Genomic DNA, 144,179 nt, shown 5'->3' on the forward strand with positions numbered 1-144,179 from the left:
CAAGAAGCTTTTATTCTCGTGTTAAGACCTTGTTAAATGTCGAAAAACTAATTAGTGTAGTCATTTAGAGTATTACTATCAGGTTACTTGACTTTTAATCATGAATGGGTAATCAATGAGACATCTAATGTGATTTGAATTAATTCATTTTAAAATGATCCCACTATTAGTGGAAAGTATTTGAGGAACTCGTTTCCAATTGCCAGGTTCAACTCAACCAATCCATGCTGTCCATACATGTAGAAGTGACTTTGGGCAAGACACCACACTTAATTAGAGGTTGAGTGCCTTGCATGACAGTCTTTGCTATTGATGTGAGAGCATAAACATGTGTGGGTGAATGTGATTAATAGTCTATAGCCCTTTTAATGAAATAAAAGTGCCATATTAGTGAAGTGTATGTACCATTTGCTCTCATGTTGCTAAAAAATTTGACATCAGTCATGTTCCTGAAAACTCGACTCTCAAAGGAGGAACAGCACAATTACAACACATCTGAACCAAGTACTGTTAAAAATCTGACAGTTTTCAATCTTGAAGCTTTCAGCTGAGGTATATGACAAAGTAATAAATTGGAGGCAAATATTGGATTTGGGTTGTATTTGTGAGATGATGATGTTCATATCTTAAAATTCCTCAAGATTACCTTTGCCTGGCCTGCAATCACAAGCTCCCTCAGCAGCCCTGATACATCCCGCCCTGCTGTTTTAGAGTAATACACAGAAACCATCTGTTTCGTCCACTCAGAATGACATAGTGTCAGTGAAATGAATAATGTGCCCTTGGAACAAGGTAAAGATTACCCTTCAACAAAGGGGGGCAATTGCCCAATAACAACTTCCACGCCCAGCTAATGACTGGAAATAGTATTTTGATTGACCAGATAATTTAATCACTCGGTTAGAAATTGGCAGCTGATGGGATTTCCAGTTCAGCCACAGTCAGTCTGGTCAGTTTATTTATGTAGCCCACTCCAAATGTAATTGTTGAACAAAACACCATGTAGAGAAGTTGCATACACCATGAGGGCTATGTTTAGATGAATATAGCAGCACCGAGTCTGTGTGAATCATGATACTTCACGGAGGCTTAAGCCACAGAGGATCAAGTAGAATATACTGCATCGCTGAAGGTGTAATACTGGCTCAAGAGACCAAAGACACAGACTATTACCAATCTGTATGATAATTAGAAACAAAATTGTTTCTTTTTCTCCCTTTTTGAGGCAGAATAATAAATTTTTCTGAGGCTCCAGAGACCTTTGAGATTTCTTCTCACTATTGTGTGACCACAAATTGCACAAATCAAAAGGAGTCAACAGAATCATTCATCGGGTATCTGTATACAACTTTATTAAACTCTGGGGTGCCCCTGACTGGTTAAGGCAGGGTACGCCCTGCTAACCACCCTCAAGCTAATTAATTTAGCTTCATCCTCTCTGGCAACAGATCAACGTTGTTATCTGAATTATATTTATACAAGAAGGCTGTTAAAAGTGTCTTCAAAATTCACTTTATGCTCAAGTACATATTGTTGGGTTTTGGACTGAAGCTGTAGCTACAGGCAAAAAATTAGGATCTGTCAAGGATTATCAAAGAAATAGAGAATAGAATAAACCAAAACCTTCTAAAGGATTTAAAAGATGTAATATTATGTACATCTGTGTTGTTGTGTTGCTGGAGGTTTTGGCCTGGTTGCATTTGACATCCTTAAGGAAGTAAAGTGTATCACCTTTCGTACAACGGTTCTCACCACTAAGGTTTCAGCTTTCATGGTCCCGCTCACTGAGTCACAGGCCATTTAAGGATCCAGAGGTTGGGCACAGCAACTGTTTTCAGTTAGCATCCCTACACCTGTAAGGTGAGAATTCCACTTTTTTTTCTGTCTGCCATAATTGATGTTCTCCTGCTTAACTTTGTGATTTAAGGTAGTTGTGACCTTGATGCCTCACCATAACAATCTGACATGGTCGTTGTTTTCATTTGAAGTCATTTCCTAAACATTAAAAGTTTAAAGGTCACAATCACCTTAACATTTGATAAATTCAGTCCAGGTCATTTTTGTCCAAGACTAAATGATTGAGACCCATTTGGGGGAATTCTTTTCTATTTTGTTATTGAGAATGCGAAAAGGCAAATTGACAATCCTAAACCACACTGGCTTTGACTTCAATGGAGTAACTGCTTGACACACTGACAAATTGTAGCTGTAAAGCAAACTGATTGGCTTCGTCCTGCCATTTCCATCGTATTTATGTTTGACAAAGAAACTTGTTAATGTCGTGTCCAGTATATAGTCCACAAACATGTTATTAGGGTTTGGAATGAAGGCCCAGTTGCAATGTGCAATCTTACTGTGCTATGAGCAAAAAGGTGATAGTCATAATGTAATTTCAGTCTAACGTAATCCTGAGTGAGCGCTTCTCCTTTGCACAGATAATCCATCCCACCTCACAGGTGTGGCATATCAAGATGCTGATTAGACAACACTCATTGACACAGATTTAGGCAGACTAAGAAATAGGTCTTTTCTGTATTTAGAAAATGTTTTAGATCTTTGCATTCAGCTCATGAAAAATGGGACCAAAAACAAAAGTGTTCAGTATTTTTGTTCAGTATATATTTATTACTGGATGCACTCAAATTCCTGGGACCTCTTGTTCCCAGTAAAAAATTTAAAAAAAAGAGCCCACAAATTTTTTTTTATTTTTTTGGGGGGTTAAGTTAAAGTTAGGATGAAAGTTATACCAGGGTGAGTTACAGTTTAGTTTTGAGTAAGTCTGCAGGAAATGTGTGTAGGTCAAAGTGATGTGTCCCCCCCCCCCCTCTCTCTCTCTTTATAAATTGATTTATCTCCCTACTATATGTATTGCACAGTAGTAACGTTAAATTGCTGCATATATATTTGTGAGGGCATTTGCGTAAATGCTGAATATTGTTGTCTGGCATCGACATCTTAGGAGAAACACAAACTCATACAAATGTTAAACCGACACACTCTTCCATTTATTACATGCCCACCTTGTTTGTTTGGCCATTTGTCAGTACATTGAAATATTACTGTGTGTATTTCAATGTATCTTTGAATCAAAGTCACCATTATTCAACAATAATCAACAGCAGCTTACTAATGGACTGTTGTTTTGTTTTCTGGGCACAACAAACTGTTTGTTTGCCTTTCTTTTATTAGAAATGCACATTTTGATTCCTTTATTTTGCCTTGTCTTTGGCGCACATAAAATAATGTGATATCTTGAAGTAAACAAGTGGTTAACACTTGATAACAGCAGTTTGCTTCAGAACACACAATTTCTGTTTAAGGTACATTTTCCTTGCCTTATCTGGCCTGAAGCCAGAGGCAGGTAAGTGCAACAGCCAAATCTCCTGATGCTGAGGCTGCACTACACACTAACTGCCCTGTGCCCGACCTTGCGCATTTTCCAATCACCACTATATCTTCACGAAACATATAAACAATCTCCCTACTTCTCCTACACACACACACACACACACACACACACACACACACACACACACACACACACACACACACACACACACACACACACACACACACACACACACACACACACACACACACGCACATGCACACCACAATGTGACCAACACACAAACACAAACTTCTGCCACTGTATCGACTAGCAGGGTTTGACACATGATTCCTCAGTTTAAGAAGGCGTCAAAGCTCGAGCCACTATCTGCCACCCTGCCAGTGATAAAACATGGCCGACTCTACGTGTCGCCGCAGGTCAGCCCTCAGAGGACCAGCGCAGCATCGTGGATTCAGTTACACTGCCTCTACTCTCAACTATCTCTTTAACCCCTTCTACTCCTGTTGATAGTACAGCATGAACAAAAAAGCTTTTGTTTAGAAATGGATACACTCTCCAAGAAATCTGTTTGAAATTTCATTCATTCCTTAATTGTAGAATCAAAATAATTCGTTTTGGGGGTTTTTTTGTTTGTTTTTTTGTTGTTTTTTCCCCCACAGTGGTACAACTGAGATTTATCATGAAAATGTTCACCATCGTATGTACCCACAACTTAATTTATTTATGTAGCCCTCACAAGCATTATGAAAGGTAATGGTTTTCTATACTTCAGAACAATTTTAATGTAATAAAGCAGTTTACCTGCAGTTGCTTGCCTAGCTGTTGGATATTAGGACATAATGTATTACCTTGTTCAAGGCTCATAGGAGTGTTTAAAATGAAACCCTATCAGGAAATGTTGGATTGTTTGAAATTGGCTCAAAACCCGACGCTGATTACCTGATGACTGTGGGGACCGGAGGATACAGGAAACCAAGTCATTATCAACCTGATTGATACCTGCGACATACATTACAATGTCAGCTGTGCTCTTGTGAGACCCAGAGAGCAATTAAAAACTGTCAGGAAACGTCCCAGATTATAATTAGATGCATTCAGACAGCAGACTGCATAGTAATAGCCTCGTTAAAAACAATGCAGATCCACACAATCTGTGCATTTTGGTGAACATGATGAATGTTTTTGACATGATGACTATTCGGTTGTGTAACACACATTCATCTACACAAATAAATCGGGGGAATGAGATGTGCAGATGAAGCGTATGCAAACATCTGCGTGGCTTTATATTGTTATCATTAGCTCACGAAACAGGGTTGAACGCTTGACAATACACTGACCGCGCACACTGCTAACACACTGATGCAGTACTTTCAATGGCAGCAAGTCAGACACGGGAGAGAAATAATCCCAATGGCAGCAGCATTTGCTTCAGGTTGTAGTGAAAAAGCTGTCATTTCAGTCAAGTGGCTGGGAAGGTGTGATAGAAGAAGGAATGGATGAAAATCATACTGAAGATGAAAATAATCCAATAAGTGGTTGAAGCCGACAGAAGCCACTTATTGGAACAGTGGGGCCACATTGTGTCAGGGACAGTGTTTGCCACAGTTACCTTGAAAAACGAATCAAATTACTGATTAATAGTTACCCCTTTAAAAGGTAACTTAGTTACTTTACCGATTGCTTGTTTTTGAAAGTGACAACATAACAACATTAGATTACAAGCTACTTTTTTAGTTACTTTCAGCAGCTGCCAACAACACGCCCCATCACCTCAACATGAAAATGAAAAGAAAAAAAAACTTTTTTTGTTGTGTTTGTATCTGATTCACACTTTTACATTTAGTGGTATTTATTTAATCCATCATGTTGATGTTGTCTGTTGTTGCACTATTTATCTATTCATTTATATGTACTGCCTGCTTTAAGCTAACATTTAATTCCTCCCAACTGAAAAAGTTAAGTATTTGATTGATTGATTGATTGATTGATTGATTGATTGATTGATTGATTGATTGATTGATTGAAAAAAGGGGGGTGGTTCCTGCCAATATATCAGGTTGAGGTCTGCATGAGGCTGCCTCCAATATTTTCTCCCCACGGAACGTTATATTAAAGCCATACTTTTGGTTCATCAGCATGTAAAAAATAAACTACAGACTACTGTCAATGAAAGCTTGGATTTTTTTAGCCATAAAATGTGCCTTTTGATGGCGCTTCATGAGGCACATTTGCATTATTTCCATGCAATAAATGGAGGTACACCTACCCCCAAGCACTCATTGCTTCACTGTAAATGTTACTTCTCATGGTATTTCACTTGTTTTTTTTGTTTTGGGGTTTTTTTTTTTTTGGGGGGGGGGGGTCACATTTTCCTGGGCTTTGACAGAAGATGACCAATTCCAGGAGCTGGAGTTGGTTGTCCTCTCTCAAACATCTACTGTCTTCCTATTCCTCGAAAGACTGCTCAGGCCTTTAGTATTGTGATTAACTTTGGGCGTAGTAAAGAGCAGATTTGTAGCATCAGGTGACTTATCTTACATGTTTGTTTTTAAACAGTTTCTTGACTGCTGGGTCCTCTCAAAATTATCAACACAGAATTTTAAGGAATGAGGAATATGGCAAGCCATGATACAAATACAAAAAAGAAGAAGAAGAAGAAGAAAAGAACCCTGAAACACACAATGACAGAAATGACAATTGAACTGCAGATGAAGAAGCTGATGGGTTCCAACAAAGGTCCAGACACTTCAAGGCCAACTTTCATTTTATACTCAGACTGTCAATATTTTTGCACTTTGAGTCATCCGTAGTTCTCCAGAATGTTAACGCTCACTTTGCTGAACTCACACAATTTAATTTCTGGATTTCATCTCTCAAACCGTATTATGATAAGTATTCTGATGACATCTGTTTACAGTGGTGCTATTGAGCATACTGTGAAATAATTAAATAAGTAAAGTACTGTTGCAGTCATGTAGGAGTGACAGAATGATAAATGGGCACCTGACAATAATGGCTTGAGTTATTTTTAGATCCTTCGCTGCTCCGAACATGTAACCTTTCGCCACACTAAAAGACAGCACAAGCTTTTAGATATGGAACTGTTTGAAATATCTATAAAGATGTGGGTCTTTAGTTTTTGCTTCAGTGCTCTTTAAGTAATTACAATTTGCAGGTGCTTGACAGCCTAATGCACATCTGAGTGAACTGCAGTGGGAGGATAATATTAATGTTTGCTGGGTGATTTAAGAGTCAGTTATTTACAAGCACCAGCAGAATTTCCACAAGATTTATTGAAAAGATCCACACATAGATTGACAAATGAAAGAGAACTATTAGCGTTGTGTTCCTTGAGGTTCAATTTACTGAGAATTTTCAAGACTCTGTCAGATATATTGCAACAGCGGCAAAAACTTCTTTGTAGATGGAGAAAACAGTCAAACAAGCAATGTTTTTTTTGTGCATATGATGGACTCTTTCACAAAAATTATATCAGAATGCAATACAGCTCCCTATTTGCTACTTCAATTGTCACAATTCATGTCTCTATAGGAAGGAATGCAACCACTGAACCTGTTACACTTCTGGTTTCTATGAAAGTTGTTTCTCTCGTTACATTTAAATTACATATAATCTGAACTCTGTGTTTTGACAGGATGAATATCAGCTTTCAACTCAACTCATGTCATGGTTCACCTTTAGCTTCTTGTGTGTGTGATTGCTGTTTCCCACCCTGACGCTCTTCACCTGTGTCTGAGTGTGTGATCGTCTTCACCTGGTTACGATGATCAGGTGTTCTCTATATGTTCTGGTGTTTGGTTTGTCGGTGTTTCTGTATTCTGCATGTGTTGCATGCCAGCATCTCAATGTCCGTTCCTGTGATCTGCAGGATTTTGTTATTTTGGTCTTTGGGGTATTATTTTTTAGTTGTTTTAGTGCTGCAATAATCTGAGTCACTGTTCCACCTATGGCATTGTCTGGTATTATGAGTCCTCCTCTGAGCAAATCCAAACAGCTCATTCATTTTTTGATTATTCACAAAATAATAAAAAATAGAAATAACAGAGCATGCTGAGACAAAGTTGCTCCCCCACTGTAAATTCCCCTCCTATGGTTTTCAACTTAAAGGCAGGAAAGTGTATAAACATCAGATCACAACTATGATATTCCAAAGAATGTAAACAATAAGGCACATAATATCCTTTGCCCTCTAAACTCTGCTGAGTAGACATTGTGTTAATGAGGTTGAAAGACTCGGATAGACAGATTCACCTTTGTGACAGCATGAATGTAGTACAACCCCATTAGTGTAATTTGTACTGTCCGTTGACTGCCAATTATCAAATGTCAACATCATAAGTTCATGTGGTGACCACAGTAAACAGGATAATGGCCCACTATAGATTCAGGTTTGTTATTAATCTGAACATGACAGGCATTTAAATGGTATCTATGGAAGTGAATTGCTTAGAGTGTAAAAATGTACATGTCGTCCCCTGATAAACTGCTGAAGTGAATGTAGTATGTAGTAATTAAAAAAACAAAAACTCCCAAATGCTTTGTTTACCACAATTAATGCCCAATGACCCAAAAGACTCATGGCTGAAGTCAAGCATATCATCACTCTGGAAAGTGCCACATTGTTCACATGGTGGGTTTGTTACACGCTGTCAGCAGAGCAGCTCTCTGTCTGCACCATTCAAAGCAGCGTGTCAGTCGTCTGCTAATAAATCTGCTCCGTCCGTCATCTCGGAGGAAAATCAAACCAGAGACACACAGTACAGGTCTGCTCCCAAATAATAGCTTTTGTGCTAATGAATCATTACTGTCTGCGGTTGCTGTCACATCTGTCATTGTCTCATTTCGGCAACGCAGTCGTGTTTGTGCGTGGCTGACCTGAATGAAATGATTTGTCTAAATTGAGGAACTGAGTCATTTCCTGCGATAAGCTGACAGCTGACCCCACGACACTTTGCGACCACTATTTCTTGTCTTTTACCTGTTGTGTTTTATGGCGTAATAACAATAATAATAATGAGAAAAAATTATGATTGTCTTGCCTTGTTTTATTAATCTCACCAAGGTTTTGATCCTTGAAATCTTCTGACAAGTTAGAATGTTTTGCTTTCCTCTGTTCCTGTTAATGCCTTTGAATGCCAAAGGACCATGGAGTCTGACCTTTTAGTAAAGCTTTGTTCAACCTGGATAGATGCCTTTGTTTCTTGGGTGCTTTCCATTATAGATTATCTAAATTCGGTAGTAACACATGCCAGATTCTTTTTTTTCCCATAGCATGCTTCTCGGTCCCCCATTGCTCCGCTTGTTTTCAGAATTTCCCTGCTTCATTGCATTCGATTTTACTAAATGGGTCGCATTCTTAAGGATTCTATAGTTTCATGCCATATCAATATTGTCGACCTGAACTTTTTTCTCACTGAAGACAAGTGTATTGGACTTTTTCAGTCATAAAAACATACAATGGAAAAGTCTTCAGTGAAATGGAAAAACTAAAGTGGGATCACCACACAATAAACACCAGCACCTTTAGGGATATTAATATTGACAAAGAATGAGATAAAATACAGTAAATCATCTAATTCAATATGTTATGGGTAATATAATTTAGGCAAGGCGCCTCAGTGTTTTTAGATATTCTCATGAAAAACTTTTTTTTTTCCTGGATAAAAACAGCAAAGTTTGCCTTAGATAAAAGACAGATATCTGTTGGAGAGAAAGTGATTGAGCAACTAAGTGCTAAAAAGTGCTAACTACTATTGGTCAGCTTAATGGTAAATGTAATTGTTTCTTTTGTTTACCAAATTTAAAGTTATCTGCAGGTCCATAGTGTCATTTGTGAGGATTTTCATTGACGTTTACCTATAGAGGGCATTTTTTGTATTAGGCTTTCATCTGTAAAATAGAGAAAATCATGTGTGTGCATTTGTGTTTGTACGTGCATGTGTGCATGTATATGTATACAAGTCTGTTTGTTTTTTGGTTTACATTTAGATGAGCATTTAGATAATCTTGGTTTGCACGACAATATTTTTACCTTTAACTTTCAACAAGATATTTCTGCGCTATATCAGTGGGCTCTTGTCGATTTACCATCGTCCAACTTCATTACATTTATGAATAAAATTCCACAATTGAGCTGGATCTGGCTGCTTTCTATTGAATTAAAAAGGAAACCCTGAGGGATTCTGTGTCACATAACAAAAGATCCACAGAAGATTGATTTTTGTCTTTTTTTTTTACAGCCACCAGACGTCTTGCAGCTGACGGCCAGCAATTCTTTGCTTTGAAAAGTATTAGGACTCAATGCACAATTGCCACCTCTGCAGCAGCTTTCATTTGTCAGAAGGGAGCATTTGTACCACAAATAGTAAATGTTTTCACCCTCCTCACAAAATGACAAATTGCTTCATTGCCTCTGCTCTCATATGGAGTTTGTGCCGGTAATTATCCAAGTGCTCTCTGTGAAGATGCAATTCAGCTGCACACCGCTAATAGAACTTGGACACATTTCCCAGCAGTGGCTGCTGCTCACCTTGAAATGTGTGTTTACTTTTCCCTGATAGCAGAGGGTGTGACATGATCCAGGAGAATGAAAAAAGACACTGAGAATGGATCAGAAACCCATCGCATCCAGTTAAGACAATAACAAATGTTTTCTAATGATAAATCAACTTTTATATAGTATGTACATTTTCATCAAAAGTAATCTTCACATAAACTCTTTCTGAGCACATGATGTTAATGTTTTCTACCACATAGCAACAAAATGTTATGTCATAAAAAAAAAAAAAGAATTGTATCAGTGTCAAGTCATTTCTTTACATATTTTGCTCATGTAAGTGCCTTTTGAAGACTCATAATAGCAAGTATGACATTATTAATTGGGTTACAATCTCTGATGATTGATTTGATTTGTTTTGGCAAGGAAATTCATCATCATTTAAAGACCAACATACATTCATTCATCCACCCCTCCCTCATCTCAAGGTGTTTCAGGCTATCCCATTTAACACCAAGGTCAAATACTTATTTATCAGCAATATTTGATTGAAGGTTATATATTTTATTCTTAATCTTCATGGTGTTTTTTTTATGTTGTTTGTAAATTGTGAAGATTTTAAAACTGTGATTTAAACCGTTTTAAATCAGTTGCCTACAATTTAGAAAGCAATATGATGATGATTTTTGTCTCCAAACAGACATTTCTCTTAACACTTTATATAGCACTGTTCATTTAATCATGTTTATGTAGAATCAAGTTTCTGTTTAAGGAAAAACAGAAAATAGGAAAGTTATAAAAATATTACAATTTCGATTATGGCCAGGTACTTGATAAATGGTTAATTGTTTAACTTCATTGATATGTATGGTCTTATTATCATATGTGATAATATTTCTTTGCAGATATTCTCATCATAGAAGACATGATTCAAAGAAACTGAGCTTTGAAATGGATATTATGCATTATAAACACATTTTGTATATTTAAATTTTGGGTGGATTTAACCAAGTCCAAAAGTATTGACGAACCTTTTCATTCCTAAAGGATCAAGTTCATGTCTTTCTCTTATTTGAAAGAAGTGAATGAGAAACAAACTTGAAATTCAGACCATGAGAGAGTTTGTTTATTCCAGGAAGCTTTCAGAGCGCCTGTCCAGTGGCCTTATGGGAAAAAAGACACCGGTCTATCTCTCCATTCAGGCTCATCAAAAGTAACTCAAAACCACAGACTGCGTCAGCAATAGGAGGTGGATGGGATGGCAGTAAGAGGTGAAAGAAGGAGTTTCACAGAGCCAAACACCTGAAATACAAAGCTGAACAGTTCTAAAGTGGACGTTCATCAATCTGTCTGTGATCTGAAAAAAGTCTCTTGGTTAACCATGTACAGTATATTAAAAAAAACACAAAACTCCACATTCAGATTTTCAGTTTTTTTCTGTCATCTTGGGAATAAATGCAGTCAGTTAAAATCCAGGATGAGTGGTTACATTGAGCATAAATTAACTAAGTGTGGGGCAAAGGCAGATTACATAATATGGAGAAGCAATATTATAGAGATTTCACAGAGATGGTTTAGTTGTCTGTAGTGTTAAAAGAATCTATCCTTTAAATCAGTATTTCTCAATCCTGACATTATAAGTGACTCACCACTCAGATGTTCGGATGTCTTCTTACTCCGACAAAAGTAATTCAAAAAGTCTGACAGCCAGCAGTGTAAAGTAAATCTGTTTGAGTAGAGACGACATCTGAAATTTATGACTGGTGATTCAAGCAGGGCCACATGCCAGAAGAACTGTATATTACAAGACACAAACAACAATGACACAGCAACCAGCACCTGCCACATACCTTTTATTGTTCCCAGCGTGACTTGACCGAATAGAACCTGGAGAATTCATTATTCCTCCATGTTGTCTTTCTTCATGTTCAAAAGTATCTCCTGGTTGCTGGGTGGGTTTTGTTTGATTTCCACCATCTTGTACTGAGGTCAAATGTAACAAGATTGAGGCTTTCGCAATGACCCATCACACGCAGAAGGTATTTTCAACATGTGGCTTGTAGCAAGTGTTCAAAGAAAGGAGCTCGGTAAAAGGAATTGGGAAAATCACTCACATGTCACTTCAAATTGTCTGCCACCATTACACCAGTCCTGGGCTATCGTACTTTTGTTGTAAATTAAATGAGACTAAAGACTGACTCACTCATTCAGTTCAGTTTTCAGGTGAAGTTGAAGGCAGAAGATGATCTTCTACATGCTGGATGCCGACACTCCTTAAAATTGACAAATGAATAAATTAAAAGTAGCTGGGATAAACTACCCTCATGCAGACGGGTGAGAAACATTATAGAAGTATATTTCTGTGTATATGGGACTGATATTTCATTGCAGCTACTGTGGATACAACTAATGGTAATCTTACTATAGGGCACCTTTCATTTTGTTGTGAGCTGGAATGAGTTACTTCTGAATTATCGAGCCAATACTTCTCTCATCAAAACAGAGTTTAGAAAAATTGTATTAGAGCTGCTTTTCTGTGGAAACAACAGTTTCCGAAATTGCAAACAGTCGGGTCTGACAGCAGGACTGAGGAAATCTGCAGCAACAAACAAGTAAACTCCATCTCTGCCACTAATTTTGTAATGGTACTCATTGTACACTAATGTTACATGATAAGATTTTATTTACTGGGCTGCTTTTGAGAGTCGGATCTATAATTATTGCCCCCAATATAATAGTACATTTCTATTCATACGTATATGCTTCTAATTCTATTTAATTTACTAAGTGAGAGCAAGTGAGGCATCTTCGCATTGAACCGCTCTTGGTGTGAAGTACACATTCAACATATGATAATCAAAGTTTATCTTTGTGTGCTTGTGTGTGTGTGTGTGTGTGTGTGTGTGTGTGTGTGTGTGTGTGTGTGTGTGTGTGTGTGTGTGTGTGTGTGTGTGTGTGTGTGTGTGTGTGTGTGTGTGTGTGTGTGTGTGTGTGCGCACGCGATTTTGATGAATGCGTCCTGATGGATGGTGTAACTGCCCCTAAGCCTGCCTCCACTTCCTCTTCAGCGCTCCTGTCATGGCTGAGCATCGAGGTCAAACCACCCTTCATATCTGTTCCACACAGCAAGGACGCAGAATGGAGGGACTGAGTAAACACGTCATCCCCTGGGAATGCTGCTGTTTTCCTGCTTTTCACTCATTTCATCAACAAGTTCTCAAATATTTATCACATAAAAGGAGTCTTGGTAAAACGTTGAAAATATAAATATTCAGTATTCATTATAATCACTCCAATTTGAAATCAACTGGCTCTGTAGGAGTGAATGCTGATTTCTGGCTTTAAAATATCCAAATCATAACCTCCACTTGCAATTATACTCTAATTTTCAGGCCAACGTTTTAGAAATGCAGTGTCAGAGGGCTCCCACTATTGAATATTGACCTTCATTGTACCTGTGACATCTGTGTGATTGTGAGATTAATCATAATCTGACGAGATGTCGCAGGCTTATCACCCACATTTTAAATCTGACAGTTGCAATTTCATCCACCACTCAGTCCCCTCTTGAAAGACCGATCAGCAAAAGCATGGAGGTAGTTGAAAACAGTGAAGCAGAGCTTTGGAGGTTCAATTAACCGGCTTTCTTCTATGTCTCATTTAATCTATTACTCCTAGCAACAGTGGGATTTATGCCAATGACAAGGGGAAATAACAGATTGTCTTAATGTCTGTAAAACTTGTCAAAGGAGGCACTTTACAGTGGAACATCTGTGTCATTTGCTGTTGCAATCCATTTACTTGTCTGTATTTAGATTACATTTCCAGAGTTTAATTGTGATTTCTATGTCATGTAATGAGGTTTACTTTTCATATCTTGTTAAATAAAAATTCAGCACTGTCAATTGTGACTGCAACTCTGCAGTCAACAAAAATGAACCCCCACTTTACTTGGCACTACTTGTCTTTAAAAAAGATGGTTAGACAGGAATTCTTTGATTTATTATCACCATAAAACTTGTTAAATATCATAAATTATTACTGCCTGAGCAATTCCAATCAATATCAAAACATAACCATGCTGTGTGATAGAGTACAAAGTTCAGACGTCTATTAAAGACTCAAAATCGAGTCGCTCCTCCTCCGCATCAAGAGGAGCCACTGGAGGATGTTCGAGCATCTGATTAGGTTGCTTCCAGGTCACCTCCCATTAGAGGTTTACCAGGCACATCCAACTGGGAGGAGGTGTCAAGGTCGGCCCAGGACCTGGTGAAGAGATTCTCTGGTTTGGTCAGGGATCGGTTTAAAGTGCTGGAGAAAGTTGCAGAGGACAGAGTTGTCTGGGCTTCCTTGCTTTCAATGCTATTACTGCTAGCCCCATACAGACTAAGTGGCAAAGAAGATGGATAGATGCCTTTGCAAAAACTGACATTGCATCAATGTATTTATTTGACATTACTTGTTGTGTACCGAGTATGATATGCTTCATCATTGCTTCTTAAAAATAATTATGAGCTTGAAGAGTTTCAAAGGTTAGATGCAATAAACTAAACATAAAGGGTCATATGAAGTTTCTCTTTTTGTTTTTCAAACTTGAATTTAGTCAAGTGACATTAAACACAGAAACTTTTTTAAAGAACTGATGCCTTGTGGAGTCACAAAAGGCTACAGCTTTTTGGTTGTTGTTTTGATTATAGTCAAATGTAGGGCTTCTTTTTCATGAAATACGGACACCTTGATGTGGAACACTGATGGTATTTCCATTCAAACACAAGAAATGAAGTAGTGTTTTATCACTGTCTCATATGCATCATGGAGAGGAAAATCAATATAAAAACCTAGTTTCATGGATGGTACAAAGAAACCTTTCCTCACAACTGCAATATGATATATTTTGCTCCGCATTCATTATTCTGTGAACAACTTTTTTATGAACATGTGAAATGGGAATAGCTGAGACAATTGGCACAAATTGTGTTTTCTTTGTTCAGTACAGCTGTAATACTGTTGTTGTTGCTGTTGCATTCAAGGCAGGATTGTATTGTTAATCCTGAACTCTTCTTACAATAATTTTGGCATTACTGTCGCTCATCTCAGTTTTTTAATAAACATGTGAGTGAAGTTACAAGTGAGATGAGTGTCTGTGTTTTCTTAATTCAATTCATTTTGCACATTTTGTTCTATTCTTATTTATTGAATCTGGATTAAAGATTATATGTAGAAACTTGTCTATTTTTTAATAAAATCACACATAAAAACACACTTTTTTGTTTTGCTGGGGAAAAGGTAAAACTATAAATGCACTGGCGAGTCATCAAAGATGTTCTACTGTGGTGATCTGCTATTTTATGGTCTTTGAATATTTAATGTTTTTCACATAAATTTCTGATCCTGTTTCAAAGAAAATTATCCAGACTGCTCGCCAACAAAAGATGCCTTTGTCAGGTTCCTGTGAGCATTGTTTATTTTTTTTACCCTTCTTTGTTTACATTAACAACACTTATTGTTTAATTCTTATTTGCAGATTGTTAATCTCCCTGAGCCTCCCAACAGTCTGAGCTTTTAGGTTGCAGGTCAAGGTAAGAGGGTTTATAGGGGGATTCACAGCCCAGAAAGTTAGGGTGTCCCTCTATCTTGAGATGATCTACAGTAGAACAGTTGCACACAATCTCAGTTGCACTGATGGCATGTCAAGCCACATAGGTAACAGAAGAAGATAAAGTATGTTTGGGAAACAACAACACGGCATCATTAGAAAGTCAAAATCAAAAGGTCAAACCTCTTCAACACACAAAATGTGTCCGTTTGTGGAATAAAAAAATAAAAAAATAAATGTTATCTCCAGGAAGATCCGAGTGCACTCTGCTCCTCTCAGTATGACAGAATTTTATTAGACAAATGATGACACACGTCACTGTGTAAAGGACAGTAGTATACATTCAGATCAGGTCATTTGTACAGTACAAAGATAAGAGAGGTGAAGGAGAAGTGGTGTATGACATCCAGTTGTTTTGGCCCAGTGGCTTCACACAGGTGTAGACTTTCCATTGCAACAACTCAAATAACAACCATAATAATTTTAGCTTCAAGTCTTTGGTCATTTAAATAGTTCTTTCTTTCTTTCTTTTTTTCTTTCTTTCTTTCTAGTAAAGGTTTATTACAGTAGTTTTGGCCTCAGTGAGAAGTACAAGATCACAGTAATGATGGTTATTGTTGTTGAAATGATTGCTGATTGCAGTTACATTTTTAGTGATGCCATTGTGCACACTCACTTTGCATTTCCATTAGCAGATTTTTTTTTTTGCCTTTGCACCATACGCTAGCAAAGCCTGTGGCAAAGTCTGAGTCAGACTGTGCTGGATACAGTGGTGGATACAGTGGCGAAATACGTTAATACTGCATTTTGGCATTGTGTAACTTAAAACTCCATAGAACACATTCCTTTCACGTCTCAAAATTATCCTTTAAATAAGCTATAAGGCGCTGGAATAACTGCATTGGACTGTCTTGGTTGCACTGACTTTAAGGCTGCCCTCAGTTTTCATACTCAGTGGTAAAGTGGGCACACATGAGGTTATTAAGCAGCAAAAGATGTCCTTTATAAATCCTCAGTAAAATTAACAAAAAACACTTCTCCAACTGGATGAACACTGGCGCTCTTTTGCAAAGCCTTTAAAAAAAAAAAAAAAAAACTATCAACAGCTTCTGCAACACTGAACCTTTGAACAAAAGAACACAAACTTAAGACTTCATGTAAATAAACACCTACACATCACTTTTTTTCAGAACGGGACGACAACATCACATCTCATATATGACACCCACAGCAGTGGCAGAGTGGTCTTGTGGCTGCAGAGATACTGGATGTGACCTATTAAGTATCTATGAGTGGGTCACCGGGTCCCCTCCCGTCGCCATCAGCTGGAAGTGTGCCCAGACTTGTGGGCTCCCAGTGGGTTCTGGAACAAAGGAGATGAATGGGTGGTGACATTATAATCAATACATCCAACTACGCACGGGTAGACAACGGAGTGTAGAGTCAGTGTAATCCATTGGGTGTGAACGTTGACATCCTGTCAAGACTGATGTCTGCTTCACAGTCCTCCAAATCACAAACCGAGTCAGTAGCGTTTTCGTTGTTGTGAGAAAACTGTGAAATCCTGTCGAAAGTCTCTTCGTGTTCAATACATTCGACCACGTTGGGAATCATGTTAACATAGGCGTTAGCAATTTCCTTATGGATAAGGGTATCTTGATTATACGACACCAGCTCGTTGCTGATATTAACAGTTTCCACCGGTGTGTTGGAGCAGAAATTGCGGCAGCCCAGGAGGCTGGCGAAGGCCTTCCGGAACTCTGCGTTGAAGGCGTATATGATGGGATTTAGGGAGGAGTTGGTCCACCCAAACCACACGAACACGTCAAAAGTCGTTTCGCTTACGCACGGCAGACCCGCGTCCCTGTCCGTCGCCGGCTTGTCGCAGAACGGTACCATACAATTTAGAACAAAGAAAGGTAACCAGCAACACACGAAGACACCCATAATCACCGAAAGAGTTTTAAACACCTTGGTTTCCCGTTTAATTGACGTTTTCAGTGTGTTGTGATGTTGGCACTCTATTCTGTTGGTCCTACAACTTTGCGCGTGTTCTGCTGCTCTTTCCAGTGAGGCTATTCTTCTAATCTGTATTTGTGCTATCCGATATATTCTAGTGTATGTTACAATCATAATTGCTACGGGGATATAAAAACTTATTAACGAGGAGGATATAGCATACTCTCTGCTCAGGCTTGAATCGCAGTTCTCCTCTATCGGTCGACTTGCAGAAGAGTTGTGCGCTCCGGCCACGTCTTCAGCGCTGGCTTTGTGCCAGTTTAGCTGGACGGGTATGAATGAAATGAGTACAGACAGCGTCCAGGCGATGCTAATCATAACAAAGGCAACTCGCTGGGTCATTTTCCTCTCGTAGCGGAAGGGGCTTGAAATGGCCCAATATCTATCCACGCTGATGATGCAGAGGTTCAGGATGGAAGCGGTGGAACACATAATATCAAAAGCGACCCAGATATTGCAGAAAGTGCCAAACGGCCAATATCCTGCGACTTCTGCCACTGCTTTCCATGGCATCACCAGCACGGCCACGAATAAATCCGACAGAGCCAGAGAGACGATGAAAATGTTGGTAACTTTTGTCCGCAAGTGCCGAAAGCGCAGTACCGCAGAGCAAACTAAGATGTTCCCCAGCAGAGTGCAAAGAATGAGCAGGGAGAGCAAACAGCCCGTCACAGTGCGCACCAGCATGTCCTTCCCCCCGTCGCTCTTTGCCTCCGTTTCGGTCGTGTTCCACATGATCTCTCCAAGGGGTGCCGGTACAGAGTCGAGCCCCTGCACCGATGAGAGATACTTTGCTGGGTTCTCCATTTGCCCTCATGAGGTAAAACTGCAGTCCATTGCTCCTTGCGCAGAGACGGGCTCGGTTATCAGCCAGTCACGGTATTGTCCTAAATGACCTGCCAGCCTGAGTGCAAAGCAGACGGAAAGAGAGAACTGAGCGCGTTAAAAATGAGCCGAGCGACGTGCCAGGTGCGCTAAGGGGCTGAAACGCTGCGCGCAATGTCGAGCGCATGTTGCAACCTTGTGGGTCCCGTCTGACCTGACTGCTGCTGCTGTGAATCTCTCATCCCAAGCTATCCCGAGCGCGGTGTGGGTGTGGAGGGAGTCCCTACTGCCTGTCACATACACACACACACTAACCAGGGTTAGGCACATTTACTCTCACGCCTTCTTGTGCGCAGCGTTACGCACAGCAATGCGTTGTGTTTTGAGTAGTGTGGATGTTTTCAGTGACTAATTCTCTATACAACGGTCTTCCAAACTCCAAATCAGACAACTATTTTCTTTTCTACACGGGAAGATATAGACTGTGGAGGTCCTTACACATACTTGACATCATGGCAGACTGCAGTAACCTGAGAGACAAGATGAGGTTGAAGTGCAAGCATTTGATCCGAGCATGCATTCACAATTAGTTGCTTGTAGACACGCCCAATGAGTTTACATTTAATCAGGACGAGGCGGTACATTAAGTAAAAGTGACCGTGACCTGCAGTCTGTCGTGTTGGCGCTTATAGAGCTGTCCATGGTCCTGAAAAGGCAAACAGCCCGAGGCGTGCAATGCATTCGCAGTCCCTTCCGTGAGCAGAGGCATCTGTCCATATATCTTAATCGAACTGCTGTGTTATCTACTGAACCATCGACGCTTGATTGGGTGGAAGAATGAGTGAATAGATTGACAGATGAATGAGGTTCAAATTTCAATCAGCAGTGTCATAATGCAGTGCGTATTAAAATCGATATCAGCCAAAAGTCTTCGTTGGGTTTTTGTGCAGGCCGATACAAAGAGACTATTGACCCTTTTTAAACAATGGGTTTTTTTTGTTTTGTTTTTGTTTTTCAATTTCTTGAAGAAAAAAAAAGTGGCACAAACAAGTCTGTTGAGACAGAGCACTGCTTAGTCGTTTGCTTTCCAATCACCGCAGACTGAAGGTCACAGCTTCTCAGAGTTGTCTGAATAGGTGAGTTACATTCGCACTCGCAGCTTGCGCGTGAAGCTCTCATAGCGTCTTGGTGCGCCAGGCTGCGCAGCAGAAGCGCCGTTTCCGGCTTTGAAACGTCACGGATATTTTTAGACATGTCCGCGTGCCTGTCAAATCGTTGTGACACGACGATAAAATAATCTCCTGACGCCCGATGCCAAACTCTCTGGAGTGGACGGAGCCGTAATCTGTGGATGTCGTGCCGGAAGGCAACGTGTGTGTGTGTGTGTGTGTGTGTGTGTGTGTGTGTGTGTGTGTGTGTGTGTGTGTGTGTGTGTGTGTGTGTGTGTGTGTGTGTGTGTGTGTGTGTGTCTCACAGTCCCCTCAGGCTACTACTGCTGCTCGACACACACATGCCACATGAGAGGTCACCACAGCAGGAGAATGAATACTGGTGGATTCCACCAGGAATTTTTCCGAAAATGGTCACAACATATGATCAATGCTTAATTAGTATTCACGTAATTGGGACACACACACACACACACACACACACACACACACACACACACACACACACACACACACACACACACACACACACACACACACACACAGTTTTGAAGTGTGGTAGCTATATGAAGTTCATAGCGTTATTCAATGAATTCCAAGGTTTGTATTTTCAAAATAGTCGTTGTTTTCTGACAATAATAAGCACATTCTTTCCGTTCACCTGCAGTTTGTGTTGCAGTGAGTTTTCAGGACTGTCTGTAACCGTGAACACGTAGCGCCACCCTGTGGTTTAACAATCTGCTACAATTGACTCAGCATTGCCGTGCCCCGGCCATGGCCACAGCAGTCAACACGAAGACAGATTTGAGCAAGTGTTGAAAAAAAAAGAGTGTTTTATTGCCATAAGCAAAAGATACACGTATCACAATTGTACATGTTATTTCTTACCAGCACCATTTCATTGGGATTTCACAAAATCATGTCACAGTGTATGAATGGTTTTGATCAGCTAAACAGTATTTACAAAGAGAATCTGGATATTGCAACAAGGATTTGACCACAACTTGGCACATATTGAGAACACATACTGAGGATAGCACCAGGTAGAGAACCTGTTAGATGTCTGACTCAAATTATGTTTATATGTTATAGACTTGTACAGTACAGCTACATATGTGTGCTTGGCATTGAAACGAAGAATCAGCTAAAGTCAGTATGATGGTATTTGCTGCTGTTCCATCAGGTGTAAACATCTGCCTGTTATATGGTGTAGCTGTGGTCATCAATAGCAAGTCCTAACCACTAACACAGTCTACATTGGTGTAGTAATCTTGGAAAATCCTATTTAAATCTGAGTCAAGACTAGAAACATGTTTTTTGCCAAGTTATATTACCTTAAAGTCAATATGGAGCCAAACACAGTGCTTCCAATCAGACTCATTCTGAGCTCTCTGAGGCAATAGAGAAGCATATTGAAGTGAAGCATACTGATAAAGAGTGGTGAACCTTTAATGACTCTGGGAGTCATTTTCTGAGAACGAAAGTCCAACTCATAAAGACGATTCAATCAGTAGTGCTAAAGTTGTCATTAGCCTCGAAGCTCAGATGCTTTAATACTGTACCACTAAACTATGTGAACGACTAGGGGAAGTAAATGAGAAACGTATCCATATAGGGTGTGTGCATTTCAGTTATAGACACAATATGGATCAAGTGATACATCGATGTACATGTGGCTTTGATAAATACAGTACTAGTGTATTTAGATATTGAAGTTAACAGACATTTCAGTGGCTTCATTGTAGCATATTCGGATATGAAAATCAAGTTTATAGTCTAATCTACACTCCCAGTCACTAATCTGTAACAGTACAAAATGTGCATCCCAGTGTATAAATCTCTAATGTACATAGTTTCTCAAGTAAAAATCTACTTTAATGTGATTAGAAAACAAAAAGTACAAAGGGCACTTTTTAATTAAAACCTGAAGCCAAGGAATCTTTTCATCACCGTCTTTAAAAAGTCTCATGTTATAGAAGGTTTTTCTTCAAGGAACTCAGACTAACGGGTGCCTCTTCCTCTGTAATCGCCTGACTGAGGGACCTACATTTGGTTTGTCTCCACGGCTTGTCTTCAAGTCTGCTGAAGTGCGACCCAGACTGCCTCCTGAACGGTTGACCTGCGCCATGAGACATGGTCAGGAGCCAGTAGTGACAAGTGTTCCTTTGCACATTATCTGGCATTGTCATCCCTCTGCAGATCCGTCAGGCTCGGCGAAACACCTCGAAGAGAGAGGCAACTGAGTGCATGCGGTAAAAAAGGTTCAAAGGAATGGCGAAATTGAGAACTGTGGTCCATATGCTGAAACCGAATGTCTCCTGTTCCAGCCCGTTGTCATATTGTGGCCTGCAGCCAAAAGCTGGGAGGATCCAAAGCTGAAATAAAAGAAACAGGTCATTTTAATTATAAAACCCCGAGTCAATGAACTTTTGGCCACCTGGGCAGACCGTAACAAATTCTAAAGCTTCACAATTGACTGTATATGAAGCTGTTGCTATTAAAACCAAAAGCCTGGGTGCAATTATAGAGCCATTACAAGTTTTACTTCTCATCACAAGACAATTTCCAAGTTTAGTTTATATTGATTTGTTGGGCCAAATTCTCCAAAACAGTCCCCAGCAGCCAACAGCTAGCTTTGTATGACTGTTGTATACTAGTGTAATAGTTGCTTTAAATAGATTTTCACTGTTTGGTACATTTAAACAATGCCACAAAATGGAGAGACTGATCTGAAACTATAGAGTAGTGGAGTCAAAACAGACTTACGGACGCAAAGCCTAAAAGGTATTAAAATGTGTCAAAGAATTGAAAAAAATGTTGATTAATAAATGATACATAATGATAAATAATACAAATACTCACTGAAATGTTGCACATGATCAGTAAAACTGCTATGTTCTTCAGGATCTGCCTCTTTATATTTGGAGGCTCAGCCACTTTATTTCCCACAGGCAGCGGCACCTCTGAGTGTTTCCGTGGACACCGGTACACCTGGCCGCTCTCCTCCTGCTCATTCTCCATGGTGACACAGGTTTTCTCAGGAGTCTCGTAGGCCCGGTTGATGATGCCATTGTACGGTGGAGCCAGAGAGGAGGTGACTGAGAAGATCTCTGGGGCAGCTGGTAGCTCTGGGTCCTCCCGTTCACTGCCCTCCTGCTGGCGATACAGGGACTCTATGATGAAGAGATTTTGGACGTACTTCTCCAACACGGTGAGCAGGGAGTAGATAAGGTTGGTCCAGCGGTAGGGGGGGCTGCTGTGGGCGCTTAACACAGCTACTACACTGCACCAGGACATGAACCAGGATCCAACGGAGGATCCAAAAAGCAGCTCTGTGTCCAGCTGTCTCGACGGGTTCTTGGAGGTGTCCAGTGGCATGTGATTTGCTCGGTATATGACAAGACCTGAAGCACCGGCAAAGCACATTACCACCAGCATGACGATGCCATAAATGTAGAACATTGAAATAGCTGATTGACGCATCTGGAGGGACTTCTCTACATGGGTAATGTAGACCACCAGTATCCCGATAGTGCTGGCAAGTGCAAGCAGACCCAGAATGGGGCCTAAAGTCAAGCCCTGGGTTTTGGTAACCAATCGTTTCCGGTTTGAAGAAAGGTCAATGTTGCGCCCAATGTTCTTCCACATGACAAACAGCAAGGCAGAGACAAAGATATGGTACTCAATGTTGAATGGGTAGAGATAGTAGAGGCTGCTGGAGAACATGGAGCATGTGCTGGTGGTGCAGTTACAGGATGGCTCTGAGTGCTCTGTGGGGAAAAAATAAAGAAAACTGTCAAAATGCATCGAAATGATGATTATGAAATGACACTTGTGAGAGCACATTGGGATGTGACATGATCATGGAAATGTCAAGTAAGTTTCCAACATAACAAAGATGTGGTGTAGGCTAACACACTTGATCTAATCTTCTCATTGTTTCCTTTTCTTTAAAGAATGATTCCCAGCAGCAGATTAGATCTGTTGATCATTGACATCTTTTAGTCGTAATGCAGTCTTACGTACACAAGCTTCTCTGGAAACGCTTTCAGTACGTTGAGTCGACATTTGATTAACTTATACAAACTGAAGGTGGGGACGTTTGTCAAAACACAAAGGGTATTTACAGAGGGTGGTGTGCAAACAGGTCAAGTATCCAGTCATTCACAAAAAAGCACAAATACTAACCATGTTTCAAAAAAATTATAGTAGAAGTGGTTGGGAGTACAATGGACTTGGGTAGTAATAGCAGCAGCAGTTAATCTTGTAACTGTTCAACATTAATGTGTTACTCCAAATATTAAACAAAAATGTAAGTAACTTACTGCTTCTTAAAATTGATATACTATGATTTTCAATCAATATGTACTTGTGCTACTCTTAGTTGACTCAAGCAAATACTCACAATTTTTTTAACTGCACTGTTTTTTTAAGTCATCTTAATGATAGCTCTATATAAAATCCAAGTTTTACATTTCCTTTTAGAAAGGGTTAGAAAAAAAAAGAAACGCCAATATAATGTTTTATACTGCATTTCAGTGTGAAAATTAATTCATCTGATTATACTTTCTGAACATGCATTGGATATATATATATATATATATATACATCGAACAGCCTTGTTTGTTGGTTTTTTTCTGCTCACAAGACTCACAATACCCAACACGCTGTGGTATACTGTTGCCATCGAGAGACCATCTCAGGAAAAAAACCTACCATGTACACCCCCCTCCCTCTCCCACCCCCCGAAAGGCCACCACTATGGTCCTGCACCCTTTAATTAAAAAGGGAACAACAGTCAGGGTGCAGCCAGCCTCACAGTCAGCCGGATATGAGGAGGAGCAGCCTAGCCCCCCAAACCTAGGCTTAGATGTATCAGTTACTGTAATTGCAGCACCCTTGGGACTAAGCAGCCTGGGGACAAAGCCGTCTGAGGTCAAGCGGGGGGTTGCCAAGGAGGGTGGTTGCAGCTGAAGTGTGGGGAAAAGGCCAGGGAGGGGGCCCGTGCTCCAGCGACACCATGTTTCCTGAAATCTAATCGAGAGACTTTCGACACAAACAAGACCCGCTGGGCGGCCGGGCTAACCTCCCTTCCCCTCGCGAACCCTTCTCTCCTTCCTTTTTCTTTCATCCATTGAAATGAGCTCTCAAGTGGACTATTGTGCTTTTCTTCCAGGTACAAGCCAGCAATCGACCCTTTGGCCCTTACCTATAGTGAGGTTTCCATAGCCCAAGGCAAAAAGTCTTCTCTTATGGTTGTTCAAGAAGTGCTCAGCCTCTGACATCACGCCGCTACACCATAGGAGGAGGTTGGTAAACACTGCATGGATTACGCCGAATCTGAAAAAAACAACGTTCGAAAAAAAAAAAACCTTTCATATCCTGTGAAGTGACAACTTGAGAAAATCATCAGCTGCCTTGTTTGCATCATGTTTTAAATGTTGATTAGCCTAAACTCTTACATTAAGTGTTACTAATCTAAATTACAAAACAGTGACAACATCAAATAATACATACCTTTCAAATGTTTCAAAGCTCTTAATGACATCTTTAATGTGAAACCAGAGAAAGTGCACCTAAACAAAAACACAAACACACAAAAAGTCACAAAAATGCGAAAATTGAAAAAATATACGTGTCCTTTATTCTGTTTCATCTTATACTTTTAACCATCTATTGGCGCCGACACTCAATGTCAGGACTGGATAGGACAATGATAGGATCATGTTGTTGCAGTAGCAGCAACTCTGCGCTCGCCTTCACAACAAAGAGCACATTATTCAAAGACCTTAAGAGGTGCAGGGGGGAAACAGACAAGGTTTCCAACACTGCTGAAAGATTATCACTTCATTGAAATTAAACTGGGGTTGTAAAATTACCTGTGCTATGGTGTGACTTGCATGGATGACAGGATATACCCCGAGCACAGCCGACACACAAGACTGATAGCCGACATAATACCCGATTCGGAAAGCGTCCATAATCAGTGAAAGGAGCGCAAGAAGAGTCAATCCACCTGTAGACAAAAAGGAACAAATGTTGTGTTCATAAATGTACTAATTAAACACCGAAAAAGCATTGTTTTGGTGAAGTTCGGGTATTCCTTATTTGTCAAAAACAAACACTGATCATAATAACATTTAGACTTTGGAAGAAACAAATTCCAAACATGTGGGCGGGATAGTTTGCACATTTTACGCAGTGACTTCTCTAACTTTACAAACTCACCTCTTATCCAGCATGTGGTGGCGTGGACATCTTTCTCGGTGCGCGTGTTCTTCTGCCTCTCCCGCACCAGGATGTACCACATCATCCAGATCAGCTGAAGGATCATGAGACAGGTGGCGAAGGACAGCAGGTGCTCTTCCCGGACAGAGGGGTCATGATGCGCAATGGCCAGCATCAGCGCCGCCCCGATCAGCAACAGGTTGGTCCCGTACTGCCCGCTGAGGATCTCCGCGTTCTTCCGCGGATACTCCCCCGACAAACCCAGCTTTAGTTTCGTGAAAATCTTCTTGTCGTGCTCGGAGCTGGACGACGACGAGGAGCTGTGGCAATACTTGTTCAGGCACATGATATCCAGGCCGTTGTGTTCCACCATGGTGGGAGTCATGAGCAAAAAGCGCAGTGGAGAGAGAAGAGGGGAAGTCAAAGCTGTGCGCTATAAGTGCATTTGGGGGAGGCCAGGTGTGTAACCTGGTGCTACAAGGTGGGGATTCAGACGGAGAGGTGCCGTGCCAAACATGCATTCAATCTTCAAGGTCCGGCTCAATGGTCACGCATAGTTTCAATGTCCAGCCTCGCCGAGGATGGGCTTGATAGATGCCATTCTCATCTTGTAACCCTGAAACTGAAATATCTGGTCCTGAAGCAGGTTCGCTGAGTCACTGAAAATAGGAGATTGCGTTTCAGTATTTGATGATCCCAAACCCCCGTCCTCCTCTTGAAACTCCCATATGTTTCAAAGAAATAGCTGAGCTTGCTGTGCCAACCATTCACTGCCCAGAGAGGCAAAAACTCAAAGCGCGGAGTTATCCACAATGACAGAAAGGGGGGGAAAAAGAAAAAAAAACTGGTTAAATCCAAGTGTTCAGTGAAGCTGCCAGGCGCTCTTTCCAAGTCTGCTGAAATCCTCTCGGGGTGGCTATCGGATGTTAATCGTACAAGCCCGTATGAGTTAAAAGAGAAGATGACATTTCACAATCCAAGTGACCTGCTGTGACAGCGATTCACATCCAAGTGCCACTAGCTAAAATCCCGATGTACACCACTTGTGCTTGCGATCGAGCCCAGTCGGTGAAAAACGTTGCTTTCAAGTGGAGGAGAAAGGGGGGGAAAAGGTGAAGAATCAGATTTCAGTGGTCAAATTCACAATGGCTTTTTGTGCTTGGATGTCAAAGAGGCCATCGGAAGAGGCCGTGCGTTTAAATAAACAGCATCAGTCTAATCCACATTCAGCCAGGACACATGGACACAGACTGAGGTCCGGATTGGTGTGTGACCTTATAGTAAAGATCATTTCATCATTACTGTTTTATGACGTGGCAAACCTCCTTTATTTAAATCACTCATTCAAATAAATCACAATACCGCCATTCCATTTTAGCGTATTTCCAAAAATGTAAGCTATTACACCAGCCCCTTTGTAGGTCAAATGTATACACAACAAACTAAAGTTTAATCCGACTCTTACCTGTAGAAATTTGTCAGAACATTTTAGTGAAGTTGATAGGAGCTCCTTTACCCGGTGTTTGTCCAGGACCCCGTGACGCGTAAAACCGCGCGTAATTACGCACATTAGCTGAGTACCCGCGTCCCATTTTCTGTCTTTTATTCCATAACCGAGCGGATTAACACAGTCCCATCGACTGCTCGTATATTTTGAAGCACATTTAAATAAATCAGACGAGAAAGCCCACTCGAGCGTTTTGTGGTTAATTGAGAGCAAATCTGCGAAGACGAATCGCCTTGGATGGGATTTATTTACCACAGCGGCAAAGTGAGGATTGGAAAGATGATCGGCTGACAATGCCGCTGCCGCTGAGTGGACTATCGACTTCCTGATCAGAGATACTCTATCTGACAAATGGGAGGAAAATATCTTGATTATGAGGACAGATCAATGACACTCAGCCTGATTGAGTTATCATGTGTTGTCTGTCTTCGGAACAACAGAGCAGGGGACACCACAGCTCAGTTGTGAAAGTGCTGATTAAAGAGACGTTTGTGGTTCTTGTACCAACAATTACTACTAATTAATAGATTCTTTGGAGATTCAAAAAAGATGCTGAATTTAAATTAATTACATTAAAAACATGAACTAGATTAGCTTTCAGGTAAACAAAACCAGAAGATTATTGTGATTCCCACTGATGCTTAAGTACACTGTACTTGCACTCACACATCTATTCTTTACTTAAGTTTACAATGTTGTGTTTGACACATAGCGTTATCATTGTAATGTTATTGTTGACTGTGGACTACTTCCTCAATTAAATAATACTGATGAATGCGCCCAAATACTAGAAGATAAGTGCAGAGTGAATTAAATCATTTAAGATGATTGAACTACTTCACTAATCCTATTTTAAGGTTCTGTGGTTGCAGAAGTTCAGCAGATAAAAACTATACACTTGAGTCAAAATCTTTCAAAAGATGTAAAAAGCTGACAGACTGAATTTGTTAGTGACAAAAAAACACTTTGCATCCTGTAAATAGATTCATACTCAGTTACTTCTTAGTCGTAGTAAAACTATCAGATGCATTTGCATTATATAACTTATTAAACCAATTAACTTTGTATACCAAAATTTAAAAACAACTCACAGAATCAATATTTTCTTGCAACCACTGAACTGTTGAGCAGCATTAGACTCCCACTTTGGATGCTCTCACACTCAAGTTTGTTAAAGCATATTTTGATAAAATAGGTAAAATGTGGGTAACAAGTTTGAAGTGTCATGGATGCTTTGACTGAAGTTAGACCTGGAGTCTGGATGAAATTATTCCCAGGTGCAGCAAAAAACATTTAGACAATGTTGTGCTTTCTTAAGAATGTGCATTTATTAAGATCAGTTATAAAAGTTAATTTAATAACAAAAAACATTGTACAGAGCCAGTCGTAACAATCTTCATTACAAACTTGATAAAGAAAACGACAAAATCAATCCTTAATTTTCCTGACACCGTTTTAAATAATAGAACACATTCATGTCACAAATTTTCTCCATCACAGACAAGCGTGTTCAGTGCAACAAAGTCAAAACTATAAACACAGAAAGTGAAAGGCTACGCCAGACATGAGTTACCTTAAAATAAATAACAAGAGGCTTTGTGGAGCTCCTTGCAAAAGGTGGGGTTTGGAAAAAGCCTTGTGACCTGAAGCCAGAATGACGGCGAGAGTTTAAAATTTAAATATTAGTCAAAGATAACACAAGTAAACACAAAATGCAGTTTTTAAATGAAGGGTTTTATTAATGAGGAAGAAAAAAATCCAAAGCTTCATGGCCCTGTGTGACAAAGTGTTTGCCCCCCAGCTCCTGTTAAAATATAACTGCGGTTGATCACACCCGAGTTCAATTTTTGTAGCCACACCCTTCACTTAAAAACTGCATTTTCTGTTTACTTGTGTTATCTTTAACTTAATGTTTTGAATTGTTTGATGATCTGAAACAATGAAGTGTGGAAAACATGCAAAAAAGTAAGAAATCGAGAAGAGGGCAAACACTTTTTCACACCATTGTTTGTCACAGCGTTGTTACTGTCACTGTAGAATCCCCGGTTGACTGATGACTTGACTCCTTTACTGATGATTCATGACATTTTTATTTTTTTAACACAAAAAAACCCTGTCCTTTCCATGTCCATGAACACACCGTAAGCGCTAAAAGAAATGAATAAAGAAAACATGAGCATAAACACCCTGACATAAACCAAACGACACAACAAAAACTACAAACTGCTCCAAATAAATCTACATTGTACCTGAAAGGTGTACAAACCTTGTTGCTTCCATCAACCCGGTGCTTTCTGAACTCAAAATATACTTTAAAAATTTAACTTATTCCTATTCTGTGTCCTTTCTGCCTCATTTCACTGGACTTCCCATTGTATAGCCCTTCAAAATAAAACAACTGGCAACTGGCACACTGATGGAACCATATTGTTCCTCCACTTTATTGCAAACTGTTTCAAGCCAATTCTTGCATTCACTTTTTTGCATCTGTGTCTCTCCAGTTTTTACCAATACGCTGAAATTTCATGCCTGATGACTTCCTGTTTTGTAAATACATTTAACGTGATGAAGTAGTAGATTTTGAAACATTTAATTTGCTGCTAGCACTATTATAGTCATTACAGCTTTCTAATTTTCGTGCCATATCATCATGCTCACCTTCCAGGTTCATCCCAGCAGAGAGATGAACATGACCACGCCCATGAACTGTGTGAAGAGAATAAGCGGAGTGAAGAAGGACCACACCGGCCACAAAGCAATGTTGAAGCTGCAGGAGAAATACACAGAGGTATTAATAAGTGAGAGTTCAACAAGGTCACACCACAACGTTAGATTTCTTTTTCATGTTGAGAAAATCCAGTGCATATTTTTCTTCTTTTTTTTTGCTGAACAGCAGAGCTGATCCAGCATTAAACTGGCAAGTAATCTACAAACAAACACGATTTCTATATTTGAAATCAAACAAAAAAAAAGGCAAGCCAGATTAACTTAGCCAATTTACCAGGAACATGAAAAATTACTTTGAAACTTTTAGTGGTTTTAAAGCAGCACAAGTCATTTGTCCAAGGAGGAGGAGGCTGAACATCAGGTCCTTTCAGTTTGCTTTTGAAATGTGCCATTTCAAAATGTCCATCGGCAAAATATTGTGAGAAAAGCCACCACACTATGCAGTGTTCATGTCTTTTTCTGTTGTGTCACCTGCATGATGCAGAAATAAAGGCTGCAGTGGTGATGGGGGGGATGGCAGGATACTCTTGGTCATAGTGCTGGATGCCTTTGAACCACTCGAGGTACACAATGCAAAATGAGGCCAGAGACAAGCAGATCCCGAGTAGAACCAGACCTGCATTGAACCACCAACTGAAAGAACAAAGGTTAACATGAATGTGGTGCCTACAAAAGTGAAAGCCAGCCTGTTTTATCAAGATGGGCCACATAATAACAGAAAATCTCAATCTTAGAGCAAGTATATGGAACATAGACATATTTCCTTTTAAAATGATTTAATAATAATGCCAATCATCTATGTTTTACCAAGCTATCAAACAATACACAAGAGCTAATTGAGAGGCAGCCACTCAACCACTGCCTCTTCATTCACCTTTTGATGTCATCATTTTCCATGATGTTGTGAAGAAAATCTACATAGTAAGTCACGGCTACAGATGCCACAATCCAGAAAACAGAGTGTTTGTTGATGCGAGGTAGGGGTTTAGTATCCTTTTCTTCTTGACCTGAAAGGTAAAGAAAAGGCAACAAGGATGAAGCGCCAAACTTTAATTCCATTCATACATTATCATAACAATATTTAATTTAATACTGGGGAAATGGGGAAAAGATGTGGAGTAATGTAGTGATTAGCCCTCATGTTGGTGGGCAAGAAAATCCGTTATTGCAGTCCAGACAGTGCTGGTCATTGTGGAATTTGTATGTTCTTTCTGTGCGAGCACAGGTTTTCTCTGGGTACACTCCAGAAACTACTAACTAACTACTACTACTACTAACTATTAGTCAGTTCGAATTGGCTCCTGTCTCCAAGAGGCCGATATTGGATAAAACAGTATAAAAGATGGATGGAAAGATGGCCAAACATTGAAGGACTCCTAGAAAATTGAGAACAGAGACCTGCCAAAATGTTTAAAAGGGAAAAAGTAAAGATTTGCAAGCAAATATAAGATTTGCGTTGCCTTAGCTAAATGTGCTAAATCCCTGCCTCTCGGGTTCGAGTGGCATCTCAGGTGAAACAGATAGGTTTCTTCGAGATAATCTTGCTTCTCAGAGAGCAATTAATCTCTATAATTTACTGGCTGATTAAACGTATCAGAGCTTGTTGTTGGCTGCTGAAGTGGTTCAGCATGCTAATCCACTCTGTGGAGGGTGCACAATGAACTTGATGCCCCAGACAACAAGCTTACCTATATTTTTGGTTGATATTATACTGGCTACCTAATCATCTATAGAGGACATATATTTTGTGGGAAGTGTTTTGTCCAGTGATGGCCTTTGCATATAAAGTAAAAAGTTTGGCTTTATAACAGATTTAAACTGGCAAAGACACGAGTCTTGTATTAGACGCAGTGTAGAAATATAAAGGTTAAAACAGAGGAAGAAAACTGACCACTGTCACTCCTCCATAGAGTTCATGCAGCTTTGTCTGACCTTTTGTCCCTACATTTTCAGCTTTTACCTAGTTTATCACATGAAAGACAGTTTGCTCCTGTTTATGACACTGACAGGAATCAAACTGTCTGAAGGCTGTCAAAGTTATCCCAAGAGACATCATGTCCTGAGACAAAGCATATACACACACGTCCTTGTCTGACTTCCACTCAATTCATATGGTTTGAGCCTTTTCACGAATAAGTTCCCAGAAAGTCCTCTGAGTATTGCTTTCTCTGAATTCTCTAAGATATATCTTAACTTCATCTGCAATAAACTATCCTCATCCTAAAGTCCAGTGAATTCCTTCCTGCTCCTCTCCCACATTTCATGACCAAAAACAATCAAGAAAAACTGGTTTAGTGTCAGTCAAGGGCTGGAAGTTGGACAATTGCTCACTGGCCTGCAAAGGCCTGCAAGATAACATTGAAAACAAAGGCTGCGCTGTGACATTTACCACCAGTACAACTGGACTTTGACAGACTTGTTCATTCACTGTACACAAGTCTGAGAATACAAATGTTAGGTTCTCTGAAAGTCAGAAGCGAAAGGATAAGCGTTGACTGCTCGGTTAGTCCAATAACATTTAGCAGCAGTGACACTTGAGAGCTATTAACAGTATCAGTGAAGGGTACATGAGGTAAACCCGTCAAAACCTGCTGGTATCAACTTGTTGTCGACACTTACTCTTTTCTCCCTCCTCACCCGGTGTAGCTGCCTGCATAAGAAAATCGACATCTCTTTTAAATCGATTTCTCAGCGTTGCGAGTTCGTTATCGTTCAGCATTTTGACTCCAAAAGCTACATCCGAATAGTCCCTCCTTTCATTTGAGCTAACTTGTCACAGACGAGGCACTTCCTGTTCACCAAGGCGCTTGTCCATGACGTCATACACAAGCGACAGTTGTAGTTTTTGGCTGAGTTTAAGCATGCTAATAGAAAAATAAACAAAAACAAGCAGCATTGGATTGAATAACAAGCTGAATAACACTAGGATTTTATTCTATAAAATTTTTTTAATGTACTTTTTATTGAAATTCCGTGCCAAATATAGTGTCTATATCAACTTCAATAATTAGTCATACAGCACAACTGCCTGAAAGTCATTTTTTGATGAACAAAAGGAACATATATAGCGAAAGATATTATGACATTAACACATGGTATTGATACACACATTGTGTATTGTCTCAGTTTAGAGTCAAAGTATGTGTGGTATTACATATGAAATACAAGTCCTTGCAATTTCACAATCAGTTATTTGCTGGAGCAATATTTAGGTAATATTTACCGCTTGTCTCACAGCGGTAAAAAGTTCTAATACCAGTCTGCCTTTCTGTGTGGAGTTTGAATGTTCTAATGTGTCTAAGTTTTTTTTCTCTGGTACTAGTTGCCTCACACAGTCCAAAAGCATGCACTTGAGAGTAATTGATAACACTAAATTGCCCCTCGGTGTGAATGTGAATGTTTGGGGTCGTCTGTCTCTTTGTATGTTGCCTGTGATGGACTGGTGACCTGTCAGGGTGTACTCTGACCTCACCCACAGTTAGCTGGGATTGTCCTGCCACGGTGCCACCATGCATAGGATAAAGAGATACAGCTGATGGATGGATGGATGGAATTCTCTTCAGCCTGCAGAGGTTCATTGGGATGTCAATCCACTCATTCAAAGATGGGTTCTTCATGAAAGCCTTTTTTTCCTGTAAGGTCCTTTCTGCCTGCCACCAACAACATACTAAAAAAAGATATGCATCTGTCACTGGCCATCTTTCAGGCATGAGTACATTTATTTTTCTCTAGAGGCAGGTGCAATCACGTGTTGGCTGGATGGAAAATACAGTATATTCGCAAAACAGCCGAAGTGCTTTGCAAAATCCTTCTGTTCATACATTTTTCACAAGATACGCACAAATCATAATAAACAATGCAGCTGAAAATAGTACATCAGCACTTTCCAGGTAACTGATAACTCCATTAACAGGAGTACTTTTTCAAGTTTTACAGGGTACACGTGCCACCATCCATCAAAACTTGTGCAGGATGCATAGTAGCTGGTTGTATTCTAGAGGCCATCTTGAATGTCTACTTTTACATAGCTCTGGTGAGAATTTGACACTGTTGATACGGCTGTCCTACTTTTGAACTCTCTGAATTAAAAACTTTCACTGAGGCAGAGAGACTGGAGAGAGAATGTGAGAGGGAATGTGGAGCAAGGAAACAAGAATACTTTATGGATGGCTGCAACTATTTATTTTTACCTCAACAGCAAAAAAATAAGGAAAAAAAATGGCTGCCCACTTTAGTCAGCCTCATCAACTACACTTGTTTTATTAAGAAACTTTAATTTGATGTTACTGAGGTAATTATTCGCATTATTATAACACAATGAAAAAAGTCTTGTTCGATTCACCACATAAAGCTCTTTTAAGTGAAACCCATTTACCAATTAAAGACGCCCAGAATAAACATCAGATCATCTGGGTGTTTAAAATCCGAAACACACATGTCATGTTAATATTTCAGCTCCATCAGCTCACAGTGGTGTGATGTGTTTTTTTTCATGACAGCAGGAAGATGTCAGTATGCCGCTCTGTGAACTAATCTATGTGTTGGAGGGTCAACAGTACTAAATGAAGACAAATTATTCTCACATTACATAGTTGTGTACATAAACACACATGTTCAGAAACCATGTTTAACTAAACTATCATAAACAATTGTTTCTGTAAAACTATTGGTACCCAAGGCCAGTGCGGTCACCTTTGGTAAAATATACCTAATATTCCGTAATTTCGTTGTGCAATTTATTGTACAATGACAATAAAAGCAATAGAATAGAATAGAATACCTCAAATGAAGCATTATTCATTACTTTCCATTGGTTCTGACCACTCCTCCACATCTGCATGTCTCAAACCTAACCCGGGCTGCACTGTGGTGTAATGGTTCGTCTTCTTGTCTGAAAGTGAACATCAAACTCTTGTTGGCAGTTGCGTTTGGAGTTTGCATGGCCTCCCTTTGTATGGGTGGGTGTGTTTCTCCCACAACCCAAAAAATCCTTGCATTCGAGGTCAACTGGTGATTTTAAATTATCCACAACAATGAGTGTGTGCTGTTTGTTTTTCTCTGCATTCACCTAAAGTCAGTTTGGCAAACATTGCTCATTAGGTGTAAAGGTTAGTGTGTGAGACCGTCTGTTTACCCTGTGACAAATTGCTCCCAGGCAGGTGGGACTGCCTCCAGTACTCCACGGCCTTAAGCTGAATGGAGCTGCTAAGAAGATGGATGGAAATCAAGAGCTGCTCGTCAGTGCAGGCTTTGGTTGAACTATATCTTACTGACATCGAGGGCACCAAAGATGACAAATGAATTAAGGTAGAAGTCAACATGCAACTACTACGTTCTGGAAGTAGCTTGATATTGTGTTACTAATCTTCTACACAACTGCTTATGGCCCAAATTGTGTTACCGTACCGCTGCAAGCCACCATTAACATTCACTACAAGAAGAAATAATATGCAAGTCAATATAAGGTTTCCCATATCTGGCAACATTTGTAATAAGAGACATCATAGCTACTCAGTCTGAGAGTAAGAAACTTAATAGTCAACGTCCCATTTGTGCGATGACTCAGTGTACTGGCAATGAACCTTCAATGGGAGGTAAACAGAAAATGACATTCAGACAACAACAGCTTCCTTTAGCACGAGGTCACAGAGTTGATCTTGGAATATCTTCATGGAAGAAATAAAATATTTGTGACTTGCTTTCCAGGAAAGGATTAGTTTCAGTATCCTGTGGGGTTGAGATTCAAACAAAAGAATTAAGCACTACTGAGCCCCAGTGGACTAGAGAACATCATTTTAATACTAGCAAACCTGAGTAACAGCTTCACTAAAACCCAAAGTATGCAATATACAATTACAGGTGAGCAGAGTGATGAATGAACATCAGTGTTAAACCAGCTGGGATTAGCAGGGCTTCATAAAGCTGGGCAGATTTCCTCCTGTAGCTCCTCCTGGTTGTGTGTGAGCGCGCATGTGAGCGTGCCAGTGCGTTTGTACAGGGTAGAGAGACTCATTCTAGCCGTGGAAAATCAGACAGCATTAAAACCTCACCTGAGGCTGACACCAAGCGCCTTGCCTCTATGGAGCTTCTGTGTCCCCGGCCAAGTGAACCCCGTTCGGGGTGCGGAGGAATGTGCATTAGCTTCGTCCCGTGTGAGAGTCAAATTCACCTCAGGTGCACCTCTCCCATTTCCCTTCCCCCACTCCAACATCCAATCCCACAGATAAGGTGCCATTTCCCAGCATTACCGTGCGCTTGGAATGTGTAAGAGTAGCCAGGAAATAACATTTTATACATTAAACAACATAAGGTAGTGTGCAGAAGCTTTACCAGGTTCGCAAGCATCAGCAAAAGCACTGAACATTGACATAAGACAATTCAGTCGATAAAACATTTAATCTTTTAGATGATGTCATCAGTATAAAAACATCCGATGGAGGATGACAAACAAATTGAATAGTTTTTACATTTTAAAGACTAACAACAACGTGCCTTAGATGCCAAAAACAGATGAGGTGGTTTACTTAATGAGTCGAACTCGTTCTTTCAGAACTCTAAACTTTGGATTGCCGTTGATCTTTTTGGTAAAAATGGCAAGCACGTCCTGCTCCGTTTTGAAATTCCTATCACCGGTGAAAGAGTAGTAGGCTGCCAGAACCTGCAGAAGATGAAAAAGTGACACCAAACATTAGTTTCACTTTAAAATTGGAATAATATATGCAAGACAGACACACGCACACACGCGCACACGCACACACCTTCTTCCTGAGTTTCTTCACAGGCAGTTCCTGGTCAGCCGACTCTCTCAGTATTGCCTTGATGTTCCCCTTCCAGTTGAATTTTCCTGGAAAGCAAAGAAAAGCATAAATGAATTCCGAGGATGAAGAATCTGGAACTGAAGGTCATTTCCTTTGCAGAAAGCAAACACCACTGACCTCTGGTGGCTTTCTTGTTCATTCCCAAAAGTCCTGCATACTAAACAGTGTTCTTTGCCTTACCGTTCCCCGGTATGATTTAAAGAGCTCCTGTTCCAATAGGTCTGCTTTGAAAGGACCACTTAAAATCAGGCTGCCACAGAGCTAATTAATTTCCTAATCCAACAATGATGTACAAACATTGCTGTGATGTGCCAGTCAGTGGAGTTTATTTTCCATCTATCGTTCCAGGATGGGGTTGCAGAGTGCACAACTTATTCATTTGAGCTTGATTGTCTTTTCAAAACACTGTTAACACTGAGCCAATGTCATCAAGCATGTTACCTGTTGGTGCGGCTTGATCCTCACTCTCCTCTGGTAAGACGTTCTCCACAGCCTCAGCTGCTTTGTCCACTGGAAAAACAACAATAGCTTGGGATTACTATTGCAACAACACACCACCAGTAGGGTAAAATTAGCCTGCAGCAGCACCTTGTGATGGAACACAGTATGTAGGAAGACTTTCAAATGAAGGCACTGGGTCACTAAGCATTAAATAAAACTGTCCATCTGGCAGCTTTCATTCAGAAAGAAACACTTCTAACATATGGTCAGACCAATTACAAGTGTAAAAGTATAATAACATTTATTGAGCAACCTTCTGGCTCTTTATGACATTACAAAAATATGTCTAACTTACGCTTTGTTTTCTTGCTATAAGTCTTGTTTTCAGCACCAGGCATGTTCTGCTCTTCATCTCCAGATTCTTCTTCTTCTCCTCGGTGCTTCCTCTTCCTCTCCTTTTTCTTTTTCCCAGCTTCTGCTTCCGGCTCCACCGCCTCATCAGCTCCTTTCGCAGCTTTCTTGCTTTTTTGTTTGCGGAGCTCTTTGCGTTCTCGTTTGTTAAGCTTTTTCTTCTCCTCGACATTTGGTTGGCTGTTCTGTTCCGCGTTTCCATTTGCGTTCGGTTTAACATCAGAAGTTTTGTCTACAGATGTCTCTGTCTCGTGGGCAGCGTCTCCAGCCTGTCACATGATGGCCAGATTGTAAAAGTTAAGATTTTTTCTCATTTCTATGTGACAACTGCACCTACAAATCGGAAATTCTTTCCATATGTTTCTTATCAAGTTAAAATAAACTAAACAATCCATAACGACTTTAATCTTTTGGATTCATACAAAACTAAATAAGCTGACTTTCCTGATAATATTTGTAGTATCCCCCCCCCCCCCCCACCAAAATAAAACAATTTATTAACCAATGAACAAACTATCTTACATTATCAGATGCAGCAATTATTCCCCATACTTCTTCTTGGAGACTGGCGTTGGTTATTTTAACACTATTCCTTATCCAGTTCTAAAGAAGAAAAGAAATCAAAAAATAAAAATCATTAGTCCATGCATACAAACTAATATGGTCAAATTAAAAATACGCAAATAATTATTCCTTCTGTTTGGAATCACACTCACCTGAAACTTTGCTTTCTTCCTGGGCACGTTATCATATGTGCTGATCTGCTCCAGCACATTTTTCAGCTTTGCACTGACTCCAGGTTTATTCATGGCCTCATGGACTCTCTTTGGGAACAAAAACAGTAAATCATTCATGTGTGGGGGGGGAAGAAAATGTAATGTTTACAGAGCTGACATTGAACAATATTTCTATGTTTAATTATGCCACGGTTTAGTTTGTCACGAATTCAGGATAATGTTAGCATTTAAGATACTGTAATGAGCCGATGTACCCTGAAAGGAGCTGGGAAGACTTGAACAGTTTCAATAGATCATAAAGGTAACCTCAGGCCTGGAATTCTCTCCCACCAGACATTTGAAACATTCAAACAATAGAGTCTTAAAACTCAGCTTAAAACATTTTTTGAACAAATATATGCATGTTAGCATGCTAACTGTTGATCAACTGTTACCAATCCCTGATTGTTTGAACGTTATTGCAATGTTTTATATTGGGTTTTTTTTTAAACATGTCCATCACTGGCCTGACCTTGGGTGTCTTGAAAGGCGTGGAAAAATACAAAGTGGTGTTGTTACTTTTAATGAATAAACGTTACCTGTATCCACTGCTGCTGTTTCGCGTCTCCTTTGTTTGCCTTGGCCTCAAACCCTTTCCCTCCATATTTTTGATCTTCACTGATGCATTTGATGTGCGTTTTGTAGTCATCGCCCCTGTTCAACACACAGAGAGGCCTCAACATTAGACATACAAGTGTAACTACAGTTACAGTTGTAGTGTGGACACTTCGAGACAATATTGAAACTCCTACTCACCAGAAGTCTTTTCCACAGTCGATGCAGGACAGGACCTGGCAACCCCGGCACCAGCCCACGTGTTTTTCAACCTGACCTTTCTTCAAAGACTCTCCACAAGCATTGCAGGTGAAAAAAACCATTTTAATGACACCTCTCCGCTTGACCCAGAACTAAAAGGCTCCGCAAAACGTGAGACGAACACAAACCGGCACCGACGGACAGGAAGAGATGGATCCGCACATGAATCGGCAGCACACGGAGCGGAGCCGGGCGGGAAACAAGAGAAGCTAATGCTAACTTAATATAAAAAATGCACAGATGAATAAAACCCTGCGCATTAGCAACTGCTCTGATATAATAATTCAGTTTCAATGTTAACGCTTCGTTGCTGCAAACTTTTCAAAACACACGTGACTAAAAGCGAAGACACGGCAACGACACTTTTAGTCTTCCGTGTGAAAGCGAAGCCAGTAAAACGTTCCGAGGAAGCTGGACACGTAAAAAATACATTTCATATTCATAATCACTATTTAATAAATTAGGCTAAAATTGTATTTTTATTTTATTTGCACAAAAAGTATATATTATAGAACAATAAAAACTGACGGGACAGGAGAGTGAAGAAGCCAAGAGGAGCTTATATGAAGTCATTCACATTAATAAACGTCACAATAATGAAAATAAAAATAAAAGATAGATCAAGGAACAACTAGCAGAAAATAGTCGTTAAATATAAACACAGAATGGGTCACGTTGGGTCGGAGTGAATGTCTGATGATGATGGTGCCTGTAAGGTCTTATTTATTTTTAAGATAGATAGATAGATAGATAAATATTCACGTTTATTGAGTATTAATAGACAACTAGTGATGTTTTTCATATTTTAAACAAAGGTCCAATTGATTTCAGTCTCAAAGAATGTGAGATTATTCTTAAAAACGTTTTTTGTGTAAGAAGTGATCATTGATTTTACATTTAAGATGAGCATGCATGTTACAAAAGGCACGATGTCCATGAAAACACTATATGAGAACAAACAATCAAACAACATGAGTAGGTAAGTGATGATGTTGAAATATCAGAACAAAAAACACAATGCAGTAAAACAGATTATGATACAATAGCCATATAATTCATATTTACAGACATTGTGTATTTAAAAACATGTGAAATATTGTATTATGTTCCCACATAAATGGTAAATGGTAAATGGACTTCACCTTTTTGCTGAGACATGTATTCTCAGAGGATTGATTTTTGATTATACGTAAATCAAGAACAGATGTGCAATATGCGTTTTTGTTCTGGAAGTTAAATTATTAGTGATAAGCTCGCCATTTCCGTTTAACAAAGTTGTAAATCACAAAATAATTAAGATTTAAAGTCAGGCTGATGATGAGGGAAAAGTATGGTATTCTTAAAAAAAAAAAAAAAAGTTGACAAGAGCGTGTTCGACCCGGCCTCTATTACAAGTTGTACAGGAAGTGACGCAATGTTTACTGTGACGAAGTGACCCATCATCCAAATAAAAGGTGGGCTTCTTTAAAAAACAGTTTGGAATTATCTTTGTCCTCAAAGTCAGCAGCTGGTATCAGGACCAGTCGTCGGCTGTAGATGTCAGTCTTTATTAAGTTGTTGCTGCTCCGGTTTACTTTAAAGACCGCTGTGGTTGGTTAGCTTAGCTTGGAGTTAGCATAACAATTTTTGCCTGTGTGGTCTCGGAGCTCAGACATGCCGGAGTCTGCGCCAGTGTTGGATTTATGAATGGCTATATAGGAAGTGTTCTTTTTCACGTGTTGCCTTCTTGTTTAGGCCGGTAAAGGAGAAACTAGGGCTGAGAAGTTGAGTCATGGACACCCTGTCCAGCCACAGCTCCTACCTCCTCCAGCAGCTCCAGGAGCAGAGGATTCAGGGACTGCTCTGTGACTGTATGCTGGTGGTTAAAGGGGTCTGCTTCAAAGCCCACAAAAATGTCCTGGCTGCTTTCAGCTCGTATTTCAGGTACATTGGTCTCATTTCTAAACACACCACTGACACAAATCTACTGATCCTGTTATATGTTTAACACTATCAATAGGGGGAAATCTATGCATCTATTTATTCACCTATTTTCTATCTACCGTCTGAAAATGGACACAAGACTGGCTAGAAATACTGTGATGGCCTGTCTCTTCAGGCACTGTTTATTCCAGAGCTACTGAAGAGGCTTGACAACCACATCAATTCACCCATATGTCCAAATCATCCACCTAAAATAATTCTCCATGACTCAGTTTGACTTTGGGTAATGAGGGCTAGAGAAAATCCCAGTAGACAGGCCATACAGCACCATTCAGACACAAGGGGATTTGCATGGGTTTACATGGGAATAAAATAAATACATTAAAATAAGTTGATTCATAAGCTTAAGTGGATTAGGTTGATGAAAAACATTAAACATAGCAATTAAGAAGGATGAGAATTAATTTCTGGTATTAATAAAGATTTATTTTAGTAATAATATAAAATATATAAAAGCTATTTCCTAATGAAAATCCTGAATAAATAAAAGTGTTCTAATGTCAGCAGGTAGTTTGTTTGTGAGAAGCGTAATAATTAAATGCTGCTTCACCATTATTGCTGCTGACTCTGAAACCCTTGGTGAACCTCTTCCTGATGACCTCAGGGGTCTGGATGAGTCATATCGAGTTAGAGGCATACACCCCAGAAAGGTCACCATTTACATGGCAAACACAGAGGATTTAACCGTCACTTGTATACATTCACGCATGTAAGCACACATCATATTGCTAAATATTCATGTATCCATCCAACCATCCATCTTTTGGACCAGTGATCCAACTGAAGATCACAGGGCGCTTGACGTTCCATCTTCTAAGAGGAGTGTTCACCACTACACACACACCTTTTTCGTTTTGTATGTTATGCTAAAACCAAACTAAGTTTTCTAAATGTAGAATTCTGATGTTTGCAGGTCTTTGTTCCAAAACTCCCCCAGTCAGAAGAATGAAGTATTCAACCTGATCATTCAAGATGTCAGTGGCATCGGCCAAATATTGGACTACATGTATACCTCCCATCTGGATATAAACCAGGATAATGTACAAGCACTACTGGACATCGCTCAGTGTTTGCAGGTTCCAAATGTACAGAGCATGTGTAACACTTTTCTCAAGCCTTGTCCTCCACCAGTGGAAATACCTTCCTTTTCTCTCCCGGGCATGCTCGGCTCAGAGGCCGACTGCCTCCTGGGGAGTGGCCTTCCTCACGATGTCGATCTCCACTGTCCAACCGAATCCCATAGGCCCAGCTTCAGCAATGATCTGGATCACACCAGAAGGATGCCCATTCCTGTGCCTAACAGCAGCTCAAATTGTGACTTAGTAAATAGCTCTCATGCACCTGCAGAAAAACAGCTAGTTCATGGTTACAAACTTCGTAACTTTTACAGTAAACAGTACTTCAAACAAAGTGCAATTTTGACTAACAACGCAACCTCAAATCAAGGCACAGGCCCACTGGCGGTGGTGGAGGAGCAGCAGTGCCAGCTGGGAATGAACCAGGGAAGCAGCAACCCTCCTGTGAACTCAGGAAGCACAGTTCAGTCCAGCACACCTTGCTTGTCTATGGTCACAGAAAAGAACCCCATCTCCTCTCTCACACCCTCGGATAATTTAAACACGCCTGACACAGACCCAGCAGACGCCATGCTCAACAGTCCACTTCGACCAAAGAAAACTGTGTATCTGAAGAAATATAATTACCTTCGGTCTCAGAAGGCCCTGGAGGAGATGTACAATGAGTCTGTTATTGAACCCGTCCTCAGCTGCCCCAAAGAGAACCATCAGGAAGAGTCAGTGGTCCAGTCTGAAGCTCCAGAAGCTCCTACAGAAATCACCACAGCAGAAAGAGAGGAGAGTCCTGTGACTGCAGCAGATGCTTCACTTCCCAGTCCTCCACCCGTGAGCCAGGATGAGCAGAATCTGGGACAGGCTGTACCAGAGCCACCGCAGCAGACTGGGAACAAGCAGTATTCTTGTGAAGTTTGTGGAAAAATTTTCAAACACCCCAGTAACCTGGAGCTGCACAAGCGCTCGCACACCGGTATCTTTTATGTTTTATACTCACTACCATCGGAATAATTGTAATAGACCATTATAGTTTTAACCACTTTTATTTTCTTTTGGAGGAGAGAAACCATTCCAGTGTAACATCTGTGGGAGAAACTTCTCTCAGGTATTTTCTTGGGTATCCTTCCAGTTTGACACAGTTGGTCAAAGGTGGTAAGATTATCTGAAGTTTATTTTCTTTATTTTTTACCGATTCTGTTTTGCAGGCTGGAAATTTACAAACACATTTGCGACGACATTCTGGAGAAAAACCATATATCTGCGAATTATGTGGTAAAAGGTAAACTCTCTTCCCTTTTCTGCAGAGAATGACAAAATAATATGACTTGAAAAACATTCCGCTTCTCCATTTTTTTAAACAACCACCAGGCCAATAGCAGTTATTTTAGGAATACTGTATACATTTTATTGTATTATGTAATTATCGTTCTGTAATGATTGTGAATTGCTCTGGTCATCTGTTGTATTCGATCCTGATAGTGCCTACAGTTTCTTTTACTGCTAGTAACAGTATTTGTCTGTATTTTCTAGTTTTACTGCATCAGGTGACGTCCATCGCCACAAAGTGGTCCACACGGGAGAAAAGCCACATCTTTGTGATATCTGTGGTAGAGGTATGAAAGTCCTTTCAGTGTAAATAATCTTTATCTGTAGGAGCCACTTCTCTATGACATGGTTGTCAAACACACAGCCTTGTGGTACATTTGACTGCCTCGGGGTCTAATCCAGCCTGTAAGAGGGATTTAGAAAGTGTAAAACTTACAAGTGCCATCATATGCAATAGAAGTAAGACAGTGGAATCCGGGTTGTTCCATTGTTAAACAATTGAATTAATTATCATTTTGAATTAATTGTTAACATGTTAGGCATATACCTGTGCTTCTTTACAATGAAGCAAAGGGGACATTTTTGAATTGCTGTTATTAATAAGGTATTTTGCCTTTATTTTACCTGTTCAACCAAATTGACATCAAGTGGGGTTCTATTATGTGGCCTCTGAGCTAAAATGAGTTCGGACACCGTTTGTGTAAAATTTCATTTGGTCTGTAGGAGGTGCTGTGATCTCTATTTTGATGATGGACTGCACAGCAGTGTGTGTTTTACACTGAAGGCTTGAAATAAATTGAGTTGGTTGGTGGTAGGAGGTCACAGCTCTTATTGTTTTTACTGTGAAATTGAAATCTGTGAAATTGATGAAATCTACTTATATTGTCTGTTAGTTCACAATTTGCAAAAAAAAAAAAAAAAAAAACTTCCCATCATCAACTACCTCCAAAAAGAGCCTCAGCAACGTTAAGCCGCTGGTGCTCCATTTTGTTAACTGAAGATGTTTTCCTTGTCATTAATAAGGAATTTCGTCCAGGGATTAATAAAGTGACTCTGATTGTGATTATTGCTCAGGATTTAACAACTTGAGCAATCTGAAGGAGCACAAGAGGACTCACGCAACAGATAAAACATTCACCTGTGACCAATGTGGAAAGTCCTTCAACACACATAGAAAGCTACTGAAGCACAAAGCTCGCCACACTGGAGAGAAGCCACACAGCTGTGCAACCTGTGGTAAGAAGAAGTATCAACTGTTGTTCGCATGCCTGCAATTTGATTCCATACAAAACGTCACGATATAATGGTTCTGACTATAAATTTCCATTTTATTTCGAATTAATTTGCACTCAAAAATCAAATACACTCATTGTATTCGCTAGTTAACGTGACATTAAGTGTGTCGAGTGTGCGTTGCTCTCTAAATGCTGTGAAAGTAGGTAGTTTGTTAATGTCTGCATTCATTTTTTGTAAATGAATGCAGGGAAGTGCTTCATTGGCTCAGGAGACTTGCAGCGTCACATACGATCGCACACTGGTGAGAAGCCCTACATCTGTGACACCTGCGGCAAGAGCTTCACCCGCTCTGCAATGCTGAGGCGACACAGCAACATGCGTTGTAAGGGTCCTCTGGCCGACGGCCCGGTCAGCGTCAGCACTGAGCAGACACAAAGCTCGGACAGGGGGACAGAGTTCTGCAAACCTGCCAGTCACAGAAAAACTCCTCCCGCTGCCACCGAGCCACATCTCCCCACGACGACGCCTCCCGCGGGTTTGGAGAAATCCCCACCATCCACGGCGTCGAGCCCGCCTTCGACTCCACAAATGGAGACCACGTCTCCCAGCATGCATCTCAGTCCGGCGTCCACCCCACTTCCAGAGCTGCGCTCCCTGGTTCCCCATCACCTCCTCTCGTCTGGCCACCAGGACAGGAGTGCAGCCCTGCCCACCGCCGACCGCCTGAAGTTGAACAAGCCCCACCTACCTCAGGAGGCCGACTACGAGCCGTATGAGGAGAACGGCAGCATGGCGGTGGACATGGGCCGAGGCCTGGTGGGGAGGTCCTACTTGCCTGCCACAGACAATCACAGCAGTTCTCTCACAGGATCCTCCAGAGCCTACAGATCCAGCGAGGGCCAGTTTACCTCCAGTGTAACTTTGTGGGGGCTCGCAATGAAAACTTTGCAGAATGATAATGACATGGAGCAGTGAAAATACGAAGCTAACTTTGCACAGAAAGTCTGAAGATTTCTGTTTGGTATCGTGATTCTTTGTTGGCATTGAATCATGGCAGTAAATCTTAAACCTCTGGAGAAGCTGTTTAATTCCCTGGTGCAACATTTGCACAGGCGCATTTGTGGGATGAACATCGGAGCCCAATGTTGCTGGAAGAGTAAATTGTGAAATTGCCAAAATGTCTACAGCAAAGAAATGCTGTTTGGCATTAATAATTAGATACTATCTAATCTTCATTCGCCCGTTATTCTATAAATACGAACGCTGCCAGTGGTGAAGCTGCAGGGATCAAAGGTCATGCTCAGGGACCCTCAGTGTTAATCTGTCTGCAGTGAGATTTGAACCTCTGAGTGCAGGTTTGCTTCTCTGGCAGAGGGGATTTGGCAAATCTTTCATGGATGCAAACAACCCGCTCTTCTGCTCTTCCCACAAATGCATGTTTCTCTCCAACATTACTGCCTATATACATGAAATAACCAGACTTTTTGCATGTATAGGATATATCACTAAAATACATTGTTACCTCAAACAAGTAATCTACCAAGCACACGTCCTTAACTGTTGTGTGGAGTTTTGTTGCCAACAATGGAATGTGCACTTTTCTGACTTTTGGGGTTTTGAGCAGGAGGTCTCATAAAAGTTACAACCGGGATAACTGGCTTGTGGCGGCCAAGCATTCATAGCGATGTCACTTTTTGATCTTTCGATGTCGACTCTTCCTACCATTGTGAAGCAGAATTCACCATGCGTTGGATTGTTCACCCACTAATAGGGAACGTGAGCTGGGTTTAGACCGTCGTGTGACAGGTTAGTTTTACCTGACTGAAGATGTGTCCTTTCAGTTTGGTTTTTCACCACAGTTCAGATTTCAGTCACAAAAGTAAGAACTCTTAATAGGACAGAGGTCTGCAACCTGTGGCTCTGGAGAAGCATGCAGTCCTTCCATCTCTCTGTGGTGCTCTATGTAACTTCACAAAATACAAATTCTTTGGGCGTGACATCTGTCTGCAGTTTAAGGTGACGATTGTGGCAAACAACAACTGAAATATGACTCAAAACCCTAAAATTTTACCTGAATAGCACCTTTCAAAATAACACTTGATAAAGTTAACAACAAAAAAATCTTGTTTGACTTAATGGGCAAAAATTAATTTGCTATTTGCCATGTTGTCTTTATTTTAAAGACTGGTGATGTTTTGTGGCTCTGTATCAATTTTTCTTGATTTTGGGGCAAAAATGGGGCCTTTTTGTTTTGCAGAAACTTGTCCTATAAAAGTACAAAAAAATGGTAAATGTCTGATCGATTGTGAATACCCATCCGTTCACACAACCGTCCATGCACTGATGGTAAGTGTTGCCATTCAAGGTGCTCGCGCACAATTCAGAGGATGAGATGGTGCATCGAAGCACAAACCACAACCTGCTCTCTTAACTGAACTGCTTCCCTACATCATAATATGACTTATTGTCAATTGCTGTAATAAAAATGGGGGCTTCTGAGCTGCACTCTGCAAACTAAAATGTTTATTGTTCGATTTTATAGCACTACAAAAATGTTTTCTGGCTTTTCGGCAATTCCACAGAAGGCCATTAAAAGCAAGGGGAGAATTAATAAAATACCACGTGAGGCTTTGAGGGCCAACATGGCAGAGACAGACTGGGGTTGTGGGTTGAAATTCTCCAGATGACGGGTTACTACTGCACCATTGCATCCCACCGATACTAATATTTGTTGTTCGTGTTGGAATGGGTTCAATGCAAAGAAATAAAAAAATAAACTCATTGCTTCGTTTGTAAGGTATATTGTTTTGTTAGTCATCTTGAGGATTAAGTTGAAATAGAAAAGGAGAAATGACACCGTTTTTAAATCTGAATGTTACATCATAATATAAAGTGGCAACTTTACAAGTTTCAGGTTACTAGCAATTTTATGATAATAGAATATTAATATCGTGTTATTCTGAAGTGTTATAAACAGTATTTTGTTTGTGTCAGTTCAAAAAGATCAGATTAAGCGCCCCAACACTTCATTTGCATAAATTGATCAATCTGCAATAAGTAGCCTAAATTACTTTGCACCTTTAAATAAATTGTAACATTTGACATTCAGAAGACAATATAGGTGAGTTGGTGTCATGCCGAGTGTCTGCTGCCCTTGTACACCAATGGAGGTCACATGTTTGATTTCTTCAATTCAGTCTTAATGGTTTCTAACAAACAGTTTACAGTTTTATGAAAGTAAAACGAGGAAATTCAAGACCTTATTTGACCAAATCGTAAGCATTTTATTTCCATCCATCCATATATATAATAAATACACAAGTAAATAATTTTAAAACCGTCTCATATTTATTACCAGTACAAAAGTGCTTATTATGTATTCATAGTATGATAATGGGGCCATAAGTATGTTGATAAGATGACTGACTCTCTCTCTCTCTCTCTCTGCTAGCCCTTTTCCCATCATACTAAAGTTAATCCTTTTTTTTTCTTTTTATCTTTGCTCTACTAAAGTTAATCCTGATTATGTGCACCATCTAGCCATTCTAATATCATTTTACGCAGAAACGTTTCCAAAGCCACCCTTTTGTTCCAATATCTAATCATGTTTCATTGCTTTGTGTTGTCTCAGCATATGAGGATAGGTTTAATTAACAAGTGTCAAGTGTATAAATCTATTCAAATTTGGGCAACTGTGATTTTTTTAATTTTAATTTTACTGCAGAAAATGAGCAGCCTCAACACACATTTGCAAGAAAAGATCCTCCATCCACTTCTTGATTCTGCAATAACAGACAAGAAAACCTCCCCCTGTTTCAATGTCATGGATGTTTCTAACTGTCCAGCTCTGCAGCACAGCATTTATGTTTATGATGATTGCTCTTGCATCAGCAGCAGAAGATGCAGACGTGTTCTGGCAGCAGTTCCAAGCTGAGCAGTAATTGCTGCAGAGCTGTGGCTTGTTGCTGTGTTGGATGAGATGGATAAGTGGCTGACCTAGTCTTCGTGCTATAATTCCTCTGTGTGTCACAATATAAAAGAGGCTTAAGCAGAGAAGAATGGCAATTGTTCCCACTGTTGCTCTGCCGTCGTGCTCTGCTCTGTTTTTAACGGCTTTTCACTCCGACTCAGACAGTACCTGCTCTGCTCCAAACACACAGATCGCCTTGGAGGGTGCAATTCATTCAATACATAACTAGACCGAGGCTATTATCGCATAGATTCATTCACACGGGTTCATTTGAATTTAAGTGCTGCAAAACATCTGTCCTGTGAAGATCGTTTCTGCTTTAAGGACTCATGTCTTGGAGAAATACTAGGCCATACAGCCGTACCCTGAACATTTCTCTACTGCTCAATATCTGCTGCTCTACTTCCTCTAAATCTGGTGCTCTTCTGCACTCAATACACACACGCACGCACGCACGCACGCACACACACACACACACACACACACACACACACACACACACACACACACACACACACACACACACACACACACACACACACACACACACACACACACACACACACACACACGCTGGCCTTTGGCTACTGTACCCAGGTGTGTTTTCTCTCTTGGTCTGCAGTACATTCTGCATTCCTTGAGATATTCGGACACCTGTCAGTGCGTGTGACAGGTTATTCCCCGTTTTCCCCCTCCAGCTATGAAATGCACACACGGTGCAACTCAGGACATGGAGGAAGGGAAGAGCTGGCTTTGCAGGTAGTCATCAAGTAGTTTGTCAGCATAGATGCCGCCAGTCACCCTATTCGAAATATATTCACACGATTGTATATCTGCAAGGATGTCTCGAGAAGATTTGGGGAGGCTGTCAATCGGTCAACTGCTGCTTATGATTCAAGATGAGATTTTAGATTATGGTGTGTTGTGCAAAAAAGTGAAAAGCCTCATGTGCAGTTCATATTTGTTCTCTGTGCATTCGGGTGGAGGCTCGGTCCAAGATGACTATGTTGAGGAAGAAGGCAGCGAAGGCAGTCAATTATAATATTCTAATATTGTAGGCTAATATTCCCCTCACAAAAGCCGATGGACAGGCCACAGCATATTATTGGAAACATCATAACTAATGGATGGAGACCATATGAGAGACCTCGTTTCTTTCGTTTACATTCTTTTGATTTCCTCTGGAGCAAATATTAACCAATCAGACCCAAGAATTCCATAATCACATGGACAAAGCCCTTCAGGCAGATTGTGTGTGAGGGAGAGAGAGAGAGAGGGAGGGGTGGAGGGGGTAAATTGAAGGAGGAAGCAGCGATGGGGGAGATGTTGTAAAATTAGCCACGCTGTCAGAGCAGTTTGCACTTGGCTTTAAAGGAATTGTCATCAGTGCAGCAGACTCAGGGAAGCCCCCCTAGCTCTCTCTATCATTTTGCCCGCAGTGAGACTCGAGCTTTCTTCTTTCATTTTCCCTCGCTTTGCCTTGGCAAACTCATTAGACGTCAAACGGCCCCAGATCCTTTTAGATCTGGATAGATAAGGACGTTCAGACAGCCAAAGAATCGTCAACCATCACCCAAAGTTACCTGTGTGTGTTTATGCATTAGTGTGTGAACGTAAATGCATGTGCCTGTGTTTGAGTTAATTCATATGTGAAAGAGTGCATGCATGAGCGAAGCACTGTTTTGTTCCTGGATGTCACATATTGCATAATATTGCAAACAGTGAGTCATGCGTACAATGCGAGTGATATGATTTGTTTTTATGAAACTATGACTTCTAAGAAATTGCTCCAAAGTTTGGCAGTAAGTGGCCCGGTCACTCAGTCATCACAGAATGAGTCTGTACACATTAACCTCTTTTTTTGGTTTACATCTTGGACATGTACTTGAATTTTCCAATCATTTGATTTAGGGTTTGATTATGGTTTGTTCATCTTTATGGGGCTGTGATTCAGTCACAGTTATCCTGAAGCCATTACGATACTCAGTATAACAGCATGATCTACAATGACCATATTTATTGGTTGAAAGCAATAAAGAAATAAAATAATGTATTTCTATTTTACAGTTTAGATTCTCTTGCATGGTTCATGAATATTTGTAAATTTCTATTTAGAAAAACAAAACATTGCCATTAGTGCTATACTAGCAAGCCAGAGCTTGCTTAACTATTGTTTTGTATTCCCATTTACTTTTACTACACAATATCTCCCCAGGACAAACTGAGATCTGTGTTTTGAAAGCTTTATATATTAAATGTACACACTGTTACACTTTCCTCGTGATGTATGGCACAGTAGCATTAATTTACTTAAAAATACACCTCCCTTTATTTTTTTTTAATAATAATAAAAAGCCTTTTACCAAGGATACTGTGTTGAAACTTGTGAAATATTTTGTACACCAGATATTGTCAAAATTCATTTGACTTGCAGAGCATAGTATTCAGCCACAAGTGACTTGTTTAGGCGATTAGTTTCAAGTTTCAAGTTTATTTGCCATTTGTGGTATGGCAACCACATTGGAAAAGAATGTGCAAAGAGTTCAGAAAGTGCGCTGTCAACATTTAAAAGACAATTCACTATAAGAAAACAAAAAACAACAAATAAACAAACAAACATTGGATTACATTGGTAAAACACATTTATGACAGATTATCTTGCTGCTGCTGTTATCCTCATAATATCAACACTCAAAAAGATTAGATTAGATTAGAATGTTGTACAACATGTTACCATTATACGTGTGATTTTATAAGATATATTGTAAAATTATATTCATAATGCACTTGTTTCAACCAACTGCCTTGCAACCTCATGTACAGCTGATTTTAAAATCAGTTCGTTCAAACAGATAAATAAGTAAATATTTTTTGTTGCTTTACCATGAGAGTAAACAAAAGCAAAATGTAATAAGTGTAGTGAATGTCCCCCAACCCTGTTTAAAACGCAACACAAGAATACTGAGCCCCCAAATATCAAATGAAGCGCGTAAACTCGATAAAATGCCGAATGAGTGGCATCCAATTGCAAAAAAAAAGATAGACGCCACTCCTTTTTCTGAAGGCCAATCCGCGGCTATCTCCATGGAAAAATGCTGTATATCGACAGAGAGAGAGAGAAAAAAAGAAAAGAGAAGAGCACAAGGACTGTTCGGGTTTTTCCGGACGAAGTCGGACTGACAGCTCGGAGCGCCTGACTGTTTCCGCGCCTCACACTCTTCAATCTGGTCCTGGTTTGCAGTTTGAAGGTTTCAGGTTGTTTACGTCCAAACAAGCAAGGAATAAAAACAAAGTAACCCGCAGCTGAAATGGACACGGCGAACCAGGTGAGAGAAACATCGAATTAAACTGTTGTAAGGTGGTTCATTCCCACTCTTTTGACTATGTTGCCGTTAATTGGTGGCAGAAATAAGATGTTTTCTTCCTTCGTCTTCATGCAGCTTGCGTCTGGAGGGACATTTCAAGTGCTAAAATTACCTCTGGGATTTATCCGTGTTTTGGAGTGGGTGAGTTTGAACTTATTATTGACTTGATCATGAAATGCACCGTGGGTTATGTAATTTATGGTGTCTGCTGTGTGGTGATATCAAAGCCTGCGTTTATCCTTTACTCAGTAAAAAATAGAGCATTGATCATATTCTTGCAGATCTCAGTTTATTATTTTTGACATATGAATATTGTGTCACTTAACACCTTTACCCGCAAATATATCAGCAATGATTCTTCTCACCGTGACTGAACGGCTTAAGTTTATTTTAGGATTTATAGTTCCGTGAGAACTACGTGCAAAGGAAAACAGCGATGTCCCTTTTCACTTGTGCGTAATTTGGATGCGCCGTGCCAATCCATGCGCGTTTTGCGCCACTCCACAAAAATTGCCCCAATTTAACCCAAAGTGAAATGATATAACAGGAATCCACAATAAGAACGGGGTGTCCCAGTCTGACTGACTCAAAGCTTTACTACCTCTTTCTCTCCGTGTGCTGGTTGTAGACTCTTGTGTTTATTGCACAGTGCAAATGAGCCTGGAGCCAAAAAAGATAACTGCATTTCTTTGATGTGAGTTTAGAGAAAATTACTATAGCCATGAGGCTATTCAGCTTCTGCTAAGATACTGTGTGTGTGTGTGTGTGTGTGTGTGTGTGTGTGTGTGTGTGTGTGTGTGTGTGTGTGTGTGTGCGTGCGCGTGCGCGCGCGCGCATGTGCGTGTGTTTATGAGCTTGTATTTCCCAGTTTTGCAAATACCATTAAATTTGCAGAGGTTCCCCTCCTAGCTGCTTTCACCCCATAAACTAATTCTTTTCACACTGAATGAAGCTCGCTGAGACTCACAATTAACTCAGACGACAGAGATGTCTATCTGTGAGGTGAGAGAATTGTGTCCCTTTTGGCTTTGTGAATATTGACTGTGATATTTGTGGGACAGAGCCAGAGAATGAGCAGATGATCCAAAGCACCATCTGTATGATGAAGATAACACTCTGCTGTCGCTGCCTGCCACTGACCGCTTGTTGCAGATGGTTGTGTGCGTGTGTGTGCGTGCGTGCGCGTGCGCACGCATACAAACTTGTAACAGTGATACAGCTTCTGGCTGTAATGTGTTCATTCATGATCAGGATGATAATCTTACACGTACACGCACTTTTTCCCTATCATTATAAAAGCGACCTTCTCTTTTCTACACTCCCACTCTCACCTTAGCAGATGGAAACTGTCCCTTTGTCTCTGCTGGCCAGTGGCCTCATAAAAATTCAAATTGTGACCCAGCAACTCAGATTTATTCCACATCGCCAACAGTGCTGCACTTGTAGCAAGGCTATTTCTTTATAATATAACAGAGGACAGGGATCTCCACTCCACGCATCATCGTCGGTATACTTTTCTGCCCCTGCCTGGAGTTTACATGATGTAACTGTACTCTCTGTCTTCATTTGGCTTTTACATGAGGGTTTGACTCCAGGTCAGTTTTACTCCAGTCTGAGGACAGTTGTACAGGATATGTACAAGAAATCCTGTTATAGTTACACACATTAGGACTTTACCTCACCACACAATATTCCCACTATTGTTGGAAGTTACGTTTCTTCTGTCTCATAATAAAAGGATACAGAAAAATATGCATTGAAGTCAGTTAAAACGGTCTTACCCTGTAAATGAAAATGATAAAAAGGAACACTTGAATTTATGTATAAAATATGCTCACATTGATGGTCGTCATTTAACTGAGTAAGAACTCTCAACCATCAGTTAACTTCCAACAAACATGTTTTGACACATCATTGGACACTGAGAGGTGCACAGGTAGTGTGATGGATAGATTCCAACAAAGAACATAAAAAGATAATGGCTGTCAGTAAAAGCACCAATCTGTTGGTGATAGTGCATGCTATGTTTTTTTTTTTTTTTTTTTTCTGACCAAACACAATTTCCATTTTTTTTAATGGTGAATATTTTTGGACATGCATGATATTTACATCAGCAACTGTAAAAACATAAATGCTCATGAAGTATTTACATGAAAATATAGAAAGTTCACAAAACATAATCACACAAAGAAATAAAGGAATTTCAGTTTGGTAGATTACATATTTGTTGCTTCTTGGCAATCAATGTTATACTATTGGAAAGCCTGTTTCTGTCTCTTGAGTGTGACCAGGCTGGTGAGGGGGAGGTGTCAGGCATCTGTGTGGTTGACTAATCTTCACACTATTGAGGCTTCTGTTTATGAATTAAATGTAATATCACCAGTTTGTCCTATTTCTACAATCATTCAAGGCACCATTTAATGTGCACTTCCACATGTTGGTTATTGATCATCAGGAAGTATTACAGCAAAAACAAAAAACAACTCTTTATTTTGGAAAAAAGAAGGAAAAAACAGTAACATGTGGATTGTGATCGGTCTCAAACTTAAAGCTGGAGGGAAAGAAGTACATCAGAACAGAAAAAATGAAAACGACTAAGAAGGGTTATGATACAAACAATATATTGAAATGGAGTCTGCGTAGTGAACCAGATAACAAAATACCTTTCGGTACAATAAAAGGAATGTCTTTGCAAAACCCTGGTCCAATTTTCACTTCCTTTTTAAACGCTTTAAAAACCGATGCAATCACAAGTCCCTTTAAACATTGTCTTACATTGTAAATCACAGGTTGTACAGGTATCCATTAATCTCCTCAATATGATTCACTACGAAGAGAGATTTCCAGTTTGCTGTCTTCAGAGGAATTTGTAAAACCATGAAAAACAATTCTAGTCACAGTACTTTTTGTGTTTAAAATCCCAGCAGTCAGTTCCTTCCTGCAGTATAACCCTAAATGTGTGTCAGCTTTGTTTGTTTACGTGTCCATGGCCCTGAAAGCTATTGTTCAGGCAGCGATTGACATTTATTTTGCTAATGATGAGCCCTTGACTGCATGGCTGATTGGCCGTGTAGACAAACAGAGTTGTTTAAAGGGTATCGTAAGCTTAGTTAAGATGTTGGAGAAAACTAGTAGATTTCGTCAGCGCTTCAATTTGCATGACGAGATGCCACATCCTCAATCAGGGATGTCTGCAGGAAATACTAGAAGATTGTGCAAGGGTGCATGCACGTGTGTGTGTGCGTGTGTGTGTGTGTGTGTGTGTGTGTGTGTGTGTGTGTGTGTGTGTGTGTGTGTGTGTGTGCGTGTGTGTGCACGTGTGTGTGTGTGTGTGTGCAGGCGTGTGCCTGTACTGCATGCAGGCGCTTGGTCTGTTTGGCACACTGTCAGTGGCTGGCATATTCCGATCCAAACAGCTGTAAGGTCCCTCCTCTCCACCATAGACCAACTCATGCAGAAGCTGTCCTTTGAGATGTGCCCAAACTCTTCACTGTGTGTGTGTGTGTGTGTGTGTGTGTGTGTGTGTGTGTGTGTGTGTGTGTGTGTGTGTGTGTGTGTGTGTGTGTGTGTGTGTGTGTGTGTGTTGGAGAGGGATGGAAATATGGGAAAAGAGAGCAAAATTGTACAGTTGCTTGAGCACATGATGCAAATGATAAACATGCATTTTGTTGTGCACTGAAGCATCATCAGGCCATTGTAGCATCTCCCATACAAGAGTTTTACTCGTACTGTATCGACTCATTGGCTTCCTGTACTGTTGCAAAACTCCGGCTGGTGAGTCACAGAGACTCATCAGCCTGAGCCGGAGTTCCATCATGAGTCGAGTTCATGACTAAAGACCCCTATCTGATCTAAAAGTCACGGCTGATCCACTATACTATGATGTCCGCTTTAGTATAAAGCTGTACACCAGCTCAGTTGGCCTCAGGATTGTCACAACAAAGTATTTGTGTTTTTCGTTTAATTTAATCGAATTGTTCAATGAGCAACCCACCAAGAATAAAATTTGAAGAATAAAAGAAGTCTATTTGTGGAGCAGAAGTTCTGCCTGCTGCTATCCCATGTTTATTTTTCTTTTCTTTTAGTTCTAGTGGTAACGCTGGAGTCTTAATTGAACAATCACTGCATATTTGAAGATTCAAGACTTTTTTTTTAAATGCATGTAGTAGCAACATGCACTGATATACTGAAGCTTCATATGGGCACAACTTGCCACATACTGAAAATATTGTGACAACATTGCTCACCTTAAAGCTCCTCACTGTGAGGATGTCGCCGCATGTCAGTGAAAACTGCTGAGTATGAATCTGAGGAGCGATTCGGTCACGCTGCCTCAGCCCTCACACCTGGTTGGTAAAAATCCGTAAGCTGCTTGGCTGACTGAATACGTTATTTGTCATCTCCGTTTTTCAGAAAAGATCTTAGTACTGAACACAATATAAACAACTTCTTACTTTTGACTGTGAATTCTAATTCACAATGTTGACAGGATTTATTTTTCAAGCTCCTGTGTTGGCCAACCGTTTGTGTTTTTCTGACTCAATGTACTTTATGTTTGATTCCTCAACTTTTTTTCCGGCCGATGTTAGTTGTCTGGTATTACTCCCACATCTGCACCAGTTTTGGCATTTCCAGTACGCCAGTAATCTAGCTGGAAAATATAAACCCACATCTATCCAGAAGTATATGATCCAGACTCTGGATGGGAGCCCGGGGCTATATTAGACATTTTAACTGAAATGATTATGCAGGCCGATTAACAGTCACAGTGGAACTATATACTTTTGATCTTACACTGAAGTTTATTGCAGACACAGTTTAACTTTAATCTGAAAGGGAACATGTTGCCTTATCCATCCATCCATCCATCCATCCATCCATCCATCCATCCACCCATCCATCCATCCATCCATCCACAGAGTGACAGGCAGGTTACACAGAGACGCGTCACCAGTTCATCATACAACAAACACAGCGAGAAGGACCACTATTTAACAGGCAACTATTTTAATGGTCAAAATCACAATGAAGCTATTCAAGCTTATCTTTTGATGGTGGAAGGAGTGTATGGCGTAAACCTACACACTCCACATTGTAAGTTTAGTTTGGTAACCTTGTTACAGTGTGAAAAAATAACTTAACACTGCACTGTAATCATGAATGCAATTTCACGGTCTTCAATACCATCAAAAAGCCCTCATAGTTTTAGGAATTGTCTAACATATCCTGGATGAAATGGTTTCCAAAAGCATATATTTTGAGCACAAGATTGACTATTGAAGGCCATGACATCCTTGAACATTTGCATTTGACTGATGCTGCTTTCTGAAGCTTTACATAAGTCACAAGCTACTAATATGGTAATATGACATCTTACTTCTCAATCTTCCCAGATTCCTTCAAATGTTTTGTTAAAAGGGAAACATCTGTCACAATGCTAAGCACTTTGAGAACTCATAAAAATCGTATTGACATGTGGAAATCCTCCAGAGAGTAAAATGTTTTGACGTGTTGAGACCGCAGGACAAATTATGTTTTGTAAGTCACAATCAGCACAGCAAAAACACCAGTTTGAAATGAACTGCAACAGGGACAATGTGAGTCCTGTTATTTTCAGATCAACACGATGGGAGCTAATTCAGAATTGGTGTTTCTCTGTACCTCATCACTCTCATGTCAAAAATAACAAATGCAGAGATAGCATTATTATCATGTCTTCGCTCGTCAGTCCAATAGGTATCCTTTCGTTGTTCAAGCTTCAGTTGTTTTAAATGACTTGCTTGTGAATATTGGGCATTTTCAAGTTGGGAGTGGACTATTTTCCCTTAGTGCATGTGTTGAGCTTCCTTGGATAGGACACAGAAATATAGAGTTCTCACAATGCTGTGCATCGCTTTGCCTGGCAGGTGAACAACTTACAAAGTTTTTAATTAGAGATATAGTCACTGATAATGTGAATAATTTATCGAAACATAAGTTGCACAATCACAAGAGCATATTGAAAGATTTAAATTCAGAAAAGCAATGAATCCCTGTCCACAACATGTATAAGCATTTTAAGGATGTAATTAGAATTCTACACACTGGTCCTGAAAATTTATTCTATGATATGTGAGAGTAAAGGCATTGATTTGAATGTATACAATGTTCTCCATCCGAACATCCTTGAAAGGACATTTTCTTTTCCCTGTCCTGTAAAAATCTCCCCCACTAAACACAAAATGACAACAAACACAGTGGGTTTGGTGATACATTAAACACTGGAGGCCCATGTTCAGCTTCATATGAAGAGTCATAGCAGGAAACAGGGCACTGGTTCCAGCTAGGTCACCTGGCAAAGTAACAAAGGAAACTCCATCAGGCCACGGAGAGCTCCAAGAAGGGACACAGTTACAAGAATAAATGGAAATTTGTCTTGTGGTCAGTCAAGCTTACCGCTGGATATGAACGGAGAGATAGAGGGGAAAGATGAATCTGGGCTGTGCTTGGCACAAAGCGCTCCCTGTGCTGGGGTGGATTAGCCACCACTAAATGAGCTACTGATTTTGTTCTGCCGCGCTGGTACTGAAGCAATGATCAGACGGCTTTCTGCTGAAGGCTCGTACTCTTTGGCTCTTTGTGTAACTCGGCCTATTTCGGTGAAAAAAGTGGGATTTTCCGACTAACGTAGCAGCTGAGATCAGTATCAGTGAAGTGTATCCACATCTGTGTGTAGAGGCATAAAAGCCTTGAGGATTTGGTGCTCAGTTGTGAAATTAAAGATGTGATAGAGGATAGCAAATCCTATGTTGATGCTATTGCTATTTGGTCTCGGGGGGGGGGGGGGGGGGGTTCACCCAATTCCCGGTTCATTTGAGCTTAGTTTTTTGACATATGGTTTTCAAAATAAATTAAGGCTGTTGGATGTGGTGTGTTTCTGTTCCCTGCATGCTATATTTCTCTCACCTTTAGGTTTTTGCAAGAGTGTGAAATAAATCCAAATGCACATTTTCAGAACTGAATGTTTATTGAAATGATAAGATCAAATGAAGTGCATAAGGTACGGCGATTACACATGATATAAGGTCAAAAGTAGCTCTTTGAAAATAAAATCTCTGACTAGCATGCCTCCTATCATACATTTCTTTCGCCTGGATCCAAACAGCTTGAAAGACCAAATCTTTTCATCTGAATACTGAGGAAGTTTACCAAAATTCATGTAATAGCGTGTTTCAATTTAGATACGTGAGATACGTTGACTTTAGATTTTTTTTTATTCCATATTTTATTGATCCCTTTGGGAAAATTATTTTTCTACATTGGGTCGAGCACTGGGCTGCTGGGAGTCAAGGGTCTTGGAAGTGACGGTTGTGACGTGTTGTCAAGAGGATTCAAACATGCAAACCTCCAAACACAAAGCTCACTTCTCCAACCTCCAGGCCGCCACAAACCAATGTTTGGTAGGACAGATAGGACAGGACACCAACAAATAATAATAAAATAAAAAAAAACAAGCATTTTGCTGTATCGAGTAAGTAAATGCAAAAATAGCACGTACCCTCATACTTCAGTTTGAATAATATCAATCGACAAGGTTCAGTTGAAATGTGCATCTGTTTTCTCGCCTCACTGTGCCTCCATTTCTGATCCGTGTTTGTCATTTTGTTTTGTACTTAACTAGTTGCCGTAAAATTGCTCATGTTCGCATAGCGTGTGTGTGTGTGTGTGTGTGTGTGTGTGTGTGTGTGTGTGTGTGTGTGTGTGTGTGTGTGTGTGTGTGTGTGTGTGTGTGTGTGTGTGTGTGTGTGTGTGTGTGTGTGTGTGTGTGGACTCTGGTTAATGCTTCTGCCTGAGTGGAGGGAGTGGGATATTTTTGCTCCGCGTTCTCATACATACACATTGCTTGCTCACATTGTGGCCCTTGAACACTCCGATACACGTGTGCCACTTTGCACTAAATCAGAGCCACACGTGCAACTGTGCACACACAAACGAGGACATTATGAATAATATGATGCTTTTTATTAATCTACAAGCATTCAAAAAACAACACATTCTGATTGATGTATTTGACATTTGTGATACTCCCCCTCATTTTAGTTCTCCACATTTGTTGTCTTTTCAATCCAACCTATATGATCTATTTGTGTAGTTTTTTCAAGTAGCCTGCCTCTAAATTACAGTTAGGGATAAGCAGTTTCAATGAAATATGCCTCCTTCAGCGAATCTCTGTCCCCCTCACTGTTTCATCTTTTCCTCCATCTCCATAAAGAATGTCCTAGATTCCCTCACATTTCCAGTGAGGCAGGGAGAGGTTTGAACATCAGAGACATTTTCCTTCTCCTGAGGCAGCCACTTGACATCGCTATGATTTCCATTGACTTGAATAGAGCAGGTGGACGTTGCTTGTACATGAGCGTGAAGCGTCAGCGATCGGGTTTTTGAAAATGTCAAGTGCACCTCATCAACGAATGTATCTCAGCTCTCCTTTGCCGATCCTCACTTTCCCATCCGTCACCACCTCTGTCGCATCCTGATCCACTGCAATCAAGGTGTTGTGTTCAAGCAGCTTCTCCATTTTCTCTTGTCCTCCCACTTATTCTATTCATTTTCCCACCACATATTAATCATTTCCCATTTTTGAATTATATTTTGTGTTTTTGTGTCCATTACGGCTTCTCTTTGTTGTCATTTTTTTGCTACACCATGTTTGTGAACATCAAGGTCTGATAGCCGACGGTCAATCCAGATTGATAATCCCAAGCAAAGCCTTCCTTCTCGAGAGCGCTCACTCGCAAGTTCATCTGAGCCCCCATATCTCATCACGTCCATTAATTTCTGTCAGTACATAATATCACAAGTCACTTCATTCATCTTTGACTGAAGTCCACTGGTTTGGAAATCAATTTATGGTTGTCACATAAGTGCTGCGCTTTTCACAGCCATGTAGGTCACTGGAGAAAAAGGCAAACAGGGAGATGTTTCAGAGCTTTGTTTGCACTGCAGAGGGGCTTCATTCCTGTGCTGTGGCTTTTCCCTCTTCTCTCAGTTGCTTTTTCCTCTCCTCTCTCTCTCTCTCTCGCTCTCTCTCTCTCTTTCTTGTTCCCTGAGGAGCCCAGCTGGGAGAGGCAGATAAACACACGGGGGTGCAGAGCTTAGCATCCACCCTCCTTCCACAATGCCACGCTCTCCTGTTAAAAAGCCCCAGCCAGAAGTGAGAGGGGCTAAACCCGAGCCGAAAATCACAGGCAGTTTTCGACAGCTGCAGGAGAAAGTATAGAGATACACAAAGCAAGATAGAGAGAGATGTTTATCTGGGAGTGTTTGTGATGATTAGGATGGAGTATTTATTCTATCACTGTTCAGTGTTATTTGTTTCTTCTCTTCAGACAACCGCATGGTGTGGTTTTCATGCACAGTGTCAGTTCTTCAGTAGGTTATATGCAAATTGTCTAAATTTGTTTTTGTTTCAGACATGTTGGTGGGGTTTGTCACATAGACCTAAGCGAAAACAGATCATTGGAGGGGGTAATAATGTTTCAGTGTGAAGAGCTTGTGCAACATCGCAGTCAGGTAAGGGAGCATTCAGCATGAAGCCGGAAGCTGCAAGAATATAATGAAAATGAAGCATTTCCATTTTCATACATGCTTTGATGTGGGCTGATGTAACCCAAACTAAACGCAGCCCCTTTTAAGACAGGTGTGGCTAACCAAGCCTGCCTGAGCTTTGTGGGATCTGCTTCTGTTACAACCAGGCTCTCATGAGAATCACTGGTAAAAGCTGAATTTCCTTCGGTTTATTTACAATTCTGGGGGTTTGATGAACAATGCATTTGTGACCCCTTTGTACTGAGTTTGGTTTTAGAGTTTTGGAAATGATCATTGAGAATAATTTTGTGTTTCAACTTCGCCTGTGCAATTATTTTAGGATTTAGGTTTAGAGATCATAATGATTATCATTATTATTGTTGTTCTATGGCTTTGGTAGTTTTCTGGGGGCATAAGAGGAATTTCTGGTGTCAATGATAGTAGTTTCTCTGATAAAACTTTACATACCATTGAGTGTGTGACATGCACACAATCTATGATTTTGCACTTCAACAACTTGCTAACACATATTTCCAAGATGGGGGTAGGTACTGTAGTCCAGCTCAGTGATCTGATAGTGCCCTCCAGAGGTAAAGGCTCTCTCACACTGGGAGAGAAATAAATATTACCCTGCTGCTGGCAAGCTGCATGTCCAGCTGCATGTAATATGGGAGTAGAGAGGTTCATGCTAACCAGGCGTCAGGTCTGATTATGGTGATTATGGCTGTGAGAACTCTCGGGGCTATGAGGGGGGGGGGGGGGCTTCATATGGATAAATGGGCAGAGAGAGAGAGAGAGAGAGAGAGAGAGAGAGAGAGAGCATGAATCTGATTATGTTTGCTGTATTTTACTACCTGATTTTAGATTGTTTATCAAACAGATTCTGACTTTGGCTTTCATCCCAAGAATAATCTCCTTTCATTCAATCAGATCAATCAAAAAAGAAAAAAGAAACATACCATTACACAAAATGAAGCTATCTATGCATGTTGTTGGAAAGACTGAAAACTCCAAGATTATATTCTCTCGTATCAATGTTCAATACCGTCTGTTCGATTTAATTTGTCTTGTGGCTTTTTACACATTTTCCCTCTCACATTACTATTGCAATAACACATCATCAGTAGGGTAAAACTAACCCGTCTCATGACCGAATAATCCCATTCCCTTTTAGTGGGTGTAGGCTTGAAACATGGAATGAATGCGTTATGGTTCAGGAAACAATGCATGTTTGGGTTATATATTTGAGTATGGACAGCAATACCAGGACAGTTCAGTTCATGTAATTAATTCAATTTAGTCTGGTAAGAGGTGAGTCCCCTTTTTTTGTTGGCCCATTCCTAAAGCCCAACCCTATTGCTGTTTTCATATTTTCACAAGCAAATTGTTTGGTCTTTTGTTTTTCTTAGAAGACACTCTTGACAGGGTGTAATGCCTTGAATCAAAGTTAGAGTCCCTTCATATTTATTGAAACATTAATGGTGATGTATGCATTTTCAACTGATACAGTACTGATACAGTGACTGCATTATCGCAGCCACTTATCCAGCTATGTGGCCGATCTCACGATCTCATCTCCCATCAATAGTGAATCAGACGGGAAGATACTTTAACTCCTCTACCTTGGGATAATTTCATTAAATGAGGACGAAGGACCAACCTTAAGTCAGTTATTAATTAATTGCAAGACATTGGGTTTAATTCAATACGTAAAAACATAGAGAAAATATCTTTTAGTTTACAGTAAAAGTTTGACAGATTATCTTTGCATGCTTGTTGATGTTTTTATAAAGTAAATGTTGAGATTTTCTTCAGATCTGCGGCCATTGTCCTGGGAGTGTCCAAGCTTGCCTCGTTTGCCCACAGGTGTTTAAGAAAGAACAGGAATCTAGAAGGGAATTTATCCTCAAGTAGCATTGCTCAGCTCCAACTCTCTGTCCCTGAGTGGCCTTTTTCAGCACAGCCCACATGCTCTCTGCAGCTATTGTAGTCAATGTGCTGATATGGCTAAAGTGTTATCAGTTGGTGTAAAACAGACTTCAGGGTGAAGAAACTGTTGAGACTTCAATTAGCAAAATGTTATAATGGTTGAACTGCTGACACTATCATGCCCTGCACAGCAGTATCCGCATAGGGATGCTATTGCCCTGCTGCTGCGTCTCTCTGCTCTGTCTTCAGTTGGGCGTGGTGAGGTGGTGTATTCAGAGCTCTCATGGGAGATTCTGTGCAGCTGTTGTCACCGGGTAAGGATTGTCTGGCTGTTTAGGAGTTCGGCTATATAACTTCACCCAAACCTGCAACCTTGCACATCTTCACACTCTGTCAGCTTCCTACTGGACTGCTCTGCAGCCAGCTGATCTCTCGCTCCGTGTCTCCGACACCACCTTAATCACCTGCCCACGGGCACCAGCTCAGTCCCGGACCACCCACCTTGACCCGTCTGCTCCATTTCTGCTCTGTACCAGGTCTGCTACATAGTGGCTGTTCTGGATCTGCTCTGCTCAGAAGATTTTCCTGCTTGCTTCTGCTCAACCCACTTCTGGATTTATTCAGTTTTATAATAAACACCCAGCTTCCTGGTCTGTAAAGTCAAATTTCAGCTGGACAACAAGTCAGAATGGAGGTTACAAAAACAGCCACTGAGGTCCTGCTGTAGAGGTAGAACAAAATAAATATTTCTTAAAGACATGAACATGTGGTGGATTTAAAATGTTATTTTGGGATTATAATATTTCTGTTATCGCGTCAAACACGGAGGGCAAAAATATTCTCATCAGACCAGAGGATGCGGTGATTTAGGCCAATCTGAACTTCAAAAAGCAAAGATATCTGTGTTGTCTGTGCAGTTTATTCTGTCATAAGTGTCACATCATACCACCCAGGGCAGCATGAAAGCGCCGGATGTCATCAGGATCCCAGCCCAAAAAATAGTATTAATTTTGAAACCTAATCATATGCACATAATATCTCAACTGGGCTTCCAAAGGATATAAATTAGATTAGAATATATTACCTTTAATAACAAATAATAAAAAAAATTTAAGCTGAAAATACAAAATAAAAAATAATTCTGGATAGAAGCTATTTCTGGGTTTATTTGTTGAGAATTGAAACGCCTGCAATATCCTTCCAGAGGGCTGGGAGAATAAGTAATGTTAATTGTGTGAATGTGGTCCTTTAAGGTACAGCCGCCTTTTTTTTGTAGTACCGGTATGTCAATTTAAATATCTTTGAATGGAAGGACTGGTCAGCTTACGATGTGCTCTGCCACCTTCACCAGATCTGCAGGTTCAACACAGCAGAGGATGAGGGAAACAAGAATGCTTCGACTTATTGAGGAAGCTGAGCCTTCTTCACCTCGTGGTAGATATTTGCAGTTCAGCTGAGGTGGATTGACGCCAAGGAATGTGAAGCTCTCGTCTCTGTGTTGCCTCGATCGTCTGACATATTAGTGTGTCTTCTTTGTAGTGTTGCTGTCCAGAGCACGATTATTCTGCCCTAAAAACTATTACAGTGACACACTTCCACCTGACTTGCGGTGTCGATGGTTCCATCTTCTTCTGTCTGCTGATTGAATGGCTCAACTGCAAGTCAGGAAATTCCCAATCGAAGAGACCCATTAGCTCTTGAGCTCATGCATTTCATTAAAGCTGATGGCTTTGCTCTCACGCAAGGCCTTTGAGACACATTATAATGCATATTGTGGTTTCAGTTTGAAAATGGGTTGCTTTCAAAGCAAGCATTGGATGCTTAAGGGTTTTCTTTTGTAATTCTGCAGCTCTTTGCCATCTTTGCTTTTGCAACCTGTGGTGGATACACTGGGCAGCTGCGGGTGAGTGTGGACTGCATGGAGAAGGCCAGCAGCAACCTCAGCATTGGCATTGACTTTGCTTATCCCTTCAGGTGAGTGGGCTCCATCTGTGTCTGTTTGACAGTTCTTCATGTGATCGTACACTAATACATGTGTTTGTGCTTAACCTGTGTGTTGATCTGTGCTCAAGGTTGCATCAGGTGTCATTTGAAGCCCCCGCATGTGAGGCCACAAGGAGGGAGCAAGTATTCCTCATTGGAGACTATTCGTCCTCTGCAGAGTTCTTTGTTACCATTGCTGTCTTCGCCTTCCTGTATTCTCTCACGGCCACCGTTGTCTACGTTTTCTTTCTGAACAAGTATCGTGAAATCAGCCGGGCACCACTCATTGTGAGTACAGTGGAGTTACTACTGTTTTTAGCATGTAGTAATTTAGCTGAATGATGTTTTCCAAGCATGCATTCTTGTGACATCTGAATCCCAGCATTCAAACGAACTAATTTCACAGTGTCATTCATAAATTGATGGTTTTCATCATCTCCACTGTCTTCTAGGACTTTATAGTGACAGTTGTGTTCTCGTTCATGTGGCTGGTCAGCTCCTCTGCATGGGCCAAGGCTTTGTCTGATGTCAAACTGGCCACTGATCCAGATGAGGTGCAGCTCCTCATCCCCGCCTGCAAAATCCAGACCAACAAGTGCAGCTCTGTGCACGGACCCCGGTGGTCTGGGGTCAACACCTCGGTGGTATGTCGCCATTCAAAAGAAAAGCTTCAAACACTTTCTGAATGATTAGTCACTGAGCTCACTTAGCTTCTTTTTTTTTTAAAGTCAAGTTTGTAGAAAATGTAAATAAACACATATGCTTGAATTCAGCTATATGAAACCAGTTGCAGCAGTGCCAGAAAGCAATCCCAATAAACAATAAAGACTGAAAGCCTGAGAAACTTCAAAAAGCTTTGAAAATAACTTGACTTTCACTTCTCGATATCTATGTTTAAGGAAAATAGTATAACAAAAAAAAAAGAAATAAAAACAATTGCAAATCAATATCACAGTAAATAAATGTCACATTATTGCTGAACACCAAAAAATGTTTGTTTCAACAAAAGTTGTGTGTTGAAGTGATTAAACAATTTTAACATGTTTGAGCCTAAGGTTGTAATTCACTGGAGTATCCAGTATTTTTCAATCCATAAGTTTGAAAGTTTTTTTTAGATTGTCTTTTCTTTCTGTTGTGTTCATTATTCAGTCTGATATTTTCCTATTGGACTGAGGATAGACTAGATGCTTGAGACAAAACTGCACAGTCTTGAGTTAACTGTTTAATGTACCGTCTTCACAAACTATATCTACAGCACATTGACATCAACTGAATGACATCGAGACTGTTTTTTTACTTCCTTTTTGAAGTCTAATAGAAATTGATCTTGTGCTACTTGTACTCTCTTTTTTCTTAGGCATTTGGGTATCTCAACTTTGTATTGTGGGCTGGAAACATCTGGTTTGTCTTCAAGGAGACAGGCTGGCACAAAGGTGCTTCCCGACTGGCAGGGGGAGCGTCCGAGAAGCAGGCCGGCACCTTCAACCAGCAGCCCTACAATCAGGGAAGCTTCGAACAGTCGGGGAGCTTCAGCACCCAGGGCCAGCCGTCCGAGTACAGCCAGGTGGGAGGACCCACCTCCTACTCCAATCAGATGTAGTCGTGCCTTTTTATTCCGTGAGCGGCAATCTGCAGCGGCTGTAATAGTGAACGTGAGCTGGGTTTAGACTGTCCTGAGACAGGTTAGTTTTACCCTACTGATGGTGTGTTGTTACAATAGTAATCCTGCTCTTCAGCCAGGGCAATCAGGAGACGATGGCAGATGAGCTGAGAAGAGCTGGTCATCAATTTGTCTGCAAAAAATAACAAAAAAGGTTGTCATTTAAAAAAAAAAAAATGAGAGAGAGAGCGAGAGAGAGAGAGTTTCAAGGTGTGCCCATTGTATATTAAAGTAAATGTCAGGAATTGTACAAAATTCTTCTAAAAAAAAAAAAAAAAAAAGTCTTTGACGCTTTCTCCTTCAGAGGTGTTGTTGCTTACTGAATGTTGTATTTCTTGTAGTTTGAGACACATTAGTGACAGTTTCTATCTCTGTACTATGTAACTGATATACACTGTATTCACTAGATGTCTCTTTCAAACTGGTTCACACTCTGTCATGGAAGGAAATGTGCTCCACTACATTTTTGAATATCTTCAGGTTTTGAATATTTTGAATTGCATGATATTATATGTACTCTGTGCTGTTATGCTCTCTGTGAAACTGTGAGGGGGGGGGGGGGGGCACAAAACATATAGTCAATCACTGAAAGTTTACAACACAGTATTACACACTGCCCTGTTTCATTATTGAGGGTTTATCAAGTTAGTACTGTAAACATACATCATCTTTTTAATCAAACAAGAAATATATTTTGATGATAGGCATTTATAATACAAATTTTGATCCTGTATCTATATTTTAATGATACGTTATATTTGTTAATTCATAGTAAATATGTATTCCTGACATTGGGTTTGAATAATGTTAGAACGCAAAAACCAACAGCAATAACTGCATTCTGAAACTTACTTCACACAATGTTCATACGACCATGCAGTTTGTCTCTATGCTTTTCATTCCTGCTTCACAAACACGAGCCCAGTGCCATTTTACTGTTGTGATGCAAAGAGCGAGATTGTCTCCTTTACTGTTTACAAGGGCCCTGACCCTCTACAGATTACTGCAACTGTTGTCTCTGCCATCATCAAAATATGCTGACATGTTATGCCTCTTTCCAGCAGTGTCCATATGAACTTTTAAAGCCCAGCAAAAAAGCTTGCCAGTACCACAGTGAAGATAAAGAAGAGAAAAATAGTGGGCTAGCCTGTAATTCACACTGAGCTTTCTTCTTTGTCAAATCACCGATCTGTGCATTTATGTACCGTATAGTCATATTCTATGGTTAATGTTTGGTTGCTGTTTGTTTACATTGACCTAACTTGTGCAATAATGTTTTTTGATCTTCTATGGCATGTGGCTTGCATCAGTGTTACAAAGTAGATTCAACATCCATGTGTGTATATTAGTCATGAAAAGAAGTGTACATTCAGTGTGGATATTTGAAAGGAATTAAGGCTAATAAAAATGTACAAATTTGTCCATAGATTGCTCATCAATCGACATTTGACCTTTGATGTCCAAAATGCTATTTTTCTGGCAATTACCAAAACCTTCGATGTGCAAACTTATTCCACAATTGCCCAGATTCCAAATTGGCATCTGGTTACACTGGTGCGCCCTTAACAGATATTGTTTCACTGTACAAATGTAATCAATGGAGGAATACTCTATTAGTTGTTAATGAGGCAGCAAAATGTCAATATTTCTACTGAACTAGTTGTGAATATGTCCAAATGTTAAAATGAAGACCCTAATTTAATTTAGTTTAGTTCAATTGCTATCACATGTAATATAGTCTAAAGATAAATACCCACACTTAAAAGCTATCATAGATTTATGTAAAATCTATGAGTATTGGTGTCAGTGGGAGTAGTAACAGAACTACTGGTATGGTGAGGCCATCTTGTGGCTGCTGTGGATCTGTACTATGGTGTGCACATACACTGTTCAGAAAAATGCTTGGACCCAGGAGCTGGAATCACGAAATCAAGGTAAAAGGTTAATAAGAAATGCTCCTCGTCTGCCAAGTTGCCAGGCAACACAAGGTCGAACAAGGTTGGCCCGCTTATATGAAAATAATTCTTGTTTTGTTTATTCAGTGCTCTTTGTCAAACATTTTATTCAATTTTCTTCATTATCCTTATTTAAATACACAACCTTTCATAGGACACTCATTAAAGTCAGAAAATAACCATGACCATAAACTAGTTATCATTGCTCAGTAGAACAAAATCACACATATATTATGTGTTGAACTGTCTCAAAATGAAAAAGAGAATGCAAATCATGTAAAAAGCAAAGAATTTAATGTGTTCTTTGCAAGAAAGAGTAGGCTAAATATGTCGTAGGTCAACATTTGCAAGCGTATGTTATAGAACTTGCCTTAGATCCATATGCAATGAGCATATAGTCAAACAGGGTGTCAATAGTGCAAAATGCAAAGTGTTTCAAATAATTATGAGCTGTGTAAGGTCGAGTAGTTACAGCTACCCTTCTTTCAATGTACCACACCTCTTTAATAAACATATCATCATCTTTGTATCTGAATATTCTGGAAAGTGTTTAGACATTAGGCCTTTTGACCCATAAGAACAAGTTTTGTTGTTACAATATTTCCACTGGTTACATGTAACTTTAGTCAGTCACATTTTATTCCTGGACAGGGTACCACATGCAGATAAAAGGTCCCGTGGTTCGGAGTCCTCTTTTACATGATCTCTTTTTGAGGAGTGAACCGCTGACAAGGTTTTGAAATTCAAGTGTGACGGTGGTCCCTGTTACTGCAGCCAATGTGGCTCATTATACTGAACGCAATCAACACTGGAGTTTGTGTACAAAGAAATGTTATAGTGCAAAGTTTGTAACATTTAACTTGTGGCATTTTGAGGCTCATAAAAACAGCATTGATGAACTACGAAGGTTCAGCCAAAGTCCATTATACTGTTGTAAAACCTCACAACTTAGTTATACTTAAACTAGTTAAGGAAGCATGTTGCTGTAAAGCACAAGATAATGTAACTCATATGAAATAATATTGTTTTGTTTTGATTCAATGTATCCCAAATGTTTTCTGTTTTGGTTACTGAAGTTAAAAATATAATATTACCAAGTTCCATTGAGTAAATCAATCAAGAGTTTTAACATTTCTGTGAAGTGATTTACGAATTTAGAAATTGCAGGACCAGTATGATTAATAACAGACAAATACATTCAGGAAACACCGGCAATAATTATAACATTTAATAATAATTAAGTGTGATTTTATTGAAATAATTGAGTCTGAACACTGTAAAGTATGAGGTTAAGTGAATATACTTCTATTAAGATCTGTTGTTTGGTTTCATTTTGCAGTAATTCTGCCATAACTGGCCTAACGGGACGTGCTAGTGAAAGAGATCCTGGCAGATGGCCACACAAACACTTTAAAGTGAAAAAAGTGTGATGAAACTTTGCAACATTGAAATGCAACACCAGCATGTATTCAGGCACAGTTGCCTGATTAAAGTACAAAGCAACACATTAGCTGTTCTAGCAAGGAAATATGATTAGTTTGTGTGTGGTTTAGAGATTAATCCCTGTCAGGAAGCCTCAAAAGGGAAGAAGACAAAATAGGAACCAACTACACGAATGGAGAACAGAGGGTATGGAGACAGGAAGCAAAGATTCATTCTGCAATTATCAACTAGTTTCCATCCCAGCATGTACCCGCCTGTGTCCCCCCACGTCCCCCCATGTTCTTACCATGTGGGACTTTACTCTGTTACCATGTGGGACTTTACTCTGTTACCATGTTGGATTTTACTCTGGTGTCTTCTCACAGTGCAACATGTAATTAAGATTAATTGGTCACTCTAAATTACAAGTAGGTGAGAATGTGTGATTCTCTCCGGCGTGAGGTAAAGTGGTAGGTTAAAAAAAAATAAAATAATGATAATGATAATAATGAATTTTATTTAAAGTGCACTTTATTTAAAGTGCACTTTATTTGCAACCCCAAAGTACAATGTGTGAATCCTCTAAACAGAATGTCCGTTTACCATGGTTCTGAGTTTGGGCCAAAGTCCAGATGTGTCGCTGACACCGATTTCTTTAGGTTTGACAAAAAATATTTTACTGTCATTGTTGGACAGCTCCAGGCTGTTCATAAATGATATTCAATGTTATTAATAATAGTAGCATTATAATGAACTGGCTGCTATTCAAAATGCTATTCAAAAACTCTCAAAACTAGTTTCATTTTTTTTTTAAACAAACAACAACCAATTAAAAAAAGATCATGTTCTCTGTATTTTTACTTGATTGTTTTACTTGTAACTGTAACTTTAAAAATCAGTCCTCGTACCCCCTGTGCGTTGCGCTCCCGCGTGCCCGCTGGTGGCGCGCGCCCCCGCGCTGATCACATGATATGACAAAGCAGCTAGCCGCTTCCTGCAGACTGCTAGCAGCAGTTCACACTCAGACGGCCGCAGAGACTGCCACTACTCTGTCATTCAAGATGCTGGCGCTCATAAACAGGCTCCTGGACTGGTTCAGGTCGCTCTTCTGGAAGGAGGAGATGGAGTTGACATTAGTGGGGCTCCAGTACTCCGGGAAAACCACATTTGTGAACGTGATCGCAGTAAGTAGCTAACATTAGCGCAGACGTGTGTTCGGGCCCAGGCTAATACCTGCTGGAGGTTTTGGTCGGATGTTTTCTGTGACTGTCATCCATGAAGCTTTATGGCCAAGACGTGTTTCAGTCTGTTGCTTATTCGGTGAAGCAAAGTGAAGCCATGACCGGACTGTTGCGCTGAAGTGACACTCCGCTTGGTTTCACTGGGCGAACTGGAATGACGAAGTTCTTGGTGTGACTGTGCTTACGCATGAAACCGGTCATGTGAACGGACTTCTCCGTGTTTTCAACAAGCTGGCTGGGTGTCTACAGAAACAACACGGATCACAACAGTGTGTCTGTCATTAATTAATGGTAACTATTAGTCACAGCTTCGGGCGGCCAGCTGCTTGTACTGTCTTACATGGAGATCCACTGATACCTGCTGCTCGGTTGTTGTCAGGATCCACGTGATCCGGTTTGGGTTAAAAACATCTAACTAGTTGTGTCATAGGTCCCTGATCGTCTCTCTTATTATTAGCCGTGTCTTACTTGTGTTTTTGCTCTCAGTCTACACATAGACACGGGCATTGCGACTTGTTTAATTGGCGTTGTCTATGTTTGTGTTATCGAGGCCTTGGTGCAGTCTCAATAAAAGATATGTCTTGTGGCCACATTGCTTTAGGTTCCTCTTTCCACACGCAAAGCTCTGCTCTGGGGACGTCAGGTGATCTCTTATTGGATTCAAACAAAGCTTCCTTCTCCTCACAGTCACTTTCATGCTGCTGGTTGGAGCTCAGGGCACAGGCCAGATACAAACCACACAAACCCGACATGCAAAGCCAGTTGTTGCAACACATTGTTTTGAGGATTAACTTGTTGTTGTTTTTTTTAATGGTTCAACTGTGTCCAGTTGTGGTCAGCTTCCTTCCTACTCATACAAGTGATGGCAATCTGTGGCGTCATCATGACTGGCTGCAATTCCAGTTCCCGATATCCAGTTAACCCTTCACCACATTCATTTATGGAAGCATATTGGTTTTTCACAGCACTGTCCACTGACTGTTTACTGACATCATCTACTAATGACTCTGTGAAGAACATATTCATCATAACTGCTCATATCTCCACTTCGATTCATTTTGATATGAGCTGTTATGTTTCAGTGATGTTGCAGGTGTCGTGACAAAGGGAGAATTAATAATATTGACAGAAGTTGTCCATTTCTACTATGATGTGATGAAGACAAAATGTCATTTGTAGAATTTATCACAGGATTGTGATAAGCTGGTGTAATGTTCAGCACTTGTTGCCAACAGTTTAAAAAAAAAAATAAACAAGTGCAATTTGTGGCTCACTTTTGCATGTTCTACCTGTGCATGTGTGTGAGCTCATATTCATGTCATGTTTGAGTGATTTTACACATGTTACTATAAAAACCTATTATTTTTCAAACAATGTTATGTACAGAAATAAAACTGAGAAACTAATGGGAAAGAAAGAACGGTTGTGTTGGTGAAGAATGAAACCTCATGTTTGGAATGCAGGTGTGTTTGTGCTACAGTTTATACACAACTACGATACTTTAAAATGGCCAAATAAACAACTTGATTTATTATTCCAAATATTTGTGAGCAAACGTTGAAGAGATGTGTTTGGGGTTTGATGGATCCAACAACCTCAGGCTTTCATTTCCGGCAATAAGAATTGGATATCTACCAAGCAACAAATATCTCTTTTGTCTAAACAAAAACTGTGATTAAGACTTGTCGTTGAGAAATAAATAGCTTTGTAACCCCTGGCCGCATGTGTTTATTGACTTTTTAAATGAATAAAGTCTCATCATTTAGCCAACTTGTTGCGGGCATCCCTACTGTACATGTATTGATTTGACTTGAAGTAGAAAGCTCTATTGACTAACACACCACCTGTCTGTCTTGTCCAGTCAGGGCAGTTCAGCGAAGACATGATCCCCACAGTCGGTTTCAACATGCGGAAGGTCACTAAAGGCAATGTGACAATAAAGGTAAGATAAATCTCCTCGTTCCACTGAGATCAATATTTGACTGGCTCACACCGTGTACTCTGCCCCCCAAAGCCGTAATGGTGGAATCATCACTTTATAACTGAAACAAAATGTTGCACAGCTGCTGACTTGATTTTGTGTTCTCCCCTGCATTAGATATGGGACATAGGAGGTCAGCCCCGCTTCAGAAGCATGTGGGAGCGCTACTGTCGAGGGGTCAATGCTATTGTGTAAGTCTGCCACCAAAATCATACACGCACAGCTACAAAAGCTCTTACGACGTACGTCTAAGCAACAATATTTTGTCTACAGTTATATGGTGGATGCAGCTGACCGAGAGAAGATAGAAGCCTCCAGAAACGAACTGCACAACCTTTTAGAGAAACCACAGCTACAAGGAATCCCTGTAAGAGGCTGTTTTGATAGTTTTGGGACCAATAAAAGCTTTTAGAAACACTGATTAAACTCACAATTTACAGTCGTCTTTAGTTGGAGTGACTCATGCATGATAAAGTCTGGCTAAAGTGATCATTTGAAACAACGCCAGCATTTGATTAATTCTGAGTTCAGTTGTATTGTTGGATGGTCTGGATCTGATCATTGACATGCTGCTTCCTGCCGTGACTTGAGACTGCTCACAGTTTGTCTTGTGTTGGTGGTATAGATTGTGTGACGGGTGAAAGGAATCCTTTAAACACTTTGATTAAGTTGTGATAATGCTGATACTTGGCTGTACGAGGTATTGACGAGCTCTTTCTTTTATTGCCCCTTTCACTTTCAGGTTCTAGTTCTTGGCAACAAGCGAGATCTCCCCAACGCACTCGATGAGAAGCAGCTCATTGAAAAAATGTGAGAACTGTGTTGTTGTTTTTTTAATTACTGGTTATATTTTGCAATGAAAGTTATAAATCACACGTATACAAGTGTTTTTTAAAAAAATTTTTTTAGCTTAAATATTTCTTGTGTCTAATATATCTGAACATCACAATGCTGAGAAACGTCTGTTACAACTGGATTACTGCAATGCTTTAACATGACTACCTCATAAGTAGGGATGGATCTGATCCAGTATTAGAATCGGGTTCCAGTACCAACGTAATTCACGGATCAGAAGTTTCCGATCCCTGAATGACAATCAATGAGACGTGGACGAATGAGTCAGGAAGTCCATTCCACAGTTTGCAGCCAGCGAGGAGGCTAATGTAGTAGCACTCCGGCTATCCAACTGTTCATGACAACATTTCGCTGTTTGGACGTATTTTACGCTCAAAACACCTCAAAGCAACAGAAACCTGGATGTTTGCAAAGCTGCTCTATAGCGATGTGGCTGCTCTGTGGCCAGACGTCACCATTTTAAAACGCCAGCTCCCTGAGAAAAGCACTGACAGTGGCATCAAAACAAATGAAAAGCAGTTCCTCCACGCTGGAGCAGGCAATTCACACCTCCGTCAAGCTACTCCACGCAAAACTATGTGAAAATAGTCCTAATTGTTTGTGCTGTGTTGCTAAATGGATATTGTTGCTAAATAATTTCTCCAGGCATTAATAAAGTGATTCTGAGATTTTAAATATATGACAAGTTTATTATGAGATGATGACATCATGCAGACCCTCCACATTGTCCAAAAGTGAACAAAAATAGTTTGTGCTGCTTCCTTTTCTGACCTTAAACTAACTAACCTCAAGTTGCCTTTTGAGAGAATACATGCATACATTTCATACTTTACTATTGAGAGGAGTTTATTACAGCCTCATATAAAATCAACAATAATGATGATGATAACATTAAAGCAATCAGCTCTGGTATCGGTATCCTCAGGTATCCAAATTCAGCTATCTGCATCAGATCAGATGTGAAAAAATGTGGATCGGTGCATCCCTGCTCATAAGACTGTTCATCCATTGCATGTTCAATATTCATCTACTATACTAACTCATAACAAAAAAAGGTATTTATAACATCTGCTTTCGCCTTCTTACTTTGCTACCTGGCTCTTTTAGATAGCTTTAAAAGAAAAGAAAACAACCTTTTAAATCACTATGGATTTTAGATTTTGATTAGATTTATTGATCCTTAGACCTGTGAAACTGGTGAGTTTGCAACACTGGTGAATAAAACTAAAGTGGCAGAATCAATGCTGTGTGTGCACAGTGAGGTTCAGCAGTGACGGCCTGAGCTCCAGATGTCTGGAGTAAAAGTAATCCCTCTCCTTTTTAATGGTTTTGTGTGTTGTTGCATATTTTGTAGTGCGGCTCTGATGAACTTTCACTTGCTGCCGTCAATTTGTTGGTTCAGTTTACCTTTGTGCAGATGGAACAGGCACAAGAACGAGTTTGATCCACTCAGTCATTGTAAATAGGTGTGTTGCTGTGTGTATTGCAGCAATCCTGTTTTCTTTTGTGTCGCTTCCTGTTGGCTGTAATGATAAAGTTATGACTGCAGGACATAACGCTGGTTAACAAGCGTCACCGTCACATGGATGCAGACAGGAATGTTTTGTTTTTTTAATTCTCCATGAACCGGTTTCATGTCACGGCATATAATACCACTATTGTGTGTTGTGGACAGCTGTGCATTTCTGAAAGGCTCCTCTTGTAGTGATGGCATCACAGATATTGGCTATTGAGCTATTTTTGCTTTCTATTGCAAAATATCAGTCGAATAATGGATGTTATAACTTTCTAGCAGCTTTTGTACATAAGCTATTGAATCTGAGGTCGAAGCTGCTTTTTGTTACTCTGTGAAAACACATGGTGGTGGCCTAATGCTAACCTCACCCAGGATTTGATCATTTGATGATTCATTTATTCAATATGATATCAGACACTACAAAGAAGGCATTAAACCCATTTCTCGAATTAAAGTAACTGCTACTCCTATTTGGTCCACTTCTGGTTGCCTTGTTACCACAACACTGATATTCTGAACTGAACAGCATCAAGGTACTGCAGTGAAAACATTGTTGAAGGTTGAAAATGTGAAAATCTCATTTTGGACCGTAATACTTTAGAAGCGCACTGGATTTATTCCATTATCGTGCATTATATGTGGAAAATCAGCCTGGCGACACAAAAAAGTGCTTTAATTTTCCTATTATGACTTCAGACAACTGTGATGCAAAAGATCAGGGACCTCATCTATAAATCGTTGTGTAGGATTCCTACTAAAAATGTACGAGCACCAAAATGCTGAAAATGGCATGCGCCCCAAAGAATTTGAATCGGTAAAACCGTGCATATGCACATCTGTACGCACTTTCCGTTTATAGATTTCAATCTATCTGGAAGGTTGCGCAGTTCATATCCCGCCCTCAACACGCCCACTTTCTACCATAAATGGTCAATGAAAAGCGCCTCGTCAATATTTTTACATCTCAATCACCCTGCTGATCGATGGCATTTCACTCCTTTTTTTCACTTTAGTCTTTATTAATTTTTCTAATTTTTTCCCCCAACACAAACAGAAGAAAACAGGACAATATATCCTGAACAAATGTAGTTGAGTTTAACAGAAAAGAAAAGAGGGTATTATCCTGTTGGGAGCTTCAATCTATTTTGTCAGTTCTTTTGCACAGTTTTCGTCTTCTTCGTTGATCAGTCTTTCACTTGTCTGTCGCTATCTGGGTTCCTCGAAAAAAGGTCAATTTCTCCCACTTATCTTCTTCTAGCCTTAATCGATATGCAAGTTTTCCCATTGTGTAGATTTCCTGTATTATGTCTGTTCCTTGTTCCCATGTTGGTGTATCCACTTTACCCCAGTTCCTTGTTCTAGCCTTTATTGCAGCGATCAGTAATATTTTAACCCAATATCTATCCCCTACATGCGTGTCGTTTTCCATTAGGTTGCGCAAATACAGTATCCTATAGCGTTTTATTCATTTATACAGCTTATAATTTCATACAGCTAGTTTTTTTTTTTTTTTCGATCACTTTGCGTGGGAAGTGGCGTACACATCTTTCAGGACCTGTGTTGTGTGTTGCTTTATAAATGAGTTCCCAGCTCTTCTACCCATTTTATGGGACAATTGAAAGTAAAAAAAAAAAAATTGGTCATCAAGACTACTTCAGTATTTGATATAAACAAAGTGTCCACAGGGGCTGGTCACAGTGGAATTTACATTTGTCTTTTTGGGTTCCAGGAACTTATCTGCCATTCAGGATCGAGAGATCTGTTGCTACTCTGTCTCCTGCAAAGAGAAAGACAACATAGGTAAGTCTGTGCATTGTGTAAAGTAAATATAAAGACCTGCTGTAATCTGCATTAGTATAGTCCCACTAATGAAGAAGACCTTTCACATGGAGATCTTCCATTGCTGTAAATGATTTGACCTACAGGTGGTGCTGTTTCACCTGTCAGCACTGATGCTTCAATGTCCTCTTAGTGCAATCATTTATTAGAGATTACTAAAAATCTGATAACATCACTAAAATGTGATCATACAAACAGTGAGGCAAAGCCACTTAAACATCTGATGGAGATGGAAAGTTGGGTCAAAACATTGAAAACAAATTATGTTCTTTCATTCTTCAAATACATGTTCGGTTGAAAGTCTACTCGTATAAAATTGCGTGTCGTCAAATGTGCTTTTTTATGTTTTTATAGAGCTGTTTAAGCACAGGTCTAACAGTTGGGTCATTTATACTTTACACTCTGCAGCTCTGTGTGAAAGAAATGTTTTCCTGCCTAAAAATGGGAGAAAGGAATATTTAAAAAATTGCTATCTGAAAGACGAGCCCATCATGTTGAAATACATTTGTCGACCTGCAAAAAAAAAGTATAAAAAATAATGTGATCAGATTTCAGGGCTTCATCAGCCATTCCTAATGTGCACTTTTATTATATAAAATCCACATTACTCGCGTTGAACCTGAGCCAGAAGACGATTACTGCAGAGCTCTGCAACAAAGCGGGCGAACAGAGGACTCCACTGAGGTCGAATCATTTTAAACGGTCCTGCAACCAACCTCATGAACACAAAAGGATTTTTTTTTTTTTAAATAAAGTTTGAACCTGCTGAGGTCATAAATAATCCGTTCCTCCCACAGATATCACACTGCAGTGGCTCATCCAGCATTCAAAGTCTCGGAGAAGCTGAAATTGAACGCGCACCGCGGTCCTCCAGTCGCAGCTCTGGCCTCAGCCCTCCCTCTTTACGGTCTTGGGTCCTCGACAGTCATCTCTTCCACTGCCTCCGTGAAGTGATCCAGCTCTCTGCTCTACACCCGCACCGCCCGCAGTACACTACCACAGCTGTGGAGCTCCTGTACAGCACTATCATCTCCTTCAGCCCAGCCAAATTCTTGACAGGTCATCTCACTACTCTGCTACAAGGTGGACTGTCCACACCCATCATGCCTTATCGCTTGACATTCTCTGCATATGTGTACATCATGGAGGATTTATGTTTTTCTTTATTTGTACAGGAATCTAATGATAATGCAGTGTACTGTTGCCCCGGCTACACTAGAATGGAGCACCTCTAATCTTTCAATCAAACTCTGTTTCAGTTGCCTGTCAACATCTGTTGTTTACGTGACATTGTGTGATTGTAGTTTTTAGCAATTATTTGCCAAAATAACGATGGTTGCTTATGCTAATGCCTTCGATTCCTGATAAACTTTGAGCAATGTAGCCGACATCTCATATTCCCGGCTTGTGGGAGTATCTTTGTTGTTAAGTGACTTGATTTAAGGTTTACACACAACTTAAAGATCAATAGAGGGTTAAGTTTTAGAGTGGCTGCTGTGTCTGATGCGAAAATCCTCAGCAAAGTTTTTAAGTGCCTTCGGCTAAAAGAGAGCGTCCCAATCAGACAGTTATTGCCCAATTTAATCTCTAACCCACTATTATAAATAAACACTTTAGTTACAGACTCAGTATAAATCCCTTAATCACACTTAACGCCGCCAGTCGACAATCTCATTTTCTGTTCTGTAATCGCATAAACATGCTGTGATGTCTGAGAAAAGGCAGTACTGTATAAACGATTAAGAATGAGGAGTGAAGACATGGGTGAATGAAAAATAATGTTACATTTTGTTTGTGTTGTGGGGTGATTTTGTTTTTGTTTTAAATTTTGAATGCTGCTTCACTTGTAGCCCGTGGCTCTGTAATGTAGCTTTGAAACGTGGGCTGACTTTTGCTTGCAGTTCTCAGGTTGTTAAAGGATTTAAACTGAAAAGGAAAACATAAAATAGTCTGAAAGTGGAGTGGGTGTTCCCCAAGTGTCTGTCCCGTAATCCACAGTTAATCACGATGACTGAGCTTACAGAGAACAGAGGACAGGCGCTTTGATGAAAGCATCGGATATTTGATGCCACACCCATGTCTCAATCCTGATGTCATTTTTCTTACTTTGGGGGGGGACACCCCAAACCTCTCTGCTACAACTTTGTCTTTAAATGAAATTGATTTGCGGTCGCTTTCCAGTGACAGACAATTACTCCTCACAGCATCGACCACGTGTATATTGTCCTACTCCTTGCTTGGCTCGTACATCTTGATCAATTTATTACATTTTGGTTGTGCAGGCGTCTTCAAATCGGGTTAATCCTCCCTGATGCTGTATGTAGGCTTACACTGCTTTCGCGGTTCAATGTATTATTGCCCAGCGATCAGTCACAGTCTCTTATCTCACATGTTGTTCTGTGTCTTGTTTGTGATCGTCATACTCATAAAGGCCGATTGTTGGGACCACAGCAGCGGTGAGGGGCTGTAACAACTGGGTGACTGTGTGGGTAAAATTTTGGGGGAAAAGCTTTGTTACCTGTGTAATAATAATATAGCCTATTTGCAATTTGTATGTGCATGTGCTCAATTTATCCACATTCAATTGCAGACTTTGTAAATAAGAAGTTGGCATTTTTATTCCAACAAAGGCTCCTGTAGATGTCATGCGTTCTTTCCCTGTGATTGCAAATAAATTTGTTTTTATTTTTAAGGATTCCACAATTTTTGAGCGTGTGGTTATTTTTTTATTTGGGTGGGCGTCAGTTCAATTACTCGCCACTAGATGGAAGCAGAGTACTAAAAAAGAAACCTTACTTGCGTTTGCTTTTCTAGTCAGTGATGAGAGGACAAGGTTTTTGTGCACATCGCCACAACTGTTATAAAACAAAAAGTTGTGCTTTTATGAATTAGGTGATTCATCCACATTGGATCTGACTTCCATAATGACGTTTGGTTCTCACAGTTCCAATCCTACAGATTTCCTCGGGGTGGTTTCTTTGTTGACAGCTGGTGCTGTATTTTCAATCACACAGCCTCACATTTCCCACAATGGATGGTTAACACCTTTTGGTGTTTCTTGGCCTGGAAATGCAATGCTCATGTAACGTGGGGAGCTTGTGGCAAACTGGGGGGGTAATAAAGTGAGCTGTGGCCTTTGGAGATCAGGCAGGCCCGCGTGGTTCCAACAGGAACTGCTTGATTAATCTCATTTCTTAAACGCAGCATTTAATGAACAGCTGCTGGCATTTATTGTTTGCCAGGGTGGTAGTTAGAAGGTGTGGACAGACCCAGGTGCTATCTGACAAATTCCACGGGTCATTTGAGAGTGGAGCGTGTGTGCGTCCACAGTGGGAACTTTAATGCATGTGTGCTTGCATGTGTGTGGTTTGCAAGTGATTGAATAGTGGTTCCGAACGTGCCGTGGGGATTTATGTAGAGAGAAGGTCAGGGAGACGACCCGAAGGCGTGACACACAATTAATGGAGTTCCACTCCATTACCAGTGGGGTCATTATGTAACGCAACATGTTCAACACCTCCCACCTGTCACAACTGCACTGTTTGCATTTCTTTAGAGTCTAAACTGTCAAGCGTGTCTCAGGAAAGAGCATTCATCACCAAAATCACTGGTCGCTTTTAAATTGAAGTATTGAATATTCCTCCAGACATAATTCACTCCCCCATAGTCTCCACTTGACTTGACTGAGACAATTCGGAGCTAAATACATCCTCTCCAGAACCTTGATGGGTGCCTTTCAAAGTGTAGATGTAACTCCACTTTTCTTACAGAGATGCACATGTTGATATGATTTATACGCCAAGATTGAAGTGAATATTGAACCACAGCAACATAAAGCAGCTGTGTTCCATCCATTCAGCACAGTGGTCTATGGGATGCACAAAAGCGTTCCCAAATTGAAGCTATTTCACTTCTCGACGGTCTCGATCTGCACTGCAGGTGTGAGAAGCTGCCAGTGAATATATCAAGCTGGGAGAGCTCACGTTGGTATCTCTGGATTCATGTTTACTTTAAATATAATGATGTGCACAAAGCTGTAATGTAGCACTGTGTATAAGTCTGATGACAGATCCACACATTAAGTTTGCTGGAAGTCAAGTGGTGCAACATAATATTCTGACCTGTTTGAATGAATCAGTCATTGCTCAAGAATCAGCATAACATCTATTGTCGAGAATAGTGGATTCATAGCGTTTGCAGAGAACATTACTATAAAGGCGACTATAAAGAACATTACTATAAAGGTGAAGAAAATGGAGAGCACCTGATATCTGCATGGACTGATGATGCATCGGATGCTATCAAGGGTGAGTCTCAACTATAAAACTGTTGATATGGACAATACAACTAGAATCAGTGGTGTGCAGTCGAGCAGCAGGGCTAGCCTATCAAAAAAATTTTTTTTTAATAATTAAAAAAGCGATTCTGAAATCTGTGTCCGGAATTAAACAGTGACTTTAGCAACTTTATCCAGAAGACGACTGGTTATATTTTGTGGAGGTCAAATCTCCTATGTCATCCTGAACGCATCACAACTCCTTTCCTCTGCTGGGGCCAGCAGTAACTTCATTGCAACCCTCTGGTGGAAGCTGGACGCTGCTATTGGGTTAAAATGTTGAGTGACAGTATCATCAGCCAATCGGATTTTGATGTGTTATTGACGGACCGCCTTAGGGCCAGCAACATTTCGAGCACTGGTCTTGGTGTCGTCATTAAAATGAGCTTGACTGATTGGCCCATGGGCAGGGGCGTGATGACGCTCTGTTATTATCTGCTACTCTGGAGTGGTGATGGCGGGTAATTTAACAGCAAGATCGGATGATATGATAGCAGACCTGCTTCGGGAACCTTTTTCAGTTGTGAGTAGAAGAAGACCGACACCAGAAATGGATGAGCTAACTCAGGCAAACGAAGGTTTTGTGCAGCAGTTTAAACGCAGTATAGATTTAATCTACAAGTGATGGGTGAGTGCCAGTTTTTCTTTCTTTTTTTTTTTTTTTTTTTAACTTTCTCTGGATTAGATTGGCGCTGCTTTGGCATTTGGTGCTGTTTTTTGATTTGTAAAGTGATGTTTCCCATACAATCGTGCACACAGACAAACAAGCACGCATGCATGACAGTAGTGCGCGAGACTCACACTGCCCCTTCCCTCCATGCAAACCTGTTGGAAACACTGCAAAATGATCTGATGGTGAAGCTGCACAGTGGTGTCTTGATGTGTTGTGGTTGTTGATCAGCTGTCATGTTGGTGTGGATTAAGTACTGATGCATAGTAGTGGCCTTGCATTGGATTCGGATTGTGTATTTACTGTAGAACATAATGTTGCCACTGACTAGATTACCAACCTCGACTCATAACACTACGGGGCCGCCATGTTTGTTTACAACGAGATGAGCAGGAGGAAGGGGGAGAGATGCGTATGCGCAGTAACAGGCTCAATAGCCTCCGGGCAGTCTGCAGGAGGGAATAGCGGCTGTGAAATAATCTTTCCACCTTGGGAGCCAGTATAAAAAACTTTGCGGATACAGTGCATCCACACACTGGTGTCATGTAAACGGCCCCCCCAAAAGTGAAGAAAGTTTTGCATGGACTTTTGGTTGTCGTGTAAACGGGGCTTTAGTTGCAAGAGGTAGATGTGCTTTTCATTACAAAAGATGTGATTAACTCCAAGCAGTTGGACATCCAGAAAAACAAAACAAAACACAACAGACAAAAAGACAAACAATATATCGCAACGTTTCATCCTTCAAAGGTTGCGTGTCTCTGGATTGCCACTCTCAGTCTTTAACTCACCCCAGAGACATGGAGGCCACAGGCCCCTCCCCTCTGGACTGGCCATCTTCAGAATCTCCTTATGAAACACACAACACAAATGAAACACATATGAAAAAGCATGTTAAAACCATCAAAATCATTCTCCACACATGTTTTGCAAATACACACATAAATTCAATAACTAGTAAGGGAGAACCCCTGATCAGTAACCACATGGTATGCTCCATCATCACACACCTATGTGGTTAACTTCCTTCTATGTTTGTCAGTGCAGGAGCACAACAACAAAGGTAAGGAGCTAAAGCTGAGTAAACTTCAAGTGGACCCCGGGTTTTGACTTATTTCTGCTACAAACAAAGTATGTACTATATGTATGTGAGTGTGAGTGTGAGTTGGATCATGCAAAAGACACTGAGGTCACTCAAGTAATAAAAATGTGCTTTACAAGTATTATAAGTATGCCACATTACCGTTTGCCACATTTGATGCAGGAGATTTAACAACCGTTGGCATCAACTGCAAGGCTGTGACTTTAAATGAGATTTATTTAAACTCAATGGAGTTCTCTTCAATCCAACATGTTTCCATTTGAAGTAATTTAGAGTTAGAAGGTACCATGTGTTCAATAGTGACTTAGTCACTATCCCTATCAAAAACCTCCCTCTTTCTTCAGTTGTTTTTTATTCACTGGGTGATTTTAAACAGGTTTTACGTCTTCGAGACAGGCCTCTAATAATATTTGCTTCACTCTCAGTAAATACACTAGTTTGGTCATAATATTTACAACATACAGCATTTACTGTGCACCCACGGAGCATTGGAGTCAATCTCATGGCGAGGAACATGCAGCTCCAAAGGCGAAGGTCATTTGATGTCTGATTTACAGCCCACCTGTTGGCGAGTTTTAAACCGCACTATATTAAATCTGAAAATCAGCCCAAGTATTACTAGGATGATCTGGAGATGGATCAGTTGAATTGAATCTAATCTGTGAGAGAATCACATCTTGACCTGAAGCTATAAGCTACTATTTATTGGGGTGAAAATTGCATAATTAAAAAAAAAAATTCTTATTGTTTTTCTGCTGTTTGTCAGCTTTCTTTGTTCAGTGTGACATTAGAGCATGGCCACGTTATACTGAGCTAACTATTGGGTAATTTGTCCAGGGATCTGTAAGACTTGTTTTATGATACACAAATGATGTGTTCCAAAGTTGTTAAACTACAGTGTTTTGATTAGAGGTTTGGAGACTCGGCATCAACGGGCATCTGCAAGCACTTCATTCAGCTCCCTGTGCGGACCATAATTTGGCTCTAATCACTATGTGTGGAATGTCACATGATTCATATAGAGCTGCATGGCACATATCGACATCCTTTAGTGTTCTACACCCTGTAAAAGACAGATGGCTACACGCATGGAACCCTGCAATAACCCAATTTAATGGGGACTGCAGACGGATACATTCCTCTACTTAGCTGGTTTAGCCTGGCATTTATTGATGTTTATTGGCACAAATACACTAGTGAGCAGTTGGGTTAATGTGATATTAATTTTACTCGTCTTTAAGCAATATTGTAAAATGTTTCTGCATCACATATGATGTTAATTTCTTTTTTATATAAGTAACTCTCAGATCTTTCAGAGTGCATGCTTCTATGGATGGCTTTGAAGGACTGTCACATCTTTTACCATTTTAATTTATCTTGCTTTATCTGTAAAAAAAATTATTGCATACTGTCTCGGCAATACATGAATCATGACCGCTTATATGAAGGTAAATAATAGTACAAGTAAACTATTTGAAAAATAGTAGTAAATAGAATAATTATACATAGAAATGAAACATAGAAACAAAAATGTGGCAACAACAAGATTAAAACACATACAAGTTTAAAAATGAATTGCTGATCCAACATGAAAATGTCAAAAGTCTAAAGTAAGATTCCCCCTGCGAGCACTGCTCTGTGTGGCTGCTACCGATGGGTCATTTCGGGAAGGAATTTCTCCTCTGGTGATTATAAAGTGCTATTAAAAAAAAACCCAACTAGATAATTGTCACTCTCATCATGTTTGGACCTGCGATGCTCACAATCTACAATTTCATGTAGTCGGCCTAAACATTATGGACTTATGTGGGATTTTATCTGCTTGAGCTCAAGTGAATGATGTGTAAATAATTATCATTGCTGGTACAGCGAGCAGACAGCATGAGCTGATCCATTTAACCACTCGTGATAAGTCGATATGTCATTATGAACCAGTCATGACAGAAGTCTGGTGACCTGGTCAATGTGTTGCACAGGACGACTACAATCACACTCACTCCCCATGTTCCTGAAGATTTTTCATACATGGGGCACCCAAACTAGAATTTTATCTTCTTCCCATTTCAGTATGCAACTGTTGTTCAAGCACAATATGTTATCATCATATCATTAAAATGACTGAAAATGTCCTTTGTCTTTGCCAGATTTATCAAACTGGACACTTTTGATACAACATATGCAATCATCTGATCTCTTTCTGCAAAATGAAACTGAGAGATGAGAAGCTATTGATATATGATAGATATATAGATCTTTAAGATGCAGGTAACTTCAATAAATCCCGAGGTTCAGCAGCATCTTATAGACAAGGGAACTGTATCGCAAATGTGTTAGTTTAAAGGCAATGGAAGAACTAATGTGTTCTACACCTGCTTCACTGAGAGTGTTAGTGGGCAATGCTTTAGTTTGAGTGGTTGCAAACTGAGAAAGTTCATTTTGATTTGACGTAAACTGTGACTTTCTCTTCTTTTTCTGATTGTGGGAGTGCTGAAAAGCTGCTGAGACCTCCAAATGCAATAATTTGGTTTCCGCTCACCGAGAGTAATCTTTCGGGTTCGTTCTGTTATCCGGTGTCCTCTCAGATAGCCAGCTCCCCTGTGGACGCTTTCATACTCTCACCTCCCTGCCTCGGCTCTGACACCCTCCCCTCCTCAGATTCCATTAAAAATCATAACTTCAGCTCCTGGGGCTCTGATCAAATAGGCCGGCTAATGCATTTTCTCTGCATTTTGATTTTTTTTTTTTCAGTGTACCTCATATTTACATATAGATTGAGTATTTATCAGTCTGCATTTTAAGGCAGATTCACTGTAGTCCACTTTATTAAACCATGTTGGATTTATGTATATTTAATGAAAAGTTGATGTAGGGAGTGTAATTCTTTGAACAAGGGAGTATACTTGGTATGTGGGCTGAATAGTAATGGAGGGGCTATGCACAAGGGAACTTTAAATTTTAACCTTTAATTTTCTTTGGTGTGGTTTGGTCAGGTTTACCATGTTGGTGCTTCTGTTCGTAATCCACCCCCCCCCCAGAACTTTTCACTTACAATGGTAATCATTTATTCAAATGAAATAATGCAATTTCAGTCATTGACACGTGAGTTTAATAGTATCAATATTATTGTAATGTATTTATCTTGATGTAGTACTGTATATTGATATACTTGGGAGACTGTGGGGCGGGGTGTTTGGAAGGCAACCCCCCCCCCAAAAAAAACAAAAAACAGACATGACATTCCTGTAGCCTTCATGGGCAGGGTGGCAGTTGGTGGTCAGTTCACCGTGCTCAGCTCTTTGCCACGAGGAATGCATTGAGGGTGACGGTGGCACAGTTCAGACGGTAGCATGTATACCCTTGTTTCCCTCTGTCCTGTGTGAAGTTAGACATGCAGGTCAGCATAATGCCCGGACAACTGTACGGCAATGCTGCTGAGATGAATGAAAAATCATTGGTACACCACGATTACAATCAATTTTCATTTTCATAAGTTGTCAAACAAAATTTTCAGTCCATCACTCCAAAACTGAGTGTTGAATACAGTGTAATTAGGCTGGATTATTTAACAACATGCATAAAGTTCCCTGGGAGTCTTTAAACCGAGACATAGACTCAAACAAAAAATAAATGTCTTAATTGTGTGTTTCTGACAAATGTTTGGAAATCCCCACAAAGGATGTTTTCATTGTGTGCCCACAGCTTTCATAGCAGGAGGTTTGAAGCAATGGCTGCTCATTGTTTGCTCAGGTATGAATGTGTTGAGAAGACTCAGCACGGGCTGTATGAGTCCTTTATCATCCATTTGCCATAGCGTCAGGTTGACAATGGCTGAAAAACCCCTGTGGGTTGTGAATAGAACATGTGACAAGACAAACGGTGCACCACAGGCTGGAATGTTGTGAAAATATAAATCATGAACTATTGCAGCGATAATATAGTGTTGAATAATATGCCAAAGGCTCACCTTTGATCCAATATTCATTGTTTTAGGTTTATCATTATTTAAGCCCACAATGAAAAGCACACTTCAATGCACAGGCTTAAATACATGTTTACCTTCCTTTAAGTGATGAATCTGGCTTCTAGATTCAACCACCTCCACTCTACTAAACGAGGTTTTGATGGTACTTTGGATTCAGTTCAATGAGAGGGACAGATGTTCCCTCGGGCCAGATGAACTCGAAACCCAGCGACAGCTGGATTTGGACCAAGTATCCCGCCTTTGATATCAACAGAGTCTTTCCACTGCAGGTATCTGGCCTTGGAACACAACATGAGGTCAATCAGCTTGAAGAACAGTCTCTACCTTGGTTTGATCCCCTGCCAGGGCACCTCCTGCAAGTCCCAGGAGTCGGTGGAGACACAGGGTGATCGTATATTCATTCCTATTGCATGTCAAGTTGAATGAGCCTGACAGAGTTAGTGCAGCTCCAGATGAAAAGCGATTTGCAAAGTCTTTCAGTATGTGAGGAGACGGTGCGTGATATGGTGCTCTTCTTCAGCCTTAATCCTCCTGCTGCACTAGTTTGGATTTTTGTTACCCTTCTGTTTTTTCTTTTTTTTTGTTGTTTTTTTTTATTACTTGAGGGAAATATTTGCAGTGCTGTCTCTTGAGCAACATGATTTACTCTTGCTCATATAGTACAAGCAACAGTTTTCCCTGCAGATTTGTGCTCCATTATGAATGGCAAGAAGGCTAAAGTCTTGCTGATGAGAAACAGCTGTAGAAAACGCTACCTCAGTCACAGGAATATGGAAAATAGCCACTTGGCAACTTTTAACCACCTGCCTGAACATACATGGATTTCAGCTACAAGCAGTCAGAGAAACACAGAGAAATGGGCTGTATGAAGGCGAAGTTTCCCGACCTGGATGAGTGTGTGATTTTAATGGATTGTCCATTATAATGTCTACAATTTGCCTGCATTAGTTTCCAAGAAGTAGGTTTGCTACAGGATATTGTCACTGAGACGTTTCCAAAGCAAGCTGTCCTGTTATTATTTCCACGGCCATTTTCTGTGTGAGAGATTGCGTGTCCAACCATTTCTCGGTGTTGTGGTTTAATTGAAGAATTGTTTGAATGTGGTCTGATGAAGAAAGGCATGTGGATACTCAGGAATGGAGACGAGGCATGGCAATCACAGCCACAGAAAGAATTACATTCTTTGACATAGTCAGCACGTCCTTCACACTCGCCCTGCTGCCAAGTTGAAAGCCTCTCAGTGGGTCTGATTAAAAGTCGCCTAGAGAACAACACTCAAGTTCAACATATGTCGATCACTGAGTGCAGGGTCCTTTCATTAAAAGAAGCACGATGATGCAGGGCTGGAATGCCATTGTTTTTCTGGAATGTTGTCTCCTTGCTGTTGGCATTTGTCTCAGAAGTGAAGACACAGTTACTATTTCTGGGGGGAAAAATGACTCCGAGTCATTGTGTCATGCCACAATAAGCACAGTCTCCTCTGAAGGTGACACCTCAACGAGCTTGCAGGCAAATAATAACCTGTTGGTCTCAGCTTTGCAAGCCAGGGATCGAAATAGGCATTTGCACCAACTCGAACAGAAAAGAAGCAGCTCGCCTAAAACAACACCACCAGAGAATAGTGTTTGGCTTCGTCAGAAATTCTCACTGTGGACTACGAATGGCTCCATGTGGGGTTTTAGGATGCATGGATAGACGGATGTGCAATATATAAGATGAATTGCAACAAACGTGGTCATGTCTCTTTCAATATACCATGTGATCTTGATCACAACTTTATTCATGGTGAGTTGATTCCAGCGAGTTGTTACTAGTCATCAATAATTAGTTACTCATAAAATTTTTTTTTTTATTATTTTCTATTCTGTACTGTTGCTGTAACATTGTAATGCACTGTGTGATTTTGGCTACTGAATCATAAAAAGCAATGTTCACGATATGTTTGATGGTTGCTTAAATCTTTTTGGCCTTTATGAAATGAGAAAGGTTGAGCGGCCATCACATCTGATTCAGTGCAGTTAAACTGACTGTCATGCCAATGCTGTTGAAAATCCACATTCACTCACTTGCTCCTAAGACTTCTTGAGTTTCTTATGAAGTATTAATTGTGCTGGCCAGGGTCGACTTGGTCTTTACTCTTACCACCTCAATCAAAACCTAAATGTATGTGTTTTCAGAGAGGCTGTATCCTAATGACGTCTCCTGGTCTTGAAAGCTCTGCTGTCCCGTGTGGTTTACACGTCTATCTTCAAAACACTAAATTGTAATGAGTGGCTTGTTGTCAGGCTTTCTGGAGAGTTACATGATGACACATTCATTAAATCCAGGCATGTTGGAGCAGGAAGACATTGAAAACATGTCGTCTCCAGGAGCTGAAACACTCACCTTTGGTCATATAACTGATTTCATATATTTAGTCAGAATGTCCATTTCTTTTTCAGTCACTTGTTCCTGAAAGAAATGGATTCATGAAAAAAATACACAATAATCTTTGACACATCATAAAGATCTGTGGGAGAGGTTGTATAAACTTCTTTCTTTCTTTCTTTCTTTCTTTCTTAAAATGATAAAAAAAAATATTTGTTTGAGCGCTTACAGATTCAAACTTAACAATTAAATGAGAAAAAAAATCCAAAATCTTTATTAAAATTATGTGGTTTGAGCTCAAGATTTGGAAATGTATGTTAACTTGTAACAACATATTTAAGCTGCCAGAGCCACCAGATGTTGTCATCGATCATTTCATCTTTTTCAAAACAGGAAAACTACATTATACTAAAACCTGAACAATTCCTAATATAAATATTTGTATATAAATGATGGAATACATTTTTTGGCAGCAGTCGTTTGAACATACACTCTACAATAATTCTCACTCTACTTTGTATATTTGGCAATATATGTATTGCACACACATTAATTTGATGCTTGAAAAACACAATCATTATAAAACATTGTAGCGGAACTGAGTTCAACTCATCCGTAACCTAATGCATACCTCCTGTTCTAATCACATCACGTACAACTACAACTGCAAGAGGCTACTTCTGAGTAAACAGGAGGGGGAAATTGTTATTTGTTCTTGTGAAATCAGTTGTATTTTCTTTGTAGAGATACAGAGACAGGTTTTTGGCTTGAGACCACAATAGAAAGCTGTTGATAGACAGCAGAGGAAAAGAGAGAGGTTGTCCATACTGAAGAGGAAACAAAAAAGGCTTTTCCAGTGAAGATATTTGTCCCAATAGTTGCATCTGAAGTGACGTGTTTGTGGCTTTTTTTAAATTTTATTTTAAAAGAAGTGTTTTCCTGCCTTCATTCCTGAGACTTTTATCTCAGAGCACTTCTCCTCTTAAATGAAAATATGTCACCCATGTAAGCACATATCCTTTAGAAAGGGAAAGTTGGGGATGGTATTTTCTTTAATGTCCCTGCGACAGTGGCTTTGTTGGCCTTTACACAGACTTGACATGTGGAATGTATTATGTGACAATCGCAGTTTTCCATGGCTTATTGCTTTCTCATTATGGTACGAGGGCTCTCTGGAATCGGCCTTCTCGCTGCAGTCGTGGTGGTCTGCTCAACTTAAGACGAGCCGTGTCCCTGCCATTGTCTCCAGCAGCCTCCACCCTTTCACCCAGTAACGTGCCACCTCTACCTCTCACCAGGCGATACGTCACAAACTGTAGCTCATCTCTATGCACGGTGCCTCTAGTGAAAGTTCTCAGCCATCTTTGTTTCCTGCCAACGCTACCTCTCCAGAGCAAGAGGCTCCGCACATTCCTTCAGTCGCTGGTCATTGAGTTGTTTCCATTGGGGTGCGAGAGCATGGGAGAGCTCTGTGTCTCCGGACTGATGGATGGCCTGTCTGACTTTATCTGAGCAGGACGGACGCTGCGTTGGCTGGGGCCCAGAGATTGTCACTCCTGACTGGTTTATCAGGGCCTGACTTATAGAGCTGTCATCCTTTTAGAACACGGTTCCCAGGCACCTTGTCGTCCCCTGTTCCCCCCCCCCCCCGTCTGTCACGCAGCCACCCAGGGACCTTGGCCTGCATGACTGCCTGTCTGACAAGCCTGATGCCTACCTCCCACCCACCCAGGGACAAATGCATTAACAAACTTGTCTTGATCTGTCAACCCCACCCTTGGGTGTGAGATGGCCTGTTTTAAGTGTCTCTCTTTTGCCAAGTGGTATTAACTCCAGGCGTTGATGTTCATATTTCACATGTAGATGGGCCTTGAGCATGGGCAAAAGCCACTTCCTCGGCAGTTTGTTTTGTGTGCTTAAAGGACACAATTTTCAAACACATTTTAATAGCAGATATGCCTCTTTATCCACTGTTCACACTACTAATCCGGAGTGAAAAAGGGACAGAAAAAGATGGCAATTTTTCAAACATATTCTTAAAAGGCGAGTCCATGTTTGAGCTTGCCATAAAACCACAGTGGAGTTCCTTCCTTATTCTCGCTTTGATGAGCCATTGGAGAGCTTGGGGGTAAGCCAAGTCGGGTCTGGGGCCTCTTGCACATTCTGATGTTTCAAACAGAGCAGCTTTTGTTCAGCCGTCGGAAAAGGAGGGATTGACAGTGTGTCGGAGTGTGTTTAGTAACCACAAACACACTGCATGTGTTTATTTTGGTTTGTACATTTTTACTAAGGTTATAGACATAATTACACGTGTCAAACAGCCACCCTGGGTGTTATCAATCTGCATTATGAATGTATGTGTGTTTATATCCAAAAAGCATCAAGATGGCTCTAAATATAAAGAATATGATTTTTAAATTATTTTCTGATTGCACTATAAATGAACCCGCAAATCAAATTTGACAAGACCTACCAATATACTTAAAGTGTGAGATAACAATGAACTCATGAGAAAATTGCAACAAGCATCAATGGAAATTAACAACTGGTTCCCAGGTGCAGCTTAATAGGCAATCACAATGTGTGTTGTATTTTTAATATGACGCTCGTTCTAGTTTTGTAAGATTGTTTAACCGGACTGAGGATTGTCTCCTTTTTAACAGAGAACCAACTCTAAAAAAGGAAAACACTCGATAAACCCATCAAATTTTGCTCAATTCAAAGTATCCTTGAAATATGGTACAATATGTATTAAGAGTGTGAAATCACAATCTAGAACAACCAATATCAGATTTTAAATATTGCTGAGGTTATGAGGCACTTTGCAACATGCAGGATGTTTTCATTTTGCATCCTGGAACTATAGCAATATTTCATTTGTTGATGGTCTACCTATCACATATCATCCCAGTGAATTACAAGTACAAGTACTTTAATGATGCCATGATTGTGCAGGTAAGTGAAATGTTATTATTAAGTACAGTTTGTGAACAAATTTCTTTCAGATTACACTTATCTACTCCAATAATTTCAGGATTTTTGTATTTTGGGCTTTATTCATAGCTTCAGAATTTTTCAAAATATTCCAATGCTAAAACAAAAAGCATAAATAAGATTCATAGTCATTCAGATGTTTAATTCCTATCATTTTATATCGCTGGTCAATGACAGAACGAATTGTGCCGCTGATTTAAAGGATGCAGAGTATGAAATTTAAACATTATATTGTTCCCTATTGACAGTCTCATTCGCTCCCACCAAAATGTAGTGATTGAGGTAGGGATTATACTGATGCAGTAAACAGTTTAACATGGCATTCTGCTCATGGGGGGACTCGCTCCCATTAATGCTGATTGTGGCCAATGAAACTGAGACAACAGGGACTCGTTCGGACCACTCAGCAGTTTCCATCCAGGTGTTGTTTCGCTATGAGTGCATTCATAACAATTTCCCCGAGAGGCTTCCTTGGTGAGAGTGTAAATGAGTGCTGGTTGTATGAGAGTGGCCATGTGATTTGTATTGACAAGAGCTGCGTTTCCCCTCCACACTGTGTTCAATCTATTTGTGGTCACGCTCACAGGTGTGGTAATCTGTCAGTGTGTCGCCACTTCGTCAACTGGCACAATGAGACCACTGCTAAGCCTGTTTCTAACTTTTGATATCTGTTTCTGATATGTGGGTCAGTGGGTCAATAGGCTATCATGCATTTATGGATCCACAATGATGCTTCCCGAATGTTGACACAACACTATGATTCAAGTTTTGTCCATCAGCGATATGACTCATAATGGGGCCAGTCTGGTCAGTCCTTCTTGGAGAGCTGGAGCTCTGAATTCCATCTCACCTACATCATATGTATTTAATAACATGTCATTTCTTAAGGACTGACATCGATTTCCATCACTGCTAGAGTCATGCAGGGCCGGGGATATTTGTGAAGAGTGACCAAATGTTCCGACGGGATGAAATGATCAACCTCCATATCTGTTTAAGGGCAAGGACACTTATCTGTGTTGAAAAAAAAAAAAAAAACAAGCAAAAAAAACCCTATATGTTCACAGATTCTAAAGAGAACTCATTTTTCATTTTCATTCCTCTTTTCATACTCTCGTTTTTATGTACTGCCCAAGACCTTCAGATTATGAATAATACTGTGCCGGTTTAAAAAAAAGTTAACAGATGTGGATAGCTTGGCCATCAGCCCATGGCTTGTATAACCAGGCTCAATAGCGCTATTGTGCCAGTTTGTTCCCAGTAATTGTGTTGCTGTGATGGTTTTGTGCACCTTGATATTGTGTTAGATGATGGAATTTGTGCTGAGACAACCCACATTTGTTGAACCTATGAAAGAACAGAGCACTTGTGAATATATATGTGTCTTTTTTTTAATATGTCCATTTTGCTGTCCATTTTTTATTTCATCATCCTGACAAGTTTCTTAATCTGCCATGTCAACATGGAGGAAATATTAGATCTAGAAAAGGAAGGTCAAATGGTTCTGAATGAAAACAAAATGTATTTTTATTTAAAATGTTGCAATCCAAACACCCACAAAAGTTCAATGATGAACACAAAGACTGTGGAAGTCAAAGCAACAGCCAGAAATAAAAACTACAAAAAAAAAAGTAAGTTGCAGATGGTGCTCACAAACAAACTAGGCTTGCTGGCAGGAATAAAGACGAGGCAATGCAATGTTGCAAAAGACAAAAGATGAGGCAGGTAACCCAGAAAATCAGCAGGCAAACCAAAAAAACACACTATCACAGACAGAGACTGAAACTATGTTCACACTGCAAGTTTTAATAATAGATAATAATAGTGCCTTTTAATTAAATGTGCCACTCAAACCACTCAAGGTTACGTCACAAAAGTCAAACAATACAACATAAAACCAATCCAAGATGGAATATAACACAGGTAGTATAAAAAGGCCAAACAACCCTTATGGAGCAATAATGTTTCATTGCTCAATTGTAATTTCTTTGTTTGAGATTTCAGCTGGGATCTGACATTTTTTTCAGTGACATCATATGCTGAACTATTCTTCTTTTGATAAAAGTCGCTGTCTTGTGGGCCGAAGAGCTAACAACCAGTATTTCTACAATGTGCAGGAAGTGTTTTAGTATCAAAGATGACATTTTTAATATACAAAGGCATCCTATATCAAAATTCAATGTCTGCAATTTATAACAAACCTATCTAGGCTGAATATTGAGGGATTTGTGAGTTTTTAAGTGAATGTATTGGAGATGAAGAGTCTTCATCCAGTATGGCAACTACAAGGATACATCAGCTTCAATAGGCAGCATAGAGGACTGTTTTACTTTATATCCTCAGACTTTGGAGAATTGTGCTGCGGTGATGCTTTAATAACGTAAAAGTCAGATGAAATGGATATGATCATTCAGATTGAAGCCACATTGTACAATATTGGACATTTATCTGGTTTAGGGCCACATATGAATATGGCCTTGGTTGGATTTGAAATAATTGGTTGGATTTGAACTGTATTTGCCTGCAATGTGAACATAGCCTCTGCATTCACATATGAGTAGTTGAAAATTATATATAGTTGGCAAATCAGGGGCAGACTTAATCAACATGGCAATAAACACAGAGTCGAAATACCAAAACTACATTAACAGCCAAGACCATAAAGAAACTCCATCATAACTGAACTTGAAACGCCACTGCATAAGGACCAATAAGTGAGTTAGAGTTTAGGGAAAAACACTGGATTCGAATAATCCGTGAAGACATACAAAAGAAGAAATATTGAAAAACATTAGGAAAAGCTTTTAACTGTATTGTATTTTTTGCAGATTTAGATTTGGTATTGAAAATGGAAAAATGATTGTATGGTCCATCCAAACATCCATCTTCATTTATCCTGTACTTTGTGGAGCCAATCCAAGGGAACCCAGGGGGACAGCAAGGTGCATCTTGGACTGATCGCCAGTCTGTTAAATACTTGCATTAACTTTCTTGTGAATTGCACACCTGCACTGTAATATTCTCTTTCTCAGTTTGTGTTGGCATATACATGCTTCTTCAGTCAAGCTTTAGTCTTGGATTTCTCTGTAGAACAAATGAAGCACTTACTGTATAATCCAGGCCAGCTTGTGGAGCGCAGCCAGCAGAATGTCTCTTGTAACGTCAGCTGACACCCCGTATAGATCAAGGCAGGCACATTTCTGGACCTGTAACATTAACTGGGATGTTCTGTGCATTACAGTGTTCTTAATGCTGGTTCCCCCTGAAATTTGAGCCTCTTGTGATTATTGCTGATTCATGAATCCAGGATGGCTCTATCTTGTGTAAGCATCGCAGTGCTAATGTTGAGCTAAAAGGTTACAGGATTAATGGTGTAGACAACACTATTTATGAAGCGGCTATCCCTTTGATGCTTAAGGTTAATGGAGCAATCATGATGTAGGACACACATCTGCCACCTCAGGCCGATGAACCTATGTGGCTATAACTTAGAAGCAAAGCACATTTTATTCACTTCACCTCATTCCTAAGGCTGGGGTCAGGTTTTTAACTTGTTGCAGGTGGTTTGAGATTTATTTATTGTTTACATCAGCATCTCTTGTGATTATATATGGAGCTCTTTCCTATGTTTGATGGAAAGTTTCTCCACGTCATTGCTTTTGCTGTCAGAAAGTTGTCGAAAGATAAACAATTTGAAGCTGCTAAAAATGCTTTAAGAGCTTCTCGAATTTCCTTACATTGATGTATATTTATCCTTTGTCAAGCTTTTTTTTTTGCTGTGCGTCGCACTCCATAATATATTCATTGCAACATGAAAAATCCTTGAGTCATGCAGTCTCGGGGACACACACCACCTGTTTGTGTGTTTTTCTCCAGCTGCATCTTGTCGCTGAGGTTAGATGTCTGTCTACAGTTTTGACCTGTGTGACCTGGCGGAGTGCCCAGGCAGACACTGCCACCCTCTGCCAAGGTGACCTGTCACCACAGGCTTTTACACAGGCCTGCCATCGGCCCAGGGGAGCTGTAAAAGTGTTAACACCATGCTTGCCTAGAGCACTGGTATTAGCCAAAGGCCTATGGACAGATATAGCCACCTGTTCTCTTCTGGTTGGGGAAGACTGCCTCAACTGTCCCCAAGGACCCTTTTCATACCACAAACATACAGGAGCAGCAAGGCAAAACAAACACACTATGGTGGTCCAGAGTGGACTTTCAGTCATAGGTTTCCACTCAAAGTAAGCATAGAAGATGGATTTCTCAGGCATTTATAAAACATTACGTTCCCATGTCAGGGTATGAAATTTCATCTTTTCAATTGTCGGCTTTCCAAATGATCTTTTTTCTGATTACCTGATTTATCTGATTTTTCTGTTCCCCCTAAATAGTGGTTGTCTTTGAAGTCTCATACATCAGATACTTCAATAGAATCTAATCATTCGAAGGACACTGTCTTACAAGCCATCCAAAAGATTTTTAAATAAAGCAAAATAAGCAACATTTCTGGATGGGCTTTTTTTTCGTCACTTTTGTTTAGATAGTCTTATTATATGTGATTGGTGATCATGAGAGCCGGTGACCTCACCGGCTCTCACGATCCACCTGCCCTCCTGGCTTTATGTGACCTTCTGGGGATGATTCATTGACTCACATCCTTCTCCTGCAGGCCACAGACAGACTCCAAAGTAAGCTGCAGCTAAGTCTTAAGTCTGTGTCTTAACTTAAACAAATGGGACTTTTCGGGTACAACCTGCAAACATGCACACACGCACTTCCTACTTTACATGGACAGCTCCGCCAACCTTTGGCTGCTTGAAGCTCCAAGTTAATTGTTTCCATTCACCTTTATCAAAATAAAGCATGCATGTGTGCCGTGTTTATTTTATGCATGATGGCTGATTATAACGTCACTCGTGACTAATGTGTATTTGGATGACTGACTAGAGACCGAAGCCGGATTTCCGTAGTGTTCTTGGTTGTTTATTATCTCAGCGCTGCAACAGTGTCATTAAGCGGTTTGTCAAATGCAATTGTGGCCTCATTATTGGGCAATTGTTCAGCTGCTTTTCGAATTTGTTATTTCTTACAAGTATATTAACAAAACATACTTTCTGTGATTGCATGCGTAGCCATTGCTTGGTAACGTGTTATTAGGACAATGAAAATAAAATCCCACTGAGCTCCACACCTTATTTCTGTCAGCACATCCACATTATGAACAGGACAAAACAGGTTACTTCGCTCAGACATTTATAGGCATGTCGAAGATCAAACTTTTTAAACAATACACACACAACTATCTGGTGTTTGAGTGTTAAAGTTGAACTTAATCTCATTTTTGTGGTTTACAGGAAAATAAAAATAATTCTTAGGTGTGAGGAAATGGGTGCAGTTGCTTTTTAATTCTAGGATTCAGGGCCAATGTCATCCTCACTGCAGCTGCTGGCGGAGGCCTTTCCTTTATAGCCGATTACCTCACCATAGCCGGGTTATGAAAATATCATCACTCGTGCGTGTGCGTGTTCGTAGGGAAAGAGGGTGGCGTTTCCCTCAGTGCTAAATCGAGAAGAGATAGTGATGATCATCAGTTAAATGCCTTAAACTGTGTGTGACTCGTCTGTCTGATCATTTGTTTTTATCTCTCCTCAATATTTGAAAGTCGAACTCCAAAGCATTCAACAGTCAAAACTATGTATTGCTTGTTACATTATTAACAATCCACTTTCTTCTTCTCTTTTCTTTCCCCACTTTGACATCCCTCATGGAAAAGTCACTCCAAATTTCTTTTCACACACTCATTTTCTTTTCTAAACATTGCAACTTGATGCCAAAATGCTCCATGAAGCACTTTTAGAAAGGGCTTGTTTACCAGAGCAGACGGCAAAGAAGGGGGACTCTCAAAGGGGGCCTGAACTGCTCTCTGTACAGAGGTAATTATGTCAACACAGAGGTTTTTTTTTTCTAAATTATTTTCCAGCAGCTGTCGAGGGCAATTATGTGTTTTTGAAAGTACAGAAATTGAAAGAAAAAGAGAGAACGCAAAGGGCCCAGGAGTCAAATTTAGACATTAAACTCAGAGGAGTATGACAGTAAGGATTTGTGCCTCTTGAAGAACCAGCATCCATTAGTTATAGTCACTGTCTCCTGTTTCTCTCTTTGAAGTCTGTTAAAGTGTTCACCCTTCCTAATTAATGTCACTTACATTTCTGCAATGTGCAGCACACAACCATCCAGTATCTCCAAAATATAAGCTCACCCCCTTTCACTCTGGGATGACATTCAATAACAGCTTTTATTTTACGAGGGCAGGCTTTGCACCGTGTAGGACCTCTGAGTTAAGAGCTGAGACTCTGAAACGCCTGACGCCTCAGCGGCAACCTCTACAAGAACAACATGAGCAGGCACGTGGCTTCGCAGCGAAGCCCTACATAAATTAGACAGAGGTTGCGATCTGGGGCCACGCAACCTGTCAGACAAAGCGGGTTGAATGCGTGTGTGCAGGCAGAGACGTGGTTAATGGATTGTCCAGAGGTGGAGAGGGGCAGAGAGAAAAAGAGGGTCAGAAGAGGCTGGGTGAGAGGTTCAGCAAGTGCCAGCAACAGGCTGTCTCAGCACGAGTGTCTATGAAGCGAGGAAAGGTAACCGGAGCAGGGAGAAGTGAGAGTGAGTGGACCCTGGAGGGCGTCTTTGTGTATCCATACTGTTCGTCCATGTTGGATGGAAGGTCTTCCACAGGGAGGCTGTAAATCAACCTGTGTAATCTGAATGTAATCAGGAAATGAATGCCTTCTAAAGTAAACTACTGAAACCTACGATGAGTTTAATGAAACTCAACATTGTTGAGTGGAAACGAATTTGAACCAGAGAGAATTTAGTTCTGCTTTCACAGCACAGCACAGCAAAGCACATGTTTGTTTGTGTGTCTCTGTCCTGTCAATTTTTTTCCTCTTATCCCCTGATGCAACTTTAACAAAAGAAGTCTGGCTCCGCAGAGGTTTCTTTCTGGGATAAGAGAAAGAAAACACTCTCAGGGCGTGTTTTTTGAAGTGAACAATCAGAGCTGGAGCAATTTCTTTTAACTTTCTTTTTTCACTATATAGCTGACCTATCCCTAGTAATTGTTCACTTATATGATGTACAATGTCTGTGACTATGCAATAAGCAAAATGAGGCTGGTTACAGCATACAGAGCTCAATGAGAGCTTAAAGGCAAATGGTAATAATGCCAGTGAAACACAAGACCATTGACGATGAACTTGTAAAAAATAGTTGCAATTGATTTCACGATAGTGTGACCAGGATGCAGATGTTTTTCTTTTACACATTTTCATTTTAAATAATTTTTTTGTGATTTTCTAAGCTTCTTCATGTGGTTTCACTGTAAACAAGTATTCAATATATAACTGAGATAGGCATTTGTTGTTGTTTTTTAACTTAAAATACATTTTTGTAGCTTTCTGTTCCATGTTGAGTATATCACAGTAAGCCATAGAACAAACATATTTAATATGCAGTACGTTTTCTACATTCTAAATTATCTGATACATGGTTATACTTTATTTTTCTTAATAAATGTATTTAATTAACAGAAGAAACTCTAAAGTGCCGAGGGAGCACCTGGTTCTTAAAGTTTAAAACAGTGAAGCTGTTGGATGGATAGAGAGGGATGGAGATAGACCTTAGATTGACTGACAGACAGACGGACAGCAGCTTTGGTGAAACATGGCATTATTTTCCTTCTCTCCCAATTTAAAGCTGAAGAGTGCAGAAAGCCATGCATCCTAACAAGGAGAAGTCTGAAAGGCAGAAGGCGTGACTCCATCCCATCAATCACTCCTGGCCTATTAGTAAACCAGCAGGGCGACGGAGGGCAGTGCAGAGCTGATTACTTCTTGAATTGGTTTGAATTTCACTGAAATTGGAATTCCTCAAGTCTAAAAGAGTTCCTAAGCAGTTTTGAAAGAAAAAAAAAACAACTTCCCCGAAACATCTCAACAGAAGGTCATAAGCTGTCTCATTGTCAACCACTCTTAATTTCATGTCCTGATTGTATAGGTTGTAATTCCTTGTAAATTAATGTAACTCAGATTAGTTCTACACACGGCAGTAAATTGTCACTGCCTTTTAATGTAATAGGTGTTGCTGAAAGGTTTTGTCAGTTTGAAAAGGTCAGGACAACTTTTGAATCCAGATATTGAAAACATTTTCAACTTACAGTGACTGGCTTTTTTTTTTTTTTTTTTTCTAAGGCAAGCCCAATTATAATTTTTTTTTTTCCTTTTTGAAAGAGAAAACACATGCTTTGGGGCATGCGTGCAAAGTGAGCGAGAAGGAAAATAGTGTTACTCCCTGTGTGTGTGTGAAGAATGCATGTGCATGATTGTGCATGCCAATATGTGTGCGTGCACACATTGACTGAACCCTTTAAATGACCCAGAGTTAGTCATGCCTGGCACAGGTCTTGCAATAAGAGAGAAACACAATCCTCCTCTAAGTTTGGGTCTTAAGGAACATTGGAGTGCCCATTTGGGGGCGAAAAAAATTGTTATAAAAGCAATTCCTGCTGCAATGCCTCACTTTCGAGTATACGCTCACAGGTTACCAGGGACAAACAAAACACTGTTTCGTGTGTCAATGTGTTTGTGAAGTTGATGGACTGTCGGACATGTTTTGTTATTGCTGTGTGATACCCATCACTGATCATCACAATGCAGAAAGGTTAGTCTACACAAAGTAAATAAAACACGGAAGCCCTGGTCAAGCTCTTTCAACAGATGATTGAGTGAATGTCATGAACTTTTGTTCTGAAATTAATGAGTTAGACACATCATATCTGTAAGACGACACACTGTCAGTAAAAAAAATCGTTCAAGAGGAAAGTAGCATGATTGGATATTAGTCTTCAGTGGTTCTTTCAGGATATATTATGGTTTATCACAACTAATGTTTATATACCTCTTACATTGAGATGGATTGCTCCACTTTTACAGGCTTGTCATTTGAAAGTTTTGGTTCTAATCTATCTGTCTCCAAATCAATCATCTGTTAGACATGAAGATCACAACCAACACCCTGCACTGACCTTTTTGCTCAACACTCACTCTGGCTTGTGAGTTCTCAAAAGTCGCTCAACATTTTCACCAGCTGCTTTTTAGGAAATTAGGATTTTATCTGACTAAAGTTGATTTGGCAATAAAAATATTATTATCCTGTAAAATTACATTTTATACATTTTAATTTTATTTAATGTATTTGAATTGGAGATTCTTCTGACCTCAGTAGCAATCCTGTACATCTGTCCACCTTCACGATCTGCGTTGGCTACCCAGGAGGAGAAACTGTAGGATGTTATGTGGAAAAAAGAAAGGGGAACCTGAGGCACAGTCAATTTATATATAGATGAATGATTAATCTAATCAAGCCTGAAGTCTTCATCTTCAATTGTTGACAGTTGAGCTCATTTATTTCACTGACAACTCTGCCAGCCGCTGGCAACGATCGTATGTTTCAACTTTTTGCCTCATTAACTCAGCTGAACTGAAATGTATTCAAATGTGCACTATTAGTATTTTTTTGTAATCATACATTTACATGCAAGTGGCATTTAGCTGATGACTTTGTCCTCCAAAGATTAAAAATATATATATTTATATCTCTTATGCTGGGCTCGGTGACATTTCTGCAATGATTTACTTGTGCCAATCGTTTTCACATATTGACATTAAACTTTGCAGAATCTCTCTTTGTACATCACTGTACATTTACATTTGTGAATGTAAAGGTTGCATTTTAACAATAACTTACTGTTGGTTAAAGTCAACTGAATCCTGAAGTGAGACCCACACTCTAATCATTCTGGATCTCAAACTTGATCTCTGTGGTGACATCAATAAACACATTTGGATTAAAACTTGGTCTTTCCAGTTGCTCTAAAAATTAGTAACTGATTTTAAATGATCAGATCACTTCATGGGGGAAAAAAGCAGTTTTTGTGTTCACAAGAGTTCTGAACAATGTAACACCTCAACTTAGCAGTAAGAAGTTACTATCAGGAAAGTGATTATTGATGAATTTTAGTATCCTTATTAGTTTATTCAAATGTAAGAAAAAGGAAAATCTGCTGTATCTGTATCTTTCTCTGTCTTAGTCTGTATGTAGCATCAGTTTTATCTGAAACCATTTTTCACTTGACGGTCAGCTCTGTTACAATTTACTGGGGGAGCACTATCTCACTGTTCATGGACTAACTCACTTCTACTGACAGCAACAATAAAGATGTCCAACAATAAGTAACGTTCACCTTAGACTGTTCTCACAAGATCTGTGATGCGTTACAGGCTTTTCATGTTTAGTGTGGCTATTTGGTTGCTGTTTCTTCTCATTGCCGTTGCTTATTTCAGTTTTTTTCTAAGAGGTGTTAACATGCAGAAAGTAGAAGATCCAACTAAATGTTCTGACTATTAATCCAGGGATTGAAGTGGTAATTAGACTGGCCCACATGGTGCTAACAGCACAGCCATTGGGTTACAGCAATAGTATAGTAACATAATTAATATTTAAACAAGTAACAAGTAGGATACATTTGTAATTTACAAAAACTTGTGTGAAACAAAGTTGCTCTAGGAAACCTGTCGCAAAGTAAAATGGGCTAATCCCTGCCTTTCAGAGCTACTTGTGAATATTAACAAGCTCTTTGAAAATATTTTAAGGCTTTATTATCCTTTGTATGTTATCTAAATGTTGATCATATTAATCCTCATACAGTGATCATAATCTGAAAATGCTTTCTGGTTTTGATATTTTAAGAGGTTGTCGATGTGAATAGGAATAGCAAAATAAGACGATCCACTTGTCACGAAAAAGCATCCCTGAGACATGGCGTAATTCAAAATCATGTTTTTAAATCTTACCTAAAATGTTATCAACGTCCCTTCTAAAGTGGTGACATGTTTAATCAGCAGTGGCGAACAAGCTGACAATACACTGTCGTGTAACGCACTCCACCGGTATGATGGCAAGAGGTAGAGATAAAGGTTTTAGTTGAGCAGACAAACACAAACAGGCAGCAGGAAAACGTCAAACCACAGCAGAAACTCTTCTGATTTCAGCTCACAGTGTAGCTTGTCAACACACTGCGCGGGAACCTTCATATCATTCAACAAGATGAGAGATGCGATTCTTCTTCTTTGCAATCAAGATGCACGCTAAGATTTGAGATAGGTGGTATGTCTGTCTCCAGTGGGAAATTGAACAGTCGAGAAGTGTAATCAGCCCAGACTGCGATGAGATCATGAAGAAGAGATATGCATCTTTTGTTTTGTCTTATCGTGATGAAAACAAACATTTTGGATGAAGCTGGATGGAATGGCTCTGTATATGCTGGATCCAATTTAAGTGAATTCTGTCGCTCACAATGGCACAACAAAAGCTGCAAGAGGCCCTTGGGCTGTTCATTGTCCTGCATCCCAAACTCAACCATGTACTGAAGACGTAAGTGAATTGAAATGATAATATTCACCTCTCATAATGGAGACATGGTTTGGAGACACCACCATGGCAACATTACATTGTTATGGTTGGGTTCTCTGTGGTAAATTACATAATGTGCACAACATGTTGCTGTGTGGAAGGACATGGCAATAACCACAATCTGATTACAAGAGCAGACACACTGTAGCAAAGTCAAAAAGCATCCAAAGAGGTGTGGCCCCTCAAAACATAATGTCAAGTTAAAGAGGGTAGAGGATATAAACATGAAAACAGTTGGGAAGGAAAAAATGATACAAATGAAGGAAGTCAGAAAGGAAAAGGCATCTCTTGTACGTCATGCAACTCTTTAGAAATAATGATGATGGATGCATTGTAAGCGCTTACGTGAAAGTAAGTGACATGAAAAGCCACGAGACTATTGAATGCGCTCCATGGCTTAAAGATGAGCGCAATTTAAATAGGTGAGCCAGTACAACAAACATATTAAATGTTAGTTACTAAAACTCTGGGACAACCTCTGAAATATAAGTAAAACCAGGATGAAATCATTTCCACATGAAATCATGAATCCACATTGAAATAAGACATGAACAATGCTCAAGTGAGATATTTTACCATTTAATTCTAAAAGTAAATTCTTTGCACCCTATTTTTTTTATTTAAAATTCATATGTATAAGTTTCAATTGAAGATAAGCCACATATAAAACCATAAAAGGATCCAGTGTTGGCATCACATGTTTTTGTCCACATAGCACTCTCTAACTCGTCTTCTTTTTCTGTTCAGCACCTTCCCTTCCTGATGTTAAGGGGCTTCACACACCTACCTGCTGACACTAATCTACACTGAAAATCTCCAGCTTTGACAAGACCCAACAACTAAATGCAAAAAGCTTTTCAGGTTCCCCTGAACATCCATTTGGTTTCGGCTGAGTGGACTCACACAGGATGAAGTGTTATATTTGTCTTGTAGCGCCGCGAACACACCTGAAAACACGCCCTTGACACTTTATGCAAGACTGCATTGGAAACCAAGTGTTTTTCTGCTGTACTCTCCTCAGATATTAGCAGTAGAAAACAACTCTATTCTGAGAAAATTAACGTTGTGAATATAACAGAAAAATGGGAATTTATTTGCTTTTTGTATGGGAACATAAACTCCTGAGAAATCACTGCTGACTAAACTTCCACAAGGGTCAAAGAAGAGAACCATGATTTGTGTCTCTGTGGGATGCCTGGCAGCCGACTCTGATGGCACTTCACCTCGTCCCGAATATCCTCCACTTTAAACTTCAGAGTACATTTCAGAAACTTTTATGACAGTTAAAAATGTGTCACGCACAGAAGTGGTTCTCAGGAGCATCAGCAGACAAGCTGGAAGGGATCGAGGGGAGGAGTACAAAGTTGTGAGAGAAAAGAGTTTGTGTATCAAAGTGATACTCTGCCATTCATCACTGTTTGAACAGAAATTCAAGCTCAGTTTAGAAACCCTGCATTTTTTGATCTGCAATATGCGATTGGTTCAGATGACAATCTTTTTTGTCGTCACTACAATCTACAGGGAAACCAAAATGATGAGATCATCACAATGCTAAATTAATCACTTCTGATATGCAGCTCAACAAAAACCAAACATTCCTTTATTTATTGTTTCACAGGAAGAAATCGGGCCGACGTGATGAAAGTCACTGAACAAGCTAGACATGATGTCAGCTCGAACGTATTAACTAAACATTGGTTATCATCAACCAATCAACTGCCTACATTCTTAGTTTCCTTTTGGATTACAGCTGCATAAAGGAAAAGTGCAGAAATGCTGCATATTACTGCCTCATGTACTTGTGTCATTGTTAGCTTCTACAAATGAAGATAGACTCCATCACCCACCTGTAACTTGCTGAACACTTTCTTGAAGTGAGCTATCCTGATTATTTTGTGTTTCACATAAATAGTGCTTGAGGACTTTCAAGTAATGACTTGGCTGTTCACTGATTGACTTCATGGTAGTTACAAAATAGATTCGATACCAATAAGGCTCAATTACAAGGTTGTGGAAGAATTTATGAAATGTACCTCATGCTACCAACTGAATCCTCGACCTCTCTGGTCATCCAGAAATTACTTCAAGCTGATGAGGAAAACATGGTGAAGGAACTTAAATCACAAGGCTTTCATAGTAATTAAAAATGATTGACACGCCGCCAGGTTAGTCCAGCAGTCCCACGTTTGCATAAAATGTCCCCCTGAGCTGTTTTGGGTCTTGGCTCCGGTCCACACACGTCCTGAACACATCTGGAAGCCAGATGTGGCTCATGGGATGGATACAGTAGGACATGTGGCTGACTTTATAGAGAAGCACTGATATAGCCACATCCCTTGTGTGTGCCCCTCGAAGGACAGTCTTACTGCTGAGACAGAATGCTTCAGGAGGAGCAGTAGAAAATATATAGTTAACGTTTTCATCAAATTATTATCACCCACAGCTTCTTCTTCCTTTGGCTATCTTTTTTTTTTTTTTTTGAGGTAATTTGTGGAGCTCAGTTCATTGTTGAATTGTTCTGTCTGCTAGTGACTGGCTGGTACATTGTAGAGTAACAAATAGTTCAAGGATTCTTTTTATTCTTCAAATAAAATGGGGCCCAAAAGCAATGACATGTTGCCAGCTCCAACCGGTTTTCAGCTATTCTTCACTCCTATTTTTGTTTCCCTCTTTAAACATCTGAATTCCACAAAAGAGAAAAAAAATTATCTGTTATGTTTTTTACTCATACTCCATCCATCCATCCATCCATCCATCCATCCACCAAAAGTCCCACAGAGCCAACATGGAGAGACAGACAACCATATAAGTTATCAGCCACACCAAGGGACACCAGTTTGCTGAATACGAATTGATTTGAACTGTGAAAGGAAACTATAATCCTGATTTTCTCACAAATGTGAAGAACATGCAAACTCGACACAAAAAGTCCCTCGAGTCCAGAATTGAATCAGGGATTTTCTCACTGTGAGCAGCACCGATATCATCCATCCATCTTTTTAGAGCTTTTTTAAAAATTCAGGGTCAAGTTTCACTGGAGCCAATGACGGTTAACAATTGGCAAAGGCAGGGTACACGCTGAACAGGTCGCCAATTCATCACAAGACAAACAGACAGACAACCACACACACTGATGTTCCACAAAGTCCCTGTAATGAGATGAGATTGGGTAGTTCACCACTACCCAAAATGCAAGTATTTAACTTTGCCTTCATTGAGTACCAGTGGATACAGTGACACCCTTTTGCTCTTCACTCAGGCGAGCCTACATAGCAAATACTTCCATGAATATTATTCAGTACCAATAGACTAGTCATTTGTGACTTCCATTTGAACCGAGGAGAATGAGTGATCCAAACAAAAGCCTCCAAATATTTCCCGAGAGTGTATCTTGGCAACCTGGTACAGTATATGTGGGCTTTGCTACTAATCTTTTGGTTAAGGGCATAGAAATGAGGATCTTTATGGTCTATGGCAGCCCATCAGTTTCTAAACTCCATGCAATGGGAAACATGCCAGATAAGTTAATTCATCTGCAGGGAAAAACCTCTAACTTGGAAAAGTATGGTCTCCACTCTGGATTATTACCGGTGGTCTGCCACAAGAAGCCCTCTGCCACCATGGGAATTGAATTTGTAGTCTCGGGGTGATAGAATATACTTATGGTTGAATCTTAGCAGACAGTGTGGTTAGAACGAGGAGTGAATTCCTTTATGTCTAAGATGTGGAAGGCTTCAGGCACAAAATCTTCACTGCCATTCCTGAAATGAGAACAAAATAAATTCTACATTTCCTCGTTTTGAGTTAGACAACTGGGCAGCCCTCTCAAGATCAGCGTTTGCAGCTCCAGTTGCTCATTTCATGGGTTTTTGCTAACCCCAGCAAGACTCATCCTTACCATGAGGGTACATCCCACTTTGAGAGAAAAAAAAAACTGCACAGATCTCTGATCTTGGCTGAAAACCTCCCGAGAGCAGGTTTTCATCTCTATTCTTAATAAATCTCTGAACAAAAACTTGAGATTCGGATATTCTTCAAAGGAGGCTGAGAAAATCTATAACCCATCTGGGCGGAGCCTTTCATCAATATCACATGAGGATCTCACAGCATTCTTATGTGAAGCTGGTGAGGGGGTTCTGTTTTTCCCGCGAAGCACTGAGGGCTGGGTTTCTGTGCGGCGCTGTGGGAATGTGGCAGTAGAAGACGTAGTGTGGACACAGAAAACAAAGTAGGTCTTGACAGGTTGAAGGTCCTGCACAACGAAGGGATTGTAGAGGGTTTCCTTCAGCTGTGGCTGTTTTAATTGGCTGGGAGCTGGATGGGTGGGGTAGGCCTCTCATCAGATTGTCCTTCAAAGAGGCAGATCAAAGTTTGTAACCTACCTGCTTGTTGGCGTCTCAATGCTGGGTTGATGGATCGCGCACAGACGTGATGATTCTTCACTTTTAGATCAGTTGTGGCCATTTTTTGCTTTCCTGCTATTGTCCAATGTTATCTCTGATACGGTTTACCATGTGAGAGAAACATGTTTCTTTAGAAAATTTGTCTCTTAAGCTGCAGGGTGCATACAACTCTTCGGGTTGCATCTGAAGATATGGGTCATAACAACTGTCAGATGCACGTTCTCAGGATCCTGCTCTCCTACTTCAATCACACAATTATAATCGCAGGTGGAGATTGAAGGTTATTTGGGGGACTCCCGATACTGCAGAATTTCAAACCAGAGTATCTACAAAAACTGAAAAAAAGAAATACTTGTATATAGACTTGTATATGTATAGACTTAATACACAATTTAACAGACTACATAATTGTTTTGATTTGATCAAAGTGCATGTTATCTCTTAATCCTCTCTGAATATCCAGGACATGAACTTTGGCACAGTTTACACGTCAACAACATCAAGTGGAAATTAGAAAATGTCATTGTGTTTTGGATGTCTGTTTGCACGACAACACCAACGGTGCTCGTAATCACAAAAAATGAAACTTTTTGAAAACGGACTGGGAATCTCCCCACAAAGACACATGAGACAGATGAGTGAAATCCTACGGTTTCTCCTCTTCTCTCTTCACACACTCCATTACCTCCTCATTCACAACCCTAAAATATCCTCTGCTTGCCAGTTTCACTTCTCCATAACCCACCTGCTCCCTTTTAATTCAGTGCTCCTGACTTCCACATAAACTAAACTGGATTTATTTAATTTCATGGAATAAAGATAATTTTTTATGTTCATTCATGGTATGTTGTCGTTTTATTTTTTGGTAGGATTTTAAAAATATTTCAATAGTTTATTCTCCTGTCTTCCGCTCAAAAATAAAAAATTTTACCCTTTGAGTGAATATTGAGTGAATACTTTAGAAGCCTATAAGTGGGTAAGTCTAAGTGAATGAGCAGTCTCTACTAGACAATATGTATCTTAGTGTTTTTTTACTTCTTTGGCAATGGTTGACAGGGCTGCTAAATCCAGATGTTATTTATCCATCACTTACATTAACATCTAGTATATTCACTTTAAAAATGAAGCCTCTCAGTGTTGTAAAGCTATTGAATGTTAAGAGAGGCTCTAAGATCATACATGACATATAATCTGCATTTTTAGATTTTTGTGTGTGTATTTTAGGCCTTGTTTCTATACAAGATTAAATGTGAAGATGGAATTCAAAATCATACCACAAAGTTGATCAAGGTCTATCTTATTTTAGTTTTCACATCAGAGACAATATTTCATTCCACCATGTCACTTACTGGGTAGCAGTTGACAAACTTCTGGATAACCTGCTGTGGCAGAGAGGTGTGGCAGCACACCTGACTCCCATCACCTCTCTACCCATAAAGGAGGAGCCGCCCAGGGACACAGGAGCTATAGGAAGGCAACAGAGGGCTGGAAAGCCTGTGTGTGTGTGTGTGTGTGTGTGTGTGTGTGTGTGTGTGTGTGTGTGTGTGTGTGTGTGTGTGTGTGTGTGTGTGTGTGTGTGTGTGTGTGTGTGTGTGTGTGTGTGTGTGTGTGTGTGTGTGTGTGTGTGTGTGTGTGTGTGTGTGTGTGTGTGTGTGTGTTTGTTTTCTCTTTAGTTTAATGAAACAATGGTTTTGCAAAAAGCTGACTCTGTGACAGCGTGCTGCCTCACCTCTCTGCTACACCCGTACAGTGATAAGAGAAGTTAAAGTAGAAATTTATGCTTCAGGTCAATTGATTTATTTCTTGATTCTGCCTTGGAAACATGGTCTTCTTGTTCTTTAGAGAACAGTTATTTTTCTTCACAGCACTGACATGTACCCAAATGATTTATGTGCATAAGTAAAACTCATATTCCACATCTGGACACAATTCAGGACAGTGGAAGGGGAAGGTTGCAGACAGTCGAAGTTTGGACAGTGTTTCAGTAACTTTGAGCTCAAGGACGTAATCCCACTGCTGAGGCATGGTATTCATCCTGACACACCCTGATCCAGGTTTTTTATGACCAGATTAGGTTTTGTTGGTCAAAGGTCACTGGGACTTGACCTTTGTTGTATTTTCAAGGTTGTATTGCAGAAAAGCTTTCAGCCAATAGATTGAATCTAATTTTTTGGGAGTCTTCACCATATATCTTACAGTTGTGTTGGAACAAATTCTTATGTCAACTAAAACTTTTACAGGTTGGAGTAGCCATGCATATTGTAAACCTCTGAAACACATTTCCGGAGAGAATGTCTTTTATATTTTCTCCATCTGGTGATTTCACCTAAATACTGTATCTCTGGGTGGGCTTGAATCACGGACCCTTTGGTCAACCACTGTGACTTAATGTAGTGATTTGCACTCTTTGGGCTCGACACCTTTCTGTGTGGAGTTTGCATGTTCTTACTTTGCATGAATGGTTTTATATGGGTACTCAAGTTTCCTCCTGCAATATTAATTGGTGACTTATGCTGGTAGTTGATGAAGTGTGTGTGAGTGTGTCTCTGGATAAGGCTGATATAGAAGATGAACCATGTTTATCATTTGCAATATAAACGATCAACTTCATTGTATAAGTGGGTATAGTCACTTTCCTCAATTCAACACATAGACATATGTCACAAATGTTTCCATTCATACATGAACGTACAAAAATATGCCTGAACATTTTTTACCAACTCAATCAAAACTTCCACAGCGGGTTTCATCCTCCAGAGTTCAGGTATTGTCTTTCTTTTTGGGCTTGGCAGCAGTGCTCATCAGCAGCAGCCACACCTGTGCATCTGTCAATATTCTGACCTCCACACAGCCCCTCGACTCGTACACAAAGAGCCTCGCTGTACGACCCAGCACCCACAGAACAAGCAACTTTATTCATCTTCTCTCACTCTAAAGCTGTTTCTTCCCCGTGTGCTCTTTCACCAGCTTTACAAGAGACCAAAAGAAGGTCATTATCTGACAGAGGGCTAAATGAGCCATTGCTGACAATGATGAAAATCACAACAAATCTGTCATTACAGGAAGCAACAGTCCGGTGGACTGGTTTGGGTCCCACAGGCAGTACATTCTGGTTGGCTGACCTGGAACTGATGCTGTTCAAGGGAAAACATGGGAGGAAATCCTTGAGTCTTACAGAAACAAAGTCAGAGAGCAGAGCTCTCATGCCAGATATGGCACATTTATGCTGCAAAAGATCCTTTTATAGTCTCCCTGCTTCAGAATACTTCCTGGCTGAATCCCTACGCTCTGGAACACACATTGTTGTAGTGCAGATTAAGCTCGGAAAGGATGACAGCACCTAACCACACATAACAAATAACATCACGTTCCTGGTACAGTATTGTTCCCTCACTGCTGGGTCCCATGAGACAACAGGAAGAAAGGGACTGAGAGCCCTGGTGGTGTTGTGCCTCTCCAGGGATTGGTATGTGCAGAATTTGTACAGAAGTTTCTATGCGTGAGCCCTGGCTTGACCTCGCCCTGGGTCCCATCAGGGGTCTCTTGGCTTGAGATGAGGGGACACCGCTTCACCCTGAGGAAATGAAAGTGGCAAAGGTACAGAGTCCCTGCTGACCTCTATCCCTTTACATTGTCACTCAGAGTGACCTCAGAGAACCTGCCTTAACGTTTTGTGTCTATCAAAGGGGCCCTCTCTGCATGTTTTAAATACTTAACAGTTGCTCATTTACAAAAGCACACTGTGGTGCTTTCATATGGACTGGATCGGAGGTATGAGCCTGCTGTCTATCAAAATCAACATTTCCTCTCTTGGTTTGACACATGACAAAGTAACACCTGCCTGATACTAAACAGACCTCACAACCTTTTCAGACCACTGAGAGCTGAAGTTGTTTAGCCTCACAGGTTCGAGAGTGAACACATTGACCTCATTCTGCAGTGTGACTTTATGTCTTCACTTTGTATAAGCACATTAAGATCAACTGAAGACATGCAGGCTGTTCTTAACCATACATTTCTGCATTTGGTCTGGTGTGATGATTTATTTATTTTTAAAGGGTCGTTTCTAATTATTATAAGCATGAATTGTACTCCTGAATGAGAGATTGGAGTTTCCTGTCTTAGGAAACACACAAGAATCAAACAGATACCACAAAAACATTTTCACTGATGTTAGGAGGAACTTTAGCTGTCATAAAACTGGTGTCCAGTTTACAATGAAATCATTTTAGATTACTTCAACTTTTTCAAAATTGGTGCCTGATTACTGGCATTGTTATTCATGGAAGAACGAGCAATCATGTTGCTATCAGCCCTTAATTTACCTGCTAAAAACTAACAATGCACAAAAATGAGGCCGAGCATTGCAATCAGGTACAAACCAACTAATAGAAACATACAACAAACTGACAAAGCATCAATATATTATCATCACATAGCTTTTTGGTAGACCTGACACAGAAGTGTTGAATTAGTGAAAAGAAACGGAATAAATTTGTTATATGAGTGTGTCAGTGATGATCACTAATATACTTATAGCTAAGAAACTAATTATTCAGTCAAGTAACTTACGCTGAACTTAATTTTTTAATGATATAGATTATGTACAAGCCTATTTCTAACACTTACAATTATAATACGCTTCCCAAAAATCAACAAACAATACAACAAGGAAAGGAACAATTATCAAATAATTCTTTAAAGCACCATTTGCTGCATAGGAGCAATAAACTCTACCTTTTCACATTCACAGCATTTTATCATGAACATATTGACAGAAATAAAATGTATTATATATGTAATTTATAAATATGAACCATGTCAGATACCAGGACACAACGGCAGGCCTGTTGCAGTAGTGTTAGTTCACCGTTTAGGCCAAGTAAACATCTTGTTTTCAATCATATTTCCTCGGACTAATGTAGGCTCACAGTCACAACACTTAATCATTTTGGTGAGTGTGTTACCTTGCTTTTCTCAAAAGCATTTTTTGGGGATGTATAAAAGAGAATACAATTGTGAGTAAAGCTGACATTTTCAGGTTGATCCTCCTTCTGCATCATCTGGGAGAAAAGTTTGTGAATGTACAGGTTTATGCATTTGAAAATATTTCTTTTTTTGCATCTATCATCTGTTTTTAGTCCAGCGTAGTGCTTGTGACCATTCTGTTAATGTGGAGAGTGATTTGTCATCCTTGTATGTATGAATTTGTGGAAATCATACAGGCTCTTGCCCACTTCTATGACTCTTGGACAAACCATAACCTGACGAGTTTCAACAAAGAGCCCTGAGCTCAGTCACTGACAGAGATTTCTTTGGGTGGAACAGTGATGGAGCATCAGTTGTCAGTGAAGCACATGAGTAACACTGTGACTCAAGTTAAGCAAATATACTATAAAAGGTCCCAGCTCAATGCTATAGGGTTATTGTAGTGCTAAGAGGTTATGAATGGAGCCAATAGTTTTGCAGTGATTGTCCCTGAGTAAACATGGAGTCATTAGTTACTTCCTTCTGTGTCTCTTCCACACAGCCACGGCCACTTGACCCTCATAAAAGTGATGAACAGTGTGTCTAGAGATGCTTACTCATGTTAACACTCAAAAAGCAAGAGCGGTTAGACTTTCACTCTATGGACATCCTTTATTATGCACTACTCCAGATTGACTCATAATAACTTCTCAGACTAATGTGGCCTGTTTCCCAGTACCTTCTTGAATCAGTATTTAAAAGCTGTCCCACTACCCTAAAGTCATTTAGAGTTTTACAACATTGCGAGGCAGCAGCACATCGTTGAGCAAACATATGCCATTGGTTAATGCACAGCAAGGATGGTTTCATGGGGTTCGCTGTAACGCTACACCACAAGTTGGAGGGCATTCACCCTGCTTGTATGACTTTAATAGCAGTAAGGGAGAGTGGCGTCTCTGCCGTCGAGCCTCCAGTCCTTCCGTGTGCTGGTTAACGAGTCCACTCAAAGCTTTTCCTTCCTTCCTCACAGAAGACATATACAGTTCCCCTCGGTGTCTGCTAACAATGACTTTTATAGATTATAGTTGTCAGACAGCTTGTTGGTTTGTACAATGTGCCGTCTCATTTTTCATGCTTTAAAGCCTGTCATGGACCAAGGTGGGATGTGTTTAATGTGTACTATAGAAGCATAAATAGCATAATCAGCAATTCCATAAAGTTGAAGTGTGTTTAAAACAGTATTTTATATTATTCTTGATCATTCGACTTGTTTCCATACATTTCTATTTTGGGAAAAACATCACTCCCTTTTTCCCAACTACATTTTAATAACCTTTTAGTGGTCTTTGTAAGCACGGCCAGAACAAATATTGAAGTGTGATTATGCAATCAGAGAGTGCACATAGAGAAAATGTCATAGTGTATTCATAGGTAAACTGCAAAACCTGATCCTTTTTTAGTTTTGAACTAATGATAACATTTTAGATTTTCTCAGAGCCATGACTTTTGCAAAATCTTTACTTTCTGGTAACAATGACAAAAAAATACACAAATTGTATGTCTTTATGATTGACTTAATGCATTCAAATATATTTAGAAAACAGGACTAACAACAGCAACTGGTCGACTCATGATGCTCATTAGTATGATCTACAGCAGTTCAACAGCTCTGCTATAAATCCATTACTAAAGTTATAATATTCACTTCTTTTTGAGCTCATCAGTGATGTATTAATTTACTTTGGAAATTTTTGTTATTTACAAATGTCAACATAATTAAATGTGGAGGACAGGAGAAATAAAAAAAAAAAAAAAAGGAATATCGAAGAGCAGCAGTTGTTCATTTCCCCCAAACAACCAGCTGTCTTCAGAGTTGAAGAAAACTGGAGCCAATCTTAGGGTACGTTTACACTATGTTCCCGGCAGCCATGGCAGCCCCATTTGCCCGAAACATCATGTACCATAGGATTTTTGGGGGAATTCTGAGGAAGGTCTGGCATGTTTTTCACGTTTTGCCAAGGCTTTCTACAGATGAAATGTGGGCGTTTGAAGCACATTTATGTCCCAAAGGGCTGCCAAAAATGAATGTAATCATTCTATCCTGAGATTTTTGGTGGTTGCATACATACCTCTTGATTTCTTTTTCGGTGGCATAGCTTGTAGAAGGTGGTCTGTCGTTGATTGCTCAGACTGAAAAGAAACTCCCCTACCGGGCCCGGCTCCTCCCAGACCGTGCGTGCCTTGGCAGACCAGAGTAGAACGCAATGCGTCGGGTCCACAAACCATCACACGCCAGGACAAGCCACGATTGAACGCGATGAAACGGCTACCATACACCGTAGCTTTGCCATGAAAACCGTGATGAAGCACGGCGCGACGTGATAAAAGGCAAAGTAACGGTGAACGCGTTCTAAATGTCACTTCTTGTTTAGCTTCCTGTCCCACTACGGACCGCCTCCAAGTTCTATTACGGCCAATTACGTGCTGCCATGTTTTGTGACGTTCATCCCATTTTGCTAGAGGCTACTGAGTTTCTCATCCACACCATGGCCGCTGTGGCAAAATTTTACCAGTTTAAAAATCTGCCACGGCACCCACGATAATCATGATTGATTACGTTTGCGCCATCCCGTTTTGTCCACGGTGGCCTGAAACATGGCTGCCGGGAACATAGTGTAAATGTACCCTTAGCGAACAGTGGGTGGGTGAAGGGGAGGGTTCAGCCTGAATTGGTCACCAGTCCATCACATTGTCAACACCAGGAGTGACATGTCTACATGTTTTGGGCAAATCAGAGTCACAGCTTAACCTTAGCAAGCATGTCAAGGTCAGATTGTGAAAGAAAGGTAGAAGATGCAAACTCCATACAAAAAAGATTTTTGACGAGAATCAAACTCTGGCTTTCTGTTCAACAAGTGAAATAAATGATCACTCCTGGTAGTTTAACATTTTTGAATCACTTGTTTGAACAGTACTCTGGCTAGAATTTGCAGCCAATGGTCACTCAATAGCACTTTGAACTAAAACCTTCTGACCACCATCAAGAAGCATTGGCAGAGAGCTGTCATGGTCTGCATGCAGTAATTTGTGTGTCACGAATGATCTTGCACTCTGCCTTGCAGATGCGGTATTAGGCTGTGTGCAACAACAAATTCGGCCATAATTCATCCTTGTATGTCAAAACCATTTCCTTGATCCAGCACAAGTTCAGTCAGCAGTAGACCAGCACAGCAGACAGCCTGCCCCATCCACACCTTAATTGCCGTCTTTCACTTTAATGGTGAAGTAACGTGACACTAAGCAGGGTACCCAATAAAGACAAAGTATTCCCAACCTCACCTATCCAGTAAGCAAGCAATGGTAGGAGGGCTCATTACAGCTTGCACGGGGCACAGTGTCATACCACGACTCATAAAAAACATGGCCACAGCAGCTGTGGGGGCTACGCAGCTCACTTACACAGCCATTATTTATGCTGTGGTGGGTGTGCGAAAGGAGTGGTAGGAGCAGTTTGGTGCCTTGTCTGTCACGCTGCTGGAGGGGTCCAACCTGGGCTTTATTTTATAAGCCCTTGGTGCCAGGGGCCCCGGCTCACACCAGCGTGGGAAAACAGCCACGGTTATGAGGAGGCCTTTACAGAGCATTGTCCAAACAAGGTGAAGGTGGGCGCCCCAGAGACCTTTGTCACCTTCATATACAATCACATATTTATATTTCTCAAAACCACAAATGTTAATGTTTCTGCTCTACATATTAATTGTGATATTAAGTAAAAGTAGTAATTTATATGCATCTTGCATGATTAAGAACTATATACTTTATATCTCATCTTTCTCCTGTATCGGATATAGTCATCCAGGATGTGTGTGTGTGTGTGTGTAATTTGAGCAAGCGTTTAGCGAGTTGGCAAATCCACATCTTAGAGCTTATGGTTTGTTTCCTGCAGTCTACTGCTGATTCATCTGCTCCTTGTGAGGGAATCAACTGTGATCATAATTGAGAAATACACATTGATGTCACATCCACATTTTTAGCATGCGTCATTTGGCATTGTAATCACAGGATGTTTGTTCACATGTTTTTATTTCTTTTTACAAGTTGTAACTGAAAATGTTTGAACCATCACCACCATCATATGTTATGTATTCGAGTATAAAGTGTGAAGAAGCAAGAATTGCTCAGTTATGTTGGAATCGGCTATCCTTAAGATTTTAGATGTTTAAAGCTTTCAACATGTCCCATTATCAGGCTGATGTCTTATTAATTTGAGTCAAGTGTTGACTTCTTAAACAGCAATACCTTCAATGGTTTCAAGAATAAAAGACTATTCAGGACAAGATAATGTAAATGTTTACTGAAATGATACAGACTAAATGTTTTGACAATAAAGCCTAATTGATGAGAAACAAATTTGTAAAGCAGTGAGCCTCTTGAAGTTTGTAGGTTATAGGAGGAACCCTGGAGTAGATGGTCGTGGTGGTGGCAAAAACTTCTTGTGAACAAAAACCTTTATGGTAAAATTGACCATCAGGTAATGATAGTGAGGTAAAGCATAACTAATGACTTAAATAAAGCAGCAGGAATGATGCTTTTTTTTGCTTGTGAATAAATACCTGCAGAGCATGAACGAACAGAACATCCTCAGTGACTTTACACATAAGCTTTATTACAGTCAGGGAGGTTTCTCAATGTAGATCTAGGGATAGAAATTGGATTATCAAACATTTTGGGATTCTTTTTCTGTCTATCCCTCTTCGACAGACATTTTTGAGTTCTTCAGTGACATACTTCTGAATACCGACAGTGAGAACATCATTTCAGTCCGAGTTTCACTAAATATTACTACTGCATTTGATTCCTGTTGACAAACACTGAACGAGCATCTCTGGCAAAAGCATTAAACTGTTTTGAATCCTATCGAAGTCAGAGTCGAACAGATTTGTGGCATTCCCCAAGGCGACAATTGAGCCCACTTGTATTCAATAATAACCGGATTGCACTCACTCAGATTCTTCAGAATTGTTTTCAGATTAGCAAAGAAGTGAAGTTGTATTATTTGAGCCCATGAGGAAATTTGATCCTCACATTCAGTCTGTGATGTAAAAAGAGGTCGCAGATTTTGAGCTGAGAATGAGCTTCATAGCATTCTCTTTCATTTCTTTAAACCGATTACTGTTTGCAACATACCATAAACACCCATATAACAACCCTTACATAGCAAGTAGAAAGCAAAAACAGGCTTTCCTTGCAGTATCTGCAATACCAGCATTTGAAGAAGTAGTAGAACCGGTGCTTCGTTCAATAGAATTTGATGTGACATCGAAAAATAAACATGCTGCAGAATATGGAGGGCTCAGTAATGGTGCTTTTATGACAGCGACAGTGTTTAGTGGACCAAATGCCTATATGTTAAATGCATATAGAATCCCCCCACAATGTAAACCTGAACAAGCTCACAGAACTCAAAACTTTTTGTGTAACAGATTATACAAGAATAATTAAGTGATGTTGTTAAATGTTTTAAAGTAATATGAAATAATATTTAAATAAGTAATTCATGAAAATTTGAAAATTTAAAAATAATGAGTTCTGTGAGCTTGTTCAGATTTACAATGTTCTGCATTTGCTGCTGTTCATGTTTATGTCCAGAACATCTTGCCTTGTTGCTGAATTGTTCTGTACAAAAGCATTACCTTTGTCTTGCCTAAAAAAACTACACTACTATGGAGCCCTATAGTGACACAATGATTACCAATTTGAAAACTTAACACGTCATCCAGCTGTTTCACAGTTCTCAGGTTCCATTTTGGACCAAAAGTGGTGCGTCACCTGACTAAGAGAGCGACTCGGCCATCATACAGCATCTACAGTCACATTCTCACCAAGATGAATAGCTGATTCATGAACTGTACATGAACATGAACTGCTGTGTGTGTTTCTGTTTGGGAAAAAAAAAAAAGTATTTTTAACAGTCAGTATTTATCAATGACATCTGGGATCTTTCCAAGCTTCGCAGTTTCCACATCACCCCAAAGGGGCCATTTCTCTGCTAAGTCTTATAATCTCTCATCATAATCGCTCTTTCCTCTTGCCTCTACTCCATTCTTCGCAGTGACTCGGCGTGTCATGCTTCATGAAATGAATAAAGTTTACAGGACAGCCTCTTCTCTCCACCCCATGCTTCTTCTTGCCTGAGCAGGCTCAGTGGAGTCTTGCATATTAGGAAAATGCAGCATGAAGTATTCTTTTGCAAGACCTTGGAAAGCTTAGTCATGGACATATTAAAACCGAGGGTTTTATATACTCCCCCTTTTTTTAATCAAAAGCTTGCATTGCAACAGTACTCCAAAATGTAAAATACAAGCATGATGTTTTTATTTCTTAAGTCATCTGTCACCGTTTAACTTCCTTAAGCTTTTTGGCAGTGCATACTGTATTTCAAGCCATCGGTACAAAACCTTGTCTGTGTAATGTCGAAAAGAGCGACCTCGCCTTTATTCTGAACCGCACCGTTTTGAAAGAATGATTTATATGTGGAAGCTGGATGTTTTATAGGTTCTATCAAAAGCACACCTAAACTTATATTCTACCTGAGGGTTCCTCATGACCCACACATGCCGTACTCTATCAATGCTCAACATTTCACTGAGCTTATGTTAATTACACATGGTATAGAGTTAGCGAGAGACAGAGTGACAGAGACAGAGAGGAGGGAGGCTCTGGAATACTTCGACGTCTATCAGCACCTCAGAGAAAATGCCAGGGTGAGAGAAGCAGAGGAGGAAGACAGAAAAGAAGAGGGAGACCAAGAACCATGAACAAAAATCCCGACACACAAATTATACCACCCATCACCAACTTTGGTGTTAAAATGGACCCCCAGCTCACCTTCGACCACCACATCAAACACCTCTGTAAAACCTCATTCTTCAAAACCATCGCCAAACTCCACCCAACACTCACTCTGGCCGATGCAGAGAAGCTCGTCCACGCCTTTGTCTCCTCAAGGTTGGACTACTGCAACACACTTATCGATCTCTCTGGCAAGAGCATCCAGGGACTACAGTACATCCAGAGAAGCACCACCATGATCCTGATGAGGGTGTAAAAACACAACAACATCACCTCTATCCTTTTACTGGCTCCCTGTTTCGCTCAGAAGTGAGTACAAGGTCTGCTTCCTCGCACACCAGTGCATCCACAGCCAACCCCACCCTTATCTTCAGGAACTCCCCATCCCCCAGAACTCTTCCACAGCCCTCCGCTCTGCATCCACAAACACTCCCCAAGTCCACAAAACCAAGCTTCACACAATGGGTGGTTGGGCCTTCTCCTCCTCAGCTGCCCCAAGACTCTGGAACACGCTTCCTTACCACCTTAGGACCCCACAAGCTACGAATGTTTTTAAGCAAAAACAAAAAACCTGTCTTTAAAAAAAAAAAAAAAAAAAAAAAAAAATACATTCTTTATTTGCATTTTATGGTGTTCCCTTTGAACCCAATAAATCTTTTAATTTTTTACGTTTTTATTAACTTACCTTTTAAATTAATTTGTTTTTCCCTTTTCACCTTGAGTTTGTTTAAATGTAAAGTGAGTTACAAATAAATTCTATTATTATTATTAGTAGTATTAGTATTGTTGTTGTTGCTATATTCACAGACAAGAAAATATTTCAGATAATATCAAAGCATGTTCTTGCGGTGCAGGTCTTCTCCAGGAGCTCTGGGTTTCTTCCCACAGTAAAAAAAAAAACGAAGCACAAATTAATTTTCTTTTTAAACTTTCGAGTGTGTATCGATAAAATAAATATATGAAGTGACATGAACCAAAACTGCATGTTAGAGTGAAATCTGTATGACTCAAACTTTTCACACAGCAGGGAATTCTCACCATTCACTGATGAGCACATTGAGTGTGTTTCAGAGTGTCATTCTTCACGGTCAACTTTAATCTGTATTGACTTGTATGCAGCAAGTGAAGCATAGTCTTCTTATACCTTATTATTTATTGTATACACTGTTAATCACATTCACCCATTCACACTCACACACAAGTGGAGGCAGCGGCCATGCAAGGCGCTCAGTCCATCCATCAGGAGCAGTTTGGGATTTAGGCCCTGTCCACACAAATCAAAACTATCTTTTTTCTCTCTGCCGTTCTCCAAAAAAATTATGTCAAAAGAATTAAAGCGTTACTGTAATCTGATTATATTTTCAAGTTCTGAGTAAAATAAGACATTACTTTAGCAAAAACAGTAGTTAAATTACCGTTATTTCCCACAAGACTACTAAGATGGCTTTTTTTGTATCTTTTTTAGGTAATAATTATACATAATTGGCTCACTACTTTCAGTCATTTGTAATATTTAACGTGTTTATAGAATTAGACAACCATCTAATCAGTTCAGAATTGATTTGGTGGTTATGTGGTTTCTATAATATTTGCTTGTTTTAATCATAAAAAAGATACTGACTCCCTGGAAAAAATTCCATTTTAACTTTTATTGAACTTCGATATTAAATTCTAAATATAAAAAATAGATTGCTATGTTCATCCATCAATGAGCCAAGCAGTTTTGTTTTGGAAAAAAACTGAATTGTTGACTTTTTTTCAGCAGATGTTTCACATAAGCCTCATCTACTGATCTATATTACACCGTGATAACCTTGCTAACTGTCTCTTATCATATTCTTTACACTAAACAGTCAAAGATATCTCATGAGCATTTAATATATCTGCATTGCATCATCGTCTTACATCCGGGACTGATTGTTTGTGGCATTTGAAGCCTCTCGATGAGTGGATGGAACCTGAGACTGCGAGCGATCCCAAGAGTTCACGACAAGCTTCATCTCCCCTGCTCTGCCATGCTGCTCCGGCCCAAACTGCAACAGATGTTACTGAGTGCACATTTGTAAATATTTACCCTGCTGAGCAGTCTGTGAAACCAAAAGTGATACACATTCAAGAGTAATGCTAACGGTGCAGCAGATATTTAGTCCTGCTTTGTGCTGAAAAAGTACGGCAGTTGTGCCGGACTTGCCAATTTCACAGAAAACGCTTGAAGGAAGTTGAAACTAAAACTGTGGGAGGCAGCCATTAGGCTTGGTTTCAGAATGGGCAGTAATATGCTCTGAACTGCCGCCCATAGCCAGAGGGGCTTGAGTGGAACAAGTAATAAGTTGCAGATAAGTAGTTTCATAGTTCTCCCGTACAATGGTTTCACATTGTGAAGTTCCCTGCTGAGCTTTGACTGTTGGCACTACAGTGATACACAGTTTACTCTATAAATCTTACAACTGATTATCCTGATTTGAAAAGCTAATATTGTGTTTACAGACTTTTAAATGAATTGAAGGAAAACCTTTATTTAACCTCTCCCAGGGGAGCTCAAGAAGTGTGTGCTTGAAGTACAAGAAAAGAAAAAAAAAAGAAACACTTTGATATGAAGTCTGACCTGCTGCCAAGTGATATCCCAGGAGAGAGGGGTAAAAATGTGCTTCGTTGCTCTTAGCCTCCTTCTTTCTAATGAAGATAAAACAGGCATGCTGCACCGCCGTCTGCCGGGATGCAAGCCATTACGGCTACGGCTAATTGGTAATTACTAGATTAATCAGCAAATGAGATACATTTCAAAGAGTCACTCGGAGGCAGGTTGAAGTAAAATATAGAAGACTTACTGTGTCTAACTCTTCATAATCTTCTAGCATGATTTACTTATTGTAGGATCAAAACCAGCCATTAATACTATTTTTACGTGCCCTGTAAAGCTCTCGGAGATGAGAATGTGGACCAGCATGAATGTTTCTGAGAGGAAAGCCCAGTATGCTTGAAGAATGCATGCAGCATTGCTGAGGTGCCTACATCATATCAGACATAATCTTGCATGCTGTGTCCATGTAGCTGGCAGATATTCCTTTGCTTGCCAACATGACGCTCCAGAAGGGAATAAAAACATTAATTATGTATTATTTGAATGATTATACAAGCGTATGAGATTAACAAGAGCAGTGGTGTTCCATGTTGCAATAACAGTCTGTCTATGTTGGTACAGTGTGTCTCATTAGCACCATTCCCACATCTGGATTCGGGCTAACAAGATAGCCGACACTCCCTCTCTAATTAGCTCCTCTGGTACCCCACATTCCCCTCTTGGAGCTCAGTACTGGGCTTCGTGATCGGAGCCTTGCTTTGCTTTGCTGTGCAGGGGGTGAGAGATATTGATCGCTTCTTTAATGATAAATTCCCTTTGTGCTGCGGAATCCAGTTAGTGAGGTTCGTAGGACTGAGCAGATGTTTTTTTTTTTTCTCTGAAATGGTTTTGGTGAAACATAAGAAAAATATTCTTGGTGGTGTGAATCAGGATAACCTGAAGCACCTTCTGTGTCTGAAACTGGCCTTGAATCTCAAAGCAGATCACCGACTGAAGAAGGAAGGGTCAATAATGTGTGCACATCAGTCAGAAATATTGCAGTAAATTCTCAGGAAGCATTGGTTTGTAATGATGAATGTGTTTTCACCAGGTCTGAGGGATTTATTCTTGCTCACATAGCTTTTTTGTGGCTGCCTTGCATCACTTGTGGCCACGTGACTGTCAAATCATTTAGCAAGCGATTGGCAGGTCAGTTGTGTTGGGAGACGTTGGAGGGAAAAAGGGAATGAAGGGTTAAAAGGTCACAGTGAGGGTCAGAACTGGGTGCTGTGAACAAGTCTGGATGAGCAACCGTTTCAGCCATGGTGTTGGGTGTCTCCACACAACATGCCAGCGTTTATTTAGCACTGGGCAACAAGTTGTAGAGAAACCTAATCTCCTTGCCGGGAGCCAACCGCTCCTCCTTCAGAGAGAGCCGCCTGGATCCTCATGGCGTCTCCTCGCTCTCTTATCCGTCTTTCCCTGCATGAAGTCTCCCCGTTCAGTGATGTGTGTAGCCTCTTATAGCCCCTCCACTCAAGGTTTTCTGCTGGGGCAGAGTTGCCACCTCTCATGTTTCACTTGTTGGTGGGTACCCTGTCAATGATGGCCCAAGGGCAGATGCAGAGCTCTGTGGGAAGTTGTAAAGGATTGGGAGGGGGTTCATCAGTTACTTTCCAAGTATGGCAGCTTGAAAATACACCGAAAGAAAAGTGAGCTGCTGGTGGACAGTCTTTTTTTTATGTGCCTTCTGGACCAGTTTCAACATATGCAATGGGATCATGTACAGGAGGCTGCAGAATTAACACTACCTAGAGTAAGATTCTGGCAGGCCAACACATTGATGATCATACAGATATATGCGGGTTCAACATTACAAACTGTTCACATCATGTACATTGATGACGGAACTGATTTCAAAGAGTAAATTCTCATGCTGTTAAAGTGAGAGAGTTACAATTTGAATCTGGATTTCTGCCACACTGTAAGGTTTATCAAGTGTATGCAAGCTGTCACTCCCAGCTTAATCTCAAGTGACCTTTATGGATTACTCCAAACCCATTAGAATGCTAACTTTGATTAGACATTATCGGTGTTGTATTTGAAAGCTTAATTGTATTATGGTGTTGTTTAGTGTGCTCTGTCAGGCACATGCCAACTTGTGCCTGGTTCACATGATTAATGATGGGAAAGGTCAGCTAAACAAGCTCGCAGGCTCTCCATTACCAGACAACTAACAAAAGTGTAGGGCTTACTGTTTTCAATCAGCACTGGATTTATCTGGACCATGTTATAACACGCACTTAGCAGAGACTCGTGGTGTGATGTGTGAAATGTACAAAATGTGCCTTGTAACAAAAGACTCTTGTTTCCGGGATCTACTTGTTCACAGATGCAGAGTCAGCTTTAATTGTTATGTTCTTTATTATAACCACACCACATGTATGTTCCCTTTCCAGGCTCCGGCCGGCCCCTCCTGGTGCTTCTCCCCTTTTTAAAGCCTTCCCAGCCGCTACTGTCAGGGAGGAAAGACGCAATTTCAAGACATTGATTGGCATCAAGTGTGTCTGCTCCCCCCTCAGCACCTCCCTTGAGCCGCCTCCCACTCTCTCTGCTGCGCCACCGCTCGGCCACACCCACGCACACACCACCACATTACTCTAAAAGGGCTTTTCCAACAGTTAAAATAGCCATTTTAATTAATGTGGAAACAGTATATTTGTTGCGCTTAAAACCATGTCAGCTTGAGCCGCATTTGTACAGATTGTTTTCTTGGAAATCGCCATGAAATGACGGGTGTGTAATGCACACTGTGTATCATTAGAACTCAAGTGTAATTGCTCTTTTGATGTCACGTCCGTGTGTCAAGCATATAACACCCTTAAGTGTCTGTTTACACAACAATGATTTCAAGTGAAAACACAGAGCTTTCATTACGTTTTGGGTGTCACGAAAACTGTACTCGGAACAACTGAGAATGCAACTCTTTAGAAAAGGATCCCAAGGAGGAACTTTTCGAAAAGAAACGGGGCTCCACTGCTGTGTAAACAGGTGAAAATCCCACTTATGGAAACACTGAGGCTCAGTCACATGTAAATAGCAGAACTGCTGCTGCGCACCGTGACCGACGTAAATAGCTCGCACATGCAGGAATAGATGGATAATAACAATGATGGCCTCCATGACTTCCAGTCCATAATCTCCTGGGACTTGGTAGTTTTATAATTCTGAGTCACTCGTAATAGCAACCAACTGAGTGTCCAAGTACTCACCATTGTTAATGTTTTTAGCGTACTGTTCTGTGCATGCATGTGTGTGGTTTCATTACATAAACAACCAACAGTGCCATCTCATAGCCTGGCATGGTAACTATATTGTTTTCAGTGTCCCTGCCATGGCTGTGTAAATGGACATTTTTTTCAGAACATTGCCGTCTAAACGTGAAACTTTTCTGTAACGTGAACATAAAAACGATGTGGTTTCAAAGAAATGTTGCATGTAAACAGGGGCCTGAAGCTCAGTTATTTTTGTTTTCTGACACTTTTGATGATGCATGCATAAATCATAGGCATAAATCTAGTTTTTAATCACAGTGACTTCTATTTTCACCTGATAATCTTCTAGATGAGAAGCCATTTGTGGATTTGTGAGGCGATCTGATACAGCTAGAAATTATAAAAAAAAAAAAAATATTGGGCTCCAAAAGTTGTCGAATGAAAAGCAGATGTACCGAAACAAAACAAAGTAAGCTGTAAAGGTGATGTACTACGTGGCAAAACCCTTGCGGTCATATGACCCATCAGACTTATGGTTCGCTTCAGGCAGATAAGTGAGAGGCTGCAGGGTGAAGGAAGGGCCTCGGCCCTGTGCATGAACACCTTGGTCAGACAGGCTCCATGTGGAAGTGATAAAAGTGTAAAACCATCCAAACAAAAGCATTTGAAAGATGAGATCTTTATTGGACAGAAATGATAAGCACTAGTCCCTGGTTCCCTGAGCCATTGTCTTACAAAGAGGGTTCAACTTCCGTACAAAATGTCCCATCGGAATATGCAATTCTTCCAATAGATACAATTTCTGTCAATTTCTGTGTAAATGGTGTGACTTTCTGATGTTAGACTATACTATTAGCTCAGGATTTATTAATGATTGTGTTGAAAGCGATGCATGTCCATGAATTCCGCTACAGAAAGCGACTAAGAGAAGCAGCAAATGGTGTGTTGCCTCAGCCCACAAGCAATCACAGAGATCTAAGTCAAATACCCGTATTCCCCATCATGGCACAACAAAGGTTTTCCCAGCAGCCACTTCGTATTCCGTGCGGAGGACTTGCGTAAAAATGCCTCGACCCACAGCATGCTAGAGGGGGATGAAGCCTCCCTTCCGTTAAATCAGGCATTGTTTTACATATGTCTGCCTTTTGTTTTTGAAGTTCAGAGATTAGAGCTCACTGTGAACAAAGCAAGTAATCCTCAAAGCAATACAAGCAATTAAGGCGATTAAATGATAAGATCAACTTATGAAATATGGTTGTTAAATGCCAGCTATGACAGGGGATATAACCCAACACCCCCGAGACATGCAGGTAATTAACGGGGCATGATGGGTGTAAACACCATGCAGTCACACGGGAGACACGCTCTGAAGGAGCCGTGTTTTGTTCATTTACTCGCACAAGCTCCAATCACAGTGTTTGGAGATTGCGCAGCCCCGAAGACATACAGTAGATTGCTTATTTGCTTTGGAGAGACGTTGCGCAAACAATCACATTTGGTGAAGCTGATCTGCCAGGCGGTCCACTGCAGAGAAAGAAAGCTTACCAGGCTGCACTTGTGTTGTATGCATTCACGTTTGACCAGAGGAAATTGATCCACATTGGACTCCTTATTTTCTAAAATAAGCTCAAACTTTATGTATATATCACTTTTTGTACATAGCACTTTTTGTACAATTGCATGCAGCACAAGTACACAAAACATGGACATAATCAACAGTCCCACTCATGGTGGAGAGGAAATCTAATACATAGTGAGATCAGCAGTTCAGGGAACAAAACAAGCTCTTCTCAGAACGGCAGTCAAAGTTTACCTCAGTCCAGACGAGCAAACAGACAGGGACTGCAGAATGTAAAGATTAACATTTTTATAGTGTGTATTTTTCTTTGTACTTTTGCTCATTAATACATTTACTCCACAATGCTCATCTAAATTTAAGTCACAGAATAGGAAATGTAGTGTAATCATATCACTGCCGCAAAAGATAACTTACCTGGTGAAAATGTATATGCTTGTCTGTATGAGTATATCTATCCACAATTGCACTAATCTTTTGTTTACTGTCTTCACTTGAACTGCAACTCGGCTTCAGGTTATATTTTTATTTACAGTTTATTGATTGCAATGTTATTCGCTTCAATCAATTTTTCCCGGGTCAAACGTATAAGGCCGCGTTGTTGTTTGGTGTTCCGCAGCCTCACAGTATTTTGTCACTGAAGTATGCTGGTTGCCATGGAGACGGCAATGCTTTCCTTACAATATCTGCCAAAGGAGGAGCATGTGGCAGTAGTTGCTAATTTAATTTAAAGATGCATGCAATCAATCTAAAGAAGGCTTGTTGTCACAGGGCAAAACGTCTGCTGTTGATTTTTAACATTTGGTGTTTTGGTCTGAAGCATGTTTCTAACTTTTCATGAGGACTCCCATGCAGGGCTGTTGGAGGGGGGAACACAACCTATTAGGTGACCTTTAAGGCTCGTAAGGTCTGTGCCGAGAAATGAAATCAACATTCCAGTTCATGAGCTTGTCAGGACTTCCTGTGCCAACTGCTTTCAATAAAGTTGAGGTTGAAGCCAAAGTGAACTGAAAAAGTTCAAGAACCTCTGAAATAAAGATCCCACTCCCTCACTGTTAATGATTAAAGTTGCTGAAGGGAAACACTGCCAACTATACAAAGTCAGTTATTTGTTCACAATTTTGTGTGAAATATATGGGCATGTGGATTAAAACAATGCGGCGCAGCTTGTATCACAGTGTTGGTTTCTGGCAACAGATGCATAATGTAGCAGCTCAGAAGTCACATCTGATTTCATAATGGAAGCACATGAAGTGAACTTGACACAAAAAAATACATAAAACCAGTTGTTTGCTTTATATTGTTGTCATTTCATCCATCCAGAGTTCATACACATTGACATAAATCTTCACACTTGCCATAAAGCAATCAAAAACACTAAAGCAATGCAATGATTTTAGGAAATGTTACCTCTTGACTCTTATGTCCTGATGGCATAAGTCTTATCCTCACTTTAAACTTCTTTAAAATATGTTAGATACTATTCTGGTAATATTTTCAGGCTATAACAATACTTGATAGTTTGAACTATTACATTTAATTTAAATACATCATGCATTGTTCAGACATGCCGTGGCATGATGCAAAAAAATCTGAGTCTTTCCATTGAAGTAACATATAAATCATAAATATACTAGCGTGCTTGCCTTGGATTCCATTGTGAGATGTTGTTCTTCCAGAGCACGCATGACTGATAAGACAGGAGAGATGACAGCTGTGATAACTAAAGTCTTCTATTCCCAGTATAGGGTTTGGCAGCTTCACCTGAGTAAAACAAACTCGTGGCCAGACTGGGAGCTTCCCTGGCTGACATGTCAATGAGAATCATTCATCTGTCAGTGGAGGGTCATTTGACCTTTTTGATGTAATTCATTTAATGACTCTTTGGAACACAAATGACCACAATTGGTGTGTTGAAGTGCTGAATAGTTTAGATTCTATATTCTACATACTAGAATTCATTGTTACAACATAAAGATAGATGGGTAAAAAATCCTCGAGGAAAAGTGTAAATATAATAATTAAAATATGGGAGATGATTTGGTTGAAACGCTGAAAAATTGTTTACATTTTTCAAACCGGAACAGTTTCGATGTCATTGGTTGGATATGTGCTGAACATATGAGTCTTATTGACGTCAAACTTGCCTCCACCACTTAATGTATGGAATGATGTACAGTTGGACAAACGTTCTACAACTTCTACATGTTGCATTAAAATATCCTGTTCAAATTCTAGAACGGTCCAGTGAAGAAAAACCCCGAAATTATTCAGTGGAGCACTTAATATGCAACCTTCGGCAAATGTGTTGTAGGTATTACAGGAAGGTTGAAGATTTGTTTAGTTTGACGAAAATGTTGAATGATTTAATTTCCACAGAGGGTGAAACGGTCGTAGAGTGCATGTGTGTTTTCAGTGTGGTTGTATGTGTTTGCTTGGCTGGGTGAGTGTGTATTAACCAGATCCTCTGGGTTGACAGGTCTCTGGACGGACAGGGAAACAGCGATGCAGGCCTGTCATTCCACATTTACCTGCCACCAGCTTACACTGAAGTCGCCGACGTCCTGCTCTACATCTACTGAGTTTAACCCTTCAGACCACAGCCAAAGGTCAGTGTGTGACGGGCAGATATCCACCCTTCTGAAATACGATGAGCCATGTTTTCTATGAGTGTAAAACACAGTCAACCACTTCGGCTCTTCTTTCACAAGATTCCTTCCTCCTCCGTGTTGAAAGTAGGATGTAGGGGCTAACTCATCAAAATGCGAGGTCAGGCTTTCACCGTCAGAGCTGTTTTTCTACCCGTCCCCTCATGGTGACCTGGCACCTTCCTGGTGTTCACGTATTTTAAAAGCCCCATTGAGCCTCTGCTGGCGGCAGGAGCTGGACCTCCGCTCCACATCACACTGTGTCGCCTGTCTTCCACCATTTACTTCATTCATCAGCAGCTCTGAATGCAAAGTGACCATTTATAGATTTTGGGATCCCTTGTGTTGTCATTTATCCCTTTTCCCCACTGACCGGCTGTGTTGTGTAGAAAGTGGCTGCATTTCTCTACATCTGGTTCTGATTCTTTTTTTTGGGGGGGGGGGTCATAAATGCATCCCTATCGGTAAAGTTTTAAAGGGAAAGGGTAATTGAGAATTGGCGATTTGGGTGTAGGATTACGCCAGTAAAAGCATTTGTTTCAAGAAAGACTAATGGCTCACTTCAAGTCATTTACTCCTAATTTTGATCTATAACACTGTCGCAAATTTTCTTGTAAAATTACAGTAAAATACAAACAGCTGTGGTTACTAGTATTTTAACAGGGTTACTGTCATAATTTATTTTAACAGTTTAACAGTTAGTTAGTTAGTTAGTTATCACAGAGTTCCAAAACTCTGTGATAGGAAGTTTACAGTAAAATACCAACGGCAATGATCTGTAGTTCACTGTGTTATTAGCATATATTATGAAGCTTACTTTTATACTTTAATCATTGTAAAAGCTATAACAGTAAGTGTTAAACTATATTGACCCTTTATAGAAATATGCCTAATGGCCATAATGTTGCTCTCATAAGGAATGATTGATTTCCAACATGTGTTACTGAAGCAAAATAGGATCTAAAGAATGACTCTAAAACCAAGTAAGAAGACCCTGTGACATATTTAAGGGATGTCATGTATTGTTTGGCAGCTTTGTTTGAGGCAAAATATAAAGTATTTTTTAAAACCAAACTGAATGTATTTATTTAATGTAGAAACAAAGGAAAGATGACACCAACATGCAGTAAAATAACTAAATGCCAGAGTAAACCAATTACAGCATAACTTGTTGCACTTTATGACGTAATGTTAATTTTTTGGTTTAGGAATTCTTTTTTTTATCATGGGACTTCAATGTAAGTATTTTCTATTGGGCTGCCAAGGCTAGAAAACAACAACAACAAAAAAAGATATTCATGTAATGCAATATGTGGTGACACATAACCCACTGGAAAGAAGAATGAGAAATTGATTACAATGTGAAGACAAATTTCAAAAATTTATATATTTTTGGGGGATTAGCTTTGGCTTTCTCTCTCTCGCAAACAAATGGTTCCTTTTGCTTCAAGATTTTGCTTCAAGCTGATTAGTTTTTTTTTTTAGTTTAAAGTTCAATAATTAAATCGAGAAATTAACTGAATAAAATGATTATTCTTTGGCAACACATGAAGTGTTTCATTGATAAAGATTTATATCACAGCCACACCCAACATATTCTTCATGTAAGAGAAAAAAGAGGATTATCAGTCATAGTATTTTGCTGTAACCAGTGCCTTTCAACATCTGTCTGTGTCAATCTTTTCTTCTCTATTTCCGTTGTAGCACAATATTTCCAGTACCACTCCCAGTCAGATGATGTGTTACTCACACTTTAACATCCTTTTCTTTAATGACTCATGGATTTACTAACTTGAGTTGGCATTGTGGAAGTCACGTGTACAGTGTTTCAGGAAACTGGCCTGCAGGATGACCTCTGTTCATGCCCTGTTACCCTCCTAACATTTCACTAAAACACATTTAGAGATGACCATACTCACACAGGAAGAACATGAAAACAGGTCGCAGTATGTGCACACGTTTCAATAAACCAAATTAACAAAACACCCAGTGAGCACAAAGCGGCGTATGTAAGCAACAACGGGAGGGTTTACAGCTGATGAAATATTTAAATATTGCAGTCAAGTTGAGAGTGGCGATTGTCACTACCAATCAGCAGATGGCTGCATTGTCGGTCCTCCTTATGAGACCCGTTCCTCAGTGTTTTAGGTACCTCAAGGGCGGGTAACGAAAATCGTAACTGGTAGTTACGGGTTTCTCCATACCATCCACAACTTTCATCAGTGAATGATGCATGAAAACCCGTCCTGCCCGGTTCCATCCCAGCACATACCCACAGTCAGTTGGGAACCCCCTTGACCCCGAGTTCAATAAAGTGGTCCTGAAAATAGATGAATGGATATGTCATTGTAGTTTTACATTGATGATTCATGAAGGAGGATGCATTTCGTTTGACCCTTTTCAACTGTACAAGTCATTCATTTTCCTGAGAATTTTTTTCTAAGGCCAGATTATTAGTGATCCAAATGAAAATATTCATTTAGACTGAAGTGTGGTTGACTCCACATTTCTTTGGCTTGTTTGTGTTTCTACCCTCAGCTGTTTCAAATTGAAAACTTCTTATAGGTTGTTGATGTGAGTTTATATTGTTTTCTCATGTTTTTTTATGGCATTGATAAGTTATGAGACTTTTATTGGAGCAGTGAGAGCACGAAATCAAATGACAACTCAAAAGCTTTGTGAAAGGAATTCACAGTATTTACAGTAACTGCAGCTGTGGTGCCTGTTTTCAGCATCTTCTCTCTTAAAATGGTGCGAAGGTCTACTTGCACAACAATAAAAAAATGTTTTTGATATCGACACAAAAACAATATAAGGAATCAAATTGACTTTGTCAAAACCAGATTGAGACAAAAACAATAACATCATAAGAGAGGACACAAGTGCACAACACAAACGCAGCAACAGTAAGACATTGGTTTATTCAAGTCTGGGGAAATAATCTTTGGTAGCAAAAATACAAGAGGGCAGTTCAAACGTCGTCAGGGAAACAGGTGAATGTTTCTTGGCAAGAAGGAACGGCTGGAAGGAAACTATGTATTAGACGCTAACATGAGACAAACCGGCTTCTCACAAGATTGAGGATGGCTCATATACAGTATGTACACTGGGATCATACGTAAATGAGGCAAATCGGAATCAAAAGGAGAAATACTTTATTACTTCCTGGGGGAAATTCTTGTATCAGAGCTCCACTCATAAAAGGACATTGAATAAATAGAACAGAAGTTGAAGTATCAATATTGTGTAATACAAGTTAGATAACTAATATTAAATAAATGTTAATATATACAAGTCTAAGCTCAGTGGAGGTTGTTGTAAGCAAATCAGAGTGAGATTAACAGGAAAACAACACAACTACTATTTACAAGGAGGAGTTATAGTATTATTGCCACAGGAATGAAGGAACTCTTCAAACTGACAACACTCGAGGAGTATTTAGGGTGAGGAGTCACCAAGGAGGACATGAGAGAGGAGAGTTACTGAGGAGCAAAGCAAGCCACAGCATGGAACAACACAACACAAATATATAATATGATGGAAATATAGCATCCCTGACACACAATATATAAATGGCAGAAACATGCAACAGTGACCTTTCAACATTGTCAGTTAAAACCACAAGTCAGGTTTTTTTTTTTTCTATAACATGAATCAAACTTTTGCTTGTAATTCTGGTTGACCTGCAGCACATGCACATCTGTATCTGATGGTGCTATTACGCTGAGTTCAAAGTACGGTCATCACAACTGACTAGAAAAGGTCTCCACAAAGTGGTTTTTACAGTGACACCTGGTATTTTAAGAGAAGACAATGACTTGCAGCCCCAGTGGAGTGACATTCCTGCAGTGAGACACAATGTTTGACTGGTAAAAACCAAACTTTGCTTGTTTGGCTATAGTAGAGCATGTTCGGTTCCCGCACAGGGACTCCAGCCAGTCACCGCAGCATCCTGTGTGACTTGCCTTGTGGAACAAGTGTGGCCTCTAATTGCACACAGGAATATGGGCGAATGAGAGGATTGAATGGAACAGTGTCGAAATGGTCAGTGAACCAAACAAGGAAGTTAAAGACGACACCAGCTGGTTCTTTTTTATTAATTATCCGGTAATCCTTTCTGTTTTGTACCGGGCTCACACTAAGCCTAGCGGGAATGGGTTGCCATGAGTGAACGTGGACAAGGATCTGGCTTATGTGGTTAATCAACAACCTGATGAAGAACGGAAAGTCAGAAGGGAGGAAGAAGGGTTTTCTTCAGTTCTCATCAAGTCCTGCACATTCAGCAAGTCTGAGCTTGTTTTTTTTTAATGAGAGGAGAAAGTTTGCCCAAACAACTTATTTAGTCTAATTTTCCTAAGACGGGTGTAAATAGAGAAGACAAAGGAGGCCTTGTTTGAACAATTTTGGTAAAGAATCTCTCTTTAATGTTTTTCAGTTCAATGTCTTGCCAAAAATTCATCTGACTTGTTAATTGAGTTATTATGTTACAGTCTTTTACAATCACTCATACCCTGGGACACATTTTAGGCAGCTGCTCCCTAAAATACTTTACTGAAAATGTGTAAATGATGTGTGTGTTTGCATTACACTCAAACAAGCCCGAGTCTGAAAGGATCCAGTTCATTACGTTGTTGTAATTAAGGCTAAATCAAACAGCCAGCAGGAATGAAGAATATGCACGTTGCAGATTGGGTGTTCCATGCCAGCTTTTGTCTTTTGAATTTGGTCCAACACATCGCATGCATGGTTTCCTGTGAATGCTGTGAGCATGTGCACACCATCTGACTCCAGTGTGGGAATAGCTGCACCACTGACTATACAAACTACTGTATAGAAAGGCAATGGAAGTACATTCTGTGTCAATTTAATTCATAACTGCAGTAGCCATAAATTATTGATATAGCTGATCTAAAAAGGAATTTGATTACGACTCAGAGATCTCTATGTAGATACGGGTTGATCTAATAGGCATGAGGGTTCTTTTTAATGTCATGCATTAATTTAACACGTCTGAAATAGTGCAATGTTTTACTTTCAGGCACTTAGCTAGATTTTTAGAGAACCACAGCGGATAGCAATTATATGTGTATTGGTAAATTGTTAAAATACACAAAATCCAAAACAATTTTGCAGGACAGATGTGAACTGGGGTCTGTCCATACACCTCATTATATTGTGATGCATGAAAAGAGTGACATAAGTGTAAATGATTCATTTGAGTCACTGTGTGTATTTTCAGCATATTTTTTCATTGTTATCATACAGCTGTGCAGATGGAGAAACTCTGGGAATTGTTCACAGGCCGACAGTGGCTTCATTGGGTGGAGCTGAGAGGAACTTATGGTATAATGTAAATCAATGACATCCTTCTGTCTTTGTGGAATAAGGAATTATAAGGAACTATAAGGAATGTCCTCTTTCTCTTCGTCATGGCTTGAATTCTACATGCTACATGCATTCTACTTGCATTCTTAACTACTGTGAATAAAGAAAATGACAACATTTGGTTGCATTGTCTTATGGATTACTTTATTTATGACAGCAGTAGGTTTTTATGAGTCAATTTTGACAAGATCCTCAAATATTTTCAAAAACAATCTAATATTTACTGTCACACTGTGAAAAACCTAATCATTGACCCAACTAAAAATCATTGAAGAGATTAAGAATCACCAACCCAATTAGAAAGTAGGAATTTGACCTCTGTATGATGCTTAGCCCATTTGCTGACTTGAAGCCCATCATATCGCAACAGCTGTATTCATCTTCAGAGTGAACGGTGTGAGGGATTCTGTCTTTTGAAGTGTGAAGGATAGAGTCTGTCTCTCTTTGAGGGTCAAAGTAATTACAGAGCAGCTTGAAGGGAGAGGTCGGAAAGGTCGCAGAGAAATGTCTGTTCTGGCTTCAAATTACTACCTGCGACAACCTGACCGGCCTCTGAAGGTTACTGTTAATTCTGTGAGCTCTGCATAATGTGGCTCACTTTAACAGCAGCCTTTGGTGTTCAGAGGAGAGGAGTTTTCTCTCCTGTCAAAAAGAGGCAGGGGTGTCTAAAGTGCTGAACGTCGGTGTCAATCAGGACTGCATAATAACTCTATCAAACCATGATAACCTTGTAACTTTGAGAGACATGCATTCGGCACACCCACTCACACCTGTATACGTACTGTGACAAGACGAGGTCTGCTTATGTGTTGCTGATTAAAATCACAGCTATTTTACATGTTAATATAAAGCATTATGTTGCGTTGGATTGAGACTTTGTAGTTTTTTGTTTTCTCTCAGGTGAGGTAGATGCTCACACACTTTTGTCACTGATCTCCATAAATTGGGCACATAAAATTTAAAAATGGTCTTGTTTTTCTTGTTCTAGTTTTTGGCGTAACTCAAAAAGTTGCAAAGTATAAAAATGATTAAAGTCACTATGGGACATGGTATACAATATATTTAAAGCACATAACTATATTTCTTTAGTCATAGCCATCATCACACTTTTCACCTAGTTGATAAGCAACAGCATAACACAATTGAGACAACAGTCCTAAAAAAATAAAATAATGTATCATAAGAATTATAAATGAAACACATTAGGTCATGTATTTTTTTTAATTATAGTTAAAAGAAAAAGTTCACATGAAGTAATGTAGTAGTGAGAGTCACACACTGTAAACCTAAACAAGCTCACCAAACTCAAAACTTTTTGTGTAACGGATTACGCAAGAATATTCAAGTGTTGTTAAATGTTTTCAGTTAATGGAATAAAAATAAATTATTTAAATATTATTTTATATTAACTTAAAATATAAATTATATAATTATATTTATAATGAATAGATTGTTTAAATATTATTTTTTATTAACTTAAAATATTAATTAGATAATTATATTAATAATGAATAGATTGTTTAAATATTATTTTATATTGATTTAAAACATTTAACAACATCACTTAAATCTGTTACACAAAAAGTTTTGAGTTCTGTGAGCTTGTTCGGGTTTACAGTGCAGAAGAGCTTTTTGAATGTCGCTCTGCTTTTGTCACGTCACAAAAGAAGTTATAGAGCCATAAATCATAACATTGCAACTTTTAAAAAAAAGCTGTTAATTTCCTAGAACTTCTTCGTGTAAGTTTAGAGAGTACTATCGCACATTTCATTGACAATAACAGCAATAATGTCCAAAAATGTGCATTTGAGGTAGAACCGACAGTAGGAGTGTGACTGTCTCTCTTTGCCCTGTGATGGACCTGGAGTTTCCGCGGTGCAGCCTGCCTTCACCAACAGTCAGCTGGGATCACTTCCACAACTCCCCAACCCTGATTTGGTCATAGTGCTACGGAAGATTGATGGATGGAAACCTGAAATGACATATTTTTGAAAATGTCCAAAGAGGATTTAAAATCACAAACATAGTTTTATTGCCTAATTCATGTACATTTTTTTTTTTTTTTTTTTTTGGTATTCGTTCAAAGCCACTGGCTGATACGCCTGTCCGGGCCTCCTTGTCAGTTGTCCATGTTACTATCATGCTGAGCGTGACGGAGCTGCTGCTGACCCACAGCTGTCCTCTGGCTTGAAGACGTCATGATAAAACACTATAACATGTTACAGTCATGCCAGTCATGAGATCGGTGTGTGGGAAAGCATGTGTTTGTATGTGAATGTCCGCGATAGGTCACGACCCCAACAGGCAGCATTTTAGCACCACCATAAATCACTGTTCGATATGTTTTCTGATGTACGTGCATACTCTCTGAGATGGAAAACATCCTGCATTCCTGGGCCGCTGAAGCATAGTATGACTGCATCTAAAGCCAGCTTTCATTTGTCTGGTTGCTGGACGCAGAGATGACATTTGTCACCGGTGCAGAAGAGATATGAGTGAGTCCTGTGCTCCTGTTTTCTGCAGCTCTGTCTGTGTGAGGCTGAGACCATAAAAGAGAAGGCCTGAGATAAAAGAGAATGTCAGTCAGCATATGGGACAGGGCTGCCCACCTGCTTTAAATACCACACAACCTGACAGCTAATGAGATACCTGACTGGATTAGCAGAGCGATGCTAGAATACTGTATTTCATTAGAGGTCAGCTGGTTGGCCGACTTCAGTGCCGGTCCGGTATTGAGCGTTGGCAGGACATGGCTGCAGGACAATGAGGTGATTATCTGTCACTTGATAACGCTGCCAAATACCAGCAATGCCATGTTGATTGAGTTGCTATCAAATGCCAGGATCTGTGGCTCTGGGGAACAGGTGGTAAATGCTTATCAGAGCCTCAAGAGACCCAAACCTCCCACCCCTGACCAGTGTGCAGTTTTACATTTACACTGCAGTCAGTCTCAATGGGTTCTGAGGGGCAGGTTTGCTGCATCTTCTCTGGGGAGCTAATTCATATTTAATTGTAAATTGTAAATAAATCCTGAGATGATTTCAAGATTTCATGGACCTGATGTGGGAAATCCAAAAGTTTTTTTTTTTTTTTTTTTTGCTTTGCGTATACCTGGCTTCCAATATGAACGGGATATACACTGGCACGTTTTCTATTTGCAAAAAAAACCCCAAAAAACAATTTTGTACACTGACATTTTTATCTGGAAGCAATTTGCACTGTTTCTTTATTAGCTTGTCATCGCACAAATTATATGACAGTTATGGTTCATCTGAAGAAAATTCAGTTAATCCTACCTTGGAGATTGTATTTTGTAGTTTGGAGTCATTATTTGCAAGGCTCTTGATTACTATATTTGCTCTGAGGCACTTGCATATAGTCTGCAGTGAATACCGATGTAATCTGAAGGTGGGGAGACTTTTCACCACATAGCACTCAAATAGTTGACAAGACATTAGATAAAGTGGTCGCATGAATTCACAGGAGATGAGCAGCTCAGCCTGCACACTTGAACAGGTGCTGCAGAAAACATGCCGCTCAGACTTGGACATGGCCCCTAAACATGTTCCCTTAACCTCCAGGGAGCCACAACTGACATTTCTGACATTTTCTTTAAACATATGATAATAAGCAGTTGCCCTGTCAGTTTTTCTGGAAAGGCATCAATCGAGTGGATCCAGATAGAGACACTTACATTATAGTTCCGACATTTGATCTTAATCATTAATCAATCTGGTCAAAGTCACCCTTTCCCTATGATTTACTAAAAGTTTTCCAGGCCAATAAATAGATTGCTTTTAGTATTGTTCCATGATACAATCATCACTGATGATTGTATCAGTACAAATGGGTAGAAAGCTGGAACGACTGAGGGAAACCTGAGTGTTTTTTAATGACAGTGTTTGGAATACTGATTTACAGGCATAGTTACTAAATGTGAAGATTAAAAAAAAAAAAAAAGATTACACAAGTGAATCAGGTTTGTACTAAGGACAAGAAAAACATTACATTTAGACAACTTTGATTAATGGAGTTGCCAAACCTTAACTGATTTAAACTTATGCAAAAAAAAAAAGTTATTATAGTACAAAAATGCAAAACCACATAAGCCAGCTGTAGCATATTTGTGAAGTTTTAATTCACAGATATTTTATATATTGTTTACATTTTATTTTACAATTTTATGCATACTTTATAGTTTTCACTGCACAGTACATATTTCATTTCTGACATTTGAACCACACACTATTGCATTATATTTGACTTCTTCACACTTGAGTTGAATGTATTTTATATTGACGGATAACAATTTTTAGCTCATGCATATTTTAACTAAATGTTTGACACCGTTCAGTGAAAGCTGACTCATTTTCCTCATGTGCCTTGTACAATGACATAAAGGCATTTCATTCAATGAAACTGCCTTTCTGAGAAACGTGCAGGTGCTGCAGAAGATGGTCAAATTTAATCATGGAAATGATATCATTCCATATTAACTGTCTATTATTGATTCCTCTATGCATTCATGTATCTTCAATATTGTCTTCATCCAGATCAGGTTTGTGGAGATGGAGACCATCCCAGCTGACATTGATCCTGACAGGTTTCCAGTCTTTCTACAACTCTGCTCTCTTTCTATACATTTCAAAAAAACATATTGTAACACATCATTCTTGCAGAAGTCCCTGTGTTTGTGTATGAAGCACTTTGCAATGCGGTTGCTTTTATATCTCCCCATTATAGTGACAAACACAGGCATGTTGTTCTCGGACCTGTCCACTCATGGTCTAATTGAATGTGTGGCAGGTTGCTGGTGTGGCCCGACTATGAACAATTTATGAGAGACACAAATCACCCCAACAAGACACAAGGTGTAAATCATTACTGTTAATGGGAGACACATAAAGTGTTCATAATAGAACTTTGAGAAGACTTGGCAGATGCAGTTTGAAACAGAACTGTGTGTCTGTGTAATTTACAGGCTGGTCTGTTGGTGTGCATCAAATCAGGCATCTTCATGCAGACATTTATAAACACCCATAAACTCTCCTCAGTCCACAGAGAGGCACCAGTTATTATGGGAGCAGTTTCTCTTTTATCAATGTTTCTCTTAAGTCTTCACTACTTCAATAGTCAACACATTTCAGTCTGTCATGAATAATTCATATTCATTTCAGTTCTGTTGTAGTAGCAGCAGCAGCATGGCAATGGCTGATTTCTTGCATGGTAGTTTTAGTTCATGTCCACATTTTGTTACCTTCTGTCTTCTAATTTGTGAGAAAACTCTTTCAACCCTTGTATTTTATTGTGATGCACCTTTGTCCTCTAGCCTCTAATTATTCAGACCTGTTCTGACTACTTTAAAAGCTTGATATATATAAAATGCTTTTGTTTGACATGTTTAGTGAACGTATTCCTCATGCCTTATAATAGACACAGTTGTATAAATGGAGACATTTTTGACATATTTGCACTATTATGATCAGAAGCACGCTGGTAAATGGGAAATCACAGACTGGAATATCTCAAACGTTTCAAGATACTGTGTTGAGATTATTACATTTTTTATGGCAACAAATTCTGACTTTAGTTATATTTTTACAGTTTCTTTCAAGTATGTAGACATTCTAATTTCTATTTATGAACTATATGAACATGCATACTGGATAGGAATTTTGTGTTACAGCTTTTTTTTAATATATGCTATAATAGACTTAATATACCATGTTTTTAAGTTAATTTGACTACTTTCTCAGGGCCTCAGGTACCAGAGACTGGACAGAGAATAAATGGCCACACATGCTTTCATGGGCTGAATTGACCTGAGAAAAGTAGACACACACTAAATTTTAATAAAACAGACATGATTTAGCAAGTATTGTCAAAAATATTTAGACTGTCAAAGAGCATAGTATGAGGCCATTCATTTTCTGGGAACCAAATGAAAGAAAATCAAACTTTGTACATATTATCTTTTGAAATTGTGTCAAATTAATCAGAAGAAAACGGGACTATTAAATCACTCACTTCCTGTTTCTAAATTTGGTTCTGAAATTCCCTGGGGATATGACTCGTGATGAAGTGGCCTGCTGATTTTGGCATTGCTCTGACCAAATAATAAGGGTGGAGAAAAAAAAAAAAAAGCTTTGTTATTTTCCATCACTGGTTCGCTGTTTGTGCTTCACTCTGAACTAGAAGATGAGTCGGATGCTGCTAATGCTGCTCAAAGTAGCATTAGCATAGCTCTGATCTTGCACATAAAAGCGAGCCACACCAGACTTGCTGCAGACTCTTACATGGTCTAGACACACAGTGCTGGCAGAGGATCACTCCCTTTTAACTATGGGGTGGTCACCATGGTTACCACATACTCAACACCGATTTCTATTACTCTCCGTGTGAAGGCCACACTCCCTCAGAAATCCAGCTCAAAGCGTCAGAAATGAAAGCTGTGACTCTTCTTGCCTGGGAAGCTATCACAGGATGGAGGTCATGATCAAAAAGATGTACACTTAAACGTGCATGCAGCACACGTACAGTATGGTGGAAATATTGCCTGGATAACAAGGGATTTCAGTTAGACTTAATCAGACACATTGTTAACTCCAGTGTTACTACAACCCTGCACATACTCCTCCATTCATGAAGTCTCTGCATAAACAGTCTTGCGCTCACACTACAACCTCCGAATGCTCAATAATTCAAAACTGAAAGTTTCTCTGCCCGTTTCTCCTCTCTGTTTTTATCAGATATTCCTTTTGCTTGGCTGCTCTCCTGGGAGCAACAGTCCAAGGCTGGAGAATCTCAATCTGGTTTATTCATTTTTCTTTCTCTCTGTCTCCATGTCAGCCTCGATCAAACGGTGGCATCTTGTCAGCTCAAGCTCACCTAACCTGCTGTAGACAATGTTTTTAAACCTGTTTTCATAAGTTGGCCCCGCTTCTCCCCCCCCCAAAAGTATCATTTACCTATTTGCTTTGTGTGCTGCTTTTGGAGGTCAAGATGGTTATCATGGCAGGACTTCAGTCCATTTTGATATCTGACACATTTAAACACTGATAATCAACAGACAGCATTAATAATTTGAACCTGGTAATATTCACTTGTTGTCTATCTAATTTTCTGTTCTTATTCTGTGCATAAACAAACTTGACATTGTCATGTACACGGGTCAGACAAACGGTCTGATGTCACATTAGGTCTGCCTTTGCCTTGAACAACGTATCAACGTCAGCCTGACTTCAGAAAACAAGTCATTTGTTGAATTGTCCTTAAGATAGAAAGATGTGTAAAAATAGTGGCAGGAATTCCATCATAATGCACATCATTTATTATGGCTCATGAGCAAAGCATTCTGTCTCTCTAAAGCCTCTCACTTTTATTTTTCAATAGAAATAATATTTCTAATGTTTTTGTATATACAATATCTACAAAT

General features: G+C 39.9%; 7 protein-coding genes across 7 annotated transcripts; 3 read left to right on the forward strand and 4 right to left on the reverse strand.

The window, feature by feature from the left end:
• Window positions 1–16,911: 16,911 nt before the first annotated feature.
• On the reverse strand, window positions 16,912–18,338 carry drd5a (dopamine receptor D5a; the record flags this gene model as incomplete). Its single annotated transcript, XM_080495472.1, has 1 exon — window positions 16,912–18,338. Exon 1 carries the CDS (start codon window positions 18,292–18,294, stop codon window positions 16,912–16,914), a length of 1,383 nt encoding a protein of 460 aa, XP_080351598.1. The 5' UTR covers window positions 18,295–18,338.
• A 3,347-nt stretch (window positions 18,339–21,685) lies between these two features.
• Window positions 21,686–26,230, reverse strand: otop1 (otopetrin 1; the record flags this gene model as incomplete). The annotated part of the gene is given in 7 exon segments (XM_080495787.1): window positions 21,686–21,856; window positions 22,344–23,251; window positions 24,691–24,821; window positions 24,999–25,057; window positions 25,361–25,497; window positions 25,710–26,118; window positions 26,120–26,230. Coding segments are annotated over 7 exon segments (1,926 nt in total).
• A 2,370-nt stretch (window positions 26,231–28,600) lies between these two features.
• tmem128 (transmembrane protein 128) lies at window positions 28,601–32,702 on the reverse strand. Its single transcript, XM_080494734.1, has 5 exons — window positions 32,563–32,702; window positions 30,818–30,950; window positions 30,415–30,576; window positions 29,875–29,983; window positions 28,601–29,364 (listed from the first exon to the last, which is right to left on the reverse strand). Exons 1-4 carry the CDS (start codon window positions 32,660–32,662, stop codon window positions 29,884–29,886), a joined length of 495 nt encoding a protein of 164 aa, XP_080350860.1. The 5' UTR covers window positions 32,663–32,702; the 3' UTR covers window positions 28,601–29,364; window positions 29,875–29,883.
• Window positions 32,703–36,326: 3,624 nt separating this feature from the next.
• On the reverse strand, window positions 36,327–39,480 carry lyar (Ly1 antibody reactive homolog (mouse)). The gene is made up of 8 exons (XM_080495948.1): window positions 39,146–39,480; window positions 38,929–39,043; window positions 38,330–38,437; window positions 38,136–38,216; window positions 37,558–37,882; window positions 37,203–37,271; window positions 36,702–36,787; window positions 36,327–36,601 (listed from the first exon to the last, which is right to left on the reverse strand). The coding sequence occupies exons 1-8, from the start codon at window positions 39,265–39,267 to the stop codon at window positions 36,464–36,466; spliced, it is 1,044 nt and encodes a 347-aa protein (XP_080352074.1). The 5' UTR covers window positions 39,268–39,480; the 3' UTR covers window positions 36,327–36,463.
• Window positions 39,481–40,636: 1,156 nt separating this feature from the next.
• Window positions 40,637–47,454, forward strand: zbtb49 (zinc finger and BTB domain containing 49). The gene is made up of 8 exons (XM_080495640.1): window positions 40,637–40,659; window positions 40,940–41,128; window positions 42,102–43,231; window positions 43,317–43,363; window positions 43,464–43,537; window positions 43,789–43,871; window positions 44,659–44,820; window positions 45,068–47,454. Exons 2-8 carry the CDS (start codon window positions 40,977–40,979, stop codon window positions 45,793–45,795), a joined length of 2,376 nt encoding a protein of 791 aa, XP_080351766.1. The 5' UTR covers window positions 40,637–40,659; window positions 40,940–40,976; the 3' UTR covers window positions 45,796–47,454.
• Window positions 47,455–52,095: 4,641 nt separating this feature from the next.
• On the forward strand, window positions 52,096–67,234 carry synpra (synaptoporin a; the record flags this gene model as incomplete). Its single annotated transcript, XM_080495629.1, has 6 exons — window positions 52,096–52,116; window positions 52,231–52,296; window positions 65,501–65,625; window positions 65,724–65,922; window positions 66,087–66,278; window positions 66,992–67,234. The coding sequence occupies exons 1-6, from the start codon at window positions 52,099–52,101 to the stop codon at window positions 67,232–67,234; spliced, it is 843 nt and encodes a 280-aa protein (XP_080351755.1). The 5' UTR covers window positions 52,096–52,098.
• A 4,457-nt stretch (window positions 67,235–71,691) lies between these two features.
• On the forward strand, window positions 71,692–80,795 carry LOC308129238 (ADP-ribosylation factor-like protein 8B). The gene is made up of 7 exons (XM_080495085.1): window positions 71,692–71,855; window positions 73,774–73,854; window positions 74,011–74,084; window positions 74,167–74,260; window positions 74,636–74,703; window positions 77,994–78,064; window positions 78,901–80,795. Exons 1-7 carry the CDS (start codon window positions 71,733–71,735, stop codon window positions 78,948–78,950), a joined length of 561 nt encoding a protein of 186 aa, XP_080351211.1. The 5' UTR covers window positions 71,692–71,732; the 3' UTR covers window positions 78,951–80,795.
• Window positions 80,796–144,179: the final 63,384 nt, after the last annotated feature.

This window comes from Blennius ocellaris (assembly GCF_963422515.1).
Source record: "Blennius ocellaris genome assembly, chromosome: 4".
NCBI classification, from domain to species: domain Eukaryota; kingdom Metazoa; phylum Chordata; class Actinopteri; order Blenniiformes; family Blenniidae; genus Blennius; species Blennius ocellaris.

Excerpts from the sequence above, each read along its gene's own strand:
- tmem128 (XM_080494734.1), bottom strand. The coding sequence starts at position 32,662 with ATGCTGAACGATAACGAACTCGCAACGCTGAGAAATCGATTTAAAAGA. Across the intron at positions 30,577-30,817 it reads GAAAATGATGACATCAAAAG|TTGGTGGTTCAATGCAGGTC; the intron begins GTGAATGAAGAG and ends TTGTTCTTTCAG. Across the intron at positions 29,984-30,414 it reads TTTATTTCTGCATCATGCAG|CTTCAACATTGCTTTGTGGC; the intron begins GTGACACAACAG and ends TTTCTCCTGCAG.
- lyar (XM_080495948.1), bottom strand. The coding sequence starts at position 39,267 with ATGGTTTTTTTCACCTGCAATGCTTGTGGAGAGTCTTTGAAGAAAGGT. Across the intron at positions 37,272-37,557 it reads TTATAGCAAGAAAACAAAGC|TGGACAAAGCAGCTGAGGCT; the intron begins GTAAGTTAGACA and ends TTGTTTTTCCAG. Across the intron at positions 36,788-37,202 it reads GGATCAAGCCGCACCAACAG|GAAAATTCAACTGGAAGGGG; the intron begins GTAACATGCTTG and ends TTTGCTTTCCAG.
- zbtb49 (XM_080495640.1), top strand. The coding sequence starts at position 40,977 with ATGGACACCCTGTCCAGCCACAGCTCCTACCTCCTCCAGCAGCTCCAG. Across the intron at positions 41,129-42,101 it reads GCTTTCAGCTCGTATTTCAG|GTCTTTGTTCCAAAACTCCC; the intron begins GTACATTGGTCT and ends TGATGTTTGCAG. Across the intron at positions 44,821-45,067 it reads ACACAGCTGTGCAACCTGTG|GGAAGTGCTTCATTGGCTCA; the intron begins GTAAGAAGAAGT and ends AAATGAATGCAG.
- LOC308129238 (XM_080495085.1), top strand. The coding sequence starts at position 71,733 with ATGCTGGCGCTCATAAACAGGCTCCTGGACTGGTTCAGGTCGCTCTTC. Across the intron at positions 74,261-74,635 it reads CACAGCTACAAGGAATCCCT|GTTCTAGTTCTTGGCAACAA; the intron begins GTAAGAGGCTGT and ends TTTCACTTTCAG. Across the intron at positions 74,704-77,993 it reads AAGCAGCTCATTGAAAAAAT|GAACTTATCTGCCATTCAGG; the intron begins GTGAGAACTGTG and ends TTTGGGTTCCAG.